Source organism: Saccopteryx bilineata, chromosome 7, assembly GCF_036850765.1.
Source record: "Saccopteryx bilineata isolate mSacBil1 chromosome 7, mSacBil1_pri_phased_curated, whole genome shotgun sequence".
NCBI classification, from domain to species: domain Eukaryota; kingdom Metazoa; phylum Chordata; class Mammalia; order Chiroptera; family Emballonuridae; genus Saccopteryx; species Saccopteryx bilineata.
In genome coordinates, this window is record NC_089496.1 from 90,942,734 (window position 1) to 91,044,170 (window position 101,437).

General features: G+C 45.7%; 4 protein-coding genes across 7 annotated transcripts; 2 read left to right on the top strand and 2 right to left on the bottom strand.

Annotated features, from left to right (window-relative positions):
* Positions 1 to 3,416: 3,416 nt before the first annotated feature.
* Positions 3,417 to 18,179, top strand: TAF5 (TATA-box binding protein associated factor 5). The gene is made up of 11 exons (XM_066238439.1): positions 3,417 to 4,576; positions 6,514 to 6,751; positions 10,869 to 11,184; positions 11,936 to 12,099; positions 12,196 to 12,331; positions 13,337 to 13,457; positions 14,430 to 14,559; positions 16,268 to 16,432; positions 17,134 to 17,311; positions 17,454 to 17,631; positions 17,962 to 18,179. Exons 1-11 carry the CDS (start codon positions 4,018 to 4,020, stop codon positions 18,177 to 18,179), a joined length of 2,403 nt encoding a protein of 800 aa, XP_066094536.1. The 5' UTR covers positions 3,417 to 4,017.
* A 13,176-nt stretch (positions 18,180 to 31,355) lies between these two features.
* On the top strand, positions 31,356 to 78,651 carry PDCD11 (programmed cell death 11). 3 transcript variants are annotated; one of them, XM_066238437.1, is made up of 36 exons: positions 31,356 to 31,461; positions 33,659 to 33,771; positions 34,600 to 34,731; positions 37,167 to 37,334; positions 40,724 to 40,885; positions 42,114 to 42,237; positions 42,731 to 42,912; positions 43,630 to 43,737; positions 45,080 to 45,286; positions 46,281 to 46,405; positions 46,587 to 46,647; positions 47,272 to 47,418; positions 49,517 to 49,768; positions 50,875 to 51,009; positions 51,536 to 51,730; positions 53,159 to 53,329; positions 54,319 to 54,538; positions 55,716 to 55,865; positions 56,293 to 56,408; positions 58,244 to 58,785; positions 60,043 to 60,105; positions 64,141 to 64,249; positions 66,012 to 66,101; positions 66,277 to 66,379; positions 67,215 to 67,392; positions 69,915 to 69,971; positions 70,987 to 71,109; positions 71,712 to 71,834; positions 72,234 to 72,510; positions 72,690 to 72,806; positions 73,871 to 74,017; positions 74,237 to 74,487; positions 75,220 to 75,388; positions 75,710 to 75,863; positions 76,284 to 76,449; positions 77,145 to 78,651. In XM_066238437.1, exons 2-36 carry the CDS (start codon positions 33,670 to 33,672, stop codon positions 77,314 to 77,316), a joined length of 5,598 nt encoding a protein of 1,865 aa, XP_066094534.1. In that variant the 5' UTR covers positions 31,356 to 31,461; positions 33,659 to 33,669; the 3' UTR covers positions 77,317 to 78,651. The 3 variants fall into 3 exon arrangements, 2 of the variants coding, with proteins under 2 accessions (XP_066094534.1, XP_066094535.1); XM_066238438.1 differs by having other exon boundaries at positions 74,240 to 74,487; positions 77,145 to 78,650; XR_010726530.1 differs by lacking the exons at positions 73,871 to 74,017; positions 74,237 to 74,487; positions 76,284 to 76,449; positions 77,145 to 78,651 and having other exon boundaries at positions 75,710 to 75,847.
* Positions 78,652 to 78,671: 20 nt separating this feature from the next.
* LOC136310198 (calcium homeostasis modulator protein 1-like) lies at positions 78,672 to 88,602 on the bottom strand. Its single transcript, XM_066238440.1, is given in 4 exon segments — positions 78,672 to 78,916; positions 78,919 to 79,156; positions 88,059 to 88,344; positions 88,346 to 88,602. Coding segments are annotated over 4 exon segments (1,023 nt in total). The 3' UTR covers positions 78,672 to 78,674.
* A 2,918-nt stretch (positions 88,603 to 91,520) lies between these two features.
* Positions 91,521 to 100,695, bottom strand: ATP5MK (ATP synthase membrane subunit k). 2 transcript variants are annotated; one of them, XM_066238443.1, is made up of 4 exons: positions 100,541 to 100,695; positions 96,441 to 96,536; positions 96,260 to 96,353; positions 91,521 to 91,640 (listed from the first exon to the last, which is right to left on the bottom strand). In XM_066238443.1, exons 2-3 carry the CDS (start codon positions 96,525 to 96,527, stop codon positions 96,264 to 96,266), a joined length of 177 nt encoding a protein of 58 aa, XP_066094540.1. In that variant the 5' UTR covers positions 96,528 to 96,536; positions 100,541 to 100,695; the 3' UTR covers positions 91,521 to 91,640; positions 96,260 to 96,263. The 2 variants fall into 2 exon arrangements, with proteins under 2 accessions (XP_066094540.1, XP_066094539.1); XM_066238442.1 differs by lacking the exon at positions 100,541 to 100,695 and adding an exon at positions 100,245 to 100,534.
* Between the last annotated feature and the right edge of the window lie 742 nt (positions 100,696 to 101,437).

The window sequence follows — 101,437 nt, forward strand, 5'->3', positions numbered from 1 at the left end:
ATATAACTCAATAATATGAATCTAGGTCAAGAATGAATTATGGGCCCTGGCCGGTTGGCTCAGCGGTAGAGCGTCGGCCTAGCGTGCGGAGGACCCGGGTTCGATTCCCGGCCAGGGCACACAGGAGAAGCGCCCATTTGCTTCTCCACCCCTCCGCCGCGCTTTCCTCTCTGCCTCTCTCTTCCCCTCCCACAGCTAAGGCTCCATTGGAGCAAAGATGGCCCGGGCGCTGGGGATGGCTCTGTGGCCTCTGCCCCAGGCGCTAGAGTGGCTCTGGTCGCAACATGGCGACGCCCCGGAGGGGCAGAGCATTGCCCCCTGGTGGGCAGAGCGTCGCCCCTGGTGGGCGTGCCGGGTGGATCCCGGTTGGGCGCATGCGGGAGTCTGTCTGACTGTCTCTCCCTGTTTCCAGCTTCAGAAAAATGAAAAAAAAAAAAAAAAATGAATTACTGCCCTGAAGAATCAAGTTGAGGATCTCTGCTAGGTGGTTCTTCTAGGAGGTTCAGGGAAAGGTAAACATGAAAATATTAAAGTTAACAGACCTAGAAGATGGAAGTGTAAGTATATATAATATCTACCTCCTAAGAATCCAAGAAGGGAAATAATAGAGGGGAGGATATATTTGTAGATATATTGCTTGCTAAATGCCCAAACTTAAAAAAGGAACAACAAAAAAACAACCTCAGATTGAATAGGTACATAAAGGGAAAATCAGGATAGACAGAAAAAGTTCTAATTCTAGATACATTAGAGTGGAATGGAAGAACATCAAAGAGAAAGAGAAACATCCAGACAGAAAGAGCAGCTCTTCTATGAAAGAAGAAGATACAGATTGACACTAGACCTCTTAAAGCATCCCAGGAGGAGAGTAGGAAGAGAATGGGTATAGGGTCAGAAAAGAAGGAGAAAAGAATAAAAATTAATAGTGGGCCCTGCCCTGGCCGGTTGGCTCAGCGGTAGAGCCTCGGCCTGGCGTGCGGGGGACCCGGTTAGATTCCTGGCCAGGGCACATAGGAGAAGCGCCCATTTGCTTCTCCACCCCCCCCTCCTTCCTCTCTGTCTCTCTCTTCCCCTCCCGCAGCCAAGGCTCCATTGGAGCAAAGATGGCCCGGGCGCTGGGGATGGCTCCTTGGCCTCTGCCCCAGGCGCTAGATTGGCTCTGGTCGTGGCAGAGCGACGCCCCGGAGGGGCAGAGCATCGCCCCCTGGTGGGCAGAGCGTCGCCCCTGGTGGGCGTGCCGGGTGTATCCCGGTCGGGCGCATGCGGGAGTCTGTCTGTCTCTCCCCGTTTCCAGCTTCAGAAAAAATACAAAAAAAATAAAAAAATAAAAAAATAGTGGGCCCTGCAGGCATTCAATAAACTTATCTCTGTTGTGGTGTAACAGAAAAACCACTCTACTTGGAGAAAGTAACCTCAACGGAAGTCTTTGGACAGAAGCAAATGGTAAAAGTGGGAAAGCCGGTAGCCATATTTTTGCGACTCCAGCATTTAGGCTTCAGTTTCTATAGCCGGATCCAGTTTCCAGGACCTGATTCAAGAGAATAATACAGAACAACGTTGACTTACTATTTATAATGGGGTAAAACACATTTCCAGGGAATAGTAAACACATTTGGGCATCTCTCATCTAAGTACTCAATTAATTACCAATTAATTATCAGCTACTGAATACTGAATCAGAAAAGTTAGTTGAATGATCCTGAGGAAAAAGGATGAATTCTCCCCATCTCATAACCAGGCACAATCAGATTCAGGTTCTCTCTCGGTCAATGCTAAGTAAATGCTAATTCTTGCTCATTTTCCTCCATCCTTTCCTCCCCATGTTTCTTAACCTTTGCATATCCAATTAGATTAGTTTTATATTTCAGTCTTGAGATCAACATCAGCATCATGATTGGATTGCCTTAACATTTACAGAACACCTTTTAAGATGAAGTAAAAATAACCATAGTTATTTATGTTCGGTATCATATTTATATTATTTAATTTAATCGTCACACAACTTTATGAGGTAGGTACTTTTATTATCCTTATTTTGGAAATTGGGCAACTGGGGTAGAGTGAGTCTAGGTCACACAACTAGTAATCAGGGTCAAAAAAGCTAGTAAGACCTCAAAACGAACAACTTGAATAACTGTGGTAGATCTTCCCAATGTCTCATGTTCTTTTGTCTGCACCTATTCCACTGAGTTGTGAGAGTTAAGTGAGATAAAATATGCTGCAGGGTTAAAAAAATATATGCTGCAGGATTTTATAACCTAAGATGCATACTGCAAAATGGCATGTACTATTATTGGTTTTTTGTTTGTTTGTTTTTGAGAGGTAGTGAGAGAGACAGAAACACGGAGCTGTTCCAGTATGTGCCCTGACCAGGGATTGGCATATACTATTTTAGAACATATAAAAATTTTACAATTGGCTATTTATTTATTTATTTATTTAATTTATTTATTTTTTCATTTTTCTGAAGCTGGAAACAGGGAGAGACAGTCAGACAGACTCCCGCATGCACCCGACCGGGATCCACCCGGCACGCCCACCAGGGGCGATGCTGTGCCCACCAGGGGGCGATGCTCTGCCCATCCTGGGCGTCGCCATGTTGCGACCAGAGCCACTCTAGCGCCTGGGGCAGAGGCCACAGAGCCATCCCCAGCGCCCGGGCCATCTTTGCTCCAATGGAGCCTTGGCTGCGGGAGGGGAAGAGAGAGACAGAGAGGAAAGCGTGGCGGAGGGGTGGAGAAGCAAATGGGCGCTTCTCCTGTGTGCCCTGGCCAGGAATCGAACCCGGGTCCTCCGCACGCTAGGCCGACGCTCTACCGCTGAGCCAACCGGCCAGGGCTATTTATTTTTTAAGAGAGAGACAGGGAGAGAAATGAGAAGCAGCAACTTAAGAGTTGAGGCACGTTAGTTGTTCATTGATTGCTCCTCATTTGTGCCTTGAGTGGGGTGTGGGGGTTGCTATAGAGCCAGTGACCTGAGTGACCTTGATCTCAAGCCCAGGGACTTTGGGATCATACTGATGATTCCATGCTCAAACCAGATGATCCCCCAACCTTAGGGTTTTGAACTTGGGACTTCAGTGTTTCATGTTGAGGGTCTACCCACTATGCCACCATCATTCAGGCTACAATTGGTTTTTTAAAAAAGTTTTGATTGATTTTAGAGGAAGGAAGAATAAAGAGAGAGAGAGAGAGAGAGAGAGAGATCAATTTGTTGTTCCACTTGGTTATGTACTCATTGGCTGATTCTTCTATGTGCCCTGACTAGGAATCAAACCCACAACCTTGGCTCATCTGGACTATGCTCTAATTAAAGGAACTACCCGGCCAGGGCCAGAAATTTTACAATTTGTAATAATGAATAACTTAGCACCAATACACAATGTACACACTTCAAAATCACAAAATACAGGCTTTTAAAAAACTTTTTATTGACATGGACGTGCTGTAAAGTTCACAGAGCTTAGGCATGAAGCTTGATTAATTTCCACTGAAGTAAAAACTGCACACACACACAAAAAAAGTAACGACCACTCAGATCAAAATATAAAACATTACCAGTATCTCAGAAGCCTCCTCTAGCAAATGGTATATGCTTTTGAGTTAAAGACTTGGCTTCAAACCTTCACACTTTCACTTCCATCTTGCCTGACAAGTTATTTAACCTCTTTGGGTCTCAGCTAAGTCATCTGTAAAGTGAGGATAACAGTACCTTATAAAATTGTTGAGTTTAAGGTCAAATAATGTAAACCGTCTATCACTGTGCCTGAACATAGCTAGTTTGCAATAAATGGTAATTAATTCAGGCAAATGCAACAGGCGGCCGCCAACTCCAACTTCCTGTCTTTCAGTCATTCACTTTTGAAAGTTACTCTGGCTTGCATTCCTTTTCTCCTTCTTTCTTGCTCCTCCTCATGCCGTAAATTGCCTCCCAAAGATGTCGTAAAATGCTTTTGCCCGCCCTCCATGTGGCGAAAACTCAATCACACTTGACGGCACAAGGTGGCTCAGCCGCAAGATGGCGGCGCTGGCGGAGGAGCAGACGGAGGTGGCGGTCAAGTTAGAGGCTGAGGGACCGCCGACGCTGCTACCTCCGCAAGCGGGGGACGGCACTGGCGAGAGCGGCGGCGGCACTACCAACAACGGCCCCAATGGCGGTGGCGGGAACGCTGCGGCGTCGTCGTCGGCCGGCGGGGATGGTGGGACCCCCAAACCTTCGGTGGCTGCCTCTGCCGTTGCCCCGGCGGGGGCGGCCCCGGTGCCCGCCGCTGCTCCGGAGGCCGGCACTCCCCACGATCGACAGACTCTGCTGGCAGTGCTGCAGTTTCTACGGCAGAGCAACCTCCGCGAGGCCGAAGAGGCACTGCGCCGTGAGGCCCGACTACTGGAGGAGGCAGTGGCGGGCTCCGGAGCCCCGGGAGAGGTGGACGGCGCCGGCGCCGAGGCGGCTAGCGCGCTTCTCAGCCAGGTTACAGCCTCGGCTCCCGGCCCTGCGGCCCCGGACCCTCCGAGCACCGGCGCTTCGGGTGCTGCCGCCGTCTCGGGCTCAGCAGCAGGTCCTGCGGCTCCGGGGAAAGGTGAGCCGCCGGGTGCCGGGGAGGCAGCGCCGGCACGGAGGGGAGCGAGCCGGGAATGCAGAGGCAGGCAGGCCTGCACCTCTGCGGGCTTGTTTTGAATTTCCTGGGCCCGCCTCTAGGGCCACATGCCCGCCCCTTTCTCCAGTTCGCCGGCTGCGCAGTCAAACCCTCTTGGCGGAGCTGTCAGTTCCAGCGGGAGGCTGAGGAGAGCTGTTGAGCAGAGGGCTGTACCGGGAAGCAGGCGCGGAGAGCCGGGGACCTTGGGTTTTTGGTCCCGTTCCTCCTTTTTTTGGCTCTTGAGCCTGGGACAAGGCTGCATGAACACTGACAATATGTGTACAGTCCTGTACTATCATACGTTAAGTACCATAAACGCTTTAGGTCTTCTATCCTAGTTCTAACAGCTCCACGGTAAGGTACACGTTACCTCTGTGTTAGAGACGAGTGAACAGACTGAGAAAAGCCGAGGGACTTGTTTCAGACTATATAGCCAGGGAGTGATGTAGCCAGTGTTAAAATACAGGATAACTACCCTGAGTGTTAAATCTTTTGGGAATGCAGATTCCTGGGCATCACTTCAAACTTAGTGACTCGGACTCCGTAGAAGCAGATCTTGGAATCTGCATTTTTGAATAAATGCTTCCCAGGGGTGTGGAGGTATGGCAAAGTTTGAGAACCAGGCTTGTTGGACCTACCTGGTCCAACAGGAGTCCAGATTGTGCCCCTGTTGCTTTACTGCTGTGATGCTGATTAAGTTATTCTTCCTAAGGTTGAGGCCCCCCTCCCCCTATTTAAATAGATTATTGTGAGGATCAGATGTATGTAAAATGACTGCCAATGAAAAGTTTATGTCTAGGTATTTTTTTGTGACCCTGAGGGCCCCTTCTTTTCCCAGCAACTGCTGTCACAGAGTCCATGCAGTAAAATCTTACACAATATGAGTTCTCAAAGGTGATCTGAGCCAATAATGTTTGCTGAATTAAATTATTTAGTGCAGAGCCTCTAGCCAAATTAATCTGTATTTATGAGACCTAATCTTTGCAGCATTGCCAGAAGTGAAGTATAAGTACATAGCATTGTAATTCATAAATGGAAATGTGTAAAAATGTGATTGAGAGGAAGTTTTTCTGAATGCTGAATTTTATGAATGAACTATAAGATGGATGAATCCTGTTGCTGGTGATTTTGTAATAATCTTTCATCCCTTCAGAAACTTGACCTATATTTTAGATCATAACTCAGAAACCAGTAAGGAGGAAAAGAAAAGGCCATCAGAGGAACCAAAAGAATTTATAGAATTTGTGCAGTAAACAGCATAACAGTACTCTAACTGTAAAATTTCCAACAATAAAACTCTGAGTCACTTGACACATGTATCATTATTTGCTATTGCTACATTACAAATAAATACTCATGTTTTCTGCCTTGATGGTGGTTCTGGAAATTGTTTTAAGTATATCTTTTGGAAATATAAATCAGGAATGTCTTTCCTACCCTTAGAATGCTTATAAGAGTGAGAGATGTACATATATGAAGCTAACAGGATGTTATAGGAAAGTTACAAAGTACTTTAGCTTAGAGAACTGGGAATGTTGGGCATAGGTTGGTGGTGGGTGCCCTGTGCAGAACCTTGAGAGAAGATTAATACAATTGTTTTATTGGCACATATTATGTTAATATAATACTAGTCTTTAAAATAATTAATAATAATAATAATAGTCTTTAAAATAAGGTAGCTCCAGGAAAAATATTGAATCTTTTGTTATTGGATGGGTGACTGAAAAAGTAAAAATTCCATTAAAAGATTATGTGATTGTGTTGGGGAAGAGAGTTTGAGAGGAGATATCAATCACCTCTGTACTTTGGCAAAGCAGCCCTAGTCGTTTGGTGCATATTAGGTCATTTTCTTGAAAGCTGTTTTTCGCTTTTTTAAACAGTTGGAAGTGTAGCTGTGGAAGACCAGCCGGATGTCAGTGCCGTGCTGTCAGCTTACAACCAACAAGGAGACCCCACAATGTATGAAGAATACTATAGTGGACTGAAACACTTCATTGAATGTTCCTTGGATTGCCACCGGGCAGAGTTATCCCAACTCTTTTATCCTCTGTTTGTACACATGTACTTGGAACTAGTCTACAATCAACATGAGAGTGAAGCAAAGTCATTCTTTGAGAAGTATGTGAATTTATATATATATTATATATATAGCATATATATGTGTGTGTGTGTGTGTGTATATATATATATATAATGTATATATGCATCTGTGACCACACAAATGTAAGATTGCAACTCAAAGAGTACCCGGTGAAGGAGTGGTGCCCGGTGCCATGAGAGCTTAGAATGGGGGAGTTTGATCTAGCTGGAGAACTCAGGAAGGCTCCTGGAGGGAGTGATGCCTGAGGTAAGATCTGAAGGTTGGCTAGGAGTTACCCAGATGAAGAGAAGAGGGAAAGGCACTGTGAAAGCTAAGCTCTGTGGCTGTAGCAGTCACGGTAGGTACACAGATGGAAGAAGGGCGTGTGGCTGGAGCAGGCATGGGGGTGTAGTGTGGTACAACATGACTCTGGACAATTGGTTAGGGACTGGAATAGGCAGATTTTGGGGACACGTTGAAGGTCTTTGTTTATTCTAAGTAGTAAGGGGTTGTAGGGGGTTGTAGTATACAGGATTAGATTTGTTTGAGATTCAGTGAAAACTCAAACATAGTGGTATAAATAAAATATCCCAAGAGCAACAGGAAGCTGTGTTAGGATTAGATTAGATTAAAGGTGACTGAAAACCCAACAATACAGGCTTAAGTCTGATAAAGGTTTCTTTCTTTCTCTCGTGAAGTTAGGCAGTCCAGGACTGGTATGTGGTCCTTGATTAGCAGGAACCCAGGTGCTCTTGATCTCGTTGCTCTGCCATCTCTGTCACACCGCTTCCACCTGTGACCCAAGATGGCTCTAAGCAATCACACTTTTTCCTTTTTTTTTACAGGAACAGAGAGAGAGAGAGAGGGATAGATAGGAACAGACAGACAGGCACGGAGAGAGATGAGAAGCATCAATCATCAGTTTTTCCTTGTAACACCTTAGTTGTTCATTGATGGCTTTCTCATATGTGCCTTGACTGTGGGCCTTCAGCAGACCGAGTAACCCCTTGCTGGAGCCAGTGACGTTGGGTCTAAGCTGGTGAGCTTTTTGCTCAAGCTGGCCGACCTAGGGGTCTCGAACCTGGGTCCTTCCGCATCCCAGTCCGACACTTTATCCACTGCGCCACCACCTGGTCAGGTACTTTTTCCTTTTTTATGTCATTAGAGGTCACACTTATCTATCTACAAGGGAGGTAGGAAATGTGCTGTTTACTGAGTGTCATTGTGCTCAGTCAATGTGTTCTATTTAGGTGTTCTGTGTGGAGGAAGAAAGAAAAAAATGGATATTTGGAGACAGTGAGGCATCTTTGCTATAGAAGTCATTGAATGCTATTATTAGATTTGCATTTTGAAAGGACCTTCATGCAGTGGGGAAAACACGTGGTAGTGGACAGGGTGACTATAGATGGATCAGTTTTGGAGGTGATTGTAGTGGATTCCAACCAAGGGTGATATTATTTCTCTCCCCTGAAAATGGTGGAGATGTTTTTGGTTGTCCTAATGACTAAGGGGTGGGGTAGGTGACTTAGGGATACCAAATGTTCTAATATGTGCAGATAGTCCCACTTAGCAGAGAATTTGTTCTGCCCCAAGTGCCAATAGCACCCTTGTTGAGAAACCCTGAACTAGGGTGTGGTACTGTTGGTGAAAGGGAGTGGACATATTGGTGAAGCACTTGGTGATGGACTGGAGAAGGAGGTAAGGGTACAGTATTATTGATAACTCCTAGGTTTCTGGCTCCCCCAGCCGGATAGGGGTGCCCTTCACTGAGATAGAAAACCCTGGAAGAGGACCTGGTTTGTCAGGTTGTGGAAGAATCTGGAGTTCAGATTTGAGTTTGCCTTCAACTTGTTAAGTTGATAGGTGGATGATACATATGGCTCGGGAGCTCAGAGGAGATGTAGGGACTGGAGCCGTAAATTGGAACTGTGTGTAATATTGATGGATATGGATGATATTGTCTGGGCAGGGTATGAAATATGTCAGTGAGAGGGCTAGGCCCAGGTCTTGAGAATCTCTGACATTTGGAGAAGAGATAATAAAGGAGAGGCCAAGAAGAAGAAACCAGAAGAGTTGAGTTATAGAAGCCAAAGAAAAGTGCTTAAGAAGGGAGGCAGTGATATGAGAAGCCTGCAGCCTGACTGAAATCTTCTAAAGGTTTTCATGCAGAAAAATAATGGAGATATGCTTAAAAGTTTGAATGAGAGCTCTTTAGTATAAGCAATAGATCTGGAAGCCAGGACTTACTGGATAACTCAGGTAGTGGTAAAGGAGGAATAATAAAACTCGGGGCTCTTGGCTTCTGTACCATCATATTCATTAATTATTCCATGATGCCTAATAGAAAACATGTAGAACAAATGTTCTATAGTTCAGTGTTTGGGCGGGGTGGGGGAAGGTAAGGCTGATGATGACAGAACTTCTACCCTAAGCTAACTTTTCATACTGTATTGTCATTGTCATCAGTAAACCTCTTCCTTTCTCATGGTATAGCCATCTGACATAGGAAACTGGAATATCATAGGGGACTCCCTGTCTCCTTGTCATGACAGTCTCAGCCCTTGCCTGGACCCAAAGCTCAGGTGAGGTTATGGGCAGTGACTGATACAAAAACTAAGAAGCTGAGATTTCTAATTTCATTCAAATCTTAGAAACCCTTAGTTCACTTCTCAACAAGTCATAATAGGGTAAGGTAACACAGGTAATAGTTTAGGAATCTATTGGCTATGTGTCTATCAGAGCTAGGGCCATAATATTTGATGTTTAATCATTGTTTTCTAAATGTTTTTGCATTGTTTGCTGCTCTTAGTGAATGCTAAATATATGTTCTTTATAAAATTAAGATTTGTAAACAAAAGTACATTTAAATTTACTAATTGTTACCAAGGCTGAAAGCTTTATTTAATAGCCTTTGGTAATGGTGAGTAAATGGAAGTGCTTGTTCTTTGGTATCAATATTTGTTTGCTCTTTAGTCATATTTTTAAATACTGATGTTTAACAAATATGCCTGGTATTAAGAATATAGGAAAATTGCCTGACCTGTGGTGGCGCAGTGGATCAAGCATTGACCTGGAACCCTGAGGTCACGGGTTCAAAACCCTGGGCTTGCCTGGTCAAGGCACATATGGGAGTTGATGCTTTCTGCTCCTCCCCCGCCTCCTCTCTCTCTCTCTCTCTCTCTCTCTCTCCTCTAAAATGAATAAATAAATAAAAATAATTAAAAAAAAATATAGGAAATCATTAAAAATGGTGAGTTTTATGAGGAAAGTTATGTATTATTTATTGTTGAAAGGCTAGATGATAGGTACGTTAAATTATATTATTTTCGCCCTGGTCGGTTGGCTCAGCGGTAGAGCGTCGGCCTGGCGTGCGGGGGACCCGGGTTCGATTCTCGGCCAGGGCACATAGGAGAAGTGCCCATTTGCTTCTCCACCCCCACCCCCCTCCTTCCTGTCTGTCTCTCTCTTCCCCTCCCGCAGCAAAGGCTCCATTGGAGCAAAGATGGCCCGGGCGCTGGGGATGGCTCCTTGGCCTCTGCCCCAGGCGCTGGAGTGGCTCTGGTCGCAGCAGAGCGACACCCCGGAGGGGCAGAGCATCGCCCCTGGTGGGCGTGCCGGGTGGATCTCGGTCGAGTGCATGCGGGAGTCTGTCTGACTGTCTCTCCCCGTTTCCAGCTTCAGAAAAATACAAAAAAAAAAAAAAAAAAAAAAAAAAAAAAAAATTATATTATTTTCTATTTTTGTATATGTTTGAAGTTTTCCATAAAAGTTTTTAAAAGTGGGTTTTGAGAGGACATAAAATTTAGTAAAGTGGGATTCTAACATTTTCAAATGTCTACCCATGGTGGCATTCAAAAGAGACTATCTGCCATTGGTGGACATTTTATATCTTTCATTCACTTGTTATTTATTTCAAATTCTCTTAAAAGGTTTATGCTACATTTCATTAGAGAGTTAAATTGGTCATTTTTTGGATAAATTCAAAAACTGAATTGTAATCATTTTGAAATAAGTAAGTCGCTTCTGATCCTACAGCTTAGTCCAGGATTATTCAGACACGTTGAATCTATTCTGGTATGTTTATAAATATATGGGGGAGAGGCAGATCCCTTATTGATTACATTGAAAAATGACTTTTTAAAATCACTGAAACAGGTTCCATGGAGATCAGGAATGTTATTACCAAGATGACCTACGAGTATTATCTAGTCTTACCAAAAAGGAACACATGAAAGGGAATGAGACCATGTTGGATTTTCGAACAAGTAAATTTGTTCTGCGTATTTCCCGTGACTCGTACCAACTCTTGAAGAGGCATCTTCAGGAGAAACAGAACAATCAGATATGGAACATAGTTCAGGAGCACCTCTACATTGACATCTTTGATGGGATGCCGCGTAGTAAGCAGCAGATAGATGCGATGGTGGGAAGTTTGGCAGGAGAGGCTAAACGAGAGGCAAACAAATCAAAGGTATGGGAATAAACCTAAGAACTATATAATGCAGATTATGAAAAATTGTAGCATTTCCATCTACACATTTTTCTTACAGCTAGTTTGGGAATAATAATTTTACATTGTATCCTAAGTCTCCTAAGGATGGTGTAAATACCATTGAGAATTGGGGAATGGTTGCATTTAACAGAACCCTGATTACGGTGCTGAAACAAGTAAGGGCTTTTCTCTCACAAAATGAATGACAGAGGAAGGCCCTCCTGGGCCGGCATGAGGGCTCCACAATGCTGTCAAGGACCCTGGCTCCTAGCTTCTGCTCCACCAGCTTTAGAATGTGGCTGTCTTTGTGCTCACAGCTGGCTGTGGCAGCTTCAGCCATTAACTACATTCCAGAAGGCAGAGGGGGAGGACAGAAGGCATATGTCCCTGCTGAATCTCTTCCTTTCTATCAGAAAAACAGATTTTTTCCCTAAAGCCCTACCTTGTATTTGTGTGTACATCAGTTGGCCAGAATGACGTTATATGGCCATTCCTAACTGTATGAGAGCCCAGGAACAGAAATTACTTAACTGATCATATTGTTGCTCCAATAAAATCAGGGTTCTGTTAGTAAGGAAGAAGGGGAGACTGGCTATTGGGTAGATAAGTACAGTATCTGCTTCAGGGTATAAATCACTATATTGTAATTGTGGTTCATCCTGTCAAGATATGAAAAGGATATATTAATGAACAAAAATTAATTTAAAAATTTGGCTCCTTTGACTTGTAGGTATTTTTTGGTTTATTAAAAGAGCCAGAAATTGAAGTGCCTTTGGATGATGAGGATGAAGAAGGAGAAAATGAAGAAGGAAAACCTAGAAAGAAGAAGCCTAGAAAAGACAGTATTGGATCCAAAAGCAAAAAACAAGATCCCAATGCTCCGCCTCAAAACAGGTGAGGGAAATGCCACAGGAACATGTGTGGAGGTATAAGCTTTACAGGGTTGTAGTTTCTTAATAAAGTAATTTCCAGTCTGGTTTTCTTTCACAGAATCCCTCTTCCTGAGTTGAAAGATTCAGATAAGTTGGATAAGATAATGAATATGAAAGAAACCACCAAACGAGTACGCCTTGGGCCAGACTGTTTACCCTCCATTTGTTTTTATACATTCCTCAATGCATACCAGGTTGGTAAAATAATTGGGCAATTTCTGCCTGGAAAATCATCCAAAAATGGCGATTTACTATTAAGAGAAATGTTCATTAATGGAGTTTTCTTAAACTCTTGTTATAAATATAGATTAAAGCCAGCTGTTAAGAAAGGAGAATTGGACCCTGCTATGAATAGATAGAAGGCAGTGTTTACAAGAACTTGAGCAACTTGTAGATTCCAGAATCCTATGTACATGTGCCCCTGGTTTCACTGATCAGAATTCTGCTAACTTTTTTTATTTTTTATTTTTTATTTTTCTGAAGCTGGAAACAGGGAGGCAGTCAGACTCCCGCATGTGCCCGACCGGGATCCACCCGGCATGCCCACCAGGGGGCGATGCTCTGCCCATCCGGGGCGGCACTCTGTTGTGACCAGAGCCATTCTAGTGCCTGGGGCAAAGGCCAAGGAGTCATCCCCAGTGCCGGGGCCAACTTTGCTCCAATGGAACCTCGGCGGGAGGGGAAAAGAGAGACAGAGAGGAAGGAGAGGGGGAGGGGCGGAGAAGCAGATGGGTGCCTCTCCTGTGTGCCCTGGCCAGGAATCGAACCCGGGACTTCCGCATGCCAGGCCTACGCTCTACCGCTGAGCCAACCGGCCAGGGCCGAATTCTGCTAACTTTTGAGGATGAGGAAACTAGTTCATCTCTAGAACTTGGTTTAAGTATTTTTTATTAAGAATTCCACATGTCTTTATAGATTCTTTATAATAGGCTGCTGAGGATATATTTAGTAAATGTGAAGAAATGCTAACATTTGCTTTATGTCATGCACTCCAGACTTGGGAGGGCAAAAAGGGGTAAATGATGATGTGTTCTCAAAGTAAGGGATTTCAGTGCCATAGAAGAATAAAATCTCAAATGATCTTTTATATGAGAAAGATAGCTATCATTATTTATTCTCTAAGATGTGATCGATTGTGATTTTCTCCCCTAAAACAGTATTTTTTAGTATAAAGCTTGTTTTTTTCTTTTTCTTGGCAGGGCCTTACTGCAGTAGATGTCACTGATGATTCTAGTTTGATTGCTGGAGGTTTTGCAGATTCAACTGTCAGAGTTTGGTCTGTGACTCCCAAAAAACTTCGTAGTGTCAAACAAGCAGCAGGTAACTGAGATGACCTCTCAGGATGTAAACTCCTCCATAGTTTATACCAATCTTGAATCCCATGGAATATGCTTAAGAAATTGTGATCTTAGCTGACTTCCATTTGATTTTACTTTAACTCAAAATGCTAATACTTCCAATAGTGAAAAGTGCATTGGAGGGGCAGTAGGAGACTGGGGTGCTAGATTGGTTTAATTTCTCTGGGCTTCAGTTTTTTCTGAAGAGGGAAGGGGATTAGGCTAGAAAACTGCTTAATGCTAAAACTCTTTTAACATTTTATGGTTGATTCCTTGTGAATTAAGAAGAAAAAACCTTTAATGTAAATAGTGGGAGAATACTTTGTTTTAGCCATAAAAATGGCTAAAAAATAGTAAGATCAGGATTTCATTTTAAAGAAGTTTCTTGCTTGCTGTATCTATTTATTTAGAAAATTTTCCCATTGATTTGAAAGAGGAAGGGAGGAGTGGGAGAGAGAGAGACAGAGAGAAGCATCAACTCGCTTTTCCATTTAGTTGTTCCATTTAGTTGTTTACTCATTGATTGCTTCTTGTACTTGCCATATGTGCCCTGACTGGGGATTGAATCCACGACCTTGAGACAGTACTTTATCCACTGAGTCACCCAGCCAGGGCTGCTTGCTGTATTTTTAAACAAGATAATACATTTTCAGTAATTTTGTATTTCCATATTTGTTATTTTTGTGGAACATTGTGACACAGTGGATAACTTGAATTTTAGTCCTAGTTCTAGTGCTTGAATAGCTGTGTGCATTCTGGCAAATTAGGTCCTTAACCTCAGTTTCCTCTGCTATACATTTAGATGGTATCACCTAATTTAGAGGCATTAGCACAGTGGGTGGTATGTTGTTGGAATTGTTCAAATGTTAGTTCTTCTGAACCATGATGTGATTGTGTTAAAATGTTTTGATAAATGTACTTTTAAAATTAAATCAGTATTTCTGGACCATTTTAGATCTTAGCCTCATAGATAAAGAATCAGATGATGTTTTAGAAAGAATCATGGATGAGAAAACAGCGAGTGAGTTGAAGATTTTGTATGGTCACAGTGGGCCTGTCTATGGAGCCAGCTTCAGTCCAGATAGGTAAAGTACAAATAATAAAAATTAAGTACTGCTGTATTATATTGAGATTATTTATAAAAGTTAACTACTGGAAACATTAAGCAAATGTTGGGAAATTTTCTGTTAAAAAAATCTCATGGTTGCCTGTCAATCGTTTTCTTTTAGAATCTTGCCATTTGCTAATTTATCTTGGTGTACAAGATAGCAGTTAATGTATACCCAATTTATTTTTTTTTTTTATTTTTTTATTTTTTTCATTTTTCTGAAGCTGGAAACAGGGAGAGACAGTCAGACAGACTCCCGCATGCGCCCGACCGGGATCCACCTGGTACGCCCACCAGGGGCGACGCTCTGCCCACCAGGGGGCGATGCTCTGCCCATCCTGGGCGTCGCCATATTGCCACCAGAGCCACTCTAGCGCCTGGGGCAGAGGCCAAGGAGCCATCCCCAGCGCCCGGGCCATCTTTGCTCCAATGGAGCCTCGGCTGCGGGAGGGGAAGAGAGAGACAGAGAGGAAAGTGTGGCGGAGGGGTGGAGAAGCAAATGGGCGCTTCTCCTGTGTGCCCTGGCCGGGAATCGAACCCGGGTCCTCCGCATGTATACCCAATTTAGACTCAAGATGCATAGCTATTGGGTTAGCTCGTTTTAAAAATTAGTTTTAGTTTTGTATAAGCCTTGATTTGAATTGCTTCTTTGGGTTTGTGGCTACTGCTGTCTTATCATCTCCAAATTTGTGACAAATTCTTGATAGTAAAGGCTTATTAGCTATTGAAGATTTATCTTTGTCCAGTCACAAGAACCAAGAGGACACTGAAAAAGGACTTTGAAACCCATAAACAGCTATTTGCCTATTTTTCATAATCTGTAATATTCTATAGAAATGGGGGGAAGGGTATTTTGTATTCATCATACCATCAGTATCTTAGATATAAGCTTTTAATACATCAAGATTTTCATCTTTATGAGCCTTTGAGAGTGAGGTTTTTGTTAGTTTGATAGGGTTTAGCCATATATACATTTTTACCTGAGGAAAACTTTAACAAAAAAATTTTTTGACTGATTTGAGAGAGGAAAGGGGAAAGAGAAACATTGATTTGTTCCATTTATTTATGTATTCATTGGTTGATTCTTCTATGTGCTCTGACCGAGGATCGACCTACATGAACCTTGGTGTGTTGGGATGCTAACTGACCCAACTCAGCTAGCTACCCAGACAGGGTACTTGAGAAAAACTTTTGATTTCATGAAAACCATAATAATTTGAATAGTTGAGCTTTTGTGTTTATCCCTGAAAAAGGTAGAGTATTATTCATGTGTCGATAATGTTGTTTGCTTTTGATTTTGTGTGTCAAAAAGACATTTCCTTTTAAATTCTTACATCATGCTTACAAGATAGGAAAATGGCATCTTCTTTTTTAAAGAAAAATTGAGTTTTAAGTGATATATTGTTTCATAGAAGCCGTTAAAAATATTTCACTGTACTTTATCCCTTTGTATTACTTTAAAAAAAACTGATTTTTCCCTCTAATAGATTCTTTAGAAAAAAATTAATTGAACCTCATTCTGTAGGTGTTCAGTACATGTAGAATGTCACGGCTAATGTGAATTCCATGTATAAATTAAGAGAGATGTAGCAGGTCAACTAAATTTAATATACTTAAATGTATAGAAACTTGACAGGTAACTAAGTTATTCTGGGAATCAAATATATTCTTTTCTCTTCTTTCAGGAACTACTTGCTTTCCTCTTCAGAGGATGGAACTGTTAGATTGTGGAGTCTTCAAACATTTACTTGCTTGGTGGGATATAAAGGACACAACTATCCAGTTTGGGACACACAGTTTTCTCCATATGGATATTATTTTGTGTCAGGGGGCCACGACCGAGTAGCTCGGTAAGTATATTGTGGTCTTATAATGAGGCCTATTCAAGAAACAGGATGGTTTCTTGTTGGGAATTACAAACTCCAGCCAAACTCTTTTTCACTTCTATTATTCAGGACCAACTTTTTGAGAATATCAGCATTTATAGCTCCTTATTTGAAAACGAATTTGGGAAGAGTGTTAACTGTCAGTAATTATGTCTATATCAAGAGTCCTGAGTCATTTTTCTTTCTCAAGTTAGATTAACATACCTTCCCTGCCTCCCATCACTGTTTAACATTTTATTTTTTAAAATATATTTTCTTTCAGTTTTCTCCTTTTCAAAAATTAGCTGTTTGACCTTTTCTTTCACTACCACTGTAGTACCTTTGTTTTCCTCTCATCTTAAAAATTCAGGATGAGGTAGCTTAGGTTAGAAAATATCCGGTGGCCTAAACTTTTCTGTGGGTTAGACTAGGGTTTGGGTGGGATAGGGGAGAGGGGTGGTAGGGAGAGAACTCAAGAATTATAAAATTAAAAAAATACTGTACCAGGTAAGCTTCATATTTTAAAGAATGTTAGTCTCTGTCATTCCTTTTTCTTGCCCTTGGGTAACTAGTGAGGAGGACCCACTTAGAGCTACCATTTCACATGGATATTTATTTTGGATAAAATTTTGGCACTTCATAGTTAACTGTTATCATCTTTTGCTCTTAATACATTTTTTAAAAAGGCTTTGGGCTACAGACCACTATCAGCCTTTAAGGATATTTGCTGGCCATCTTGCTGATGTGAATTGTACCAGATTCCATCCCAATTCTAATTACGTCGCTACGGGCTCTGCAGACAGAACTGTGCGGCTCTGGGATGTCCTGAATGGCAACTGTGTAAGGATCTTCACTGGACACAAGGTATTTTTAAACCTTTATTTCCCAGCACACAAGGTTGCTTTTGAGATAAAAATACTGAAAAATGAACCAGTAACATACACATTTTAAAGATACTGTTCATACCACTACACTTAAAAATTCTTTCCATGGACTTCTTTTCTAGGGACCAATTCATTCCTTGACATTTTCTCCCAATGGGAGATTCCTGGCTACAGGAGCAACAGATGGCAGAGTACTCCTTTGGGATATTGGACATGGTTTGATGGTTGGAGAATTAAAAGGCCACACCGATACAGTCTGCTCACTTAGGTTTAGTAGAGATGGTGAAATTTTGGCATCAGGTAAATGACTAGAAGTGGCTTTGTGGTAAATGGTAAAATGGTATGTTAAAAGGAAACAATGAGTAATGACAATTGCAAAATTAAGTCCTGCTGTTTTAGGCTTTGCTTCTCCTTAGTGATGATTCCAGAGTATCATCATCCTATGTGTATATTGACCTCTCATGTTAAACTACTGCTTGAAATGGTCCTTTGGAAGGAATAGAATTGTTGTTAATCAGCTTTCGAGTTTTCACCAGAAATACATAGTAAACATACAAAGCGTACTTGGTAAAATGTCAGAAGCTAAATATGGTGGATGCTACTAAATGGTTTCTTTTGATTTTCCCTTAGGTTCAATGGATAATACAGTCCGGATATGGGATGCCGTTAAAGCATTTGAAGATTTAGAGACTGATGACTTTACTACAGCCACTGGGCATATAAACTTACCTGAGAATTCACAGGAGTTATTGTTGGGAACATATATGACCAAATCAACACCAGTTGCACATCTCCATTTTACTAGAAGAAACTTGGTTCTAGCCGCAGGAGCTTATAGTCCGCAATAAACCATTGGTATTAAAGACCTTTGGAAGCTACTGTTTGAAAAAGGGAGACTAAAAGCAAATACCTCAGTGACTAATATTTAAGCTACAAAGAATGTTTTGTCTATATGGATCTGGAAGTATGCTGCTGGAAAATCTGAACAGGACAGTTCCACGTTTCTATAGCAACCACATTTAACTAATTTCCGTTAGTTGAATAAGAGGTATTATGTTCATGGAGGGGACATTCATGGTGCTTTGGAATGTGTGGAAACTTTGCATTTTCTGTTCAAATGCTATTTTAATTTATTATGTTTAGAAAAAAAAATTGATTTCAGTAATTCATCCTGCTTCAAGATTCAAATTGAGTAATATAATACCATCTTAAATTTTAGCTGAAGAATTCAATGAGCATGTTATGTTTCTGCTATAAAAATGTAGTTACTGTATGGCACTCAAGTACTGTGTTAAATGACCCACTAACATTTCTGCTTGGCCCATGACTAGTGGAATATATGTAACTGGGTACAGTGAACTACAATTCCTTTCTAAGATTTAGATGAAATACAACCATCCACTGACATCTGAATTTATAACTTAGAATTTGAGTGCATCCAAATACTCTATAAACCAGGTGAAGATATTTAGCTTCCATGTTCTACTTTGGCTAAAATACACAACCTTGTACACTTGAAGTCAGACAGACATTTCAGTTGCTTACCTCCAATACTGAGCCTTGCTTTGGGAAACTAGTATTCAGACCAAGTCACTGCCAGTTTTTTGCCTTTGTTGCATTTTGTACAGTTTTTATATTTTTGATATCTTGTAAATAAAGACAACCAGCTTTTCCAGGTTCATAATTTATTGTACAAATTGAGTATCACATGATGAGTTGACATTAGCTTCTCCAGGCATGGGAAATTAACAGATGAAGTACAGTTAGAATCCTATAAACGAAGCAAAAATAGTTCAGACACAAATGTGTTCAACTCTACTTTTAATACAGCAAATTACCAATATATGACTTATCCACAACCCCCCTGAAATTGAATGCAAATTCATCAAATTCCCAAAGGAGTCAGTAAACCCCATAAATTAAGGTGTATCTCACCTTAATACAATTTAACCTAACACCATTTTTTAAAATAAATTTTTATTAATGGTAATGGGATGACATTAATAAATCAGGGTACATATATTCAAAGAAAACATGTCTAGGTTATTTTGTCATTAAATTATGTTGCATACCCCTCGCCCAAAGTCAGATTGTCCTCCGCCACCCTCTATCTAGTTCTCTGTGCCCCTCCCCCTCCCCCTAATTCTCTCCCTCCCTCCCTCCTGCATCCTCCCTCCCCCCACTCCTGGTAACCACCACACTCTTCTCCATGTCTCTTAGTCTCGTTTTTATGTTCCACCAATGTATGGAATCATGTAGTTCTTGTTTTTTTCTGATTTACTTATTTCACTCTGTATAATGTTATCAAGATCCCACCATTTTGCTGTGAATGATCTGATGTCATCATTTCTTATGGCTGAGTAGTATTCCATAGTGTATATGTGCCACATCTTCTTTATCCAGTCTTCTATTGAAGGGCTTTTTGGTTGTTTCCATGTCTTGGCCACTGTGAACAGTGCTGCAATGAACATGGGGCTACATGTGTCTTTACGTATCAATGTTTTTGAGGTTTTGGGGTATATATATACCCAGTAGAGGGATTGCTGGGTCATAAGGTAGTTCTATTTGCAGTTTTTTGAGGAACCACCATACTTTCCTCCATAATGGTTGTACTACTTTACAGTCCCACCAACAGTGGATGAGAGTTCCCTTTTCTCTGCAGCCTCTCCAACATTTGCTATTACCCGTCTTGTTGATAATAGCTAATCTAACAGGGGTGAGGTGGTATCTCATTGTAGTTTTGATTTGCATTTCTCTAATAACTAATGAAGCTGAGCATCTTTTCATATATCTGTTGGCCATTTGTATCTCTTCCTGGGAGAAGTGTCTGTTCATGTCCTCTTCCCATTTTTTTATTGGTTTGTTTGTTGTTGAGTTTTATGAGTTCTTTGTAAATTTTGGATATTAGGCCCTTATCTGAGCTGTTGTTTGAAAATATCATTTCCCATTTAGTTGGCTGTCTGTTTATTTTGATATCAGTTTCTCTTGCTGAGCAAAAACTTTTTATTCTGATGTAGTCCCATTCATTGATCTTTGCCTTCACTTCTCTTGCCATTGGAGTCAAGTTCATAAAATGTTCTTTAAAACCCAGGTCCATGATTTTAGTACCTATGTCTTCTTCTATGTACTTTATTGTTTCAGGTCTTATATTTAGGTCTTTGATCCATTTTGAATTAATTTTAGTACACGGGGACAGGCTGTAGTCGAGTTTCATTCTTTTGCATGTGGCTTTCCAGTTTTCCCAACACCATTTGTTGAAGAGGCTTTCTTTTCTCCATTGTGTGTTGTTGGCCCCTTTATCAAAGATTATTTGACCATATATATGTGGTTTTATTTCTGGGCTTTCTATTCTGTTCCATTGGTCTGAGTGTCTATTTTTCTGCCAATACCATGCTGTTTTGATTATCGTGGCCCTATAATATAGTTTAAAGTCAGGTATTGTAATGCCCCCAGCTTCATTCTTTTTCCTTAGGATTGTTTTGGCTATTCGGGGTTTTTTATAGTTCCATATAAATCTGATGATTTTTTGTTTCATTTCTTTAAAAAATCTCATAGGAATTTTGATGGGAATTGCATTAAATTTATATATTGCTTTGGGTAATATGGCCATTTTAATTATATTTATTCTTCCTATCCAAGAACAAGGAATATTTTTCCATCTCATTGTGTCTTTTTCTATTTCTCTTAATAATGCCTTGTAGTTTTCGTTATATAGGTCCTTTACATTCTTTGTTATGTTTATTCCTAAGTATTTTATTTTTTTTGTTGCAATCGTGAAGGGGATTATTTTTTTGAGTTCGTTTTCTAATATTTCATTGTTGGCATATAGAAAGGCTATGGACTTTTGTATGTTAATTTTGTATCCTGCGACCTTACTGTATTGGTTTATTGTTTCTAATAATTTTTTTGTGGAGTCCTTCGGGTTTTCGATGTATAGGATCATATCATCAGCAAAAAGTGATACCTTTACTTCTTCTTTTCCGATATGGATGCCTTTTATTTCTTTGTCTTGTCTGATTGCTCTGGCCAGAACTTCTAGCACCACCTAACACCATTTTTAACCAGAGAGCTGCCAACAATTCAGTATGATCCTAAATGTATGCAACTGGAAAAGGCAAGTATATAAAGTAACATTTTAAACAGTAGAAAACAGATATGTTATCTAGGATCTACCTATTAATATCTGAGACACTATTTCTCCATTTGTATAAAGGGGCTACAACTAAATTCCCAAAGTTAGGAGGCACCTAATATAGGAAATTGAGCTAAGTACTAGCTTTGCCAGGAATGAGCCATGGACCACTGCATTCTGGGATATGTAGTCCCCTAAGGATTGGAACAGCTGTTAAGAACAGAGGGAAAATTTTCTGTCTGTGGAGAGCTACATTAGATAAAGATCTAGATTTAGGGTTCTCTACATATCATTTACTGCAAATAAGTATTTATTCAAGCATAGGCAAATCGGGGTTAGGGGCACTATGGGAATTTAATGAAAAAACAGTACTACTGTACTTACATAAAAACTTGAAACCAATCACATCAAAATTCTAACTGAACTACAGAGCAACAGTCATCAGAATCGCCTGAAACTTAGCTGAATGGAAGTCCTACAACTAGGGAATTAAGCAGTTCTTAAAGGGCCTGCACAGGGACTTACTCTGACTCCCTCAGAACTCCAGTGCTTGGACAGCAGCTGGAAAGGCACCAGAGATGTATGGGAAGGAAATGAAGTGTCAGGCATCAAAGTGAGCTGGGGGTTGGGGGGAGCTTTCTGCTAGACAAAGTTTCTTTTCTGAGCCCTCCCCCAACAAAACCAGCATCAGAGTTTACAGCAACCTAGCCCACACTGTTTGCCCTGGCCTGGTGATTCCCTGAGAACCCACCCACCCAACTTGCCGGCCCATCCAAGCGATTTTCAGTTGGTTTTCCATACAACATAGCCTGTCATGGCTCATGCTTCAGACTTTCCTAAAATCATAGACAAGCAGCATTTGCCTTCAGCATGCTCTGTACTTCTAATTAGTCCTAGGCCTGGCACTATCAGCAGTCAATCTTGGTTCTTAGCTTGGCTTTGCCTGGGCACCTCCAAGCACCCAGCACAAGAGGCAACCATCTGTAAATCACATTATAGATCATACAGGGTGGTCCCAGGCAGAACACAAGCAGTGGTGGACCTTGGCCAGTACTTCTTGGGAGGCCCTAGCACACCCAGTGGACAGCTTCAGACCACGTCAAAGTACCAACCAATCTTCACAAGTGATGCACTCAAGGGACAGACTCAGTGGGCGCCTGAACTCCACTGGGTCCCTGTACAACTGATCCTCCACAGTAGTTGGTTGTCATCGCAGGCCTTTGTAGCCGATTGACCTGGGGGCAATTCCCTCCCATGGACATGCCAAGAACAATCAAGGCTCAACTACAAGAGGAGGGTGTACACAGCCCATATGGGAGGTGCACCTGGAGTACCTAGCTTGGGTAATCAGGGAGCCTGTGACACTGGACCCTACAAAACACCTACTACACAAAGACTCTACCAAGGCCAATCTAAGATATAGCAGCTAAACCTAATTTACAGAAACAAACATAGGGAGATTGCCAAAATAAGATGATTAAAAAACAACAAACAAAAATCCATTCCAAATGAAAGATCAGAACTCCAGAAAAAGAAAACAAAATGGAGATAAGCAATCTACTAGATTCAGAGTTCAAAACACTGGTTATAAGTATGCTCAATAAACTTGGTGAGAATGTCAACAGCATAAAAAAAGGCCATGGAAATCATAGAAAAGAACCAATCAGAAAAATTGAAATAAATAATTTAAAGGGAATCAACCATAGAGATGAAGTGGAGAATCAAGTTAGTGATTTGGAATATAAGGAAGTAACTAACCCCTCACCCCATGAAGATAGTGTAAGGAGCCTCTGGGACAACTCTATACCTACATTTACATCATGGGGTTGCTGGAAGTAGGAGAGAGAGAGACCAAGAAACTGAAAACCTATTTGAAAATATAACGACAGAAAACTTCCCTCACCTGGTAAAGGAAATAGACATACAAGTCCAGGAAGCACAGAGAATCCCAAACAAGATGAATCCAAAGAGGCCCGCACCAAGACACACATTAAACGCAAAAGGGTCAAGACAAGGACAGAATCTTAAAAGTAGCAAAAGCAGCCTGATCAGGAGGTGGCGCAGTGGATAGAGCGTCAAACTGGGATGAATCTGGTTTGAAACCCCAAGGTCACCGGCTTGAGCACAGGATCACAGACATGACCCCATGGTCCTTGGCTTAAGCAAGGGGTCACTGCTCACTGGAGCCCCTGGGGCCAAGGCACATATGAGAAGCAATCAATGAACAACTAAAGTGCTGTAACTACGAGTTGATGCTTATCTTTTTCTCTCTCTCTTGCAAAAAATAAGTAAATAAATAAGGGTAAAATATGAATACAAATTGGCTGTTACAGAACAGTCATGGGGATTTAGAGTAGAACAGGGCATATAGTCAATAATATTCTAGTAACTATGTATGGTGTCAGATGGGTACAAGATTTATTGGAATGATCAATTAGTAAATTATATAATGTCTAACCACTGGAGTGTATACCTGAAACTAATAAAGTATTGTATGTCAACTGTAACTGAAAAATAAAAAATGATTAAAAAAAACCCCTTGAAACTAGCACAACAGCAAAAAATGAGATACAGCTGCAACTGATTTTAAAAAGGTTGAATAAAGAGATTATATGAGAGAAATAAGGTCTTCATAAAAAGTCCCAATTGTCTCTGTCTCTCCCCATTTCCAGCTTCAGAAAAATACAAAAAAAGTCCCAATTGTTAAATGAGGAAAAAGCACATGAAAGAACGTTAAGAAAAATACAAATGGTAAACAAATGCAAAAAAGTGTACAATTTCATTAAAAAGACATTAGTTTTACTTATCAAATTAACAAAAACCAAACTGGTATTATTCAAGAGCGACAACCTCCTGGGTAAGAATTCAACCTAAGGAACAATCACAGATATAAACTTCATGTCATGCTGAAAAGCATTAGTTGTAATTTTATTTATATTAAAATCTAATAGACCTATTTACTCTGTAAAATAAATTAAATATACACAAGCACTCATGCATTCAAATTATAGAAAATGAGCCCTGGCCGGTTGGCTCAGTGGTAGAGCATCGGCCTGGCGTGTGGGGGACCCGGGTTCGATTCCGGCCAGGGCACATAGGAGAAGCGCCCATTTGCTTCTCCACCCCCGCCCCCCCCCTCCTTCCTCTCTGTCTCTCTTCCCCTCCCGCAGCCAAGGCTCCATTGGAGCAAAGATGGCCCGGGTGCTGGGGATGGCTCCTTGGCCTCTGCCCCAGGCGCTAGAGTGGCTCTGGTCGCGGCAGAGCATCGCCCCCTGGTGGGCAGAGCGTCGCCCCTAGTGGGCGTGCCGGGTGGATCCCGGTCGGGCGCATGCGGGAGTCTGTCTGACTGTCTCTCCCCGTTTCCAGCTTCAGAAAAAAAAAAAAAATACAAATTATAGAAAATGTTCTGTTATAAGACAAAACACAGTCATGAATCATAGCCAACAGAAACCAAATGAAATAAAAAAGAGCTTAACCAAAATGGTAATTAAAGTTGTCAGGGTAATGGGATATGGGTAATTTTTTTCTCTTTATAGTCAGAAAAAAAACCGCAACATCAAAAAAACTAAGTTATAAACTTTTTTTTTTTTATATTTTTCTGAAGTTGGAAACAGGGAGGCAGTCAGACAGACTCCAGCATGCGCCCGATGGAGATCCACCCGGCACGCCCACCAGGGGGCGATGCTCTGCCCATCTAGGGCGTCGAACTGTGAACCAGAGCCATTCTAGCGCCTGAGGCAGAGGCCACAGAGCCATCCTCAGCGCCCAGGCCAACTTTACTCCAATGGAGCCTCGGCTGAGGGAGGGGAAGAGAGAGACAGAGAGGAAGGAGAGGGAGAGGGGTGGAGAAACAGATGGGTGCTTCTCCAGTGTTCCCTGGCCAGGAATCGAACCTGGGACTCCTGCTCGCCAGGCCGATGCTCTACCACTGAGCCAACCGGCCAGGGCCAGTTATAAACTTTTAAATGTCAACTCCTTACTTTTTTATGTCGCTTTCACAGCTGGGGTTTTTTTTTTTTTTTTTTTTCCCTAAAGCTGTAAACGGGGAGGCAGTCAGACAGACTCCCACATGTGCTGGACCGGGATCCACCCGGCATGCCCACCAGGGGGCGATGCTCTGCCCATCTGGGGTGTCACGCTGTTGCAACCAGAGCCACGATAGACCTGGGGCAGAGGCCATGGAGCCATCCCCAGCCCCCGGGCCATGTTTTGCTCCAATGGAGCCTCAGCTGTGGGAGGGGAAGAGAGAGAGAGAGGAAGGAGAGGGGGAGGGGTGGAGAAGCAGATGGGTACTTCTCCTGTGTGCCCTGGCTGGGAATCGAACCCGGGACTTTTGCACGCCAGGCCGACGCTCTACCACTGAGCAACCGGCCAGGGCCACAGCTGGGTTTTTTTTGTGTTTTTTTTTTCATTTTTCCGAAGCTGGAAACGGGGAGGCTGTCAGACAGACTCCCGCATGTGTCCGACCGGGATCCACCCAGCATGCCCACCAGGAGGCGATGCTTTGCCCCTCTGGGGCGTCACTCTGTTGTGTCCAGAGCCATTCTAGCGCCTGAAGCAGAGGCCACAGAACCATCCCCAGCGCCTGGGCCATCTTTGCTCCAATGGAGCCTCACTGCGGCAGGGGAAGAGAGAGACAGAGAGGAAGGAAAGGGGGAGGGGTGGAGAAGCAAATGGGCGCCTCTCCTGTGTGCCCTGGCCGGGAATCGAACCAGGGACTCCTACAAGCCAGGCCGACGCTCTTCCGCTGAGCCAACCGGCCAGGGCCTCGAAGGGTTTTTTTAGACCTTAACTTGAAGTATAAAACCAGCAAAGCAAAGCCTCCATATGTGGCCAGTACACACTGAAAAAGAAAGGGAAATGTCAAGAGTTGCTCTCACACTTTTATTTTTCTAAAATACAACGGCTTAAAGGTATCATTAATACTTACATTCATTCTACCTGTGAAAGTGTAAGAGTTGAAATATTTTTTGATACCAGTGAATTGGAATTGAGCATCAGCTCCTGGACCTGCCATGGCTTCAATCTTTTAAGAAAAGAAAGAAGGGCCCTGGCCGGTTGCAACAGTGGTAGAGCGTCGGCCTGGCGTGCGGGGGACCCGGGTTCGATTCCCGGCCAGGGCACATAGGAGAAGCGCCCATTTGCTTCTCCACCCCCCCCCCCCCCTTCTTCTCTGTCTCTCTCTTCTCCTCCTGCAGCCAAGGCTCCATTGGAGCAAAGATGGCCCGGGCGCTGGGGATGACTCCTTGGCCTCTGCCTCAGGCGCTAGAGTGGCTCTGGTTGGAACAGAGCATCGCCCCCTGGTGGGCGTGCCGGGTGGATCCCGGTTGGGCGCATGCGGGAGTCTGTCTGTCTCTCCCCGTTTCCAGCTTTAGAAAAATACAAACAAAAAAAGAAAAGAAAAGAAAAGAAAGAAGGTAACAATAAATTGGTTTGTGTACAATTTAAGACTTTTTTTTTTAGAGTTTAAAAACCTGTCAAGTCTTGTAAGTCTTGCCCAACACAGCAACAGCAAATATGGTGAAAAAAGCCTTGCTGATAAGGGAACTTTGGGAAGGACTTTACCTTAGTTGCTTTTACACAACACTCCAGAATTTATGTCAAATCATTCCGCATAGGAAGAGAACACAGTAGTCCACCCTCTGACCCAATATTGCTTGATATTTTCATTCCTGATTCTATATTATGGTCTAATGTATATGACATTAATCAGTTTTAAGATTAGTTGAAAGGCAGAATTTGAAACATTTCAGTTTTGCAGAGGGGTAACTACCAATTAAAGAACTCAACTTGCAACCCCGCCTTTTACAAGTTTTTAAAATAAGACCTCCATGGAAGGCAGAAAAGGGATCATTTAGAAAATGGAGTTGACATTTGCTTCTCCACCCCCCGCCCCCCCCTCCTTCCTCTCTCTCTCTTCCCCTCCCGCAGCCAAGGCTCCATTGGAGCAAAGATGGCCGGGGCACTGGGGATGGCTCTTTAGCCTCTGCCCCAGGCGCTAGAGTGGCTCTGGTCGCGGCAGGGCGACACCCCGGAGGGGCAGAGCATCGCCCCCTGGTGGGCGTGCCGGGTGGATCCTGGTCGGGTGCATGTGGGAGTCTGTCTGACTGTCTCTCCCCGTTTCTAGCTTCAGAAAAATACAAAAAATAAATAAATAAAATAAAAAAAAATTAAAAAAAAGAAAAGAAAATGGAGTTGATACATAGTAGCTGTTGGTGGTGGGGAAGCTGGAATTCTTATTCCTTATGCCAAAATAGATAAATGTAAAAAAATAGATAAAAGATTTAAATGTAAATTGTGAAAACCAAAAATTCTGTTAGGAAACGGGCAAATATTGTAATCATCTTAGAGAAGGGAAAATAAAAGAACCAAAAGGCAAAACATAAAAAGATAATCAACCTCATGATCAAAGAAATGTAAAAAATGAGACCAATATCTAGCAGACTAGCAAAGAGAAAATTATGATAAGCAGTAGTAGTCAAGTTGTGGAATTAAGTACTCCCTCTGTTGCCTACAGTGTAAACTGATACACTTCCTAAAGTGCAATTTTGCAGTATCTATCAAATTATAAAATTAGTACACCCTTTTATGTAACTGGATCATTTGTCCTCCAGAAATGTACCCTTATAGATAGATATACTGCAAAGTGAAAACATGTTACATGTTTCAAGGATGGTGACTGTAGTACTGTTTACTAAAGTGAACTGGCAGAAGTAAAAGTCCACCTACAAGAGACTGATGATGGTTCTCATTAGGAGGAAATGTGTGCAGATCTTTATTTATGTATAGACATGAAAAGATGTCCCTATATAATGTTAAATTTTTTTTTAAATTTTATTTATTCATTTTAGAGAGGAGAGAGAGAGACAGAGAGAGAGAGAGAAGGGGGGAGGAGCTGGAAGCATCAACTCCCATATGTGCCTTGGCCAGGCAAGCCCAGGGTTTCAAACTGGCAACCTCAGCATTTCCAGGTCAATGCTTTATCAACTGCGCCACCACAGGTCAGGCTATGTAATGTTAAATTTTAAAAAAAATCCTACTTCTGGACACTGTATTACAGACATTATCAACGGCTCTCAAAGTCCAGTCCTAAGGCCAAACTGGAAAACTTCTTAGAAATGCAAGTTGTCGGGCTCTATACCTTAAGCCTATTGAAGCAAAAATTCTGGGGCCCAGTAATCCATTTTAATAAGTCCTCTAGGTGTTTCTGATATATGTTAAAGTTTGAAAATCACTGCAGTAACAGAAAACAGTGGAAGAATGCACCATATTTCCCCATGTATAATAAGATGCACCTTAAATTTGGGGCCTGAAACAACAAAAACAATATATTACATAAAGTTATAGAACTCAAGTTTTATTCATCTACAATGAGAGAAAAAACAAGGGTGAAAAGTGGGAAATGCAAGTAAAAAAAAAAATTTACAACCACTGTTTAAGACGCATCCAGTTTTTAGACCTCAAATATTTTGGGAAAAGGTGCATCTTATACATACGGTATAAAGCTAACTTTCCAGAGGAGTTATATCTATGGTAGCTATATATTTTACAATGACATGTAATTCTCTTATAATAAAAACTGCAAAGCGTATTCAAGGGTCACCAGAACAATGCTTGAAAAGTTGTATGACCACCTATCTACTACGACCGACACCACGCTGAGTGGATTGGCAACACAGACGAGCCAGTCGAGGTCCGGTCGGGACTGGTAGGCAGTGGCAGAACTGGCTCTTGATGTAATGGAAGAGGGAGAGATCTGTGAGGAAGTCGTTGCTTCCGAAACTAGCACTCTTCTATTTACTATTCAAAGGTTTTCAGGGGCATTCACGTGCACAGATTGGCAATCAAAATTTTGGACAGTCTGACCTGTGGTGGAGCAGTGGATAAAGCGTCGACCTGGAAATGCTGAGGTAACGCGTTTGAAACCCTGGGCTTGTCTGGTCAAGGCACATATGGGAGTTGATGCTTCCAGCTCCTCCCCCCTTCTCTCTCTCTGTCTCCCCTCTCTCTCTCCTCTCTAAAATGAATAAATAAAAAAAATTTTTTTGGACAAATGACCCTTAATTGTGAACTGTTTCAAGAACGTTCTTGGGTCCCCTCAATAGCCTTAGCTTGTCCAGTGCAAGTAGGAACATCTCCATTAAAAGAAACCTTTATGATGGAGCTTTTACACTGTTTCATTTTACTAAACTTACTAAAGGCAGACTTTCCCCCCATTTCCCTTCATGATATACAATATTTTGGATTCTTCTAGTTATCAAGCAGGTTTCCAGGAGAAACCTTACAGAAAACAAGGACCTAACTTTGTCACATTAACAACTGATAACCCTCACTACCTGTCCCTCACAAAACATTTTAGGATGATGTGGTGTGCAACTGAAACAATTTAAGGTGCTTTAAAGTTACTTCAACGTGAAATGGGATGAAGTCTGGTGTCTGTGAGAGTTCACATAGGGCTGACTCGGCCTTAAAGCGTGGTATAGGAACTGCAGTTTAGTTTGGGTCTTAAAAAATGATTCCTGAGAGGCTGAGATGGAGAAGGGAGTGGAAAGAGGGCTGTTGCTGGTGAGATAAGCAATGAGAGCAAAGCCTGGAAACACTTGGGTCTGCACTCCAGCAAACTGTTGGTTACTTCTGAGCAAGGATCAGAAACCGCTGTGCTAAAGTGCCCTTTGTGGAATAACTGAACGGATACTTGCTTTCCTTTCGAGTAATACTTAAGTTTAGAAAGACATATTAGTGAAGGAAAAAATGATCTAAGTCGTCTTTGTTAAACGGCAGCCTGTGGGGAAGTCTAAGCAACAGAGTCTCGGCTTTTGTTAATAACTGACTGGAAAGTAGCTATCAAATATAATTAATCCTTCCATGCCTCTCTTCACCTGTAAAAAGCATTTCATTCAAGGCCCATGTGATCAACTGCCCTAGCCCTAGTTACTCTGTTTCTCGATACAGCTGTTTTGCTGTCGGACTGGTCACTTTCTCGGAATGGTGAGATCACGAGGTAAAGGAGGCACAGATTGAGCGAGAGCCGCTCAGGTACCAGAACCAGACTCTTGCACTTCAAGTTTACAATTCTCTGTTCTGATTACCTCCTAGGAAAGGCCTACGGGCTGATCGAACACATTAAAATCTAAATATAACCCGCTTTCCGCGAGCCCGATAGCGCAGGGGCCGGGCCACCCTCTCTCCTGCCTTGACAACGGCTGCCACGCAGCTAAAGGAGGTCTGGCTGGCGAGCTCCCTAAGCACAGCTCAGTGGAAACAAGTTGTTATGGGCATACAGAGGAAAAGAAATTAATTCACCAGAGATGAGGTCAGAAGTTCAAGTTTTCATCCAAAGTTACGTCACGGGTAACCTTGGGGGATTACCTCCGCTGCAGGCCTCATTTTTCCCCACTGAAAAATGCAATCTAAGGGCCTTTGGGAGCGATGGAATCCCCTGGCAGCGCCGATTCGCCTCTCCCCAAGGCTGCCAGGCCAACGTCCGACCTCTCGCACCGCGGCCTCCCGATCTCAAATTCCTTTTCCATTCCCCACCGTCTTACCCCTCCCCCCAAAGCGAAGACCTCACGGCCTTCCTGGACTAGGAACGGTCGGTCGGACCCTAGCCGGCCTCGCAAACTAAAGGCGCGAGGTCCGACTCTGGGCCCTCCTCCACACCCACCTTGCAAAATGCACGAATTCCACCAGCTGTGCCCTGCAGCGCACAGAGATACCCTTCTGCCCGCCGGAAGAAGCCGCCACCCCCGCACGCGATCACTCGGTCTCAGAGATTCAGCCTCCGGCGTCGATTGGCTATGGCTCGAACCTGCATTTCTGCTTCCGGTCTCCAAATCTCCTCCCCCTACACAGCTCCAGGACCCAGCATATAACGGAAGTAGGGTGTTGAGCCCGCCCACACTTCCGGGAAAGCTGCGTTGTGCGTTGGCTCTACAGGTGTCCGCGTGCGTGACTACCGTGGCGCGCCCTCCGAAGTTGAATCTGGCAGGACTTGTAAGGTTGGTGGCTGAGGGCAAAGGATATATGGGAGGAAACCTTGTGGCTTCCAGGTTTGTCCTAGGACTAGGTCTCCCGAGTCCTGCCATGGACCCTGCAGTGCCGGGTGAATGATTCTACCACCCCAGACGGGCTCAGAAGCCTGTAATATCAATCAGGCTCTGTCCCCAAGGAAGCAGCTTAAGTCTCATCTTTGCCACTGGATTTACTGTCTCTTTGAAGCTCTAGTTTTTCTTGATTAGGGATCAAATTCTGGGCAAACTAAGCTCTGCACTTTCCTATTTCTGTGAAACATACATACTTAAAAAATGTTTATTGTATTGACGTTAGATAGAGAGGAAGGGAGAAAGGGAGAGACAGGCGGGAGCATCGATCTGCTCCTGTATGTGCCCTGACCCGGGATTGAACCGGCAGCCTCTGCTTTGGAGCGACGCTCTAACCAACTGAGCTATCCGGCAGGGCCTGCAGTGTATTTTTCTTGATTGCTGTTCTCTTCTAACTTGAGCAGTCATTTTAATTCTAACTATTTAAGGGTGTCTGATCACCAAAGTAAACATTAAACTACCCATATATAACTCAAGATCTTTTACGAAAAGCCTAATCCTTAAAATTTAATTCCAATTATTATGCTTTATTTGCCCTGTGGTCTAGTTGAACGATCCTTAACAGAAAGGGAACAGCAGGCTGTTTGACAGTAATTATTTGACAGAAAGATTGCCGGTGCTCATTGGAAATATTTGGCTTTTCCTGTTTCCATGCTTTTTCTCATTCCTTTTGCTTTTCCCTTTCCATCTATCAAAATCCTATTCATCTTTTAACATTTTGCTCAAAAGCATCTTCTTTAGGACACTTAATCATTTACTGAAGCCTCATCAGTTCCTCTTTGTTGATAGTTTGTATAATTGGCCTGACCAGGTGATGGTGCAGTGGATAGAGCATTGGACTGGGACATGGAGGACCCAGGTTTGAAACCTTGAGGTCGCTGGCTTGAGTACGGGCTCATCCGGTTTGAGCGTGTAAACATGACTCCATGGTTGCTGCCTTGAGCCCAAAGGTTGCTGGCTTGAGCGTGGGATTGTAAACATGACTCCATGGTTGCTGCCTTGAACTCAAAGGTTGCTGGCTTGAAGCCCGAAGTCACTGGCTTGAGCCCAAGGTTGCTGGCTTGAGCAAGGGGTCACTTGCTCTGCTATAGCCCCCTGGTCAAGGCACATGTGAGAAAGCAGTCGATGAACAACTGAGGTGCTGCTTCTCATCTCTCTCCCTTCCTGTCTGTCTGTCCCTCCCTCTCTCTGACCCTGTCTCGGTCACACACAAAAATATTTGTATATAGTAATTGTTTTATATTCTTGAAAGTGTTCATGTTCTTTAAAGGCAGGGGGTTATATATTCATTTGTGTATTCCTGACTTAACTATAGCTTCTTTTTTTTTTTTTTTCTCCCAGCTCCAAAAATTCATAATCTATTCACTTTTATGGCCTCATATTATTTAATATGCTGTTTTAAAGATTTAGAAATGCCTTTGTCTAAGCAATCGCTTACTAGTGTTCTTTTTCTTTTTTTAAAATTTTTATTGATTTCATTGGAGTGACATTGGCTGATAAAATTATATTAGCTTTTAAGTGTACGATTCTTTTTTTTTTAAATAAATTTTTATTAATGTTAATGGGATGACATTAATAAATCAGGGTACATATATTCAAAGAAAACATGTCTAGGTTATCTTGTCATTAAATTATGTTGCATACCCCTCGCCCAGAGTCAGATTGTCCTCCATCACCCTCTATCTAGTTTTCTCTGTGCCCCTCCCCCTCCCCCTAACTCTCTCCCTCCCTCCCTCCTGCATCCTCCCTCCCCCCACCCCTGGTAACCACCACACTCTTGTCCATGTCTCTTAGTCTCGTTTTTATGTTCCACCAATGTATGGAATCATGTAGTTCTTGTTTTTTTCTGAACTGTAGCTTCTTGATACTCGCTGCATTGAATTATTCCTGGAAGAAAATGTGTGGATTTGTGATTATGAAGGAGAGACCTTTGGATGGATGAATTGTGGATCATCTGGGGTCTGGCATCAAACCTTGGTCCTGAATGCTATCTAGCACATTGGTGCTAGAAGGCTCTATCTTTTGTCCATAGATCACAGCCTATAAGAAATCTTACACCAGCATTACATCTCCTGTAACTCTGCATTGTTTTTAGGAGACCCAAGCATGTCAACTATGGAAGAAAGTTTCCCTCGTGGGGGTACAAGGAAGACCCACAAATCAGAGAAACCTTTGCAGCAGTCAGTTGAGCAAGACAACTTATTTGATGTAAGTGGTATGTTTGGTAAGAGTCACTGAATACTTTCTCTGTAGTGTCCTTGTGAAGAATAAGCCCTGTTTGAGAATTGTGTTTTCCAGATTTGGTTTTTTTTGAAGTCCAGTTTGTAAATTGAACATATTAGAAAGTCCATACCTCCACAAGATTGTATCTTTTGAAGCTTGGCTGTTAGTATTTGAGTTTGCAGTGTTTTTGTTCTTTGTTCTTAGGAATTTTGTGCCATGTTGATATAGGATGGAGAAAAAGCATTTGATTACTATTTTTGAATGGGGTCCTTGCTGCCATGTATAATGGTCAGAATTTGCATTAGAATTCATAATCTTTACCTACAGTAGGCTGTGCTCTAAATGCTGGAGGGAAGGGGACTACCATTTGATTGTATGGCTTTATGTCTATTTCATGTAATCTTCCTAACTGTACTATGAAGCCATTCTATGATGTGGAGCTGAGGCTAAGAGAGGTTATATAATTTAGCTGAAATCACACAGCTTGTTATGGTGGAATTGAGAATTTAATTTGGTGTTCATGACTCCACTTTCCAAATTGCTTCTTATTTTGGGGAACCCCTGTGTCTGTCCTACAACATGGGAGGGAGAACACTGGAGAGAATGGGCTTTTGAGAACATGAAGGTCAGACTTTATGCAACAAGAGTATTGGGGACAGAATGGGAGAGTTGGGACTGAAGTAGGAATTAAAGGAACATTTGGGAGTGGGGTGGAGTGGAGGAGTAACAGAGCAAGGTGGCAGATGACCTGAAATTGGAAGGAAAGGCCAGGATGGCTTCTTTTCAATCTCTGGGATCTTTTCCCTCCTTTAGATTTCTACTGAAGAGGACTCCACGAAAAGGAAAAAGAAGCAGAAGGGGCCAACAATAACAAAAAAGCTGAAAATCGAAAAAAGAGAAAGCAGCAAGTCTGTAAAAGAGAAATTTGAAATTCTTAGTATTGAGGTTTGTTAAAGTTTGGTTTTATTTTAAACAAAATACCTGGGTTGCTTAAATTTGTATATGTCTTTCTTGCTTCCCTTTTTCCTTCATTTCTTTCATTTGTTTATGTATGTGTGTGTGTGCCCCCCCACACACACACGTGTGTGTATATATATGGCTTGTTTCTGTAAAGGTTTTTGCAGTTTGTGCCCAGAATTGAGCATCACTTCCTCTATTATTAACTAATGCCTGGGATCATGAATTGTGTGGGTTTTTTTGTTTTTCTTTCTAGCTCATCCCACTGATACCCTCATGGGACTTGGGTTTTAGTAGTTGTTTTTTTTTTTTTTTGTATTTTTCTGAAGCTGGAAACAGGGAGAGACAGTCAGACAGACTCCCGCATGCGCCCGACCGGGATCCACCCGGCACGCCCACCGTGGGGCGACGCTCTGCCCACCAGGGGGCGATGCTCTGCCCATTTTGGGCGTCGCCATGTTGCGACCAGAGCCACTCTAGCGCCTGAGGCAGAGGCCACAGAGCCATCCCCAGTGCCCGGGCCATGTTTGCTCCAATGGAGCCTCGGCTGCAGGAGGGGAAGAGAGAGACAGAGAGGAAAGCACGGCGGAGGGGTGGAGAAGCAAATGGGCGCTTCTCCTGTGTGCCCTGGCCGGGAATCGAACCCGGGTCCTCCGCACGCTAGGCCGACGCTCTACCGCTGAGCCAACCGGCCAGGGCCGGGTTTTAGTAGTTTCATAGGTTACAACTGGCAGTGACTTTAGAAATTGTTCTGATTCTATTCTTTCATTTCGTGGATGTGGAAACTATCTCAAAGAAGTGAAGTATCCTTATGTTTCTTAAAGTTTAGGTAACTAATATATGTTAGTTGTAAAAAAAAGAAGAAAAGAAAACTCCAAATGATTCTGAAGGGAAAGATTCAGATTCAACCTGCGGGAGTACAGTGTGTCCATAACGTCATGGTGCACTTTGACCGGTCACAGGAAAGCAACAAAAGACAGTAGAAATGTGAAATCTGCACCAAATAAAAGGAAAACTCTCCCAGTTTCATACCTATTCAGTGCAGTTCGATGTGGGCTCACGCACAGATTTTTTTAGGGCTCCTTAGGTAGCTATCCCGTATAGCCTCTACAGACTCATCACTGACTGATGGCCTACCAGAACGGGGTTTCTCCACCAAACTGCTGGTTTCCTTCAACTGCTTATCCCACCAAGTAATGTTATTCCTATGTGGTGGCGCTTCGTTATAAACGCGCCGATATTCACATTGCACTTTGGTCACGGATTTGAATTTAGCGAGCCACAGAACACACTGAACTTTCCTCTGTACCATCCACATCTCGACTGGCATGGCTGTGGGCTGCTCCGCTGTATACACGGTGTTTCGTCATCATCTGCGCATGCGCACATGCTGCCACATCATCCTACAGAAACTGGGAGGGTTTTCCTTTTATTTGGTGCAGATTTCACATTTTGTCGTCTTTTGTTGCTTTCCTGTGACCGGTCAAAAGTGCACCATGACTTTCCAGACACACTGTATTTTGTATTTTGTTTGTTCAGTTAAAAAAAATAATTTTTTAACTTGGTGCCAGCATTAGGAAAGTCAAACGGTTCACATAAAAATGTGATTTCTCGCTTCTCGCAACAGTTTGAAGATGCTGACAACACAAGTTCACATTCCCTCGTGTTCGTGGTCACGTGGAGCTGAGTGGTGGGTGCACTTTCAGGCCTGGCCCACACACTCTGGACTGCCATTGCCTCCACGGGCCTGCTTCCGTCATTTTGTTGCTTGTCAGGCATTTGAGGTTGGGGTTGCTTGGAACAAAGTAAAAGCTGAAAGTGCCCTCCAGCACCCCAGTACGGTTAGCACTGTTGTATAATTTAGACCAGGGGTCTCAAACTCAACTCAGCATGTGGGCCACAGAGCAAGATCACAGCCGTTCAGCGGGCCGCACTAGGTCTACAAAAGGCAACTGTTACGCAACACTTTTCTCACTGCAGTTGAAAACAAAAAAAAAATCAGTACAACAAGCACAATCGTACATGCAGTTTACTCAGTGTCACAAAACGACCAGAAACTGTAGTTCGCATCACAACTGCTGTTAACTAAGCTAATATCTAGCTAGGATGCTAGAGAAATGAAAAATACAAGTAGGCCCCTAGGCTTACTTAATTTTATCCAAAATATTCTGAACTTCGTGGATTAGTCTGCGGGCCGCACAAAATTGTTTGGCGAGCCGCGAGTTTGAGGCCCCTGATTTAGACCTTTTATGGTGCTCAGTCAAATGTTTGGTTTGGTGCACTGACATATATACCTATGTACTTTTTGGAGCTTTTGTATGTCAGAGTTGATACGGGAAGCCAGAAGTAACCCCCACCCCCTGTCAACATCCCCCGTCATTGTTCTTTTCCCTATTGTTCTGATTTCACTTTTTCTCTTCTAGTCCCTGTGTGAGGGGATGCGGATTTTGGGTTGTGTGAAGGAGGTGAATGAACTGGAACTGGTGATTAGTCTCCCCAATGGCCTCCAGGGGTTTGTGCAAGTAACTGAAATCTGCGATGCTTACAGTAAAAAGCTGAATGAGCAGATGTCGCAAGAAGAACCTCTGAAGGTAAGAGAAATAAGTAGTACACAAAGAAATGCAAGATTAAGGGTTTTTTTTTCTTTTAATGGGGTGACATTGATAAATCAGGGTACATATGTTCAGAGAAAACATCTCTAGGTTATTCTGACATTCGATTATGCTGCATTCCCATCACTCAAAGTCCAATTGTCTTTTGTCACCTTCTAATTGGTTTTCTTTGTGCCCCTCCCCTCCCCCAACCCCCCTCTCTCCTCCCCCCCCAACCACCAAGATTAAGTTGTGTTTTTTTGTGTGTGTTTTTTTTAATTTTTCTGAAGCTGGAAACGGGGAGGCAGTCAGACAGACTCCCACATGCGCCCGACCGGGATCCACCCGGCATGCCCACTAGGGAGTGATGGTCTGCCCCTCCGGGGCGTCGCTCTGTCGCGACCAGAGCTACTCTAGAGCCTGGGGCAGAGGCCAAGGAGCCATCCCCAGCACCCGGGCCATCTTTTGCTCCAATGGTGCCTTGGCTGCGGGAGGGGAAGAGAGAGACAGAGAGGAAGGAGAGGGGAAGGGGTGGAGAAGTAGATGGGCGCCTCTCCTGTGTGCCCTGGCCGGGAATTGAACCTGGGACTTCCGCTCGCCAGGCTGACGCTCTACCACCGAGCCAACTGGCCAGGGCTAAGATTAAGTTTTTTGAATGCTAAGAAGAGAAGGTACAAGGTGCCATGAGAATTTATAATAGGAAATTTTATTTTTTTAAATAAGGGGATTTTGACTTAGCCCAGGTAGCCTGGAAGACTTCTTGGAGAAAGGGTTGCTTGAGCTGAGATCTGAAGGATGATGGGTACTAGATAAAGAATAAAGGGAATTCAGGCTGAAAGAGTATGGTGTATAACATGGAGAAGTGGCTGGAGCAGAGACAGCCAGGTAGAGTGGTATAGGTGGGGCCGGAGAGCTGGGTGGAGGCCAGACCACCTTCAGGATTTTTTGTTGTTTTTTTTCTGAAGTTGGAAACGGGGAGGCAGTCAGACAGACTCCCGCATATGCCCAACCAGGATCCACCCGGCACACCCACCAGGGGGCGATGCTCTACCCATCTGGGGCGTCACTCTATAGCAGGGGTCCCCAAACTACGGCCCGCGGGCTGCATGCTGCCCCCCGAGGCCATTTATCCAGCCCCCGCTGCACTTCTGGAAGGGGCACCTCTTTCATTGGTGGTCAGTGAGAGGAGCATAGTTCCCATTGAAATACTGGTCAGTTTGTTGATTTAAATTTACTTGTTCTTTATTTTAAATATTGTATTTGTTCCCGTTTTGTTTTTTTACTTTAAAATAAGATATGTGCAGTGTATGTAGGGATTTTTTTTTTTTTTTTTTTTTTTTTTTTTTCATTTTTCTGAAGCTGGAAACAGGGAGAGACAGTCAGACAGACTCCCGCATGCGCCCGACCGGGATCCACCCGGCACGCCCACCAGGGGCGACGCTCTGCCCACCAGGGGGCGATGCTCTGCCCATCCTGGGCGTCGCCATGTTGCGACCAGAGCCACTCTAGCGCCTGAGGCAGAGGCCACAGAGCCATCCCCAGCGCCCGGGCCATCTTTGCTCCAATGGAGCCTTGGCTGCGGGAGGGGAGGAGAGAGACAGAGAGGAAAGCGCGGCGGAGGGGTGGAGAAGCAAATGGGCGCTTCTCCTGTGTGCCCTGGCCGGAATCGAACCCGGGTCCTCCGCACGCTAGGCCGACGCTCTACCGCTGAGCCAACCGGCCAGGGCGTATGTAGGGATTTGTTCATAGTTTTTTTTATAGTCCGGCCCTCCAACGGTCTGAGGGACAGTGAACTGGCCCCCTGTGTAAAAAGTTTGGGGACCCCTGCCCTATAGTAACCAGAGCCATTCCAGCGCCTGAGGCAGAGGCCACAGTGCCATCCTCAGCGCCTGGGCCAACTTTGCTCCAATGGAACTTTGGCTGCGGGAGGGGAAGAGAGAGACAGAGAGGAAGGAGAGGGGGAGGGGCGGAGAAGCAGATGGGCGCTTCCCCTGTGTGCCCTGGCCAGGAATCGAACCCGGGACTCCTGTACGCCAGGCTGACACTCTACCACTGAACCAACTGGCCAGGGCCTTCAGGATTGGTTTTTAATTTTAGAATCAGTGGCAAGCTTGAGAAGTTCTCATTGGGGTGGGCGGCATGTAGACAGCATAGAGAATAAATTGAAGAGGCATGATAGTTGCCTAGAGACCATTTAAGGGACTGTTATATTATAGTCCAGGCTCTGAGATTGATGGCAGCGTGGGTTCAGGACTTACTGAGGACTGGAGAGGTAAAGTCAATACTTGGTGCTGTATTAGCAGAAGTGTCAGTGATGAGTCCCAGGCTTCTCTTGTTCATGATCTGACAAATGGCCATGGCATTCTGTGATAAGAAATTCTGAAGGGGGACCTGGATTATGAGAGATGATTATAGTTTGCTTTTTGCTATGTTGAGTCTGAGATGCAGAAAGAAAGATGCATGAGACTTCTTTGTATAGGTGTTAATGGAAGCTGTGAAGGGCAAGTTGCTTAGAGGGAGCCAACACAGTGGAAAGGGACTACAGACCGAGCCAGGAGTGGACACTATTTTAGTTGCTAAATGAAAGGAGAGTTGCTGTCAGAAGAAGAAGGAGGGCCAGGCAGATAGAGAAAACCAGTGACTAAAGGGTCTTGGAAGGCGAGGAGGAAATGTTTTTAATGAAGGAAGGAACAGTCACTCCAGTGTTAAGTTCATTTTGAAAGTCACATAAGAGAAGGGCTGCAAAATGGACTGTTGGATTTAGCGACATGGAAGTCCCTGGTGATTTTACTGGGATCTAAAGTAGTGGATTGAGGGTTGGGGTGCAGGTTGACGTGAGGTGTAGAGCAAGTTGGGGATGAAGAAGTAGAGACAGTGAATATAGACAACTCTCTTTAATTAAAAAAAGAATTTTATTTTTGAGAACTTTTTTATTAGGTATGGTTGGTATAGGCTATGATAATTATATTGGTTTCAGGTATACGATATAGTACTTCAACATTTTTATACCTTACACTGTGATCACCCACTAAATCTAGTAATCATTTGTCACTGTGTAAACTTATAATAGTATTGACCGTATTCCCCCTCACCTTTTTTACCCACCCCTCACCACCAGCCCCTCTGGCAGCCATCCCCTTGGTCTTTGTAGGCAATGCTAACCAGTCATTTTCACAACATTTTGACAAGATATTTGGGGGCTTTGTGCTGAAATTCAAGTCTGACTTGGCCACAGACCCATCTTCCTTTGTGAGCACGCAGTTACTGTCTTCATTGCCTTTTGGGTTCTTTGGGATCGGAGGGGGACAATCACTGATTCCAGGATGGGCAGCGGGTTCCTGGTTCAGGGGAAGGCTATGTCTCAGGGCTTTCTCATTTGTACTACGCAGGACCTGGTCAGTTTGCCTGAACTGTTCTCTCCTGGGCTGCTGGTGAGATGTGTGGTGATCAGTGTGGGCATCACAGAGAGAGGCAAAAAGAGTGTCAAGCTATCTCTGAACCCCAAAAATGTCAACAAAGTGCTGAGCGCAGAGGCCCTGAAGCCTGGCATGGTACGTATCCAGGTCGGGAAAGAGGAGCTGGCCGCGTGCCTTCTCCCTGCCCTGCCTTGTCTCCTGGGGAGCGTTCACACCACCTTTTACTTTCAGTTTAACTGTTCGTCACAGGAATGGGTCTTTCCTGAGAAAGGTCTCCAGGGTTCTTTGGATACTTAGTCACCTTGCCTGGGCGGGGAGACAGGGAAAGCAAGTCAGAGACTTGCTGGTAGCAAAGAAACAAAAAACAAACAAACCTCCTTGCTGATGGTGAGAAGGAGTTCCTCGAGGTGCCTTACTTACCCAGACTTCTCCCAGGTTAGGTTTTTTAAAGACCATCTGGCAATTATGGGGAATGCTTGGGGGCTGCCCTCTAAGAGCAACCTGTCTGTCATCTGTACTGATAACTGATAGCCCACCACCGACTCTCTCGGTCCTGTGGAGATCCAAGAGAAATTAGTCCTTGCTCAGAGCCTCCACGTCCAGTAGGTAGAAAACACTTATATAAACTACAGTAATCTAAGTACTCTTGTAATTAAGAGGAATGTGACTGTAATATTTGGATAGAAGCAATGGAGTTTGGGGCCGGCCCTGAAAGGTAGGGAGTAAGGGGGATAAAAGTAAGACAAGTTACAGAAAATTGACAAATGTGCGGATTTAGACACTGTCTGAAGAAGGTCTCACAGGAACACTGTGGGGCAGGTAGGTATCGCTCTTGCACATTTGAACAAATGGAATCAGAAAGGTTTAAGTAACTTGCCAAAGACCAAATAATAAGTGTTGGAGCCAGATTTGAATGCCACACTCCCCATGAAATGAAAAGGAGGTTGGCAAGGTTTTGTTTTATTTTATTTTTGGTGCCTTGGAGGTGGTTAGAAAAGATATGGTGATGGCTAGAAGGGTAGTTCTGGGAACTCATTAGTCATAGTGCTGGGAGTGACCTTACAGGGCTGTGTTTCTTATCCTTTAAGAATTCTCCAGGGGAGAGACCTGTCTCTGTTTTTATTATTCAGCTGTGTATAGCACTCCTCACTGGATACTAAAATCCTTGCAGCCCTGGAGAATTAAAGTTGATATCTTTTCCTCTTATCCTCCAGTAGAATTGAGGTTTAATGTTAAAAGGGGCTGGCAATATGGGATAAAGTATTAAAATTGATGGTGGGAACACACATTTGTAGTGGCTGTTTGTTATTTGTCCCACCACCGTTGGCTTTTGAACTTTTGGGAATGCTTTCTCTTCCTGCAGCTACTCACAGGCACTGTGTCCAGTCTGGAAGACCATGGCTACCTGGTGGACATTGGTGTTGGTGGGGCCAGAGCTTTTCTGCCACTGCAAAAAGCCCAGGAGTATATAAAACAGAAGAACAAAGGTGAGGGGAAGAAGAGGGGTCTGTGCATTGTGGTGAGGTGGGTTGTGTGGGGGGGATTATACCATTTAAATGCCACTTTGTTGAGTAAATTATAGAGTGGTGACCATGAAGGCTTTGCTAAGATTAGTGGTTAATCCTAGCCAATAGCAAAGGGAATGTGTGTAAAGGGTCAGGGAGTGGCAAGGTCTCACTAAGATCAGCGGGCTATTTCTCACCTGGAAATTCCCACTGAAATTTGGGCCTCCAAGGCCTCTGAACCAGTACTCTGCTGCCATTTTGAAATTTTTATAGTTTTGTGATCAACTTCCAGATCAGTTAGGGTCACTTCACTTTCTTCTTGTAGTTGGTCCCTAAGAGACTGAGAATGTGGGCAGTAGTAGATTGTAATGGGGCAAGTAGACCATGGGTTATCTCGGGTATTGCTGGAACCCTGAGTTAAAGGTCCTTCTCATAGAGGTATTTTTCCTTTTGGTGGCTGGGTCTGGGTTTGCAGGTGCTAAACTGAAGGTGGGTCAGTACCTGAACTGCGTCGTTGAAGAGGTGAAAGGCAGTGGAGGAGTTGTTAGTCTGTCTATTGCTCATTCAGAAGTTTCTACTGCCATTGCTAGCGAGGAGCAAAACTGGACCCTGAATAACTTGCTGCCGGGACTGGTGGTCAAAGCCGAGGTACAGAAGGTAAGCCATTCATTGTGACTGCTACTTTCCAAACTAAAAATAAAGTAGTACAGGCACACAATCTAAAATTGTGTTGTTCAGAAGGGTAGCCACTGATCACATACGGCTATTACACACTTGAAATCTAGCCAGTGCTACATGTTGAGATAATATTTTGGATATATTGGATTCAATAAACTTTTTAAAATTAACTTGTTAATAGATTTATTTAAAAAATTTATTGATTTTTAGCGAGAGAGGAGGAGTGGAAGAGAGAGAGAGAGACAGGAACATCAATGTATTCCTGTCTGTGCTCTGACCGGGGATCGAACCAGCAACCTCTGCATAGCATGGATTGGCTTGCTCTTGGTCACTGCCTTTCTTTTGCAAGCATTTGAGTTTTACCTTCTTACTCTGGGCAGATCACCAACTTAGCAATAAGTTGTCTTATTTGTCAAGCTGGCAGTACCCTGTGGGTCCTTGAACAAAGTGTCCTTCATCCCATTGGAATATCCTCTCATTCCAGAAAAGAGGTGAGCTGAGTGGAGAGACAGCCAGTGCCAGGAGATGTCCCGCCAGTTAGTGCCATAGGAAGAAAGATTGATAAGGGATAGCTGGAGGGAGAGAGACACACAGTTCTGGAAAATGTGTCGTTGAATTTTTAGTGTGAATAGTAGCTCTCTCATTCTCTGTTCCTTGAGAGAGAGATTTTTAATAACATGTTCTGTTTATTCCTAGGTGACTCCACTTGGCCTTACGCTGAACTTCCTCTCTTTCTTCACTGGCCTGGTTGATTTTATGCACTTTGATCCCAAGAAAGCTGGGACTTATTTCTCAAGTCAAGCAGTAAGTAATGTTGCATCTGTCTTTTCTTGATTCCAGCTGTAGTCCAGTCAGCTGTCCAGTGTCACAGCCTCGAGGCACGTCCTCGGACTGCGTGTACACAGTGTGCAGAGAAGAGGTGAGGGGAATAAAAAGTGTTTGGAGGGATCACAAGAAACTACCAGTGGTTATCTCTGGGGATGGAGATTAGAGAAGATGCCTATGGAGGAGAAGGCAATTTTCAATTTTTATTTCATATTCTTCCATGTAGTTTGATTTTTTTTATTTTGGTAGTGAATCTTTTGCTTTTATAATTTAAAGTGTTTCCAAGGAGTGTTTAACAGGGGATAGCAAGATAGATGTTTAAATAGAAAAATGTGATTTAAAAACCACTTAAGAGTGTAGTAGACCCAAATGTGAAAAAATTTTAGGAGTACATATGGTTAAAATACTGAAAGATTATGCGATCTGGTCTTTTTTTATATATTTTTTTTCTTCTTTTTCCAAGTGAGAGGAGGGGAGGCAGAGAGACAGACTCCATCCAGCGTGCGCCCTGATCAGGATCCACCAGGCAACCCCTGTTTGGGGCCAATTCTCGGCCCATCTGTGGCCATGCTAGCAACCAAGCTATTTTTAGTGCCTGAGGCTGAGGCTCCATGTAGCTATCCTCAGCGCCCAGGCTGATGCACTCGAACCAATCTAGCCATGGCTGTGGGGGTAAGAGAGAGAGAGAGAGAGGGAGGAGAGGGAGTGGTGGAGAAGCAGATGGTCGCTTCTCCTGTGTGCCCTGACTGGGAATCGAACCTGGGACATCCACACACCGAGCCGATGCTCTACCACTGAGCCAACTACTAGCACCACAATTGGGTCTTAATAGTGATTAACTCTGTGAGATTTTTCTACCCTTCTCTAAAGATTTAAATTTTCTACAATGAACATGGATATTTGAGAAGAAAATTCCAAATGAACCTCTTTCTAGTAATGTATTTCTCCCTGCAGTCTTAGTTGTGTACAGAGTTGAGACATTTTGCATGCTAAAGCGTCGTGGTCAGTGCAGGCTGCTTCAGGTGTTTTAGATGAGCCTCTGATGTAGTGGCACCTGCCATGGTTTCTGTTGCATGTGCATTATTTGCCCCACGGTGTTCTTCCTGGCCTTGAGGAAGTCTAGATGTAGTCAGACATGGTTCCTCTGGGACATCTTGTTTGAAGTTTCTTCATGCTGCTTGATGCACAAGTCAGTGTTAGTACTGTACTTATACCCATGACCTGGTCAGCACATGGAGAGTCTTGACCTCTGAAAGTCTGCCTCAGCGACCTTGTCTCCTGTATCCCTTCTCCTGTTCCTTATGTCCTTGCTTTTATCTAGGTGAGGGCCTGCGTCCTCTGTGTGCATCCTCAGACCAGAGCGGTGCGGCTGAGCCTGCGCCCCGTCTTCCTGCAGCCTGGGCGTGCACTCACCCGACTGTCTTGTCCACACCTGGGAGCTGTCCTGGATGACGTTCCTGTCCAGGGCTTTTTCAGCAAGGTTGGGGCCACTTTCAGACTGAAGGACGGGTCTCTGGCCTATGCTCGGGTATGGAGTCTCTTTGTTTCATCAGAATCTTATCTCTGCAAGGACTGTTGGGACACATAGGTCCTTTACTGCTTCCTACATCCCTTAGTGTTAGTTTCCTATTTTGGAATATCCCCAAGCGTGTCAGACTGTTTGCTCATAGAGACCAAACATCGCCTGTTTGTTATATTAGAATGCCTTAGAATTAGTTTGACATATTTGATAGCTAGTGGATGGTAAGTATAAGAATGAATTAGGATCTGCACCATGGCTTGGCAGAGTATTTCTCAAAGGTCCAGATAGTAACTGTTTTAGGTTGTGGGCCATGTGGTCTCTCACCTCTGCTGTTACGTCCTGGAAGCAGCCATATATGTTATGTAAATGAATGAGCATGGCTGTGTTCCAATAGAACTTTAGATTACAAAATAGACACTAGCTTGTGAGCTATAATTTATTGACTCATGATCTAGACCAGGGGTAGTCAACCGTTTTATACCTACCACCCACTTTTGTATCTCTGTCAGTAGTAAAATTTTCTAACTGCCCACCGGTTCCACAGTAATGGTCATTTATAAAGTAGGGAAGTAACTTTACTTTATAAAATTTGTAAAGCAGAGTTACAACAAGTTAAAGCATATAATAATAATTACTTACCAAGTACTTTATTCGGATTTTTGCTAAGTTTGGCAGAATAAATTTTTATAGAACAACTCACTATAGTTAAATCTATCTTTATTTATACTTTAGTTGCTCTGCTAACGCCCACCATGAAAGGTGGAATACCTACTAGTGGGCAGTAGGGACCAGGTTGACTATCACTGATCTAGACTATTTTCTAACATAGAGATTCTGCAATGGTAAAGAGCAGTTTTTCACTTAGAGGAATTACTTTAATGGGTTATCAGAGTACTGTTTTTATGGTAGGTGATAAATGTGTTATCTTGGAATGTTTGAATGTTTGATTGCCTCAGCTCTGTTGTTTCTGGCTCGTCTTTAAACCTTTGGTACTTTGTAGCTCAGCCATCTTGCTGATTCTAAGAACAACTTCAATCCCGAGGCCTTCAAGCCAGGAAACACCCACAAATGTAGAATCATCAACTACAGCCAAATGGACGAGCTGGCTTTGGTGTCTCTGCGGACGTAAGTGTCGCCAGCACGTGGGGCGTGGAACAGCGTGCTCCAGGGCGGGTGCACGTTCACATTTTCTCCTGGCCTGGCTTAAAGAAGCTTTCCCTTCTTGCCAACATGGTTTTAAGTAGCCCTGGATTTTAGGTAGCCTCTGCTGTAATTTATTTAATCTTGTATTTTCTTTTTGTTCTAGGTCTATTATTGAAGCTCAGTACCTTAGCTATCATGACATCAAACCTGGGGCATTGGTAAAGGTAAGACCTCAAGCATACAGATACTCCTACAGCTTCCGATATTTGTTATTTCACAGGTTAACTGTCAGCACATTTGTCCTCATATGAACACAATTTCAAGTCACATTCTTTGTCTCTGCCTGCTCACTGGAATTCTTTTTCTTTCCTTGGGTTACTTGTAATTGATTTCAAAGTAGGGTCTGACCAGTGCCTTACTAGCCCGACTACAGAGGCAGTAGGTCGTAAACCCTGGGATTTGAGAGGGTTTATTAGACCAGGTCAAAAGTTGGTCCTATGATTATTGAGCTACCTGGGATATTAGAAAGAAGCCTTCTAGTTGTGTTTCCTGTTCAACCATTTTGTCCCAGCTGAGCTGCTCCCCTTTACGTTTTAGAAGACATGGTCCCCTCCTTTAGAGAATGTCCTTGTAAGGCAGACAGAACATACTCACACAGAGAGATGCAGAGGTTCCCATAAATCCGACTGCATCCAGAACAGTGTGGGGTGTATGCTTTGCTCCTGCGAGATTTGGAATAACAGGCACAGTTAGCCAGGAACCTGGGCTTCAAAAGAGGTGTGACATGCTTCATATGGAGGAAAGAGCATTCTTGAGGCATCATGGCATCTTTTCTTGGGACTCCCTAGGGCACAGTGCTGACCATAAAGTCATATGGGATGTTGGTGAAGGTGGGCGAGCAAATCAGGGGCCTGGTACATCCCATGCACCTGGCCGACATCCTGTTGAAGAACCCAGAGAAGAAGTACCGCATTGGGGATGAAGTCGCAGCCCGGGTGAGCCTCCTGAAGGGTCTGCTGGGGTTTTGGCCAGCTAGGAAGAGAGTAATACTTTTCCGATGAAGTTTCTTTTCCACAAAATGACCCACACAACATCTGCAGTGTTGTTCCTGGCATTGGGAAGAGAAAACTGGCTTCCTGCCCTGAGAATTATGTAGTATAATTGAGAGTTAAAATATCTATAAGAGAACAGACCAGTGTGTGACCTTTTACCGCATGATTTGGTGCAGAATATATTCTATAATAATATCTTGGGGGGGGGAGGTAGGGTGGGTTGAGGCAGCAAGAATCACTGATGACAGCAACAGCATCTGCCATTGAGCATGTATTGTCAGTTGCTGTGGTAGGCACATGAAGGTCATTATTTCATTTAATCCTTAACATGACTCTGTAAAATAAGTACTGACATCCTTATTTTGCAGGTGTGGAAATTAAAGCTCAGCAAAGCCAAGTGTGTTGCCCAAAGTCACAGAGCTAATAAATGCCAGAACATTTTTTTGTTGTTTTTTTTTGCATTTTTCTGAAGCTGGAAACAGGGAGAGACAGTCAGACTCCCGCATGCGCCCGACCGGGATCCACCCGGCACGCCCACCAGGGGCGACGCTCTGCCCACCAGGGGGCGATGCTCTGCCCATCCTGGGCGTCGCCATGTTGCGACCCTCCTGGGTGTCGCCATGTTGCGACCAGAGCCACTCTAGCGCCTGGGGCAGAGGCCACAGAGCCATCCCCAGCGCCCGGGCCATCTTTGCTCCAATGGAGCCTTGGCTGTGGGAGGGGAAGAGAGAGATAGAGAGGAAGGCGCAGCGGAGGGGTGGAGAAGCAAATGGGCGCTTCTCCTATGTGCCCTGGCCGGGAATCGAACCCGGGTCCTCCGCACGCTAGGCCGACGCTCTACCGCTGAGCCAACCGGCCAGGGCCGGCAGAACAGTTTTTAAGTTTAGCTCTATGTAACAGTAATGTCTTCTCCGTTTCTGGCAGAGGTGGGACTTGAGCTAGAAGGATGGGTAGGATTTGAAAGGTGGAGGAGGAGCAAGGGGTGTGTCAGGCACAGAAATAGCCCAGACAAGGCTGCCAAAGCTGAGTAGGTTTATTACAGAGGCTTGAGTCTGAAGAAGAGCTTCACCAAGTTGTGAGATTAAATGTGATAGTATATAGTACTTTTTACTTCATTTTATCATTGATTTTTATTATATCTTATTTTAAATTTTTATTTGGTTTTCTTGTTTTCATTTAATTTTATTACAGTTGAGTCAACAAAGATATTGCTTATCGATTGCCATAGTATTTTATACTTGTGGGGGCAGGGGGCTTAGAAGTAGAGGAATTTCTTTGCCCTCAAGGAGATGACTTTCTGAGGGATGAGAGATGGTTAGATCTCTCAGTCCTGGTCTCAAACTAATACCCAGTAATATGAGATGGTATATTAGTTCAGTCGTTCATTCTATTAGATGAGATGCTCATGGTCTAGGAGAGCCTAAGGCAGATAGAAGTAACTGACATAGGACTCTGAAGGTGCAGGGAGATGGTGAGTGAGCTACAGACCCAGGAGGGAGCTTATGGGAGGGAGGATATTAGAAATAGTGATGGTTACTCCCTAGAGCAGTGTTAGTCAACCTGGTCCCTACCTCCCCCTAGAGGGCGTTCCAGCTTTCATGGTGGGCAGTAGTAGCAGAGCAACCAAAGTATAAGTAAAAAGATAGATTTAACTATAGTAAGTTGTTTTATAAAGATTTATTCTGCCAAACTTAGTGAAAATCTGACATAAAGTACTTGGTAAGTAATTATTATTATGTGCTTTAACTTGCTGTAACTCTGCTTTATAAATTTTATAAAGTAAAGTTACTTCCCTACTTTATAAATGACCGTTACTGTGGAACCAGTGGGCGGTTAGAAAATTTTACTGCTGACAGAGATACAACAGTGGGCGGTAGGTATAAAAAGGTTGACTACCCCGCCCTAGATTGTCATCCAGCAGGAAGGAGGAAGGGTCTGCAGCGGAGATTATTCTCGGAGGGAAAGAGATAACTGACTGTGGCCTTTGGGTTCAAGGGGTTGCAGAGACCAGCTCTCTTGACGACAGGTATTTTTTCCCTAGGTTTTGCTTTGTGACCCTGAAGCCAAGAGGCTGATGTTGACCCTGAAGAAAACCCTGATTGAGTCCAAACTACCTGCCATTACCTGCTATGCTGATGCCAAACCTGGTCTGCAGACACATGGCTTTATCCTCAGGGTCAAGGACTATGGCTGCATCGTGAAGTTCTACAATGACGTGCAGGGCCTGGTGCCCAAGCATGAGCTCAGTGCCGAGTATGTCCCTGACCCAGAGAGGGTCTTTTACCCTGGCCAGGTAATCCTCTCCCCAGACAGGCCCCTACCCTTGGTGACCCAGTGAACACAGCTTTGAAGTAGAACTATGGAGAGCCAGCTAAGTGGAGGCGATGGGAATAGAACTCCCTCCAGGGAGTTCAGTGGAAGCCAGCAAACTAACGGACCTCAGGCCCATGATTGGGAGAAAGTAGTCTTTTTTTTTTTAATTATTTTTATTTATTCATTTTTTTAGAGATAGAGAGAGACAAGAGGGGGAGGAGCAGGAAGCATCAACTCCCGTATGTGCCTTGACCAGGCAAGCCCAGGGTTTTGAACCAGCGACCTCAGCGTTCCAGGTCGATGCTTGATCCACTGTACCACCACCAGTCAGGCAAAGAAAGTAGTCTTTAACTATAATAAATACACTGTGTGCCTCACATCAGAACTTATTCTGAGGCCACTGCTACCACCAGAGGGCAGAGCTATAAAACCTAGTGCATCTGGGTCTGTCTAGGAAAAAGAATTTTTTTTTTTTCTTTTTTTTTTTCTTTTTCTGAAGCTGGAAACGGGGAGAGACAGTCAGACAGACTCCCGCATGCGCCCGACCGGGATCCACCTGGCACGCCCACCAGGGGCGACGCTCCGCCCCTCTGGGGCGTGCTCTGCCTCGACCAGAGCCACTCTAGCGCCTAGGGCAGAGGCCAAGGAGCCATCCCCAGCGCCCGGGCCATCCTCGCTCCAATGGAGCCCCGGCTGCGGGAGGGGAAGAGAGAGACAGAGAAGAAGGAGGGGGGGTGGGGGTGGAGAAGCAAATGGGCGCTTCTCCTATGTGCCCTGGCCGGGAATCGAACCCGGGTCCCCCGCACACCAGGCCGATGCTCTACCGCTGAGCCAACCGGCCAGGGCGGAAAAAGAATTTTTTAAAACTTGGGGTTATACCAAAAAAGTTTTTGTTTTCCTTTCCCTCAAAGACTGACTTGGGGGGATTCTGTGTAGCTGTCCGTCTGTTCCTTTTACTGCATCTTGTCTGATCAGGGCCTGGGTGAATCTCCCAAGGCCTCCATTGCGCTGGTGGAGGGCACCTCTCTCCAGAGCCTGGCAGGCCTGCTGGGAGCAGGCAGCCAAGCAGATGTGGTTTCTCACCAGGTTGTGAAGGTTGCAGTGCTGAACTGTGAGCCGTCCAAAGAAAGGATGCTCTTGTCCTTCAAGCTGTTGAGTGACCCCAAGAAAGAGCATGCAGGACAGAGTCAGAAGAAAAGAAAAGCTGTTAGCATTGGGCAGGTACCGGACTCCTCCAGACAAGCTGTTTTAGTTCACAGTTGCTGAGAGCAGAGTGCCACTGACTCGTGGGGTACTGGATGCGTGGACGGAAGGTCGAAGTAGCTAGCTGAGATGCCGGGGCCAGAGGGGGATGAGGCTTTGAGGGAGGACCTCATACACATATGTTCTTTCCTGTGTGTCAGAGCAGATGGAACCTGTCCAGGAAGGGAGAGTTCTGTCGTGCATGTGGCTTTTCAGCAGTGTACTCCTGCTACTCTTTCCTATCTGGTCCCTAGAGCCATCCTGAAAGGCCATTTTTCCTCTGGGACCCGGTGGAGGGACTTGGGAGAGGAACGATGTGAATGCACAGATGGGCCCTGGTGTGTGCATGTGTGGAGGTGGGGGGTGTAAGAAAGCTTCTCTTATCTCAACCTTTCCACCATTCCTCGTGCTGAAATTTGACGACCCGATCTCTGCCAGACCCAGATGAGGTTGCTCTCTACCCAAGACAAGTGCTGTTTTTATTGTCCTTCTCTTTCCTTCATAGTTGGTGGACGTGAAGGTTTTAGGGAAGACCAAAGATGGGCTGGAGGTGGCTGTCCTGCCCCACAACATCCCTGCTTTCCTCCCCACATCTCATCTGTCGGACCACGTCGCCAATGGCCCACTCTTGTATCACTGGCTCCAGGCTGGTGACATTCTTCACAAAGTCCTGTGTCTGAGCCAGAGTGAGGGACATGTTGTATCCTTTACTGTTATCTGGGAGCCACAGAAGGCGGGGGAGCCAGGGAAACTGTGTTGGGCTGTGCTCTTAGTTGGGAACTCCATGGAAAAAAAATGGCCATTTTACTACAGAAATACTTTCATAACACCAAACCAGTGAGCAAGCCTGCACTTTCCCTGTGTCCCCCTGGTGGAGAGGAAGAGCGGGTTCGGAATCCTGCCAGCAGACGCTGGTGGTCAGGGCAAAGTGGAGTCCAGGGGACTGGGGAGGGGTGTGGTCTGGCCTGCAGGGCCCAGCGTGGTATTGCCGGTAGCGCACCTGGCCTTCTAATTAATAAGGGAGGTACTGTCCTTTTCTCCTTTCCCTCCTCCCCTTCAAAGGGATCTGGGGCTCAGTATTCCCTTTGATCAGGTGTGGATGTTTTGAAGGAGAGCATTGCCTCTTTTCTCAGAATATAACATCTCCTAAGAGTGAAGGTAGGGCCTGACCAGGCGGTGATGCAATGGATCGAGCATTGGACTGGGACGCAGAGGAGCCAGGTTCGAGACCCCAAGGTCGCCGGCTTGAGCACAGGCTCATCTGGTTTGAGCACAGTTCACCAGCTTGAGCTTAAGGTTGCTGGCTTGAGCCTAAGGTCACTGGCTTGAGCAGGGGGTCACTCGGTCTGCTGTAGCCCCCCGGTCATGGCACATATGAGAAAACAATCAATGAACAACTAGGTTGCCACAATGAAGAATTGATGCTGCTCATCTCTCTCCCTTCCGGTCTGTTCGTAACTGTTTCTCTCTCTGTCTCTCTCTCTGACTCTGTGACACACACAAAAAAAAGAAAGTGAAGGTAGGCAGAGGAGGTGAAGTAGGAGGGTTAGTGTGAAGATTGGAGGATGTGTCATGGCCAGTCTAGCTACCAAGCCACAGGAAGAGCCATTCCTATTTTGGCCCCACCAGTAATCAGGAGACAAGTTAAGAAAAGGAGGAAAACAGTGATTCTCAAACTTGACTGTGCATCAGAATCTCCTGTAGAGTCTGATCAGACAGCTGACCAGGCCAGGCCCCAGCTCAGTGTCTCATTCACAGGGCTTGGGGGAGGGGGGGTGCTTGAGAATTTGCATTTTGCCTGACCTGTGGTGGCACAGTGGATAAAGTGTTGACCTGAAATGCTGAGGTCACAAGTTCAAAACCTTGGGCTTGCCTGGTCAGGGCACATACGAGAAGCAACTACTATGAGTTGATGCTTCCCTCTCCTCCCCTTCTCTCTCTCTCTCTCTTTTTCTCTATCTCCTCTTTCTAAAATCAATAAATAAAAAAATCTGCATTTCTAACAAGTTCCAGCTGCTGCTGTTAGTCTGCACAGAGAATCATGGCAGTAGTGGAGAATTGTGGCAGACGGGAGTGCTGGGCATTTCATCTGCCCTTTCTGGCATATTCCTTGACGAAGTGCCACTAGCTCCTTTGCAGGAAGCCGTCTTTGGTCTCCACAGTAGAGGGTGGCCAGGATCCCAAGACCTTCTCAGAAATCCATCCTGGAATGCTGCTCGTTGGTTTTGTGAAGAGCATCAAGGACTACGGTGTGTTCGTCCAGTTCCCCTCAGGTCTTAGTGGACTGGCCCCCAAAGCTGTAAGTTCAGCTCTGTGCACAAGGGCCCCGGGTCATAGAACCTGAGGGTCAGTGGGAAGAAACAAGCTATGTTAATCCCTTGAAAGGTTTTCAGGGTTGTGACATACAGACTCCTGGCTGAAGGAGCGGAGCAGAGAGCGTCTTCGCTCCTGTGCCCGGCTGTGTCTCCTAGAGGCGGGCTACCTTTCCACCTCACACTGTAGTGTTGGGTAGACAGGCAGTGGCCCTGAGATGTTAGTCTCCAGTGTAAGGATACGGGACTCTTTTATACTCTCAGCATGTTAGACATGGAATTGATTTTCCTGAGCAGCTGAGTATAAGTGTTACAACCTCGTGGGGTGTGGGGGATGTTATGATACCAGAATACTCTTGAAATCACCCCCTACCCCACCCCTGTCAATCACCATGTCTTTGAATTCTAAACTTTTCAAACTAGAAAACAATCCTAGCGATACTGTGGTTGAACCTCCCATGCCTGCAGAAGGAACTGAGACCTGAGCTGGGAGGAGCTTACGGGACTCACAGTGTAACACAGTGGGGAGCAAATGGCTCGGAGCTCATTCCTGCCACTGACAATTCATGAGTGGTTCTTCCCTTCCATAGATTGTCTCCCCGGTATTTTTTCTGGGTACATCTCATTTGCATCCCCTGCCAGAACAATATAAAAAATGGGACCGGAGGGGAGGACCCCAGAAACATGCGTAGCGTGGGGCAATGGGTTACCACTTGGTGTTAGAGACATGGACAGCTTGGTGTCCCCTGACTTGCCAGTGGTGTGCCTTGACTGGATGCCCTCTGCAAGGCTGGGGTGGGCAGCCAGGGCCTCCCCGCCTTTTTGTGGAGGTGAACTAGAGCTGTACTGAGGACTGGGGGGGACTTCCAAGTCCTCTCCCCCCTCCCCACCTCTCAAATCCCTTTCTGGGCACATTAAGTGGGTTATCTTAATAGAGACCTTTTCCTTTTTTTACTATTTCTGCCATTCTTTTTAGATCATGAGTGACAAATTTGTGACCTCCACAAGTGACCACTTTGTCGAGGGGCAGACGGTAGCTGCAAAGGTGACCAACGTGGACGAGGAGAAGCAGCGGATGCTGCTGTCTCTGCGGCTGTCGGACTGCAGTCTGGGGGACCTGCCCACCACCAGCCTCCTCCTCCTGAGCCAGTGCCTGGAGGAGCGGCAGGGCGTGCGCAGCCTCATGAGCACCAGAGGTGAGTGCAGGAGGGCAGACAGTGAGGGTCCAGTGGGGAGCGTGCATTGTAAGTTACATCTATCTCTTTCCCTGAGTAGTTGGGTTGCCCAGATACTGCAAAAATGGGAGTATGACTTACCTAAAGTGCCCAAATTTAGGGTAAAAAGTATACAAATCAATTAGGGTACAGCTGAGAAAATGTTTATAAGATGGACACACTTCCACCCACCTTCAGATAAAGATCGTCACCAGCCTCCCAGAAGTCTTCTGTGGTCCTGCCTAATCCAGAGTCAGAATTTCCCTTAGTTCTGTGACCTCAGGTTTGCATTTGTTGTAAATCCATTCACCTCTTCACTGTTTGAAAAGGTATAGTAGATGATAAAATGGAACAGGGACCGGCCCTGGCCAGTTGGCTCAGCGGTAGAGCGTCAGACTGGCGTGCGGGGGACCCGGGTTCTATTCCCGGCCAGGGCACGTAGGAGAAGCGCCCATCTGCTTCTCCACCCCTCCCCCTCTCCTTCCTCTCTGTCTCTCTCTTCCCCTCCCGCAGCTGAAGCTCCATTGGAGCAAAGATGGCCCGGGCACTGGGGATGGCTCCTTGGCCTCTGCCCCAGGCGCTGGAGTGGCTCTGGTCGCAGCAGAGCGACGCCCCGGAGGGGCAGAGCATCGCCCCTGGTGGGCGTGCCGGGTAGATCCCGGTCCTGCGCATGCGGGAGTCTGTCTGACTGTCTCTCCCCGTTTCCAGCTTCAGAAAAATACAAAACAAAACCAAAACAAAACAAAAAACAGAACAGGGACCTGCTAGAAGGCTTCATGAGAGGTTCATATTCTGACCCTCCTAAGCTTTGTACCATAATGTAGGGTTGTTGGAGCCCTAATGGGATTTGAGAATAAGAAGCTTGAGAGGATAGATTCCAAACGGAAAGAATAAAAATTCAGAAAACAAAGGAAAGCTTGTGTTTCTGGTATTTGTTGTCTATATTCGTGCATTATCAGGTAGGGTTAGTAAGAGGCATAGGTATCTCTCTGTGGTAGGACTTCTCATGAGTATGGATATTTTCCCAAAAGTGATTTTACCTTCACAGTGGTTCCAACGCTCCACTGTCCTCTGCATGGTAGCACATTTCCAGAGGAAAAAACATGGTAAAAAGGTGGTTTCTTCTTGCTAATTCCTATTTCCTTTGGGTCTCTGGTAGACTCTGTGTTGTTCCAGACACTGGCTGAGATGATTCCAGGGATGATCCTTGACCTAGAGGTGCAGGAGGTATTGGAAGATGGCTCTGTGGTGTTCAGTGAGGGCCCGGTGCCTGGCCTGGTCCTGAGAGCCAGCAAATATCATCGGGCAGGTGAGTGCTTTCGTCTTGCTCACCACGGTTGGTGAGGGAAACCTTTTGCCCATTGCTTTCTCTCCTGGATGCAGAATTTTCAAATATATAGAGTAGATGAGCTGATTCAGTAGAAACCTTTAGTATGCCTATCTTGTGTGAATGCAATCTGGACAACTGATAGTTTTCTAAGGAAGGTTTAGATATGAACCCTTCTACTGTTATAATTGGGTAAATCTAGGTTTTTATATATCAGGTTGCATAAATTAAGCTATACCTGAGCTTCAGTCCTGGGAGCCTGACTCTTGGTTTCCTTAGCCCATACGGACCCAGGACATGTATCCTCTTTTTGTGCCTTAGGGCCTTCAGGGCTCCGGGAGAGATGCTCTCTCTCTTCCCCTGCTCCAGGGAGGGAGGTGACCAGGTCGTGTTTGGTTCTGCACTGCAGGGCAGGAGGTGGCATCTGGGCAGAAAAAGAAGGTTGTGATCTTAAACGTTGACATGCTGAAGTTGGAAGTGCATGTCTCCCTTTGCCGCAGTCTGGTGAATCGGAAAGATAAAAAGGTAAGCTTACTGATGACTTTCCTTTTCACGGTGGTAAGGCCGTTATTCAGTGATATCCCACATACTCTGCTCAGGGGTTCTCGTATAAATGCTTGGTGATAGGGTGACCTGATGCCTGGGTTTACCTGCATCAGTCCCAGCTTTTACCTCTCATCCTGGGGTAGTTAATGGCACTGACTTTCACTCTGGTTCGGATGATAAATGTTGCGGTCACCCTGTGTTAAGGGCCAAACAGGTTGTGTGAGTGAGGGCCAGGCAGGTTATAGGGTGTGGTGGCAGTGAGGTTCTGCCCGCCTGCAGAGTGCACATCTCGCCCGCCAAGGGACAGAGGCCGTTCGTTTCTGTCTCACTGTTGTGTGTGTGTGTGGGGGGGGGACAGCACATCTGGATTGCTAAGTCTTTGCTTTTTAAGAAAAGGTAGAATTTGGATTTTTCTTTTAAAGAAAAATGGGAAAGTTGAAAACCTTTTTTTTAAAATATTTTATTGATTTTTAGAGAGAGAGGAGTGAGAGAGAGAGAGAAAGAGAAAGAGAAAGAGAAAGGGGGAGGAGCAGGAAGCATCAACTCCCATATGTGCCTTGACCAGGCAAGTGCAAGGTTTCAAACCGGCAACCTCAGTGTTCCAGGTTGACGCTTTGTCCCACTGCACCACCACAGGTCAGGCTGAAAACGATTTTTATTTTTATTTTTTTACAGAGGCAGAGATAGACAGGGACAGACAGACAGGAACAGAGAGAGATGAGAAGCATCAATCATCAGTTTCTCGTTGCGCATTGCGACTTCTTAGTTGTTCATTGATTGCTTTCTTACATGTGCCTTGACCGCGGGCCTTCAGCAGACGGAGTAACCCCCTGCTGGAGCCAGCGACCTTGGGTCCAAGCTGGTGAGCTGTTTGCTCAAGCCAGATGAGCCCACGCTCAAACTAGCGACCTCGGGGTCTCGAACCTGGGTCCTTCTGCATCCCAGTCCGACGCTCTATCCACTGCGCCACCACCTGGTCAGGCTGAAAACCATTTTTAAAAAGCATCATATGACCCAAACAAAACATGTCTGTGGGTGGTTCTGACCTCCAGGCTGCTCATTGACACCCTTTCCTGAACACTGTTGTGTGAGAGAAGAATGGGCTCAAAGGAAATCTCTAAATTAGTAGTATTTTTCTTTGGATGACATGTATATTGGTCATTGTCTAAAGTACTTATTAAGCACCCAGTTGCATGGGAGTATGGTACAGAGAATTACATATGCATAATCCTTAACGTCTAGTTGCTTATAATTTTAAGACAAAGAGAAATAGAAAACAATGCTAACCCCTCACGAAGTGTTCGAGCAGGTTTTTATTTCATTATCAAGTGAAGCTGGTGCATATCAGGGCGTGAGCACAGTTTGGATTTGGGGAAAGGGAGACTAAGTGACTTGCACATGTAGTAGTCAGCTCTCAGTACTGGCCCTGTTGAGTGGAAATAAATCAGTTGTGGGGGGAGCTGGAGGACTAAGGCAGGAGCCAGAGTGTCCTAAAGCTGGAGAACCGTTAGAGGTCCCCTGGCTGATGTTACTAGTTCTAGGGTAGGACCTAGGACTCTGAGTTCAAAACAAAACAAAAGCTAACGCCAGGTGCTTCAGATGTGGTACCCTGAGTTTAGTCAAGTCACTCACTGAACAGGAGGGCAAGCAAGGTTGAGAAAGTGAGAGCTAGTCTGTTACAACCCAGACTAGCCTCGGGTCCCCTGGGCTCCACAGGGTTTCCCCAGCTCCACCCGCTGTCTAGAGCCCCGTGGGTGATGAGTGAGCCCCTGTGCCCTGTAGGAAGCGAGCATGGTGTTTCCTCTGTTTTCCAGTTGAAGAAAGGCAGCGAACACCAGGCAATTGTGCAGCACTTGGAGGAGTCCTTTGCTGTCGCCTCCTTGGTAGAGACTGGCCAGCTGGCAGCTTTCTCCCTGAACTCGCATCTCAATGACACCTTCCGCTTTGACTCGGAGAAGTTGCAGGTGGGACAGGGTGTCTCCTTAACCCTCAAGACCACGGAGCCAGGAGTGACTGGTCTTCTTTTGGCTGTTGAGGGGCCAGTTGCTAAGAGGACCCTGAGACAGACCCGGAAGGACTCTGAGACAGTTGACGAGGATGATGAAGGGAGTCCGGCACTGGCAGTAGGGACTTCAAAGAAGCACACCTTCTCCATTGGGGACATGGTCACAGGGACTGTCAAGTCTGTTAAGCCCACCCATGTGGTTGTGACCCTGGAAAATGGCATCATTGGCTGTATCCATGCCTCCCACATTCTAGATGATGTTCCAGTGGGCACATCTCCTACTGCCACACTGAAAGTCGGGAAGACAGTCACTGCCCGAGTGATTGGTGGGCGAGACATGAAGACATTCAAGTATGGAGGCTTTGGGGGACGGGCGGCTTTGAGGGGGGATTGTTGTAATTGTAGGAGAAAGAATGGGAACTGAGAAAGGTTTCAAAAAGTTGCAGATAAGTCAGATTTCTTTTTTTAGTTAAAAACATTCATAAAGAATCCTATATGTTTTTATTTTAATGGTATAGTGCAGTGGTAGTCAACCTGGTCCCTACCGCCCACTAGTGGGCGTTCCAGCTTTCATGGTGGGTGGTAGCGGAGCAACCAAAGTATAAATAGAAAGATAGATTTAACTATAGTAAGTTTTATAAAGATCGATTCTGCTAAACTTAGCGAAAATCCGACATAAAGTACTTGGTAAGTAATTATTATTATATGCTTGAACTTGTTGTAACTCTGCTTTATAATTTTTTTTTTCTTTATAAATTTTATAAAGCAAAGTTACTTCCCTACTTTATAAATGACCATTACTGTGGAACTGGTGGGCGGTTAGAAAATTTTACTACTAACAGATACAAAAGTGGGCAGTAGGTATAAAAAGGTTGACTACCTCTGGTCTAGTGTATAGTAGTTAAGAGCATCGGTTTAGAGGCAGACCTAGTTCCAGATTTGCCATTTAAGGTTATGTGACCATGAAGTAAATAGTTACTTAACTCTCTGAGTTTTATTTTCCTAATTTGTAAAGTGGAGTAATGGTAGTGACTACCTTGTGGGGACGTTGTGCAGACTGAGAGGACTAGTGTGTAATGTGCGACAGGCTGCCTGTCATGTAGCTGTTGCTCAGTTTATACATCAGTAGTTACCATATAATTCATCCTGCTCTGCACAGCTTACTTATATCTTATTCTCATTTACTGTAATTCCTGTTAAAATATGCTATTTTAACAGAAATCCTTGCTTTAATAAAAAGAAAGAAAAAGACTTCAAAGTCTAGCCAATAATTTACATATTAATAGTAACTTAACTGTGGGATCTTTAATAAGTCATTTATTCTCTATAGACCTCAATTTTTGAATTTTTAGAATGAAGGGGTTAGAGTATGTAGTATATAAGGAAAATTTTCAGGGTTTCATATGACAGTCCTGTCAGATCAGCTGAATCAGCTCCTGAACGTGTACCGCAGAGGCAGAGTGGGAACCCCAGGCCTGACGTCACCAGGGGCGGTGTGGCAGTGCAGCAGGGGGTTTTAAACTCGATTTGGTGGGGAAAGAACCTGATTTCTAGACTGTGGTGTTCCAGAGAAAAAGAGAAATGATTTGACCTCGTTTGTATCCCCAGGTTTCTCCCAATAAGTCATCCCAGGTTTGTTCGAACCATCCCGGAGCTGAGTGTGCGGCCAAGGTGAGGGGCGCTCCAGTCATGTGGTCTCGTGGCAAGAGCTCTGGACTTCGGAGGCCAGAACTGAGTTCTAGTCGCGATTTTACCAGTGTTGTGACTTACTTTGCTTGTCTGTCCAGGCTGACTTATTTCTCTAGTAGGGATATTTGGCTCTCAGCTGGCTAGTTTGCAGGAGTATATGAAAATTAATGTAGCCCTGGCCAGATAGCTCAGTTGGTTAGAGCATTGTCCTCATGTGCAGAGGTTGTCGATTTGATTTCTGGTCGTTAGGGCACATACAGGAACAGATTGATGTTTCTGTCCGTCTGTCTCTCCCTTCTTCTGTCTCTAAAATTAATAAATAAATAAAAAAGAAAATTAATTAAAAGCTGTGTTCAGGGCCTAAGTATCGTTTTAAGGCTTGATCGCAGTTCTGTTTGTTGGCATGCAACAAAAAGAAATAATTTTGCTCTCAACCCAGTTCCCTAAATAAGAGCACGTAGCCAAGAGTACGTGTTCTTAGAGTGTAGGCTACGGCTCGGTGACTGGCATTTTAGGTCATGACCTAGTGGATTCTACAGAGGAATGTTCTAGGAGGAATTCTGGGTGGTAGAAAAGTAAGTAACAGTTTCATGTAGTGGTGGGTCCAGTTTGTCTGGGATCATTTTTTCAGAGGATCTTAAGCATTTTGATCCACGGGCCTACCTTTTTCTGCTTCCTCCATTAAAACAAACAAAACACACAGAAAAACACTTGCTGGGCCATCAGTGAGTGAAGGTCGGTGCGTGACTGAGAGTGTCTCTGCAGAGTCAGCCCAGGCTCCATCCACATTTAGGTTTTCTGTGCCTAGAGTTATTATGGAAGGACCTCGTAAGGTACTTTCAAGGGGGTAAGGTTTGGTCCGTGTCCTGAAGGTACCAGAATGGAAGTGGAATGTTTCTGAGAAGGCTCATTTCTGAGATTAGGAAATATTCCTGGAATGTTAAGTTCCAAATGCTAACAACACTCTTGCAGCCTCAAAGTAAGCCCTTTAGTTCTGAAACAATGAGATGTGGTGGACCACACATTCATGTTTAATTTCTGGTTTCTTTAGTTTTGTAGTGTTTGATTGTGTCCCCCTCCAGTCTTGTTGTGGGGGGGGGGGAGACCTCATCGTATTAATCATTTTATAATGCAGCATCTTTATACCCCTGAGTCATGATGTCTTGTTTAATTAAGGGTTTCAGTCAGGTTTATTCAAGCTAAGGATAGATGCCTTAAATTAATGAAGACTGTAAGGGAAAACCTACTGCGATCCTGAGTGTCTCTTAACCGTCTCACTAGCTAACACTGCTGCTGTTGGTCTACTCCAGTCTCGGGAGACTGGTATGAACCGCAGGGGTGGTACTTGGCTGTCGCAGCGTGGGCAAGTCAGGAAATCAGTGCACCTGTGGAGTAGGTGAGAGATGGTAGTTAGAATAACAGAAAGATGGACAGATGTACTCGAGCACATCTTCCACCTCCTCCTGCACCTATTTTTTATAGTTACTTATTTTAATCAAGGCCCCCAAGAAACATAGTATAAATGTAATAGTAGAATTATGGCCATATTTCTCTAATCCTTGTGTTTTAAGTACAAATTTTGAAGTCAGGAGGAGAACATTTATTTAATTGAAAGTGTTGACTTATTGAGGCATACAGTCATATTTTCAGTCCACAGTTCTAATGGAGAACTCATGCACAAAAAGAATGCTGTCTGTGGTAGAGCAGGCTGGGTTCAGGGTTATTGGGGTCACTCAAGGTAAGGCGCTTCCTCCCAGTTACTCTTTGTAGGGGCAGGAAGTAATTGGGTCTTCTAATGTATCTCTGGGATTCCTGCTGGTCAGGGAGCTTTCTCCTAGCATTAATTCAATTAGGCCAACCCTTCTCTTTTTTTGCAGTTATTATTGAGAGAGGCAGTTGTAAATCATTTTGGAAAAAGGAAAAGGGTAACACATGCCTATTGTGTATGTGTGTGTTTTGGGCTTAACAGATACCTATTTCCTCACTATTCTGATGGCTCAAACTCTTAGATTAAGGTGTCAGCAGGGTTTGTTGGTCTGAGGCCTCTCGCTTCAAATTGTGGAAGGCAGTCTCCTTCCTTTGTGTTCACATGGTCTTTCCTTATATCTGTGTCTGTCTTCATCTCCTTTTCTGTTTTATTGTGATAAAAATACGTTTTACAAATTTAGCAGTTTTTAAGTGTGTATTAACAGAATTGTCAACTATATTCATTGTTGTATAACAGATCTTTCGAACTTTGTCATCTTGCATGGCCAAGACTCTGTACCTATTGATCAACTGTTTCTCCCTCCCCATCTGCCTCTGGCAGCCATCATTCTCCTTACTGTTTCTTTGACTAGTGTAGATGCCTGGTGTAAGTGGGGTCATGCACAGCCCTTCTGTGACCAGTGGGGCCAGTTTCACTTAGCATAACCTTCTCCAGGTGCAATCATGTTGTAGCATAAGGATTTCCTTCTCTTTAAGGCTGGATAATATTCCATGTTATGTCTATACCACGTTTATCCATTCATCCATTGATGGGCATTCAGGTTGCTTCCATATCTTGGCTGCTTGCTGTGAATAGTGCTGTGAATATGAGTGCACAGATACCTCTTTGAGATCCTATTGTCCTCTTTTTAATATACATTTTTACTGACTTATAGTTGACCAACATCATTATATTAGTTTCTGGTGTACAGCATAGTGATTTGATATTTTTACACATACGACACGATCACAATATAAGTCCAGTTACCATCTGTAGTCATACCAAGGTGTTATAATACTATTGACTACATTCCCGATGCTGTACATTACATTGAAATCCTCTTTTCAGTACTTCTGGATGTCTGCCTGAAGCAGGAGTGCTGGGTCGTATGCTGGTTATATTTGTAATTTTTTGAGGAACCTCCATACTGTTTTCTATAGCAGTGGCACTGTTTTACAGGCCTGTTAGCAGTATCCAAGGGAAGGTTCCCTTTTTACCATATCCTCACCAACACTCTTCTTTTTTTTTTCAAATTTTCTGTGTTTGATAATGGCCATCCTTACAAATGTGAGGTGATACTTCACTGTGGTTCTGATTTGCATTTCCCTGAGGATTAGTGGTGTTGAGGACCTATTCATATGCTTATTGGCCACTTCTGTATCTTCTTTGAGGAAATGTCTATTCAAGTCCTGTTTTTTAACCAGGTTATTTGTATTGTTACTGAATGTAGCCTAAGCTCTGATAAAGGCACTAGGCATGTTGGATTAAGGCCTACTTTAATGACCTCACTTTAACTTAGTTCCCTCATTAAATTCCCTGTCTCCGTATATAGTCACATTCTGAGTTACTGGGTGTTAGTACTTCAACATATGAAGTTGGAAGGGTGGGAGGGAGACACAGTTCAGCCCATAACACGCATTCCAATGTCAGCTGTTGAGTGAATGCATTTTTTTTTTCATCCTAACTACGGAGACATTAGCTGGGCTGGGTTAGAGGGTTGGGAGTTCTGTGACTCTTTAAAGTAATTTGTGACTGATAACTTTCAGACTACATCCTTCTGTTGCTTTTCTAAGAAATAGAGTCAAGGAAGTGATAATGGCAAGGTAGCATAGGGGGCAGAGCCCTAGAGTTTTGAGTCAGAGCCCTGGCTCAATAGTGTAGAATGAGTTTAATAATATCTACCCTGCCTAATTCATACATAAGAGTGTTGTCACATTCTGTGAAAGATTATTTGTGAAAGCAGTTCTAACTGTAAAGCAATAGCTACAGTATTATGAAGGAATTAACATAATTTTGTTTCTTGAAATTATAAAGGTTATTGTAGCTACCTACCTTATAGCTTGTTCATACCTAGGTAAGTGAATGGAAAAGAGCTGTCATGCCGGAGTTGTGAACCTTCCCCTTTAGGGAGAGGAATGGGGGTGTGTAGGGTATGTATGAGTTGGGGAGTCCTATATAATCTGTCCATGGCCCTTGGGACAGAGGGGGGTTTTAAGCCAGAGGCTTATCCAGAGTTTGGTTTACTCTCACCATTGCCTTCCTGCAAACAGTGAGCTGGAGAAGGATGGCCACACTGCTCTCGACACTCACTCTGTTAGCCCTTTGGAGAAGATTAAACATTACCAGGCTGGTCAGACCGTGACTTGCTTCTTTAAGAAGGTGAGTGATACATGTCTTGCAATGAGATGCCATCCTTTCCTCAGAAGGAAAGGAGAAGCTGGAGACAAGGGCCCTTAGCACTGGGCTTTGATTCTGTGTTTGCTGCCATGATGGTTTGGGGAGACAATATAAGGCCTCACTCCTAGAAAGCTTTCTGGTCTGATCAAAGAGCTAGATTTATAGTTTACGAAACAGCTAGCAAGCAATTCACAATTCAACATGTTTATAGATTAATTATACAGCATGGGGAGAAAAAGACATGATAGAACAAAATTTAAAATAAATGCCGTACTGGATTTTAGATTCTTGCCTTTCGTAGAGTTCAGATGCAGTGCAAAACCATATTGGGTGCCAGACTGTGTCTTCTAACTCCAAGTGGAACGGGAGTTCAGAAAAGGGAAGAGATCAGTGAGAATTATGCTAGTTGGCCTGGGCTTGATCTTGAAGAATAACTCCTTCATTGCTGTCAGATTTTTCTTCCATAAGCATCTGTCTGACCATGTCACTGCTGCTTGGTTCCTTTAATTTCCTGCTGTCTATAGGTGTGTAGAAACCCAGATGCCTTAGAGAGGTATTTAATGTTCTTTATAATCTAATCACAAGTCTGGTGTACCAGTCATACTGAAAACCTCCTCTGTTATCTTCTTTTGATCTGTGCCTGGAGTGTCCTCTCTTCCTATTGCCTACAAACATTCAGGGTTCAGCACAGATAATCCCCCCTTATTACTAATTCTTCTATATTTTCCCATAGCATATTGTATTTCCTCCATATTGCTGCTGCTCTAGCTATTTGCATATTCACTTGACTTATTCGATGTAGACTGTCATCTCCTTGAAGGCAGGGCCTGGCTTTTATTTATCACTATCGTGCCATGAGCATAATGGCTGCTTGATAGATAGATTTTCTGTTAAATTTACTTAAAAATTAGGATGTGTGTTTAGGGTAGGAGGCTGTGTAAACAGTGAAAGGTCAACATCTAAATTGACAGAGATAAGATGTTGGTCCCTGCAGCCGATTAACAGTCACTGGGCACAGCTGAGCTTGGTGGAGGCTGCATGGGTCAGGGGATTGGCCCGACTGGCCCTGCCACTTGAGAGCCTCTCTAAGGTCTATTTTGCCTCCTAAATAGTTAAGCACCAAAAGAAATGCACTTCCGGCTGGGCTAGCAAAGGCTCTGAGCTAGACCCTGAGTGAAGCCTGTGAGAAGTGGAAGTTGGGCAAGAGCATTAGGATGTAGAGGTGGATTCCTGTCCCTTGGAAAAATATAGGATTAGGGTCCTTTTTCTCCTGTGAATTTAGAAGAGGCTGTGTTTTTTTTGTTGTTGTTGTTTTTTGTTTTTTGTTTTTTTTTACAGAAACAGAGAGAGAGTCAGAGAGAGGGATAGACAGGGACAGACAGACAGGAACAGAGAGATGAGAAGCATCAATCATTAGTTTTTTGTTGTGCATTGGGACACATTAGTTGTTCATTGATTGCTTTCTCATATGTGCCTTGACCGCGGTGCCTTCAGCAGACCGAGTAACCCCTTGCTCGAGCCAGTGACCTTGGGTCCAAGCTGGTGAGCTTATCTCAAACCAGATGAGCCCACACTCAAGCTGGCATCCTTGGGGTCTCGAACCTGGGTCCTCTGCATCCCAGTCCGCGCTCTATCCACTGCGCCACCTCCTGGTCAGGCAAGAGGCTGTGTTTTAATGAAGAGAAAAGAAGAAATGCTCGTCTCTCATTCTATTTCTCCTGGTTTTTTGTTTTTTTTCCCTCAGTACAATGTGATTAAGAAATGGCTTGAGGTGGAGATGGCTCCAGACATCCGGGGAAGAATTCCCCTGTTGCTCACTTCTCTTAGCTTCAAGGTCAGTGTGCTCGAGGTCCCTGGAGAGGAGAGCCAGGCTCCCTGAGCACGGCTCCACGTCTGCTGTGTGTCAGGGCTGGTTGGGAGATACTTGCTATAGAGATTTAAATGCTACGCGGTTTGGATAAATGATAGACCTTTCTTTAAACATCAGAGGAGTTTTCTTGTCCTTCCAGGTTCTGAAACATCCAGATAAGAAGTTCCAGATTGGCCAGGCCCTGAAGGCCACTGTGGTTGGCCCAACTTCCTCCAAGGCCTTCTTGTGTCTGTCACTCATAGGTGTGATGAATTGGTCCCCGGTCTGGAAGGGAGAGGGTGGAAAGGAGTTGGAAGTGGTCTTCGGCTATTGCCCAGATCAAAGGGTGCCTTCAGTATTTTTGTGTGTGTGTGTGTGTGTGTGTGTGTGTATTTTTCTGAAGCTGGAAACGGGGAGAGACAGTCAGACAGACTCCTGCATGCGCCCGACCGGGATCCACCCGGCACGCCCACCAGGGGCGAGGCTCTGCCCACCAGGGGGCAACGCTCTGCCCCTTGGGGCGTCACTCTGCCACGACCAGAGCCACTCTAGCGCCTGGGGCAGAGGCCAAGGAGCCATCTCCAGCGCCTGGGCCATCTTTGCTCCAATGGAGCCTTGGCTGCGGGAGGGGAAGAGAGAGACAGAGAGGAAGGAGGGGGTGGGGGTGGAGAAGCAAATGGGCGCTTCTCCTGTGTGCCCTGGCCGGGAATCGAACCCGGGTCCCCCACACGCCAGGCCGACGCTCTACCGCTGAGCCAACCGGCCAGGGCCTGCCTTCAGTATTTGAGTCGTCAGAAAGACTTGTGTGCTTGGTGCTTTCTTGGAACCCTTTTCCTCTTGGAGCTTTATTCCTTGGCCTGCGTCACCTTTACCTACACACTTGATTTTTGTACGTCTCAGAAAGGGTTGTCCACCACATGGCCCTGGATACTTGACTGCATGGCATGATACTCTGGGTCTTCATGATTATTCTGGTCCATTCAGTGTAGATACCCCAAGTCTGGGCAGCTCCCACCCTCCGCAGCCTGTGTCGGTCAGCATTCCAGCTTCTTTCTCGGCTCACTTACTCTTCCCTGAATCAGGTTCTTCTCCTACCAGGTCCTCACAGGCTTGAAAAGGGGGAAGTGGCCATGGGCCGAGTGGTGAAGGTGACTCCCAGGAAGGGGCTGACGGTTTCCTTCCCCTCTGGGAGGATTGGAACAGTCAGTGTATTTCATGTGAGTGACTCCTACTCAGAGACGCCCCTGGAAGACTTCACTCCCCAGCAGATTGTCAGGTAGGTACTGTTTTCTTTATCTTTTCAGCTACTTGTGGGATTATGGGGTTTTTTTTCCCTTTTAATTTTAGAGGTAATACAGGATTATGTATCAGAAAGAAAAGTAGTATAGAAGATGAAAACATCTATGATTTCTCATTTTCTCTACAACTTTTGGCCATTATACACTTTGTTTTCTATCTTTCAAGACTTTAATACATCCCTGGCAGGGTAGCTCAGTTGGTTAGAGTGTTGTCCCAATATACCAAGGTTATGGCTGCAGGCCTGGTCAGGACACATACAAGAGTCAGCCAATGAATACATAAGTAAGTGAGACATGCAACAACAAATCAGTGGTTCTCTCTTTCCCTCCCCCCTTCCGTTCTCTCAAATCAACAAATATAAACTTTTTTAAAAGGGCTTTAACACATATGGGTATAATTTACCTTTCTAGAATAGAATTTTGTTTTATGTTCTGCAACTTCTTTTTTCTCATAGCAGTTTATCATGGATCTTTTTCTTTTCCCATGCTAATATATCTAAATCAACCTTGTTCTTTCACCTTACTTTTAGCATTTTTTTAGTATTGTTATGTGCCTTTTTAAATGACAATTTATTCAAAAAGTTTCCTGCTGGTGGACAATGATGTTGGAGTGTGTATCTTTGCGCATGTGTTCCGATGCTGGTATAAGTATATCTGTGAAATACATCCCTAGAAGTAAAATGGCCAAATGATGTTATACTTACTGCCAAATTGCGCTTTAAAGAGACTGTGTTAATTGGTATCCCTATTGATACTAAATATGATTGTTCATTTCTCACACCTCTATCAACATTTAATATTTGTTTTATTTTTAGGGAGAGAGAGAGGGACAGACTGACAGGAAGGGAGAGAGATGAGAGGCATCAACATATAGTTGCATCACTTTAGTTGTTCATGGATTGCTTTCTCATATGTTCCTTGACTGGAGGGGCCACAGCTGAGCCAGTGACCCCTTGCTTGAGCCAGTAACCTTGGGCTTCAAGCCAGCGTCCCTGCACTCAAGCTGGTGAGCCCGCGCTCAAGCTGGCGACCTCTGGGTTTTGAACCTGGGTCCTCAGCATCCCAGGTTGACGCTTTATCCATTATACCATCCGCTGGTCAGGCTCAACACTTAATTTTTAATCTTAGACATTGAATAGAAAAAAATTGATCTCCCATTTAATTTACACTTCTTATGTTTGCGTGGTGATTTTTCATATTTATTGGCTGTCTGTATTTGTTCTGTGCTTCTCTTGTCCATGTCGTGTGCTTGTTTTCATACTGAAACATTCATCCTTTTAATAAAAAAAAAAAAAACCAGAAAACACCGATGTGTAGGTGCTCTCTGTAAAAGAATAGTAACTCTTTGCTGTTAAGGGTTGATTTATTTATGAACCTCTTACATGCACAAGAAATAACCCCCGAGTCTTAAAACCATTTTATAGCCTGAGTAAACTAGCATTGCAGAGGCAGATTTCAGCTTGAGACAGTGAAGACTTTCCTGAGGACAGAGTAAGCTAACAGCAGGGTGGACGCCTTCAAGAGGCAGAGACTGAAGTGGTAACTTACTGTTTCCCATCTCAAGCGTCCCTGCCACCAGCACCTGCCTGGATGCCCAGCCACCAATCAGAGCTAAACAGCACAAAACACACAGGGCCTGGGCGGAGGAGCAAAGCAGTCGGAGAGAAATCCAGGGTCATCTCTGCTTTTTGTCTTTTGAGCCTTACAAAATGCAGGTGTGAGTTTTGATAAAATATTTATTTTAAATAGATCTATTTATAGCCCAACCTAAACAGGTTCATTTAGTAATGTTTCGTTATAATTCCTTTCTCCATCAGAGGTGGGTAATAAATTAGGCGACCCCTGCAGGACTTTTCCTGCCTTGGGGGTTATGATGCCGTGTTGTAGAAGGCTGATGCCTGTTGTGAGGAAGATTTGGGCTGGGCTGTTTCTGAGACCCTTGCTAGTGCTAAGAGTCTACACTTTGTGACTTTGGGCTACTAATTGCCATTTTAGATGAAATAAGTTTGGAAACCCAACCAGAGAGCAAACCCTGCTTACCTCCTGGAAGTCTCCTGAGCTCGGACCTCACTGCTCAGCTGCCTTGAGTCCGCAGTAGTACCTAGTCGTCCCCTGGTCACTGTGTCTCGTGGTTACTGTCTCACTGAGATCACAGGCTCCCAGGACCTGTTGCGGGCTGGTCTTATTTCCTAAAGACTGCGTGACTCTACGTCTGCCAGAGGGCTTTTGTTTTCCCATTTTCTTCTCCCAGCACCTATTGAGTAAAGGAGCAGGTAGCGTTAATTTTTACCTAACAGACTAGTAAACTGAGGCTCAGAGAAGTGATGGGACTTGTCCCGAGTCCCTCAGCAGGTTTGCAACAGAATGAAGGGCAGAGAGAGCCCAGGTCTCACGTCTCTTTCTCTTGCCTGTTGGTCAGCCATGCGGAGAGGAAACTGAGGCCCTTGGCTGTCTCCTGAGAGGCTGAAATGTCAGTATTTCCTTTTTTGCTCCCATGCAGGTGTTATGTCCTTTCTGCTGCAAGTGATGTGTTGACTTTGTCACTCCGATCATCCAGGTAGGTGTCTGTGTCCCCGGGACAAGAGTGGGAGAACCCACGTAGGTCTGAGGAAAGGCTCCGTGGGTCTGACACAGCCTTTGGCCTTTCCACCTTTCTTCTCTGCTTGTCACCTTATACATGACCCCGTTTATATCCAGAAAAGCTGAGGACATTTGGATTTCTGGAAGAACCTGTCTGCTAGGCTCTTGTTCCCCAGGGAAAGGTTCAGGCATCCAAATGTGGGCAGATGGTAGCCCTATTCCACATTCCACAGCAGGGGTGAGAGTGTCGTGAAGTGGATTGGCTCAAGGTCTGCTTGGTCCATGGTTAGAAATGGATGTTGATAGGGTCAGGGCTTTAGGTTTGAGGCTTGGTCAGCCTCTCCCTGTTTTTGCATAGACAACTCAAAGACAGTGTCCCCGGTGACACGGCTTCAGGACAGCGTAGGGCTGCGCTCTGTACCAGCAATTTTCAACTGCTGTGCCACAGGAATTTTTAAAACATGTGATAACGGACTATTAAGTCAGGCACTGACCTCTTTTTCCCTTAAATTGTCAAATAAAAAAATGATAACTGCCAATACAACAATAGCCGTCCAGTGTGAATGAAGCAAAATTATACGTTTTTTTTGCCAGATCAGCAAATAATATATTTTGGTGTGCTGCAGAATTTTGGTAATTGGTTTATGTGTGCCATGAGATGAAAAAAGTTGCAAATCACTGCTCTGTATCTTACTGGCAAGTCCAGAGTCATGTTCTTGCATATAAAGTTTGTATCCCAGTGGGTGGGGGAAGGGTGTAAAGAGGGATGGGTATAAGGTGACGGAAAATGATTTGATTTTGGGTGATGGATATACAATATAAATGCTATAGTAATGTTTACCTGAGACCTATATACTCTTATTGATCAATGTCACCCTGTTAAAGTTAATTTTCTAAATAAGAAAAAAAAAGTTTGTATCCCAAGTGGACTGGAGGGGAAGTGGGGGGAGGGGGATCAGAGTTGTTTACATGTAAGCCTTTTATTCCTTTAGGACAAACCCAGAGACGAAAAGCAAAATCCCAGATCCTGAGATTAACTCCATCCAGGACGTTCAGGAAGGGCAGCTCCTGAGGGGCTATGTGGAGTCTGTCCAGTCACAGGGTGTGCTCCTAGGGTGAGTGGGGGGAGCCTGGGGACGTGGGCCAGCCTGGGTCCCTGCGGGCCTGCCCGAGGCCGCTGTCCTCAGTCACCTTCTCTGAAGGGACTGTGAAGGAAGGAGGGTGTCAGTTTCCACCAGTTTTTTCACTTCCAACTTGTTTTTGCTTTAAAAAAAAGTTTTGAATTACCCTTATTTGGTGTTTTGGACAAAGAATATGGCCTGTCCATTTTCAGTTTTAAATATGTTTGGATTTTGACTTAGCTTGTGATTGTGGTTTGTAAGTGTTATGTGAAGTCCTGGAATATTCACAACCATCGGATGTTATAGCCTCCCTGCTATTCTGTTTCTTCACCTTTGTCTTTCTAGCAGCTTGTGAGTTACACGTTGTGATGCTCTGGGGTGGGGTGAAATTGTCCTGCAGTCACATTTCCATTGTGCTTGACAATTTCTCCAGTTTACAAAGCAAGCCCTCTTTATACTTTTGAATGCCAGGAGCTTATGTCTGTTGTAAATCCTGCTCACAACTTGGATCCCCGGGAAGGTGGAAACAATGGGCTTGACTGGGACTCTGTTGTTGTACTTGTGACCAAAGGCGGCCCCCCTCTGTCTTCTGTCAGCCTTGGCCCCTCAGTTGTGGGTTTGGCCCGGCACCCACATGTCTCCCAGTACAAGACGTCCAAGAAAGCCCTTTATAACAGCCACCTCCCCGAAGGGAAGCTGCTCACAGCCAAGGTCCTAAGGTGGGTGCCTTCTTCCCTCTTCGCCCCCTCCGCCCCTTTCTCCGGGAGCCCAGGGAGGGGATTTAGAGGTAAACTTGAATAGAACGGCCTGAGTAGTGGCGAGTGTGAGTGTTCTGATGAATGAAGCCCCTTTGTTTGGAATCTTCAACCTCAGATCTTAAAAGCAGGTGTGGAGACACTTGTTGTTGGGGACAAAGTAGAGGAACATCACAGCTTCCCCCTGTGTTTCACTACTAAGCCTGGGGAATGTGCAGTCATTTCTAAGCACACTGAAGGATTCCAGGGTGGGTGGGGCGGGGCCCAGGAAACGGTGGGTCCACGAGAGGAAGGCCTGGCCTGCCTGCTGTGTCCCTTTGCTGTACTCCTTGCTGTCTTTGCCCACCCTCTCTCCTGTCGCAGGGTGAAGCACCAGAAGAAACTGGTAGAGTTGTCGTTCCTTCCGGGCAGCACAGGGAAGCCGGACGTGTTTCCTGCCTCCCTAGGCCTGCCACTTCTAGAGCAAGAGGAGAGGCGGATAGAAGCAGAGGGGAGAGCCAGCAAAAGACAAGAGAAGGAGAAGAGGAACCGGAAGGGTCTGGAGGAGGCGCAGCTGCCTAGCCAAGGGAAGAAAGAGCCCCAGAAGCCACCAGGGAAGAAGCGGGGCAAGCGGCCACGCCCAGAGTCCGGTAGCGAGCAGGTATGTCCCCAGGGGGTGCCTCCCCTCTGGTGGGAAGGAGAGCTTTTCAGAGCCAGCCTGGCAGCTGTCTTGCCTTCTCTGGGACACAACAGTGTGAGTTTGGAGGGGTGGAGGGAGGGCAGCTTAGGGTGCTCCTGGGCAAGAAGGGTGGCCCAGCACCTCCCCACGTGTCTTCCCAGGATCGGGGAAACAAAAAGCAGAAGGAAGCCGCTCCGGTGGAGGAGAACGATAGCGGAGTTGAAGTGTATTACCGGGAAGGAGAGGAGGAGGTGGAGGAGAAGAGTGTGCTGGCCAAGGTGAGGACAGCACTGAACACTGCGGGGGGGGTGCTCTGGGGAGGGGAGTCCCTGACCCCTGCCAGGAGCTGGCTCCTTTTGGCACCGCCCTCTTTCCCGTTCCTGTAAGGCAGGGGACCGCGGGGCTGTACTTTCCCCAGTTGGGTGTCAGCTCCTAAGGAGAGGGACCCTGTCTCACCCAGAGAGTGGGCTGCGTAAGATAAATTGTAGGCAGGTTAAATTCTAATTATATTGAGTGAAACTGAATAAATTAGTGGGATGGGCAGGTAAAAAGGAGGCTTAGCGTTCCTGAGCCTGAACTCCCCTCTGAAAAATCAGAACGATGCTACCTGAACCGAGGGCTGGGTGTGGGAGGCCTTCCCAGACTAGGCACCGCGTCCCTACCATCCTCAAAACGATTGTCATCTCTGTCCTAGCTTAACTGTTATTTAATACATGTGTTATTTTGTGTGTGTGTGTGTGTATAACTTATATATATATAAAACTTGTTATCTAAGTGAAATGATTTACAAAGAAAGTTTTTTGTTTTTTAAAAAATTTTTTAAAATATTTTTCTGAGGTTGGAAACAGGGAGGCAGTCAGACAGACTCCCGCATGCGCCCGACTGGGATCCACCCAGCATGTCCACCAGGGGGTAATGCTCTGCCCATCTGGGGCGTCGCTCTGTAGCAACCAGAGCCATTCTAGCGCCTGAGGCAGAGGCCACACAGCCATCCTCAGCGCCCCAGCAAACTTCGCTCCAATGGAGCCTCCGAGGAAGAGAGAGACAGAGAGGAAGGAGAGGGGGAAGGGTGGAGAAACAGATGGGTGCTTCTTCTGTGTGCCCTGGCTGGGAATCAAACCCGGGACTTCTGCACACCAGGCCGACTTTCTACCACTGAGCCAACTGGCCAGGGCCACAAAGAAAGTTTTTGTCTCTAAGCTTTCCCTGGTAGACTGGGGCGTGTCTGGCCCTGTGAGGAGGGGAGAGTTCGCTGAGCGTGGAGGGAACCCCTGTCCTCCAGGCGGGAGGGGCTGGGGTGGAGCAGTGGAGGAGTGCTTTCCTCACCCCCGCGGTCTTCCAGGAGAAGCAGACCAGGCCAGCAGAAGTGCCCCGGCTGCAGCTGTCTTCCAGCTTCGTTTGGGACGTGGGGCTGGACTCCCTGACCCCAGCCTTGCCACCTCGAGAAGAGAGCTCCGATAGCGAGGACGAGAAGCCACAGCAAGCCACGGTGTCGTATCTTGCAGCACTTTGTCCTCTTTGTAGGGATGCCTTGGTGCCAGTCTCCTGGGCCCTGTCCTGGCTGTGGGTATCTCCCGGAAGGCTGGGGTGGTCTCAGGCCCAGGAGTATTTATAGAGCCATGGGCAGCCCTGCCAACTCTTGGCTTCTATCACAGACGTGCCCAGGGTCTGAGGAGCTGGTTACTCACTTTATTTTTGCCTGTCATAGCAGAAGAGGAAAAGCAGGAAGGAGAGGGAGTTGGAGAAGCAGAGGGCAGAGAGAGAGCTGTGCCGCACTGAGGAGGCGCTGATGGACCCTGCACGACAGCCAGAGTCAGCGGATGACTTTGACCGGCTGGTGCTGAGTTCTCCCAACAGCTCCATTCTCTGGCTGCAGTACATGGCCTTCCACCTGCAGGCCACGGAGATCGAGAAGGCCCGGGCCGTGGCCGAGAGGGCTCTCAAGACCATCTCCTTCAGGTCTGGGCTTTGTCCCCCCTGTATCAGAGAGAGGCCTTCTGATAGGAAGAGCCACATCTCCGCAGATTGCGGAAATAGCCATCCGTGGATCATTTCTTCCTCGGCAGACCGATGGCAGTTGGAGTGGCTGCCACCAGGGGTTCCCAGAAGTTCCCAGGCGCTCTCATAGGTGTGCCCTCTGTGAAATAGATCTGTCCATTTATATTTTATTCTCCACTTCACTGACACCGCTAAGGGTAACATTTACAGGAGTCCCTGACTTAAATAAGGGCCCAACTTGAAACAGAAGTAGAACAGGGAACACAGCTTTCACGGACCTGGGGGCTAGCCCTGTAGGGGTTATTTGCAGGCAGAGAGAAGTTAGTTTCCTGAGGGCTAATGAAAGGAATGGCAGTCCTTCATTGTCTTAGTTTGGGGAGAGAATCAGACTAGAGGTTCTGCTCCTTCCAAGTCAAACCTCAGGCTAGTTTGCGATTTGGTAGGTTTCCTTCCTGGACTTGGAGGTACAGCCAGGTAGAGCCTCTGTCTGGGAGCCCCGGACCCAGCAGTTTGGGTTGGGGTTCCTGTGCCACGTGAGCTGCGCTGGGCCAGGGCCTCTCTGCCTGCACCTGTCGCAGGAATCGAGGGCGCAGAGGGAGCCTAGGAGGAGGAGGCTGCTCCCCTCGACGTCCCCGGAGGGGGGCTCTTTGGGCTGGGACAGGGGAGCTCATGTGCCCACTGCTCTCCCTCCAGAGAGGAGCAGGAGAAGCTGAACGTGTGGGTGGCTCTGCTGAACCTGGAGAACATGTACGGCTCTCAGGAGTCACTGACCAAGGTCTTCGAGCAGGCCGTGCAGTACAATGATCCGCTCAAGGTCTTTCTCCAGCTGGCCGACGTCTACACCAAGTCAGGGAAGTTCCAGGTAGGAGTCTGGCCTGCCGCAGCGTCCCCAGCCACTCAGAAACAGACTCCCTGGGGGTCACAGAGGCAGCAGGGAAGTCTCAGGGCAGAATCCCCGTGTTCTGGGTCCAGTTCTGGTCTTTGGCTGCATGGGGGCACAGGGTTGGTAGGGGGACTCCCCATCATGTGGGCCTCATCTCTGTGACCCCCCCCCACTCTGTGACCCCCCCCCCCACTAGGGCCTGTGCATGATCAGTCAGTGAGCCCGGGTGGTTTCTCCCAGCGGAGCTGCCTGTCTGTTGTCCCCTCTGTTGCACTTTCCTGAGCTTGCCTTGTCTCATAGGAAGCCAGTGAACTCTACAGTCGGATGCTGAAGCGTTTCCGTCAGGAGAAGGCTGTCTGGATCAAATATGGCGCCTTTCTTCTGAGGAGGGGCCAGGCTGGGGCCAGTCACCGTGTGATGCAGCGAGCCCTGGAGTGCCTGCCTAAACGGGAGCGTGAGTGCTTAGTCCTACCGTCGGCCCAGTTCCTGAACATGAGACTCATATCTGGGCATGGGGTCTTGGTCTCCTCATCTGAGGCTGGTGGTAGGAGCCTTGTGGAGGTTACATAGCTACCTGCTCATGAACATAATGCATATTTCACTTCAGGTCCTTATCTCTGAGGATGGAGGAACAAAAAGCAGTTAGCACTAATTCTGTTGCCCCTGCCCCCCAGAGAGTAGGGTGTCTGCTGTGGGAGTCATAGATCAGTGCCCATCTGTATATTTGGCCCTAAATCTACCCCACCGTCCCTCTTGTCATCATCACCTGTGTCTTGGGACCACGAGCAGGGAGTCAGGAGTCAGACTCAGACCTGGAGCACATTGTGGTGAGCAGTCTTCTGCTCTGTGTGTCTGAGCTGTCCTCTCCCTGCAGATGTGGATGTGATCTCCAAGTTTGCTCAGCTCGAGTTCCAGCTGGGGGACGCAGAGCGGGCCAAAGCCATGTTCGAGAATACACTGAGCACCTACCCAAAGCGCACAGATGTCTGGTCAGTCTACATCGACATGACCATCAAGCATGGCAGCCAGAAGGAAGTCCGGTGAGAGGGGAAGACGGACCAGGCCGAATTCTCGGTGGGGGTGCGGGGACCTGGGCCAAGCGATGGCTTCCAGCAACCACAGCAGCTCCAGTATCCCTGTTGTCTTACTCCATCTGGGAAAACAGCTTTGACATGACACTCGGGTCCTGCGGCGTTCCCATTTCCTGTCTCGGGCCAGACTCAGGTCAGGGTTGGGGACCTTGGCTGGGAGATAGGCTGGCCGCTGGCCTGGCGGTGAGGAGACTCGGGTTTTCCTCATAATCAACGCTGCCTGACTCTGACGTAGAGTGTGTTCTTGGCATAATCTTGCCGTTGTCCACCAGCATCCCCAGGAAGGTAGGGTTAGAGCTGGGTAGACTGAGGCCCAGAAAGAGTAGTGCCTTGCCTGATCCCATCAGTGAGTTTAAGCAGAGCTTTGCTCACAGGTGCATGCCTCATGTGTGTCCCATCCCAGTAGCTTTGTTCTGATGCCCTGTGTGACTTCAGGCCAGTAAGCCCTTGGACATCTCTGGGTGTCCATCCACTCACCTGGGAAGTAAGGGTGGTGTTATCTCCCCCAGTGGTCATGCTGGGAGTTTCTAATGGCAGTAAAAACAAAGGAGTGGCTTGCTGGAGAGCAGAGGGCCTGCTGCAGAGCCTGAGAGCAAGTAGGGGCTGGGGACCAAGACGCAAATGCTCCCTGTTCTCCCTCACAGGGACATCTTCGAGCGGGTCATTCACCTGAGTCTGGCCCCCAAGCGGATGAAATTCTTTTTCAAGCGCTACCTGGACTTTGAGAAGCAGCACGGCACTGAGAAGGAGGTGCAGGCAGTGAAGGCCAAGGCCCTGGACTACGTGGAGGCCAGGAGCTCCGTGCAGGAGGACTAGGGGTGGGCTGACTCGACCGCCACGGCGGCTGTGGGCCCGCCTGACCGGACCTCGCGCCCAGCAGTGAAAACTTGCTGGAGGACTCTATTTAAGCGCTGCTTTTCTGCAGCACCCTCTGAGTAATCCTGTTAGGATAAAAGGAATTTGAGATTTTTTATCAATTCCTTTATGTTATTTTGTCTCAAGTACCGTTTTTATCCTTTCCCTTCACTGAGACTGTTCAGTTGTTGCAGGCTCAGGAAAAGCTGAGGGCATCTCCTTCACGAGAGTCCCCGGGGGAGCAGGAGTGGGAGGGCTGACTCCTGGCAGTCGGTGGTCAGCATCCCACACTGGCCCTAGCAGGCTCCTGGCCCAGCCAGAGGGGGTCAGCAGGGTCTGGGGAGCAGGCCGCCACCTTTAGATCTCGGGGGTCTCTGGGCACTCCGTTAGCTTCAGCTCAGCCCTGTACCCTATTGTGGAGGCCACACGTTGAGACAGAACAGAGGCAGGCCCTAGACAGGACAGTTGGGGAACATGGGCACCTGAGAGGAAAGCCATCTGGTGACATCACCCCTTAGCCCACTGGGGCCAGATGATCCAGCCTCTCCGAATCAGTGCCTCTTGTGTGAAATGGCGTTAAAAAGCCTTACCTAGGCCCTGGCCGGTTGGCTCAGCGGTAGAGCGTCGGCCTGGCGTGCGGGAAACCCGGGTTCGATTCCCGGCCAGGGCACATAGGAGAAGCGCCCATTTGCTTCTCCACACCCCCCCTCCTTCCTCTCTGTCTCTCTCTTCCCCTCCCTCAGCGAGGCTCCATTGGAGCAAAGATGGCCCGGGCGCTGGGGATGGCTCCTTGGCCTCTGCCCCAGGCGCTAGAGTGGCTCTGGTCGCGATAGAGCGACGCCCCCTGATGGGCGTGCCGGGTGGATGCAGCAGGATTCTGTCTGACTTGTTTCTCTCTGTTTCCAGCTTCAGAAAAATACAAAAATAAATAAATAAATAAAAATAAATGAAGGGACATAATTTGTAAAAGCCAGCATCTAACCCAGTATGGTCTCACTCTGCAGTCATGAACCAGAGATAAGGTCTGGGAGGTGTTGGCAAAGTGGGAGCTTGTCCCCACCAAGCCAGTTTTGAACCTTTTGACTAATATTACTCATGTCTCCTCTGTTCACTTCCCTGGGGCAGCTTCACCCAGACAGTGTGACAGTTGGAGGAGCGAGGTCCCATCCAGCTCCAAGTCGCCAGCCTCAAATGGGCAGGCAAGGTGGCTCCAGGGCCCTACTGCCCACCACCTGTGGCCTTCATTTCTCCACTTGGTTTGGAAGTCTGAGGAGCTGTAGGCTGAAACCGCCATTCCCACCTCTTCCCCTGGCCACGGCTCACACTTTGCTGAAGTAGGTGGCCACCTCCTTGCGTGGAGGCCGGGGCCGGCCTCCAGCCCAGCCATTGCCCGTCAGTGGCTCCTCCTGGCCCAGCTGCAGAGGAGGCTTGCATTTGTGCCAGCTCATGAGCAACTTGTTCATGGTGCGTTGATTGGTGATGCCTCGAAGCTTCTCCCTCTCCTCCTTGGCACTGTCTGTGGTAGCCAGGGCAGTTGAGCTAGCAGGGGCCTTGGCCAGTGCCCGTGGGTGTGACCCAGCTCCAGGTCATGGTTCATGACCTCAAAGAACTGCTGGATACAGACTTTGGTGAAGGCCTTGGCATGATCCGTGCATGTCTCATCAAAGAGCTTGCGCTCGATGTCGATATAGTGGGACCAGTACTTGCTTTTGAGGAAGGCGGCCTGCGTGAAGCAGGGCCGCACAGAGCGCACCACAAACGCCAGCAGTGTGGTCAGCAGCACGAAGGACCAGCCCAGGGCCTGCAGGGGAGAGAATAGTCAGCCGGGCACTGCCCTCCGGCCTCCCAAGCCTGCCCACACCCCCTGTAGCGCTCTCTGTTAGAGCATTTAGTGAAAAGATCTCTGACTGGGCAAGTGACTTCCCCAGACTCCCTCCTTTACAAACTTTTTGGTTATCTCTGATATACTGTGGCCTAGCCTAGTGTATAAAATATATAGTACAGTGTGCATCATATTTCCTGTTACTCCCATGTAATAGCACCCCGAAAACTGCCACCCTTTGGAATCAGAATTTCTACATCATTTAAAAATTTTACTGGTGGCAAGGGAAGTTTGGGATTATGGAAGATCAAAACTATGTGGCCTGCCTGATCTGTGGTGGCGCAGTGGATAAAGCGTCGACCTGGAATGATGAGGTCGCCGGTTCAAAACCCTGGCCTTGCCTGGTCAAGGCACATATGGGAGTTGAAGCTACCTGCTCCTTCCTCCCCCTTCTCTCTCTCTCTCTCTCTCTCTCTCTCTCTCTCTCTCCCCCCCCTAAAATGAATAAATAAAAATGATTTAGAAAAAAAACAACAACTATGTGGCCTGATTGTCACTAATAACTGAAAAAGTCACAGATGAGTTAAAACAGCTGACAAAAAGCATTTAGTGGATTTTGGCTTTCCAATATGAGGAGTTAAATTTAGTAACTGGTAGAATTTCTACATATCCATATTCTCAGATATAAATAATTAAAAAAGAAAACTTGTAAACATTTAGTGCATATAAATAACCTCGGATTTTGCTAAAATGCAGATTCTCATTCTGTAAGTCTGGGATACTACAACACTCCCTTTGCTAGAGATTAAGGAACCGTACTTGGAGTAGCCTGGGACTTAGATGCAGCCAGGAGTGAAGGTGTGAGATGTGGGCCTTTTTTCTGTGGTAACTGCCAAGGAACCACAGAGGAGTCTCTGGGGACTGAAATTATGGGGTGGGGGTTTGTTGACCAGTTCTTTTTTTTTTTGTATTTTTCTGAAGCTGGAAACGGGGAGGCAGTCAGACAAACTCCTGCATGCGCCCGACTGGGATCCATCCGGCACTCCCACCAGAGGGCGATGCTCTGCCCATCCAGGCATCACTCTGTCGCAACCAGAGCCACTCTAGCGCCTGGGGCAGAGGTCAAGGAGCCATCCCCAGCACCCGGGCCATGTTTTGCTCCAATGGAGCCTTGGCTGCGGGAGGGGAAGAGAGAGACAGAGAGGAAGGAGAGGGGGAGGGGTGGAGAAGCAGATGGTGCCCCTCCTCTGTGCCCTGGCCGGGAATCAAACCCGGGACCTCTGCACACCAGGCCGACACTCTACCACTGAGCCAACCGGCCAGGGCCTTGACCAGTTCTTTTAACAGGAAAAAGAAAAAGATTTTTGTGAAACTGAGACTAGAGGTTTCTATTCGCCTCACCAAATATGCAGGCACTGAAAAAAATGCTGTAGTATCTCAGACTGCAGCAAACACCAAGCAGCGGAAAGTAAATTTGAGGAGATAATGAAAAAGTGATAGAAAATCAAAATATAATGGTTTGACATGACTTCAGGGTGAACATTCCCCCCCCCCTTTTTTGAGAAAGAGAAAGGGACAAACAGGCTGGGAGAGATGAGAAGCATCAATTCTTCATAACCCTAACCCTAACCCTATCCCTAAACCTAACCCTACCCTAACCCTAACCATAAAACTAACCCTCACCCTCACCCTAACCCTCCTAAGCCTCCCACTCACCCTCACCATAACCCTTCTAACCCTCACCTTCACCCTAACCTTCAACCTCACACTCACCCTATCACCCTAACCCTAAACCTAACCCCCACCAAACCCCACCTCCCAAGACTCCGCACCCAGTGATCTTTTTCACCCTGCCCTATCAGGCTGGCTGCCACGACCCCGCCCCTCATCTGCCAGACCCCACCTCCTCCAGAGGTTCCGTCTTCAGCGATGGCACTCTGCCTGCTCTACCTGTCCTGCTCCTTCTCCGCGGCCCCGCCCTTGCCCTTCCCCTCATGGCCTAAGAAGGCTCACCTGGCCTTTGGCCTGAGTGGCCTTCAGGAGGCTTCAAGTGGCTCCAATCACCCTCCGCAGTTGAGAATGTTTTAAATCAGGACGCCACAGGCTGCCTCCCCTTAGCGGCCGTTCTGGAACAGCGGAGGACCACCCTCTCTCTCCCTCCCTCTCCCGGCACTTGCGGGGAAGCCCTGTGTCTCCTGCACAGGCCATTGGCTCCTCTGGGGAAAGGGCATTGCCTGGCTCGAGTTCTTCACCCTCAAGCCAGCTCCTGCCCCCAGACCAGCGCGCAGCGGGCTGAAGGGCAGGGTGGGCGGGACCAGCTCCCCTGCTCCATCAGCTGAGCATTCTGCAAGGAGCTACCTCGTGGACTGATTTCCTTCTGAGAAGACAGGGCAATACCTAACTCCTTTTAATCCCTGAGTTTTACAGTAGGAAACTGGCTATGGTCTTTGGTTTACAATTAGTTCTCCCCGCTGTCTTTGTTGTTGTTTTTGAGAGAGAGGCAGAGAGAAACAAAAATTTCAAGATGATCTTTTATGTGCCCTAACCAAGGAATCAAACCAACAACCTCCGTGGTCCAGGACAATGCTCTAACCAACGAAGCTATCTGGCCAGGGTTTAATTTTTATTGATTTATAGAGAGACAGAGAGAAGAAAGAAGAGAGAAGGGAGTGGGAAGGGAAACATTCATTTTTGTTCCACTCAGCCGTGGACTCATTGGTTATGCCCCGACTGGGGATCAAATCCACAACCTTGGTGTTTCAGGTGGATGTTCCTAACCACCTGAGCTAACTGGCAAAGGCTCTCTGCTGTTTCTTTTATTTAGTGAGAGGAAGGGAGGCAGAGACCAACTCCCGTATGCGGGATCCACCCATCTGGGGCGTTGCTCCATTGCTTAGCAACCAAGCTCTTCTTAGAACCTGAGGTGTACACCATGGAGCCACCCTCAGCACCCTGGGATAAACTCGCTCCAATTGAGCCATGGCTGCAGGAGAACCATGGAGATAGCACTGCACTGCAAATACATCAACAGCAAACTTTCAAAGAGTCACTATGCGGATATGGCCACGAGCAGCAAACTGAGGATTGTGTCTTGACACACATACTAGAGAAACCAGCTTAGAACAGCTTTCCCCTGGGCCACCTCATTTCAATATTCTATGAGACTCCGCCCTAGGAGCCTCCCCATGACCCAAACCCTTCATAACCTTCCTCACTGCGACACACCACACCTCCCCTCCCGGGAACATTCCCGGACTTTGCGGATGCCTCTCCTTTCCTCCCTCCCCACCTTCCCTCCGCACCCTCTCCCTTCCCACAGGACCTGCACCCAGGGCAGCAGCGGGCACCACACTCCGGGCTCTCTTCTGCACCGCTCTCCCAGCTCCCTTCCCTGAGACCCCCCCCCCCCCACTCAGCCACGGTGGCCCCCACAGACTACCCCGGGAACTCCACCGACCGACACACTTCCTCGCTTCTCTCCCTCCACAGGAACGCCCTGGACACCGCCCAGACTCACCGCGAAGTTTCCGCGACGTGTATACGACGCCAGCGGGAAACGCGGGCCCCACTCAGACCAGTGGGAACGCATCCCCCGTAGGCCTACCACTGAAGACTCCCCGAAAGGGCGCCATTCCCCCCAAAGGAAAGTGAATGACCTACCTGAGGACTCCATTGCTCCATAACGGAAGACCCCATTTACATGTAAGGTTTTTTCAGAGTCTAGTACACTCTCATCCTCGTTCCCACAGAGCTATGTCACGCAACTCAGACTAAGAACCGGTTCTAAGAACACCAACGGGCACCTCCTGCGACATGACAAATTTATGTCTTCATGTGCACACTGTCCGCCCTCACAGACAGGGTGCCGGCAGACACTTCGCATCCAAATCCATGACACGTACTTTTTTGTTTTTTTATTTTTGTTATTTGGTTTTTGTTTTGTTTTTTCTTCATTTTAGAGAGGAGGGAGGAAGAGAGAGAGAGAGAGAGAGAAGAGGAGCAGGAAGCATCAACTCCCATATATGCCTTGACCAGACAAGTACAGGTCTCTGAACCAGCGACCTCAGTGTTCCCAGGACGACGCGTTATCTACTGCGCAACCACAGGTCAGGCCTTTTTTGTGTTTTTTTTTTTTTTAATAATATCTCTTTCCTAATCAAGGATTCCTTCTTCCTAAACTCAAATTTCACCGAGGTGCCAAATGCTGTTTCTTCCATCACAACGACCATGACACATGAACAAAATTTCCTTTCACAGAAAGGGCACGAGCAGGCTCTTTTCTGAACACTTCTTTCTAACTTGCGGAGCGGACCCACTCCGCCATGCGCTGCCCCCCCTCCCCCCGCCCTCCAGACCCATCGCTGTCCTTGCCCCTTACCCCCCCCGCCCCCCCCCCCCGCCCCCCTGCACATCGCAGAAAGTCTGCGGTAATGAAACCCTCGGCTCCCTCTCCAATCGCTATTTCCTCTCCTTCTTGTGTCCGCGGGTCTCGCCCCACACCATCCCCGCTCCTCCCCGCGCCTCACTATCCCTCCCCACGCTATAATCACCCCTCGCTCTCTGCCCCATCCCGTACCGTCCTCCCGAGGTTTCGCCCCGCTCCTTCCGCTCCGCCACGCCCCGCGTCATTCGCTCCGCCCGCCCCTTGTCTCCTTGTGTCCCCGCCCTGTGCTCGGCCCGCACCGTCCCCGCTCGGTAGTCGTCATGGGGGCTGCGGAAGCCGCCTCCTGGGCTCTGCGGGTGCTCCTCGGCCCTCCAGAGGCGCCTCTGAGGCCGCACCGGCGGAATCTGGGTTCTCGCATTCGTTTCCCGAACCTTGGAGAAAACTCAGCCTCCACTCCCTACTTTCCCAGCCAAGTTGGTGCAGGTTCCAGGGGCGCTAGTTGCAAAGAACGATAGGCTCAGCTCCGGTTCTGCACAACCGAGGAGACCTGTTTGTTCCTGAGCTCCTCAGGCCATCTGGAGGAGGCTTGCTTTTTGTCAGCAAAAATCTGGTCCCCATTTACACATCTGTAAAACAGACCCAAATATTCCCATTTAATGAAAATGAGATTAAGTGAGTGAAATGTCCTGTGTGGGCCTGGCACTCAACACACAGGAATTAACTAGGCAGAGCCTGGAGTTAGACTGTCAGGGTTTGGGTCTTGTGCTACTATTTACTAGTTGAGCAGGAACAAGGTGACGTCTCTGTGCCTCAGTTTCCTCACCTATAAAGTACTCTGGTGATAGTACCTATCTCATAAGATTGTTGTGAGGACTAAATGTGATATTAAACTCAGCACAGTGTCTAGTACATAGTTGCTCAGTAACTGTTAGCCACTATAGTTATGCCAATAGGCCCTTGCCAACCAGGCCTCTTCCTTCAGGAAGCCTTCCTTGACCTCCCCAGGCCATACTGACCCTTCCTTGTCTGAATTCTTCATCTCTCTGTTGGTTCCTGGTATGGGCTGTCATTCAGTCACCAGCACTGAGGGCCTCCTCTCTGTGGGCTCTGAGCTGGGCACTCAGAGTCACAGAGACAAGTTGAATAATCACTCAAGCCCTGAGCTGAGGAGCCCTGGATGTTTAGGTGTTGGTTCTGCTCTGGTCTGCTCTACTCTACTCTGCTCTGCGGGGCACGGGTCAAGTGCTCCCCAGCCTGTGCTTCAAGGGTCAGTCCCCAGCTGCACAGAGAAGCGTTTAGTTAGGTCAGAGGGGGAGAGGCAAAACAGACCCAAATTTCCATAATGGGTCTGGCAGAGCAGACATCAAGTGCAGACCTACAGAGTATGTGCACAGGGGGGTGAGGGGGGCACCCCCATGCTGCTCCATGAGGAAATGTGAGTCCTGTGGGGATGGATTTCCCAAAGTTTCAAATAAAGCTGGAAATCTGCTTTTTATGTTAAATTTTCTGTTTCTTAGATGATGCCAAGTAATTCTAAAACTGAACTTTTAATTCAGCCACTGAAGGCCAGACAAAATATGTCCATAAGGTTAGGCAGTCTGTCTTCTGGGAGCCCTTTTAGCTTATGATGTGATGTTAGGATGAGGAGGAGGGACAGCTGGCTGCTCCAGACCCTGAGGCCTGGGAGGATGGAACAAGTGCTCACAGGACGGGAGGCACAGGTTTGGGAGAGAGGTGGAGTTTGAATTGGACACTCACAGTGTGAGAATAACATGGGGTGTCTGGCGGTGATGCTGCCTCTAGGACAGGGGTCCCCAAACTTTTTACACAGGGGTCCTTAGACAATTGGAGGGCTGGACTATAAAAAAAACTATGAACAAACCCCTATGTACGCTGCACATATTTTAAAGTAAAAAAACAAAATGGGAACAAAGACAATATTTAAAATAAAGAACAAGTAAATTTAAATCAACAGGCCTGACCTGTGGTGGCGCAGTGGATAAAGCGTCAACCTGGAAATGCTGAGGTCGCCAGTTCAAAACCCTGGGCTTCCCTGGTCAAGGCACATATGGGAGTTGATGCTTCCAGCTCCTCCCCCCTTCTCTCTCTCTGTCTCTCCTCTCTCCTTCTCCTCTCTCTATAAATAAATAAATAAATAAATCAACAAACTGACCAGTATTTCAATGGGAATTATGGACCTGCTTTTGGCTAATGAGATGGTCAATGTGCTCCTCTCACTGACCACCAATGAAAGAAGTGCCCCTTCTGGAAGTACAGCGGGCCGGGTAAATGGCCTCAGGGGGCCACATGCGGCCCGCAGGCCATAGTTTGGGGACCCCTGCTCTAGGAGAGAGTCCTGGGCTGGAGAGGGGGAGCAGGCTGTCTGGAGTTGCCCGGACAGAACATACACATTTCTCTCTCCCTTGCAGGGCAGGCCCGGTCCCAACCCCTCACTTGACAGCCCCTGGTCCACCGGCTTCCAGGGCATGCTGCCCGGTTGTCCCCACACTGCAATGACTGACGGCTTCCAGGGCATGCTGCCATGCCGGGGTCCAGCCCCGGGGGGGATTCAGGGGTCCCACAGGAGGAGATGGCGTTAGCGAAATCGAGTGAGAGAGCCGAATCCTTTATTCTCTGGTTAGCATTTACTGCCAGGCATCTCTCTCAATGCTGGTCTAACATTACTTTTTATGCATACACACTGAGTTACAGTCACATGGTATTTTGTTTCACTATGGTTACATGTTTCCAGATAACAGTTAATTCATATCTATAAGCTACAAGTCAGGTGGTAAGTTATTCAAAGTACAGTTATACAATAGTAATAATAATATTGGTACAAACTTCTAAAAGATTAGTACTAATTAATAACTCTATTTTACTCTTGTTGTGAGTCAAGGGCACAGAAAGAGATAGCAGACGAAATCATCAAGGACTAGCAGAGGACCACCGCTTGCTCAGGCAAATAGCCTTGAGTTCATGTAGTGTCCTAATTCTTTTTTCACAAGACTACAAAAGGCTTGCTATTAAGAAACTGACATAGTGTAAAGAGTAATTTTTACTTAGAGATACATAGAGTGCACCTGCAAGATAGCTAGTAGCAACATAATATTAGAAGGCATTAATTGCTATTGCTGCTATGAATCCCACCACATACCTCTCCTATTCTTGGAAAATACAAAAATCTCATGAGAATGTTTTACTGAGAAAAGCCCAGCAACTGCCTTCAGTGACAAAACAAGTCTTTTAATAAAACATTCTTTACTAGCCAGCTGCACTCCTATCCAAGGCCACGTAACAGGCCACTCCACTACACTTTACCTAAGATTCTAATGTCTAGTTAAACTTTATTTATTTACTATATTCATATACTAGCTAAGTTCTAACTATATTCTTTCTAACATGATTAATAAGAAATTCTCCTACAAACTTAACCCTTTATGAGGGATATCATGGCCAGCCTCTTATGTTTATGAGCCCAGTTCAAGGGGCTTACAGGCTTTTCTGTGGAACTTACACCTTCTGTCTCATTTCCAATGAAATTACTACGAATCTACAGGGAAAGCACGGTACTATTATCCCTGTGCCATAAATAATATCACACACCCAGAAAAGGGGGGAATATAAGGCCAGATTAATTCAAAAAATTAAAGGGGGAAGTGTCGTTGTGCCTTTCCTTGCGGTGACTTTGTCAACCCGCAGCTGTTGGTCTTACTGCAGTGACTCTATCTTCTTTTGCTGTGACTTTGTCAACCAGCAGTTGTGAATCTTCTTCTGCTATGACCTAGTTAGCCAGCATTAGTGAATCGGCTCCCGACACTGCCAGGTTGTCCTCCCCACACTGCAATGACTGACGGCTTCCAGGGCATGCTGCCAGGTTGTCCTCCCACACTGCAATGACTGACGCGCTCAGATGGGTGAATGCCCAGAGGGGCAGAGGACCGGAGTGAGGCTGGAGAGGACCCGAACTCTGAATTCCCCGTCAGTGTAACCCTGCCTTTAAGGCACATCCCAACAGCACATCTCCTTTACCCAAGCCCTTCCTTCCAGGGGCACCTGAACCCTCAGCTCTACTCCCCAAACTGGGAGGCATAGCTGGGGACATTTGCTAGGGAAATGTACTCAAATGGCCCAGCCACCCAGTGGCCTCATTGCTGCCCTGTCCTGGAAGGGGAAAAGGATGCAAATTCCCCAGGCTTCCAAACCGCGGAGCTCGGGGTGGAGGCAATGGAGCTGGCTGAGCCGCTGGGTCTGCTCTGGGAACCCCATGACAGGGCGTGGGCCTCAGGACAGGGTCAGCATAGCACTTTCCCCCATTGGCTCGATCTGAATAAAGACACATGGGCCTCAGAAGCCCCTGCCTCGGTTGGAAAATATGCCCCTGCCCCACTGAGCCCCATCTGAGGGGGAACCCCTGTCTGGGAAACATGACTATTCCTGAGGAACCCTGTTTTGAGAGGTGGGGGAATTGGGCCCAGGGCCACCTGTTCCCCTCACCTGGGAGATGCAGCGCAGGTAGCGCACGGCCACCTCACGGGCCAGCAGCCAGTCGCTATCGTAGATCTCTGGGCAGGGCACCCGGGCCAGCAGGCGGGCAAGCTCGGACGGGGGCAGGCCGGGCACCAGGCTGCCATTACCCAGTACAGCCACGGGCACGGCAGTGCAGAAAGCACAGAGGAAGCACTTGCCATCGAGCAGCGTGACAGCCACCCAGACGACGGGCGCAATGAGGGCACGCTGGGCCATGGAGCAGAACATGTAGCGCAGCACGGCGGGGTCCTTGGCCCGGCGGCCGCTTCCACTCCTCAGCCAGCATGGACACGTTGTTGTTCAGGACCAGGCCGAGCAGAAAGAGCACCAGGGGCCGCACCAGCAGGATGCCAGCACTGTAAGCTGCGTTGTAGCCGGGCAGACAGGGACAGTTGAAATCGAAGGCCGAGTATATCTGGGCGCTGGCCAGGGCCATGAGGCCACAGATGCCGTTCATGAAGGACTCCTGGTTAGACTGCAGGAACTGGAAGACCATCCGAAACTTGTCCATTGCGCCCCCCACGGGACCTGGCGGCCTCCTCCCACCTCACCGCTGCCTTGAGGATGGGCCCTGCAGCCCACTGTGCCCACTGGGTGCCCACGTCATGGCTGAGACGGGCAGAGCTCAGGGTAGTGGCTGAGGTCACTGTCTCTTTGAGGAACCTTCTAGTCAGGTGCTGGCCGAGAGGCGCAGGGTGGCCAATCCTATGGGTGTAGCCAGGGTCTGCCCCTCCCCTCCTGAGCCTCTCTCTCTGTAACCACCTCCGGCTCAGGGAAACCACCAGGGCCACACCTGATGGGCAGAGTTCTCTCTGGGTATGGGAGGAGGCCGAGGCAGTTCAGATACAGGCTGGGAAGATGCTGTTTCCAGCAGGGGTTGAATTTGGGACAATCCAGGGCTGCTGCATAGGCTTAAGTTTCTGAACCTTGTCCCCTGGGCTCCTAAGAAGCATATCACCCTCCAGCCCTCCCCATTGGGTCTTTCCTCCATGCTGTATCAGGTTCCATGGCACCTCCTCCATCAGTTCAGATAATAATGGTATGATGATGTAGTCACAGCAATGACAGTGGTGGCTGTAACGGCAGTGATGATGGTGGTGACGGAGAGGGCAGTGTTGGTATTAAGGATGGTGCTGATCATGCTGATGGAGGTAAAGGTGGTGATGGTGCTGATGGTGGCAGTGATGGTGCTGATGGTAGTTATAGCAGTAATGATAGTGATGGTGGTGATGATATTGGTCCCAGAGTTTTTTGTTAGTTTGATAGGGTTTAGCCATATATACATTTTTACCTGAGGAAAACTAACAAAAATTTTTTTGATTGACTGATTTGAGAGAGGAAAGGGTTTGGGTGGGATAGGGGAGAGGGGCGGTGGGGAGAGAACTCAATTATAAAATTAAAAAAATACTGTACCAGATCAGCTTTGTATTTTAAAGAATGTTAGTCTCTGTCACTCCTTTTTCTTTCCCTTCAGTAACTAGTGAGGAGGACCCATTTAGAGCTACCATTTCACATGGATATTTATTTTGGATAAAATTTTGGCACTTCATAGTTAACTATTATCATCTTTTGCTCTTAATACATTTTTTAAAAAGGCTTTGGGCTACAGACCACTATCAGCCTTTAAGGATATTTGCTGGCCATCTTGCTGATGTGAATTGTACCAGATTCCATCCCAATTCTAATTACGTTGCTACGGGCTCTGTGGCTCTGGGATGTCCTGAATGGCAACTGTGTAAGGATCTTCACTGGACACAAGGTATTTTTAAACCTTTATTTCCCAGCACACAAGGTTGCTTTTGAGATAAAAATACTGAAAAATGAACCAGTAACATACACATTTTAAAGATACTGTTCATACCACTACACTTAAAAATTCTTTCCATGGACTTCTTTTCTAGGGACCAATTCATTCCTTGACATTTTCTCCCAATGGGAGATTCCTGGCTACAGGAGCAACAGATGGCAGAGTACTCCTTTGGGATATTGGACATGGTTTGACGGTTGGAGAATTAAAGGCCACACCGATACAGTCTGTTCACTTAGGTTTAGTAGAGATGGTGAAATTTTGGCATCAGGTAAATGACTAGAAATGGCTTTGTGGTAAATGGTAAAATGGTATGTTAAAAGGAAACAATGAGTAATGACAATTGCAAAATTAAGTCCTGCTGTTTTAGGCTTTGCTTCTCCTTAGTGATGATTCCAGAGTATCATCATCCTATGTGTATATTGACCTCTCATGTTAAACTACTGCTTGAAATGGTCCTTTGGAAGAAATAGAATTGTTGTTAATCAGCTTTAGAGTTTTCACCAGAAATACATAGTAAACATACAAAGCGTACTTGGTAAAATGTCAGAAGCTAAATATGGTGGATGCTACTAAATGGTTTCTTTTGATTTTCCCTTAGGTTCAATGGATAATACAGTCCGGATATGGGATGCCGTTAAAGCATTTGAAGATTTAGAGACTGATGACTTTACTAAAGCCACTGGGCATATAAACTTACCTGAGAATTCACAGGAGTTATTGTTGGGAACATATATGACCAAATCAACACCAGTTGCACATCTCCATTTTACTAGAAGAAACTTGGTTCTAGCCGCAGGAGCTTATAGTCCGCAATAAACCATTGGTATTAAAGACCTTTGGAAGCTACTGTTTGAAAAAGGGAGACTAAAAGCAAATACCTCAGTGACTAATATTTAAGCTACAAAGAATGTTTTGTCTATATGGATCTGGAAGTATGCTGCTGGAAAATCTGAACAGGACAGTTCCACGTTTCTATAGCAACCACATTTAACTAATTTCCGTTAGTTGAATAAGAGGTATTATGTTCATGGAGGGGACATTCATGGTGCTTTGGAATGTGTGGAAACTTTGCATTTTCTGTTCAAATGCTATTTTAATTTATTATGTTTAGAAAAAAAAATTGATTTCAGTAATTCATCCTGCTTCAAGATTCAAATTGAGTAATATAATACCATCTTAAATTTTAGCTGAAGAATTCAATGAGCATGTTATGTTTCTGCTATAAAAATGTAGTTACTGTATGGCACTCAAGTACTGTGTTAAATGACCCACTAACATTTCTGCTTGGCCCATGACTAGTGGAATATATGTAACTGGGTACAGTGAACTACAATTCCTTTCTAAGATTTAGATGAAATACAACCATCCACTGACATCTGAATTTATAACTTAGAATTTGAGTGCATCCAAATACTCTATAAACCAGGTGAAGATATTTAGCTTCCATGTTCTACTTTAGCTAAAATACACAACCTTGTACACTTGAAGTCAGACAGACATTTCAGTTGCTTACCTCCAATACTGAGCCTTGCTTTGGGAAACTAGTATTCAGACCAAGTCACTGCCAGTTTTTTGCCTTTGTTGCATTTTGTACAGTTTTTATATTTTTGATATCTTGTAAATAAAGACAACCAGCTTTTCCAGGTTCATAATTTATTGTACAAATTGAGTATCACATGATGAGTTGACATTAGCTTCTCCAGGCATGGGAAATTAACAGATGAAGTACAGTTAGAATCCTATAAACGAAGCAAAAATAGTTCAGACACAAATGTGTTCAACTTCACTTTTAATACAGCAAATTACCAATATATGACTTATCCACAACCCCCCTGAAATTGAATGCAAATTCATCAAATTCCCAAAGGAGTCAGTAAACCCCATAAATTAAGGTGTATTTCACCTTAATACAATTTAACCTAACACGTTTTTTTTTGTGTTTTTTTGGGGGTATTTTTCTGAGGCTGAAAACGGGGAGAGACAGTCAGACAGACTCCCGCATGCACCCGACTGGGATCCACCCGGCACGCCCACCAGGGGCGACACTCTGCCCACCAGGGGGCGATGCTCTGCCCCTCCGGGGCGTTTCTCCGCGGAGACCAGAGCCACTCCAGCGCCTGGGGCAGAGGCCAAGGAGCCATTCCCAGCGCCCAGGCCATCTTTGCTCCAATGGAGCCTTGGCTGCGGGAAGGGAAGAGAGAGACAGAGAGGAAAGGGGGGGGGTGGAGAAGCAAATGGGCACCTCTCCTATGTGCCCTGGCCGGGAATCGAACCCGGGTCCCCCGCACGCCAGGCCGACGCTCTACCGCTGAGCCAACAGGCCAGGGCTAACCTAACACCATTTTTAACCAGAGAGCTGCCAACAATTCAGTATGATCCTAAATGTATGCAACTGGAAAAAGCAAGTATATAAAGTAACATTTTAAACAGTAGAAAACAGATATGTTATCTAGGATCTATCTATTAATATCTGAGACACTATTTCTCCATTTGTATAAAGGGGCTACAACTAAATTCCCAAAGTTAGGAGGCACCTAATGTAAGAAATTGAGCTAAGTACTAACTTTGCCAGGAATGAGCCATGGACCACTGCATTCTGGGATATGTAGTCCCCTAAGGATTGGAACAGCTCTTAATAGCAGAGGCAAAATTTTCTTTTTTATTTTATTTTATTTTTTATTTTATTTATTCATTTTAGAGAGGAGAGAGAGAGGGAGAGAGAGACAGAGAGAGACAGGGGGGAGGAGCTGGAATCATCAACTCCCGTATGTGCCTTAACCAGGTAAGCCCAGGGTTTTGAAACGGTGACCTCAGCATTTCCAGGTCGACGCTTTATCCACTGCGCCACCACAGGTCAGGCGAGGAAAAATTTTCTGTCTGTGGAGAGCTATATTAGATTAAGATCTAGATTTAGGGTTCTCTACATATCATTTACTGCAAACAAGTATTTATTCAAGCATAGGCAAATCGGGGTTAGGGGCACTATGGGGATTTAATGAAAAGACAGTACTACTTACATAAAAACTTGAAACTAACCACATCAAAATTCTAACTGAACTACAGAGCAACAGTCATCAGAATCACCTGAAACTTAGCTGAATGGAAGTCCTACAACTAGGGAATTAAGCAGTTCTTAAAGGGCCTGCACAGGGACTTACTCTGACTCCCTCAGAACTCCAGTGCTTGGACAGCAGCTGGAAAGGCACCAGAGATGTATGGGAAGGAAATGAAATGTCAGGCATCAAAGTGAGCTGGGGGTTGGGGGGAGCTTTCTGCTAGACAAAGTTCATTTTCTGAGCCCTCCCCCAACAAAACCAGCATCAGAGCTTACAGCAACCTAGCCCACACTGTTTACTCTGGCCTGGTGATTCCCTGAGAACCCAACCACCCAACTTGCCGGCCCACCCAAGCGATTTTCAGTTGGTTTTCCATACAACATGGCCTGTCTTGGCTCATGCTTGACTTTCCTAAAATCATAGACAAGCAGCATTTGCCTTCAGCATGCTTTGTTCTTCTAATTAGTCCCAGGCCTGGCACTATCAGCAGTCAATCTTGGTTCTTAGCTTGGCTTTGCCTGGGCACCTCCAAGCACCCAGCACAATAGGCAACCATCTGTAAATCACATTATAGATCATACAGGGTGGTCCCAGGCAGAACACAAGCAGTAGTGGACCTTGGCCTGTACTTCTTGGAGGCCCTAGCACACCCAGTGGACAGCTTCAGACCACGTCAAAGCACCAACCAATCTTCACGAGTAATGCACTCAAGGGACAGACTCAGTGGGCACCAGAACTCCACTGGGTCCCTGTACAACTGATCCTCCACAGTAGTTGGTTGTCATCGCAGGCCTTTGTAGCCGATTGACCTGGGGGCAAATCCCTCCCATTGACAGGCCAACAGCAATCAAGGCTCAACTACAAGAGGAGGGTGTACACAGCCCATATGGGAGGTGCACCTGGAGTACACAGCTTGGGTAATCAGGGAGCCTGTGACACTGGACCCTACAAAACACCTACTACACAAAGACTCTACCAAGGCCAATCTAAGATATAGCAGCTCTACCTAATTCACAGAAACAAACATAGGGAGATTGCCAAAATAAGATGATTAAAACACAACAAACAAAAATCTATTCCAAATGAAAGAACAGAACTCCAGAAAAAGAAAACAAAATGGAGATAAGCAATCTACTAGATTCAGAGTTCAAAACACTGGTTATAAGTATGCTCAATGAACTTGGTGAGAATGTCAACAGCATAAAAAAAAGGACATGGAAACCATAAAAAAGAACCAATCAGAAATGAAGGATACATTAATTGAAATAAATAATTTAAAGGGAATCAACCGTAGAGATGAAGCGGAAAATCAAGTTAGTGATTTGGAATATAAGGAAGTAACTAACCCCTCACCCCATGAAGATAGTGTAAGGAGCCTCTGGGATAACTCTATACCAACATTTACATCATGGGGTTGCTAAGTAGGAGAGAGGGAGACCAAGAAACTGAAAACCTATTTGAAAAGAAAATGACAGAAAACTTCCCTCACCTGGTAAAGGAAATAGACATATAAGTCCAGGAAGCACAGAGAATCCCAAACAAGATGAATCCAAAGAGGCCCGCACCAAGACACACAATAAAACGCAAAAGGGTCAAGACAAGGACAGAATCTTAAAAGTAGCAAAAGCAGCCTGATCAGGAGGTGGCGCAGTGGACAGAGCGTCAAACTGGGATGAATCAGGTTCGAAACCCCAAGGTCACCGGCTTGAGCACAGGATCACAGACATGACCCCATGGTCCTTGGCTTAAGCAAGGGGTCACTGCTCACTGGAGCCCCTGGGGCCAAGGCATATATGAGAAGCAATCAATGAACAACTAAAGTGCTGTAACTACGAGTTGATGCTTATCTCTTTCTCTCTCTCTGGCAAAAAATAATAAGGGTAAAATATGAAAAAGAAATACCCACAAAAGTAAAAAAATTTATGAACAATAAAATGGCAATAAATACATTTCTATCAACTATTGACAAAAACAAACAAGCAGAACAGAAACAAACTCATAAATACAAAGAACATTTTGATGGTTGTCAGATGGAAGGGGGGTGAAAAAGTTTAATGGATTAAGTACAAATTGGCTGTTACAGAACAGTCATGGGGATGTAGAGTAGAACATAGGGAATATAGTCAATAATATTCTAGTAACTATGTATGGTGTCAGATGGGTACAAGATTTATTGGGATGATCAATTAGTAAATTATATAATGTCTAACCACTGGAGTGTACACCTGAAACTAATAAAGTATTGTATGTCAACTGTAACTGAAAAATAAAAAATGATGAAAAAAAACCCCTTGAAACTAGCACAACAGCAAAAAATGAGATACAGCTGCAACTGATTTTAAAAAGGTTGACTAATAAAGAACTTATTATATGAGAGAAATAAGGTCTTCATAAAAAGTCCCAATTGTTAAATGAGGAAAAAGCACATGAAAGAACGTTAAGAAAAATACAAATGGTAAACAAATGCAAAAAAGTGTACAATTTCATTAAAAAGACATTATCTTTACTCATCAAATTAACAAAAACCAAAACTGGTATTATTCAAGAGCGACAACCTCCTGGGTAAGAATTCAACCTAAGGAACAATCACAGATATAGACTTCATGTCATGCTGAAAAGCATTCATTGTAATGTTATTTATGTTAAAATCTAATAGACCTATTTACTCTGTAAAATAAATTAAATATCCACAAGCACTCACGCATTCAAATTATAGAAAACATTATCTGTTATAAGACAAAACACAGCCATGAATCATAGCCAACAGAAACCAAATGAAATAAAAAAGAGCTTAACCGGCCCTGGCTGGTTGGCTCAGCGGTAGAGCGTCAGCCTGGTGTGTGGGGGACCCGGGTTCGATTCCGGCCAGGGCACATAGGAGAAGCACCCATTTGCTCTTCCCCCCCTCCTCTCTGTCTCTCTCTTCCCCTCCCGCAGCCAAGGCTCCATTGGAGCAAAGATGGCCCAGGCGCTGGGGATGGCTCCTTGGCCTTTGCCCCAGGCGCTAGAGTGGCTCTGGTCACAGCAGAGTGAGGCCCCGAGGGGCAGAGCGTGGCCCCTGGTGGGCGTGCGGGTGGATCCTGGTCAGGCGCATGCTGGAGTCCGTCTGACTGTCTCTCCCCGTTTCCAGCTTCAGAAAAAAAAAAAAAAAAAAAAAAAAAAAAAAAAAAAAGCTTAACCAAAATGGTAATTAAAGTTGTCAGGGTAATGGGATATGGGTAATATTTTTCTCTTTATAGTCAGAAAAAAAACCGCAACATCAAAACAACTAAGTTATAAACTTTTAAATGTCAACTCCTTACTTTTTTATGTCGCTTTCACAGCTGGGGTTTTTTTAGACCTTAACTTGAAGTATAAAACCAGCAAAGCAATGCCTCCATATGTGGCCAGTACACACTGAAAAAGAAAGGGAAATGTAAAGAGTTGCTCTCACACTTTTATTATTCTAAAATACAACTGCTTAAAGGTATCATTAATACTTACATTCATTCTACCTGTGAGAGTGTAAGAGTTGAAATATTTTTTGATACCAGTGAATTGGAATTGAGCATCAGCTTCTGGACCTGCCATGGCTTCAATCTTTTAAGAAAAGAAAGAAGGCAATAATAAATTGGTTTGGATACAATTTAAGACTTTTTTTTTTAGAGTTTAAAAACCTGTCAAGTCTTGTAAGTCTTGCCCAACACAGCTGCAGCAAATAGGGTGAAAAAAGCCTTGCTGATAAGGAAACTTTGGGAAGGACTTTACCTTAGTTGCTTTTACACAACACTCCAGAATATATGTCAAATCACTTGGCATAGGAAGAGAACACAGTAGTCCACCCTCTGACCCAATATTGCTTGATATTTTCATTATTCTGTATTATGGTCTAATGTATATGACATTAATCAGTTTTAAGATTAGTTGAAAGGCAGAATTTGACACTTTTCAGTTTTGCAGAGGGGTAACTACCAATTAAAGAGCTCAACTTGCAACCCTGCCTTTTAAAGTTTTTAAAATAAATAAAACCTCCATGGAAGGCAGAAAAGGGATCATTTAGAAAATAGAGTTGATACATAGTAGCTGTTGGTGGTGGGGAAGCTGGAATTCTTATTCCTTATGCCAAAATAGATAAATGAAAAAAAAATAGATAAAAAATTTAAATGTAAATTGTGAAAACCAAAAATTCTGTTAGGAAACGGGCAAATATTGTAATCATCTTAGAGAAGGGAAAATAAAAGAACAAAAAGGCAAAACATAAAAAGATAATCAACCTCATGATCAAAGAAATGTAAAAAATGAGACCAATATGTAGCAGACTAGCAAAGAGAAAATTATGATAAGCAGTAGTAGTCAAGTTGTGGAAATAAGCACTCCCTATGTTGCCCACAGTGTAAACTGATACGACTTCCTAAAGTGTAATTTTGCAATATCTATCAAATTATAAAATCAGTACACCCTTTTATCTAGCTGTGTCATTTGTCCTCCAGAAATGTACCCTTATAGATAGATATACTGCAAAGTGAAAACATGTTACATGTTTCAAGGATCGTGATTGTAGTACTGTTTACTAAAGTGAACTGGAAGTAAAAGTCCACCTACAAGAGACTGATGATGGTTCTCATTAGGAGGAAATGTGTGCAGATCTTTATTTATGTATAGACATGAAAAGATGTCCCTATGTAATGTTAAATTAAAAAAAAAATCCTACTTCTGGACACTGTATTACAGACATTATCAAGGGCTCTCAAAGTCCAGTCCTGAGGCCAAACTGGAAAACTTGTTAGAAATGCAAGTTGTCGGGCTCTATACCTTAAACCTATTGAAGCAAAAACTCTGGGGCCCAGTAATCCATTTTAATAAGTCCTCTAGGTGTTTCTGATACACATTAAAGTTTGAAAATCACTGCAGTAACAGAAAACAGTGGAAGAATGCACCATATTTCCCCATGTATAATAAGATGCACCTTAAATTTGGGGCCCGAAACAACAAAAACAATATATTACATAAAGTTATTGAACTCAAGTTTTATTCATCTACAACAATGAGAGCAAAAACAAGGGTGAAAAGTGGGAAATGCAAGTAAAAAAAATCTACAACCGCTGTTTAAGACGCATCCAGTTTTTAGACCTCAAATATTTTATAAAAAGGTGCATCTTATACATACAGTATAAAGCTAACTTTCCAGAGGAGTTATATCTATGGTAGCTATATATTTTACAATGACATGTATTTCTCTTATAATAAAAACTGCAAAGTGTATTCAAAGGTCACCAGAACAATGCTTGAAAAGTTGTATGACCACCTATCTACTACGACCGACGCCACGCCGAGTGGATTGGCAACACAGACGAGCCAGTCGAGGTCCCATCGAGATTGGTAGGCAGTGGCAGTGGCAGAGCTGGCTCTTGATGAAATGGAAGAGGGAGAGATCTGTGAGGAAGTCGTTGCTTCTGAAACTAGCACTCTTCTGTTTTCTATTCAAAGGTTTTCAGGAGCATTCACGTGCACAGAATTGGCAATAAAAATTTTGTACAAATGACCCTTAATTGTGAACTGTTTCAAAAACGTTCTTGGGTCCCCTAATAGCCTTGGCTTGTCCAGTGCAAGTAGGAACATCTCCATTAAAAGAAACCTTTATGATGGAGCTTTTACACTGTTTCATTTTACTAAATTTACTAAAGACAGACTCCCCTCCCCCCCATTTCCCTTCATGATATACAATATTTTTGGATTCTTCTAGTTATCAAGCAGGTTTCCAGGAGAAACCTTACAGAAAACAAGGACTTAATTTTGTCACATTAACAACTGATAACCCTCACTACCTGTCCCTCACAAAACATTTTAGGATGATGTGGTGTGCAACTGAAACAATTTAAGGTGCTTTAAAGTTACTTCAACGTGAAATGGGATGAAGTCTGGTGTCTGTGAGAGTTCACATAGGGCTGACTCGGCCTTAAAGCGTGGTATAGGAACTGCAGTTTAGTTTGGGTCTTAAAAAATGATTCCTGAGAGGCTGAGATGGAGAAGGGAGTGGAAAGCGGGCTGTTGCTGGTGAGATAAGCAATGAGAGCAAAGCCTGGAAACACTTGGGTCTGCACTCCAGCAAACTGTTGGTTACTTCTGAGCAAGGATCAGAAACCGCTGTGCTAAAGTGCCCTTTGTGGAATAACTGAACGGATACTTGCTTTCCTTTGGAGTAATACTTAAGTTTAGAAAGACATATTAGTGAAGGAAAAAATTATCTAAGTCATATTTGTTAAACGGCAGCCTGTGGAGAAGTCTAAGCAACAGAGTCTCGGCTTTTGTTAATAACTGACTGGAAAGTAGCTATCAAATATAATTAATCTTTCCATGCCTCTCTTCAACTGTAAAAAGGCATTTCATTCAAGGCCCAAAGTGATCAACTGCCCTAGCCCTAGTTACTCTGTTTCTCGATACAGCTGTTTTGCTGTCGGACTGGTCACTTTCTCGGATTGGTGAGATCACAAAGTAAAGGAGGCAAAGATTGAGCGAGAGCCGCTCAGGTACCAGAACCAGACTCTTGCACTTCAAGTTTACAATTCTCTGTTCTGGTTACCTCCTAGGAAAGGCCTACGGGCTGATCGAACACATTAAAATCTAAATATAACCCGCTTTCCGCGAGCCCGATAGCGCAGGGGCCGGGCCACACTCCCTCTTGCTCTGACAACGACTACCACGCAGCTAAAGGAGGTCTGGCTGGCGAGCTCCCTAACCACAGCTCAGTGGAAACAAGTTGTTATGGGCATACAGAGGAAAAGAAATTAATTCACCAGAGATGAGGTCAGAAGTTCAAGTTTTCTTTTTCTTTTTTAATTTTTTTTAAATTCACTTTAGAAAGGAGAGAGAGAGAGAGAGAGAGAGAGAGAGAGAGACAGAGAAGGTGGGGAGGAGCAGGAAGCATAAACTCCCATATGTGCCTTGACCAGGCAAGCCCAGGGTTTCGAAAGGGCGACCTCAGCATTTCCAGGTCGACACTTTATCCACTGCACCACCACAGGTCAGAAGTTCAAGTTTTGTTGTTTTTTTTAAAAATTTTTTTTAGATTTTATTTATTCATTTTAGAGAGAGGAGAGAGAGAGAGACAGAGACAGAGACAGAGAGAGAAGAGAGGGAGGAGCAGAAAGCATCAACTCCCATATGTGCCTTGACCAGGGAAGCCCGGGGTTTAAAACCCACGACCTCAGTGTTCCAGGTCCATGCCTTTACCCACTGCGCCACCTCAGGTCAGGCCAGAAGTTCAAGTTTTAATCCAAAATTACGTCACGGGTAACCTTGGGGGATTACCTCCGCTGCAGGCCGCATTTTTCTTCACTGAAAAATGCAATCTAAGGGCCTTTGGGAGCGATGGAATTCCCTGGCAGCGCCGGTTCGCCTCTCCCCAAGGCTGCCCGGCCAACGTCCGACCTCTCGCACCGCGGCCTCCCGATCTCAAATTCCTTTTCCATTCCCCACCGTTATACTCCTCCCCCCCAAAGCGAAGACCTCACGGCCTTCCTGGACTAGGAACGGTCGGTCGGACCCTAGCCGGCCTCGCAAACTAAAGGCGCGAGGTCCGACTCTGGGCCTTCCTCCACACCCACCTTGCAAAATGCACGAATTCCAGCAGCTGTGCCCTTCAGCGTACGGAGACACCCTTCTGCCCGCCGGAAGAAGCCGCCACCTCCGCACGCGATCACTCGGTCTCAGAGATTCAGCCTCCGGCGTCGATTGGCTATGGCTCGGACCTGCATTTCTGCTTCCGGTCTCCAAATCTCCTCCCCCTACACAGCTCCAGGACGCAGCATATAACGGAAGTAGGGTGTTGAGCCCGCCCACACTTCCGGGAAAGCTGCGTTGTGCGTTGGCTCTACAGGTGTCCGCGTGCGTGACTACCGTGGCGCTCCCTCCGAAGTTGAATCTGGCAGGACTTGTGAGGTTGGTGACTGAGGGCAAAGGGTATATGGGAGGAAACCTTGTGGCTTCCAGGTTTATCCTAGGTCCTAGGACAGGGGTCCCCAAACTTTTTACACAAGAAGCCAGTTCACTGTCCCTCAGACCGTTGGAGGGCCCAACTATAAAAAAACTATGAACAAATCCTTATGCACACTGCACATATTGTAAAGTAAAAAAATAAAACGGGAACAAATGCAATATTTAAAATAAAGAACAAGTAATTTTAAATCAACAAACTGACCAGTATTTCAATGGGAACTATGCTCCTCTCACTGACCACCAATGAAAGAGGTGCCCCTTCCAGAAGTGCGGTGGGCCGGATAAATGGCCTCAGGGGGCCGCATGCGGCCTGCGGGCCGTAGTTTGGGGACCCCTGTCCTAGGACTAGGTCTCCCGAGTCCTGCCATGGACCCTGCAGTGCCGGGTGAATGATTCTACCACCCCAGACGGGCTCAGAAGCCTGTAATATCAATCAGGCTCTGTCCCCAGGAAGCAGCTTAAGTCCCATCTTTGCCACTGGATTTACTGTCTCTTTGAAGCTCTAG

Excerpts from the sequence above, each read along its gene's own strand:
- ATP5MK (XM_066238442.1), bottom strand. Across the intron at positions 96,354-96,440 it reads CTCTCACAGGTAGAATGAAT|TGTGTACTGGCCACATATGG; the intron begins GTAAGTATTAAT and ends TTTCTTTTTCAG.
- PDCD11 (XM_066238437.1), top strand. The coding sequence starts at position 33,670 with ATGTCAACTATGGAAGAAAGTTTCCCTCGTGGGGGTACAAGGAAGACC. Across the intron at positions 37,335-40,723 it reads CGCAAGAAGAACCTCTGAAG|GACCTGGTCAGTTTGCCTGA; the intron begins GTAAGAGAAATA and ends TGTACTACGCAG. Across the intron at positions 43,738-45,079 it reads CTTATTTCTCAAGTCAAGCA|GTGAGGGCCTGCGTCCTCTG; the intron begins GTAAGTAATGTT and ends GCTTTTATCTAG.
- TAF5 (XM_066238439.1), top strand. The coding sequence starts at position 4,018 with ATGGCGGCGCTGGCGGAGGAGCAGACGGAGGTGGCGGTCAAGTTAGAG. Across the intron at positions 12,100-12,195 it reads AATGCTCCGCCTCAAAACAG|AATCCCTCTTCCTGAGTTGA; the intron begins GTGAGGGAAATG and ends TTTCTTTCACAG. Across the intron at positions 17,312-17,453 it reads GGATCTTCACTGGACACAAG|GGACCAATTCATTCCTTGAC; the intron begins GTATTTTTAAAC and ends CTTCTTTTCTAG.